The 108,396-nt window shown below is 38.7% G+C and overlaps 2 protein-coding genes across 8 annotated transcripts; both read left to right on the top strand.

The window, feature by feature from the left end:
• Window positions 1-22,002: 22,002 nt before the first annotated feature.
• thrap3 (thyroid hormone receptor associated protein 3) lies at window positions 22,003-59,672 on the top strand. 7 transcript variants are annotated; one of them, XM_012956632.2, is made up of 14 exons: window positions 22,003-22,136; window positions 23,171-23,223; window positions 31,068-31,143; window positions 41,073-41,221; window positions 46,695-47,549; window positions 50,776-51,426; window positions 51,984-52,156; window positions 53,960-54,071; window positions 54,541-54,625; window positions 56,490-56,677; window positions 57,127-57,328; window positions 58,258-58,401; window positions 58,824-58,860; window positions 58,950-59,672. In XM_012956632.2, the coding sequence occupies exons 4-13, from the start codon at window positions 41,094-41,096 to the stop codon at window positions 58,833-58,835; spliced, it is 2,550 nt and encodes an 849-aa protein (XP_012812086.2). In that variant the 5' UTR covers window positions 22,003-22,136; window positions 23,171-23,223; window positions 31,068-31,143; window positions 41,073-41,093; the 3' UTR covers window positions 58,836-58,860; window positions 58,950-59,672.
• A 9,672-nt stretch (window positions 59,673-69,344) lies between these two features.
• On the top strand, window positions 69,345-108,126 carry sh3d21 (SH3 domain containing 21). The gene is made up of 19 exons (XM_004911565.4): window positions 69,345-69,521; window positions 75,793-75,953; window positions 77,663-77,729; window positions 82,837-82,905; window positions 83,900-84,009; window positions 86,822-86,912; window positions 87,115-87,197; window positions 89,069-89,111; window positions 90,854-90,969; window positions 92,525-92,623; window positions 93,142-93,187; window positions 95,313-95,411; window positions 100,549-100,666; window positions 100,937-100,986; window positions 102,279-102,388; window positions 102,482-102,559; window positions 103,334-103,536; window positions 105,680-105,743; window positions 107,157-108,126. The coding sequence occupies exons 1-19, from the start codon at window positions 69,509-69,511 to the stop codon at window positions 107,193-107,195; spliced, it is 1,659 nt and encodes a 552-aa protein (XP_004911622.2). The 5' UTR covers window positions 69,345-69,508; the 3' UTR covers window positions 107,196-108,126.
• Window positions 108,127-108,396: the final 270 nt, after the last annotated feature.

Genomic DNA, 108,396 nt, shown 5'->3' with positions numbered 1-108,396 from the left:
AGTGGAGCCTCGCTTATCGTGCACATGCGCACTAATTAACATGGTTGACTGCAGCAGGAGACTCCCCATTCGCTCATTATGGACGTGACTCTGTGGCTATGTGCATAATGAGTGAGTTGAGCATATGTATGTGCCACAACAAGCATGGCTACCCCCACCCAAAGCTCCCTCCTAGTATGGGCAGCCTTTTTTTAACATTTCCCCCAATTGGAGTGTGGGCTCTAATAGCCAGCGTCTTGGGTAGGGGAAGCAATTTCAGGGAGATAGGTGCCCTTTAAGAAATTAAAAATAACTTCCTAAACATGTGCTATTAGCAATTATTCATATTTATTCTTCATTATAGATGATTGTGTATAGATGGTTGGTAATGTCTGAGTAATTGGATTCCCTCCAGTCCACTGGCACCCAACCAGACCAACAGTCTAAGAGGATTAAAAATAAAGGCCTGGCTAAAACTGAACTAAGCTCTGTAGCTTAGCTAAACCTAGGATAAGCTCATCTCAACTATCCAGTGCTATAGCCATCCAAACTACTGTACTGGTCATGCCACCTTCTGTACCCTACTGGCAAGAGCTTTTCTACTTCTAGACTTAGGGAAGAACATTTTTCTTACTCTGTTAGAGGAGTATACAAAAAAAACCTAGAAATATAGCTTGACTTTGCCTGTGACAACTCCCTTGACTTCTATAGAAACTCACAAGCTTTTAAAGGAGAAGGAAAGGTAAAAACTAAGTAAGCTTTATCAGAAAGGTCTATGTAAATACAGCCATAAGCGCTCACAGAAACGCTACACTGAGTTCTCTTTCAAAAGAAACACAGGATTTCTAGTCTCTTTGTTTTCCCTTGCCAGAGACACACAGCTCTTTCCTCTCTCCCCTTTCCTGCTCACCCCTCCCTCAAGAATGCTAAGAACTCCCTCCCCTCCCTTAGGAATGTGTGATCTGAGCCAATCAGCAGGAAGCTTCCTCATGGTCTTACAAACTGCGCATGTACACCGGTCTTGGTGCAGAAGCGAGGCATTATGGGAACTTTCTTTACAGAGCTCAGTGGTTTTTTTTTTTTCCTATGAGGCTTCTGATCATCTGAACGGGAGAAATGTGGTGAGACTGAAGCTGCAGCTGCAGCTGCCTTTCCTTCTCCTTTAAATGGTGAATTTTTACATTCATGTTCTAAGGTATTTTGCACTTAATAAATACTAGGCATTCAAGTTTTTGCCAAGCCAAGTTTTTAAGCGCAAAAAAACTTGAATCAAGAAAAAAATCGAACTCAGCCATTGATAAATTACCCCCTCAATCATTCTATGTATATTTCTAATGGTGTTGATGCCATTGTTCATGCCACGTGATAAAAACTTAAAAGTAGTATTCTGCTAGCCTTCAGGTATTGCTTTTCATATTAAATGTAGCATATAGTCTATTGCTTAAAGAGCAAGGCAAGCTTATTAAAATCCTTTTGTGTGTACTTATACAGACCCCAGACAGAGTAGGACGCTAAATAAAAAACAGCCAAATATGTACCGTGTGTTGAAAAATCTAATTTCTTTCTCCACACTCGCACTGCTGGTACGCGCCGCCATCTTTAATTCCCCCTGCTTTTGGCTTCAGGACGAGCGTCAATGTGCGCATGCTCCACCATCGCATCCACCCATTGACCCTTTACGTCAGGAGACACGTGGGTTTTGTTTACAGGAAGACTGCAGACGATCGAATATCAGAGGAAGCGCGCTTGCCTCTGCAGTCTTGACAGAAGCAGAAGATTTAATCCTTTGTTTAAATAAATAGGTATTTATCTACAATTTATAATTGATTGTTTTTTTTGTTAAAGAAATAAAGCAATATTTAAAAGTTTCATTAATGTCTTATGTTTTATTTTTTTAACCCCCACACTTAGGTTTATTTTGTTTTTTTATTTTAAGTTTTTTACAGGTTTATCATGTTTAAATTTTTTTTTTTTTTTTTTAAACTATGGTATCAGCCACTATTTCTGAACTTTAAAATTACATAACCTTGTGGTTAATGTAGGTATGTAAAGGGGAACTAAACCGTAAATATAATTATGAATAGAGAAGCCATTTTATATACTAAACTGCCCTGCACAAAATAAAGGTCTAAGTACAGGTATGGGACCCGTTATCCATAATGCTCTTGATTTCCTGAATTCGCCTGCGCAGCATGTGCCATCCCACGGGCGACTTACATTTGTATGTATGTATGTATAACTTTATTTATAAAGTGCCACAAGGGGACGCAGCGCTGTACAGTCTTACAGAATACAAAATTACACACAGCCTCCCTATTAATAAATACAATAAATATATATATATATATAAGTGCCATGTGGTATGAGACATAGTAGGAAGGAGGTCACTGTTCTGTAGAGCAGGGGTCCCCAACCTTTTGAGCACCACGGCCCGGTAGGAGGCCAAACAATTTTTTCGAGGACCGGAGGCAGAAGGGAGGGGGCGGGGCGCGGCGCATAATACATGCGACGAGCTTGGGGAGGGGGGTGCGCTGCGGCCCACTGCCTTGCCGTCCACGGCCCGGAACTGGTCTGTGGGCCGGCGGTTGGGACCCCCGCTGTAGAGCTTACATTTTCGCCGGTGGAATGGTATTTCGGGGAGATTAGTCGCCCGTGTCGCGGGTGACTAATCTCCCCGTGTGCCAGAGCCCTAAGTCTACTTAAAAAATATTTAATCAGTAATTAAATACAATAGGATACTGTTTTATTATTACAGAGAAAAGGGAATCATTTAACCATTAAATAAACCCAATAGGGCTGTTCTGCCCCAATAAGGGGTAATTATATCTTAGTTGGGATCAAGTACAGGTACTGTTTTATTATTACAGAGAAAAAAAAATAATTCTTACAAAATCAGATTTTTTTACTAAAATGGAGTCCAGGGGAGATGGCCTCCCCGTAATTCTGAACTTTCTGTATAATGGGTTTCTGGATAAGGGGTCCGATAAGTGTATCACTATTAGTAGTAGTAGTCATAGATCTGAACCATGGACACAGGAGCTTACTATTTTTGATACAGTTAGAAGAGTCAGTGACACTGCTCATATTTAGTGAGCTCTGGGCAACTTTTGACATGCCAAGCTTTGTGGTAGTACTGTGACAAAAATACAACTTGTGTGCAACAAAATGTGAAACTCAGTGAAGAGGCTCAATGACAATGGTGTAGGTTTCACCAGGTCTACTAGTAGGTTCCTTCCTCTGCACCAGAGGAAGGACCCCAGAGGTCTGAAACATGTAGTTCTATGCACCTCTAAACTATTAAACAACACAGAACGCATTTGGCTCTCCAGTGGAATTATTTTTTTGTGGTAGTAGCAACTTATGAACAACTAAAAGAAGTTTGTCTGTTTGAGAATTACTGATTTGAGGGACCGACTATATAGTATATGAACCTTCGTTATATTGAGAGATGTATATGTGTATGTATGTATATATATATATATATATATATATATATATATATATATATATATATATATATATATATATAGACACACATACATACACATATACATGTCACAATACAAGGATGGTTCACATAGGTTAATATCACGTTTTTAATATTGTGCACTTCTCCACACAGGGCATGCATAATATTATAATGTCATATTCTCTACTGCCAGAAAATTAAAAGGTTTTTTTGAGGGTAATTCCTTTCATCATGAGTACAGAAAAATGGATGCATGCAATAAAAAAATTATGTAAATTTTCATATAAATAATCACAAACTTTATTATTTCTATTTTATGCAGCATTATGTCTGATCCAGAAACTGTAGTAAGGAAAAGTCTACCAATGCCTTCTACTAGTAAAGCAGATGTGGTAAGAACAATAAGACTTTATGTTAGTGCTGTCCAAGTGGCCACAGTGTGTTCCCCCAACTCTTCAGGCAGACTGCAGGAGCAATGCTACCATTGTGGCAATATATGTATTCTGCAGTAACAACTGTTATTCTTTTAGTTCTCCATATAATTTACTTACGCAGACTTTCTTGGAATCCTTCTATCTCACTATATTCTGCCTGCCTTGCTGTGCTCTGCTCTGCTCTAACCTGACTGTGTATTCTATACTCTTTCTGCCTATTGCAAATAGGTTTTTCCCTGCGATTAGCATTTTTCTCGGGATTGTTCTGCTATTTAGAAAATCAATCTGCTTTCTATCTATTGTTTGTATATTTCAGACAGACAACGTGTTGATGAAGTTGCGAAACAGACCTGAGGTTATTAATGCTGGATGGTCCTTTCCATTTGTTCCAACTCAAAAAAGGAAGAGAGAGCACACACAGGAAACAAGCAGTGAATCCAGCAGCTCGCAAGATGAATCAGGTTCAGAAACAAGTACTGACGCAGATGAAAAAGAGCCTGACCCAAGTCGTATAGGAAATATATCATGGTGTGAATGCGGAACATGTGCCTCAATGCCAACAGAAATAGAAAGCCTATGCTGTTTTGAGGAGCCCAGGATACACAATAACATTCCTGATACTGCCTTCTGCATTACAGACCATGATGATTTCAATGGGAAGTGCCTTGATCCTGTGAATGTAGCTCATTACTATCGCCTGATAAATGTAAAAAAAAGAAAGAATCCAAAACATTCTGTGTATCAGAGGTACGTATATTTGTGTATAATAATTTTAATACAGGTATGGGATCCCTTATCCAAAAATCAGTTATCAATAAACTTCCGAAAGGCCATTTCCTATTGACTCTCTTATAAGCAATTACTTATAATTTTCAACCTTTATTTGCTTTTCCTCAGCAATAAAAAAGGCAGCCCCTGTTTCTTGAATCTAAGTTTTATTTAATTAATTTTGCTAAACAAATCTATTGTATTTATTAAATATGGAAATTATATTTTGCCTTATCCGGATGATTACCTTATGAGGAAAACCCCAGGTCACAAATCTTCTGGATAACTGGTCACATACATGTAATTTTAAATCAAAGTTTAAATAATAACATGTATTAACTACATGTCACTAATTCCTAGGGGTTGCGCAAAGCTGCATATCGTAGTTTCACTGCTTGGATGTATGGCTATTTGGGAGGCAATAACAGAAAACCAATACCCTCCTGCGTTGTGAACAAGATAAGGGAATCATTTCCTGATCCAAATGGAAGATATACTGGCTTCTTGTATCCTCATGACTATTTTGCAGAATGTATGGCTCTAGATTAGTCTTGTGACATTAGCCATAATAATTTGTTGATGTTGAAATGCACAGAATGGATAAAAAAGTTTTTTAAATAATGGAGTTTACAATCCTTTGTTTAATACAACAACATTGCAATCAATAGTTATCAACAGTTTACTTTAAACAATTATTTGTTTAACAATTAGAAGAAATGTGAAATTTTTTTTAAGACTTTCCAACTGTTTTTTTTTCATTAACCAACTGTAAAAAAAATTTGTTCTTGCTGCTCTTCTGTTCCATAAAAACAAATCGAAAGTGAAATAATACACACATTAGCATTAACTCAAAAACTATAGTAAGGATAGGTCATTTCAGTTTCTATGTGAAAATAGTATTGAATTGTTATGCATCCTTCAATAAAAAATAAAATTTGCGATGTACTTTGTCCGTAGCTTTTACATTTTTTAAAGGAAAATTTTTAAAAAAGCACTTTATCGAGCAAATCTTGACACATGTTTACTGATCAGCTCATTTTTGTCCGGTCGCTCCAGTGTTGCAATATTTGCAGGGACAGATGAGGATTTGCTATCCCAGTTGTGAATCAGCTCCCCAGACAATATTTTCAAGCTATCTCCAGCAATGTCGAGTAGGTGGTCATCCACTACTTCCTCATAGATGGCCCTTGTCACCCAATTTTTTTTATGCTTAGGGAATACAAATTTGTACCTCTTTGATCCAACAGGTAAGGTTGACTTTTTTGCGCATTTGACAGTTGCTTGTGGACGATTGACATTTCGGTTGTGCGAAAGAATAGCAAGCACAGTTCTGGCATGCATAGCATCAATCTTAAAAGCAATCCGCTTCAACCGATATTTCAGTACCTTACTGTGAAAGTTCTCTAAGTCACCGGTGTGGCAGAATTTCTCAATATGATGCATGTCCTTCAGAAGGTATTTACTATTTACAATACTTGCAAGTGTGGCATGTGCTGGATCCCCTGGTTTAATCCATGGTGCTTTTCTTACTTCTTTGCGTGATATTTTTGGGTGAATGCATTTTTTATAATGCTCAAGTTTTGGGAAAGTGTGAACATTCGAAATATGGAACATGAGTGATTTCCATTTGGATAGTAAGACTTCAACATTTTGGTCACACGTTTGAGAACACCACCATAAATGGTTTGTTATAGAAGAGATCCATTTTGAAATATCTCCGCAATTTTTTTTTTTGCTAGCAGCCATCAGTTTCTTGTTTAGTGACTTGCAAAGATGCCATACATCGAATTGGTGATCTATATTTTCATATTTAGTTGACATGACATTTCTGATTACTGAGTGTCTGTCTGTGGCAACAATTTTCACATTAACATTGTCGGCAAGAAGACCATCCAGACAACTTTGAAATGACTCCTTTTCAAGGTTATATGAGTTTTTACCTGGACCAAGTTGTTCAATTGTATATGAGATGATTTTCTTTGAAAGCACATCCATTAATGAGTAAATACAATATTTTGCTGAGTGTCCAGGGCTATCAAATTGCCCATCCCCAGCAATAACGACTTCATTGTTGCCAATTTCTTTCCTTATGTTGTTAGTTTCTTGCTGCCAGTGATAGTCAATCGAAGGAAATAAATAGGCTCGCTGATAGTTATAAAAAGTTGTGTGCGAAATGGTCGATACTCCTAATATACTGTACATCTCATGTACTTTCCTGAATGATGATCCACTTAGTAAAACTGATGCTGCCATTAGAACATTGCCTGCAGAGGTACTTTTAATTACTGGTTGGCTTCTCCAAAAGAGAGCTTGGTGGCCATTCGGGCATGTCAATTTGACACTGAGCTGACTTCCATCAATTTTTTTTTTTATTTCGACAACTGGGGCATCACAACAATTTTCTATCTGATACTGACATCGCACTAAATGAAAAAGAATATCTAGACAGTGTTCAAACACAATAAATTTTCTTTCGCGAACTGTATCCACTTGTCTGTGAATGCTGTCATCACAATCACTCTCTGATGAACAATAAATTAAAGATTTGCTTTGTGAAGACTTGGAAAGGTTATAGGTGAGATCTTTAGGGTCGTCCATAAAAGACACACTTTCTTCAACTTCTTCAGCCTCGGAATCTGGTTTATTAATTGGAGATAATTGAGTATTTCCAGTGAAAGCAATGGGTGTTGAATGACTAATTGGAACATTCTTGCTTTCTTGATTCTCCTTAACAGGTGTTGAAAAACAAGTTGAATAACGATGATCGTTCCTAATTTTCCATGCATCTGCATTTACATAGTGACTTCCTGTTTGCACTTCAATGTCCTTGGTTATAGCAAAGGAACGGTCTGCGTCTGAACATTATATATTAATGGCCAATTGTCAGTGTTAACTGAGGAATCACAAGTAAAAATTTTTTGATCAGTTTGCGTAGCGACTGTGACTGAACGTGAAATTATTCGTACGGTGCAAGAAGAGGTTGATGGCTCGTCCTCCACTCTTCTGCGTTTAGCTGACGGTATATCATGTAATATTGCAATCGAGGTGTCAGGTGTAACTATATTAAATATGGTAGGTACCGCATTTGGTTTCAGCTGAATTTTGACACCTTTTGCAATGTAAGAGTCCCTTGAGAAATGTCGTGAACACATACGGAATCTGTTATTAGATTTGCCTTTTAAAATTTCTTCAGCCTTGGCATCAATGTCATCACAAAATTGGCCCGTCTGAGCTAACCATTTTTTTATTTGCTCAATATTTTTGGGAAATGAATGCAAAATAATGGATGGGTTTTTTTCCCTTTGACCAGTCCAAGTAGAACATCCTTTCACTATACAGCTAGGCATGATGATCTTACCTAGTAATAATGTTTAAAATTAATATGCTGTTTATGTATACATAATAATACCAGAGATCCCCAACCAGTGGCTCAGGGGCAACATGTTGCTCACCAACACCTTGGATGTTGCTCTCAGTGCCCCCCAACCATATAATTATTTTTTATTTCCTGACTTGGTGGCAAGTTTTGGTTGAATAAAAACAGGATTTTATACAAAATAAAGTCTCCTGTAAGCTGATAATGTTCATGGAGGCTGCCTAATAGCCAATCTAATCCCCTATTGGACTCATCCATAAACTGGTATGATGCTTGTGCTGTTCTCTGATTTTGTTTTTTATTTTGAATGTAGCTCACGACTACAAAAGGTTGGGGATCCCTGAAATATACAATTGATAACTTGTAACTTCCTCAACCTACACATATTACCAACTCATGCTGACAAACTGACAATAGACGCAGACAGTGTATATACAACAGTGTTTTTATTTCACAGGGTTATTGTTCAAAGGTGTTAGTACAAGTTGATCCAGCAACTGGTCCAATTGTCATCTTTGATTCTGTCCCTGCACTACCATCTCTGTGTGCCATGCTGTCCCTGCACTAACAATCTGTGTGCCATACTCTCCCTGCACTAGCATCTCTGTGTGCCATACTCTCCCTGCACTAGCATCTCTGCGTGCCATACTCTCCCTGCACTAACAATCTGTGTGCCATACTCTCCCTGCACTAGCATCTCTGTGTGCCATACTCTCCCTGCACTAGCATCTCTGCGTGCCATACTCTCCCTGCACTAACAATCTGTGTGCCATGCTCTCCCTGCACTAACAATCTGTGTGCCATACTCTCCCTGCACTAGCATCTCTGTGTGCCATGCTCTCCCTGCACTAACAATCTGTGTGCCATACTCTCCCTGCACTAGCATCTCTGTGTGCCATGCTCTCCCTGCACTAACAATCTGTGTGCCATACTCTCCCTGCACTAGCATCTCTGTGTGCCATGCTCTCCCTGCACTAACAATCTGTGTGCCATACTCTCCCTGCACTAGCATCTCTGTGTGCCATACTCTCCCTGCACTAGCATCTCTGCGTGCCATACTCTCCCTGCACTAACAATCTGTGTGCCATGCTCTCCCTGCACTAACAATCTGTGTGCCATACTCTCCCTGCACTAGCATCTCTGTGTGCCATACTCTCCCTGCACTAACAATCTGTGTGCCATACTCTCCCTGCACTAACAATCTGTGTGCCATGCTCTCCCTGCACTAACAATCTGTGTGCCATACTCTCCCTGCACTAGCATCTCTGTGTGCCATGCTCTCCCTGCACTAACAATCTGTGTGCCATACTCTCCCTGCACTAGCATCTCTGTGTGCCATGCTCTCCCTGCACTAACAATCTGTGTGCCATACTCTCCCTGCACTAACAATCTGTGTGCCATACTCTCCCTGCACTAGCATCTCTGTGTGCCATGCTCTCCCTGCACTAACAATCTGTGTGCCATACTCTCCCTGCACTAACAATCTGTGTGCCATACTCTCCCTGCACTAACAATCTGTGTGCCATGCTCTCCCTGCACTAACAATCTGTGTGCCATACTCTCCCTGCACTAGCATCTCTGTGTGCCATGCTCTCCCTGCACTAACAATCTGTGTGCCATACTCTCCCTGCACTAACAATCTGTGTGCCATACTCTCCCTGCACTAACAATCTGTGTGCCATACTCTCCCTGCACTAGCATCTCTGTGTGCCATGCTCTCCCTGCACTAACAATCTGTGTGCCATACTCTCCCTGCACTAACAATCTGTGTGCCATACTCTCCCTGCACTAACAATCTGTGTGCCATGCTCTCCCTGCACTAACAATCTGTGTGCCATACTCTCCCTGCACTAGCATCTCTGTGTGCCATGCTCTCCCTGCACTAACAATCTGTGTGCCATACTCTCCCTGCACTAGCATCTCTGTGTGCCATGCTCTCCCTGCACTAACAATCTGTGTGCCATACTCTCCCTGCACTAGCCTGCTTGTTTGACAGACTCTCCCTGCACTACTCTGCCTTTGTGCTATAGATCTCCCATTACATGAGTCATTTCACAGTCAGTTTATTTTTTTTATTATATCCATTTGACCAACCACTTGCTATGTAGTTAAGAGACATCTACCTGTATTAAAAAGGTATATGACCAACAAGAACAAAGAACAAAAACGATATCACATATAAGTTACACACAATAATCACCTGGAAAAAGAAGAAAAGGCTGAATCGCTAAAGAAATGTGTAACTGGCTAGAGTACATGCATGAGGAAACATCACTGTAGAAGTCCAGTTTGATTTTGGCGCGCTTATAGTTACTGACAGTCACGTAAAAGGTCATTGGAGGATTGCAGACAATGGGCGGGCTATGTTGGGGTCGTGGATGACACTGTGCGGTCACATGATCGCCTTCATGCTGAGTGTCCGAGCGCATACTGCGCATGCTTCATCTCAGAAACTGTCCAGGACAGCGCTGCTTGGGAGGAGGCTGGGAGAGCAGTGCCATACAAGGAAGCAGAGGTACATGATTGAATTTAAAGTAGATGTTTCCTTACAGGGGACTGAAATTAGTACATGGCAGTGTTAGTATGCACAGGCTATAAGCTAAGTTTTTCTAAGTGGTAAAATGTTAATCGACTTTACTTGCTCTTTAACAAAAATCAAGGGGACATAATTTTTTCATTGAAAATTACCAGACTGATGGCAACCACAATAGATTGTTTTCAGGGTTAAAACTACCTGGGAAAATGGCACAGGAGGTTTTGGGCTTTTCTCTGCTGACTAAAATATTTTGCAAGGAAACCATGCCATGTGCCTTTATGAAGGTATAAGTGGCTCATCTTGCATTTTCACCTTGTACAATCAGTCAATGCTCCTTTGACAGGTTGGGCACAAGCTCCTTATCTCGTGTCATAGGCAGTTATTTTTTACGTGTATATATAGCAGTGACAGATGGGCAGCTTAGTTGAATAAAATAAAAAGTAATTTATTGGAGATCCAGGAACTTTTATCCTGTGAAACTCAGGGAAACAAATGTAAGGAATAGTGCGCCAACCATAAGATAAAAATATGCACATTTTACCAATAATTGCAGTCATGCTAAGATACCATCAGGGCTGTATTTTGGTCTGGTGCTGCCCTAGGCATTGGACCTCTGCATGGCCATCGGCAGAAGTGACGTCATGACGTGCGTGTGTGCGTTCCATTACTCTATTCCACAGCGCCACTGTAGATAGGTCAGTATAGGTTGTGTGTGCTGGGTTTACTTGGAAGGGTTGAACTTGATGGAGTCTGGTCTTTTTTCAACCCTATGTAACTATGTAACACAGTATCCAGTGGCAGTGGAAGAGGGTTTTTTTACGTTTTATTTACCACATAGCTATCCGCGGGCTGCCACCCCCCCCCCCACCAAAGCTGCTGCCCTAGGCATAGACCATTGAGTGCCTATATGGTAAATATGCCATGGGATACTATTGAGGTCATTTTATAAGTGTCTGATCCTGGCTTAGAGCTCCTGTATCTGCAGTATGCAGCCTGCTTTGCATATTGTTTAACAGGAACACAAAGAGCAAGAAACAAAGGTCCTGAACATGAAGAAAACAGGGCAAGGCAGCTCAGTATCAGACTGGGATGTCAGGGGTCCACCAGATACTATTAGACCATAGAGATGATTATACTGTGCCTCAGCACTAAGAACAGTATGGCCAGAGAACAGGGCAAGGCAGCTCAGTATCAGACTGGGATGTCAGGGGTCCACCAGATACTATTAGACCATAGAGATGATTATACTGTGCCTCAGCACTAAGAACAGTATGGCCAGAGAACAGGACAAAGCAGCTCAGTGTCAGACTAGGATGTCAGGGGCCCACCAGATACCATTAGACCAGTGCTGTCCACCTGGCGGCCCGCGGCCCCCCTCTGTGTGGCCCCCCACCTGTCTGGCTGCTTTGATGGCTTAATTTTGTGTAAATTTAAATGGTATCAGTACTGACTTAACTGGCCTCCTGCATGGTTCTCACCTCAGATTCAGGCTGTAATCCCCCTGTATTGTTTAAAAATGTAATCCCCTGTACTGTTCACACCTTTTAATCTCTGCATTGTTTACCCCCTGCATTGTTCACACCTCAGGCTCAGGCTGTAATCACCCATATTGTTCTCCTGTTCACACCTCAGATTTTATGTACTGCCTGACCTATGCTGCCTGTGTGTAGGCAGCATGGGGTAGGCAGAGTATGGCACATAGGCAGCATAGGACAGGGAGGGTATGGCACCCACAGGCAGGGTAGGGCAGGCAGAGTATGGCACACACAGGCAGCATATGGCAGACAGAGTATGGCACGCACAGGCAGCATAGGGCAGGGAGGATATGGCACACACAGGCAGGGTAGGGCAGGCAGAGTATGGCACACACAGGCAGCATAGGGCAGGAAGAGTATGGCACACACAGGCAGCATAGGGCAGACAGAGTATGGCACGCACAGGCAGCATAGGTCAGGGAGGATATGGCACACACAGGCAGGGTAGGGCAGGCAGAGTATGGCACACACAGGCAGGGTAGGGCAGGCAGAGTTTGGCACACACAGGCAGCATAGGGCAGGAAGAGTATGGCACACACATGCAGGGTAGGGCAGAGTATGGCACACACAGGATGCAGCATAGGGCTGGCAGAGCATGGCACACACAGGCAGGGTAGGGGTGAGTATGGCACACACAGGCAGCATAGGGCAGAGTATGGCACACACAGGCATCATAGGGCTGGCAGAGCATGGCACACAAAAGCAGGGTAGGGCTGAGTATGGCACACATAGGCAGCATAGGGCAGAGTATGGCACACACAGGCATCATAGGGCATGCAGAGTGCTGCCTGTGTGTGTCATACTTTGCCTACCCTATGCTGCCTGTGGGAGGTGAACCTGGCACAGGTTTGTTTTGGGAGTTTGTTAGCAGTTGGAAATAGAAATTAAATGGTCCCTAAGGTGTGTAATTATATGCTGGGGGTTGCTGTGCTATCCACAGGGGAGGAGGTATATGGATTTAAGGGTACGTCTTAATATGACATAATATAATTCTTTCACATATGAATGATGGTTGATATCCCTGCAGTGAGGACAAAGCAGTTGGGTTTTTGCTGCACTACCACCATTGTGATAAAATGGGTATTGTTTGAAGTGGGTTTGGTTTAAAGGGAGAGTGGTCAAAACTGGCTTCCATTAGCGGCTCTCCACCATGTATGCAAGCCAAATTCCGGCCCTCGGCACCGAAGAAGTTGGACAGCACTGCATTAGACCATAGGCCCAATCTACAAATTATTTATCCTGCTGCCCTCACTCAGACTCTTTATTCTCTTAGTCTATTTTGTTTTGACACTACAAGCAATTTTTGCATCAATGTCTCCTCTATATTCCCATATACACATAGGGAACGACATGAAATAGGCCAAATGGTTAGGAATAGGAATGCCCACTGACACCTGGGCCGACTTGGAATTTTCCTGGTATTCTGGTAAGCCAGTTTGACACTGAGGCAGCATCAGGAGCAGGGTTTGCACAAAATCTGGGCAGGGAGAGAGACTATTATACTGTGCCCCAGCACTAAGAATAGTATGGCAAGAGCATGTAAAGCATCTCCATTCTGCCAATGATTAGAGAACGGGAATAAATTTCCCTTAAGTGCATACTTGTGTTAGCATGGACATAAAAGCTCTGCCTGCAGTTTGCACAGCAGGAAAATGCCCATGAACTTTGCCCATAAGTGCATTAAGTCGGTTGTGCTTTCAGCTATATTGTCTGCCTCTTTGTAATGGGAGCAGGGGCACATAATTCACATTTTGTGTATTGAAGGGATGGTCAAGTGTTATGCATATGATGTCTCAATTAAAGTGTCAATTGTGCTTCTCTACCAGACATCTCTTTTTGTGTCATACCAACAGGAATTAAAAATCATCTTATTTTAGAATTCATTGGCAGCTTCCTGCTAGCTTCAGATGTTAATAGAGAAGAGCCAAGCTCTGGGACCCATGCCATATGGCATTCTGTTCCTGGACAACCAAACACTGAGCATAGAAACCCTGACTCATTTCTTTAGTCCTGCACATTTGCCCTGCTGTTGGTAGGGCCCAAAACGTTTTTATGACGTGTTACGAAATTATTTTTAGTCTCGCAGTTGATAGAGCTAAACAACCTTGACAATATATTGCAGCTCAAAGGTCAAGTTAGCAAGTTTATAATCGTGAGAGTGTAACCTGGCAACTTGTGGGTATTGAGAGGTGATGAGCAATTAAAATGATGGGCATCTCATGTTGATGTTTCTGAGCTGGTAACTCTAACTACTGCATGTAAGGTTGTTTTATTAAAGGACAAGGCAACCCTTCCTTTGGATAAAAAATTGATATATTTGCCTCAATCATCTCCTTTACTGCCGTTTAGGAGGGGGCCTGGGGTAGCATAATGCATTACACCCTAAGTATCAAGGGAATGGGAGCTACAAATGAAGAGGTTTCTGATTTTAGGGCTCTGGCACACGGGGAAATTAGTCGCCCGCGACAAAACCCCATGTTCGCGGGCGACTAATCTCCCCAAGTTGTCATGACCCGCCATCCCATCGGCGAACATGTAAGTCGCCGGCGGGATGGCACACGTGGCGGCGCGATTTCCCGAAATCGCCGAAAAAGACTCGCGAGTACACCTTTAATTACATTTTTATAATGATGTCGATTATAGTGATATGCTGAGACAATTAACAATTGGTATTTGTTTTGTTTTTGAACTATTATTATATCTGTTTGAATCTTGTTAACCTAACAACCAGTAATTAACCCTTAAAGAGTTGGCGCTCATAAAACACTCCCAGTGATAAAATCAACCAATTTATTTATTACACAGTGATAGGAAATTCATACATTAAAAAATACAAATAAAAAAATATAGTGATACAAATAAAAAATATAGTGGATATTGTCTATTTTACATTTTAGTGTAGAGAAATATATTTACAACATAAGCTGATGCTGTTAATAAATAGTCATACAAGGAATAATAAATTGCTTAAAATATATGAGGGATAATCAGTTAAAAACAGATTCTCAATCTAAATACAAGATGTAATAAATAAATTGGTTGATTTTATCACTGGGAGTGTTTTATGAGCGCCAACACTTTAAGGGTTAATATAGGAAGCACATTTTGGATTAGTTGGAGGAGGGCAGCTCAATCACACAAGTTTTTGATACAGCACACAGTGGAAAACCTTTAACCCTTTTTTTTTTTTAGTAGGAATAAGCACATCTTGAAACTAATCATTGGTTTTTATTTAGAAGCGCGGATAAGGTTTGTATATATTCTAACAACCAGTAATGTCAATGACAGATAAGCATTAAAAAGTACAACTGTAGTCTAACCAAGCAATAATAATAATAAAAAATAAAAGAAGGCCAATCGATACGTTGCTGACAAAAAGGACATTCTAAAAGTTATCTTAGCAGTGAACTATCCCTTTAACTAACCATCCCTTTAAAGCAAAGTCAAACAGTGCAATTTGTTGAGTTTCTGCTTACGCCATCATCCCAGAATTGTGGTATGCTTCAACCCCTGGTGTGAGTGGAATCTTGCTTAATTGTACTTTGAGAAAACACATAGCAGCTTCAGTGCAAAGCAATGAATGTGAGTTTTGGGTGTTTTGTTTTAAAATGAGGGGTATCTCCATGAGAAAAAAAATCCAAACAAATTACAGAAACCAAGCTATTAGAATAATCAATTTTGCTTTTAAAAAAATACCCACCATGATACCCTATTTTGATCATTAGCCCATAGGACAGGGACCTCTATACACACCTCACATTTTGCATTTTTTTTTAATTTTTCGTCTTATAAAATTGCACAAAAAGACGGACTTCTAAATATATAAATATTATACAGCAGGGTTTATTTTCCAATAATAATTCATACAGGTATCTAGATTTAGGCGGCAATTTTAAAACTGTGCCTGATACAATGAACAGCATTTTGTAACAAAATATAATTTCCAGAAAGGGTCAAGTCAAGGCAAGTGCTTTGCAAATAAGAAAATACAAGGCTATATTATTGGTATATATACTAATGGTACAAGTTTGATCTAAGGGTTGGTTTTGTTTACAGGAAAAGATATTATCTTTACAAATTTAAAAACTGGACAGAGCTCACACGTCAAAGTGGCCACCTGTTCTGTTGAGTCAAATCAAATGCCTAGGCCTGTTTGAGAAATCCCAATAATATACAGTATATTGTTAACATATTCTAACATTCAAGTATTCAGCATCTCTGAACCATAAATTAGCTACTAGTTATCAGCTATGGGCAGTTTTTTTGGGTAATTTCAATCAACATCTATACAAACTGCATTTAAATGTGGATGTGCTTCCTAGCTGTATTTTAAAATAAATCGGCTCTGGATCAAGTTAAAGAAACCTTATGGAACAGTGTTGATAGCTAGTGAATCTTGTCATGGTTCCAACTCTTTTCTCTTCATGAACGTATTTACTGGGGATAAAGGAAATAAAATGTCCCAAATAAATCTAACATTTAGCTGTGTGGATTTCATAAACCCTAGGAGAATATAAACAGGACAATCGAAATCAAATAAAGTTTTTTCAGATGAAAATGCTCACTTCTTCTTTAAAGGAGAAGGAACGGCTAATAAAGAGTTAATCTCATGCTGCAGGCATACCTTCAGTTGTTTCAATAGTGCCCTTAAGTCTCCCCATATTTCACCTGTTTAGATAATCAGAAGCCAAACAGGAAGAAAAAACGCTGAGCTGTGTAAAGAAAGTTCCCATAATGCCTCACTCCTGCACCAAGAGCAAGGCCGGTGTACATGCTCAGTTAGTTAGACTATGAGGAAGCTTCCTGCTGATAGGCTCAGATCCACATTCCTAAGGGGGGAGAATGAATTCTTAGCATTCTTGAGGGAGGGGGGAGCAGGAAAGGGGAGAGAGCTGTGTGTCTGTAGCAGAGGAAAACAGACACAAGTAATCTTTTGACAGAGAACTCAGTGCAGCGTTTCTGTGAGTGCTTATGGCTGTATCTACATAGACCTTTCTGATAAAGCTTACTTAGTTTTTACCGTTCTTTCTCCTTTAACGAAATTGTATTTTGTGGTAGGGATAATTTAGAGTAACTGGACTGAAAAGCACTAAGGAGAAGAAACACCCCCTGTGGAGGAAATTTCATGTCTTGAAAGCCTGCCCTTCCCTATGAGCATTTAGATGTTTAAGCAGTGACTTAGAATATGGTCCAGACTAATGTAGGGAAATAAACTCTAATTAGGGCATGAAGAAGAAGGTTGGCTTTGTGGGTTCATTTTACATTATGTGAACATTAATATGCTTATCTCTACAGATCCTTATCATTTGAGTTTGTTACAACACATCTTCCTTGGAAATTAAGGGAACTTCCAAGTTTTCTGCTAATAAAAAACAAAAAGAGGATTAGAGAAATGATTCACTTTGTCAATTATGATACCAGCCGACCCTCTATATTCCAGGACTCCCAGCAGACCCTGGGCATTCTCTGTTTTTATATCCCTAGCAAGGATTCCTTAGACTTTTTGCCCCTGTGATTTTAGCCTCTTAAAAATGCAACATTAAAATGTCTGAAATTATCCTCCAATAATGGAATCTCATGAAAGCATTAACATGGAACCATACTCAGGAGTTGCTGTATACCACAAGCCTAAAGCAGCTCAGATGAACGCTAATAATAACATCAGATTTTTTTGATGAGCAAAGGAACAACAATAAAAGGTTTAGAATACAAACTAGAGGCCAGCAAATAAAAAGGAAAATTGAATGGTGAATTATTAGACTTTTGAGCCAACACCTTGTTGTTTACAAATTAATATTCTGACATTTTTATAGCTATAAGAAAAGATGCAGAGTATAAAAAGGCATACTTAACTTCAATTAACTGTCAAAAGCTCCATACAAGTCCTTGCTTGGAGTAAATTACAGTGTGAAAAATTACTAGAAATCAATTTTCGTACAAGGATATTTATAGAAGAACTCCATGCCCATTGCAGTAAATGGTAGAGAAAGACTAAAGAATAGAAAATAGGATTTAGTGAGATTATATTGATGTATAGACATCTAGTTGAGGAACATGGATTGGATCTATTAACTTTACTTCATGGTGCATAGTGCCTGAATGTCTTTACCTTTCATCACCTCAGAAGGCAAGGCCTAGCACACTGCAGATCTCTTTGCCAGTAAAACCAACACTCTGCAGCAGCGGTTCTCAACCTGTGGGTCGGGACCTCTTTGGGGGTCGAATGACCCTTTCACAGGGGTTGCCTAAGACCATCGGAAAACACATATGAAAACATGATTGTCCCCTCGTGTTGTGGGGTCACCACAACATGAGAAACTGTATTAAAGGGTTGCGGCATTAGGAAGGTTGAGAACCACTGCTCTGCAGCTTTCTTTGCCAGGCTCTGTTTGGGAAGAAATAAATATCAGTAAGTTTATGATAAGCAAATGAAAAAAGAAGAAAGTGTGGCAAAGCAACAAAAGAAGAAATTATTTTTCTTAGAAAGATTTGTAAAGAAGAACTCCATGCATATTGCAGTAAATGGAAGGGAAAGCTATGGAGTGAAGTTTAGAAAATGATAGGGTTTTAGGACTTATTTGGCTGTACAGACATCTAGTTGAAAAACAAGGTTTGGATCTATTTACCTTCGTGTTCCATATTTTCTGAATGTTCTTTATCATTTGTCACCTCAGAAGGCAAGGCCTGGCACACTGCAGTCTCTTTGCAGTAAAGCCAACACTGTGTAACTTTCTTTGCCAGGATCTGTTTGGCATAAAGAAATATACTGTATATATCAGTGAGTTTATTACAAGTTTATGAAATAAGAAGAAAGTATGGAAAAGGAAGAAATGATTTTTCCTAGAAGGATAACTGAAGAAGAACTCCATGCACATTGCAGTGAATGGAAGGGAAAGTTAAAGACTGACGTTTTGAAAATGATAGGGTTTTAGAAATTAGATTATGTGATTGTACACACATCTAGTTAAGGAAAAAGGATTGGATCTATTTACCTTTACTTCATGAACCATAGTCCCCAAATGTCCAAGACCTGGCACACTGCATATCTCTTTGCCATTAACAGTAACAGTAAAGTGAGCACCACCATTAAGTGCCTCCAAACCCAGACTGTTTATTGTAACTAGACTGTCCCCACACAATGTGACATCACAATTCTGCCACCATGATGTCCCAGACCCGCCCTCACACCTTACATCATCGGCCAAAGGCCAGAAGAGAATGTGGCAACCCTACTAGTTCATAATGTATCATGAATGTAATGAAATAAAAGCACCTAGTAAAAGGGGGTATTTTTGTTCATTTGTGTAATATTTTGGGGTTTTGGCTACAAAGTGAGCATGGCCAAAATATTTACTGTTACAGGATGCAGGCTATCTTTCCATTTTACAAATATTAGTAGGTATGTCATGGGAGACTCCCAAATAACTGGGTGAGTTGACATCATGGTGTTACCAAGAATAGGCCATTCTATAATATATTAAAGGACATGTAAACCCCCCAAAAAATCAGTGAACAGCCTCTTTGAAATCTTTAAATACCTGCCAGTCCTTTTGTTGAAAGGTTAATAGTAAGGCTGCAGCATCCCCTTAATCACTTGGGATTCTTTCTCCTCCTCTAACTAACGTGCCCTCCTCCCTTAGGAATTGACTTTGGCTCTTGACTTACTGAGCATGCTCAATACTTCTCAACTCCAAACACACCCTTCAGTCTAGCAGCCAAATATAAGATGGCACTGCTGGTTTCCATAAAAACTCTGCTCTAGCTGTACAGACATGTTTTTGTTCTAACTGCCCAGGGTCGGACTGGGGGGTGCAGGGCCCACCGGGGCTCCCCCCCAGGGGCCCTGCAGGTGCCCCAGCCAGCCGTGTCCCCTACCCCCCCAGGGGCCCCCCTAACCCCCCCGCAGGGCCCCCACCCGACGTCCTCCCCGAGCAAATATAAATTGAACGCGTCAGGGGAGGAACAGTCAGTAGGGTGAGCACCGGCAAAGGTCGGACTGGGCTGCCGGGGCCCATTAGGGCCGGGGCCCACCGGGATTTTTCCCGGTGTCCCGGCGGCCCAGTCCGACCTTGTAACTGCCTCTCCTGAGCTCTATATCAAAGTAAGTTCTGCCTGTGTAAGCTTGCATTCTTCATTGTATGAACTTTACAGTGCACGTATGCAGTTTGCAGGTATAAATGTCACTGATGTGTGAGAGGGAAAATGGCCACTGGGTAAAATCTGCTTTTTATTTTAGGAAAATGTGATGGTGCTGGCTAACAGAGGGAATATGCAATACCAATGGTGTGGTTTGAATGGGGGAGATGTGCCAACTTATTTACATGGTAGGAAAATGTAGGGTTTACATGTCCTTTAAAAGGTAAAGTACTCCTCTAACTATGATAAAAATATTGCTACCAGTGTGCTACCTATTTTGTCTCTTTTCTGCTGTATTAGGGCTAAACTACATGGGAGATTTTGTAGGATGGTTTTGGCTTGACGAAACGCATACTACAAGTTGGATGTAGTTGCATAGGTCAAAATATAACAGGACTGAAAAATCTTATGTGTTAACTACATGAAAGATTTGTCCAGCATGACGCCTGTTGGAAGGGAACACAGCATGCTGTTTTTATTCGAGGAGATCAAATCTGATAGTGTCCGACAAATGTAGACGCAGGAACAAAACACACGTTTGAGCTTTATCTGATCCAACTTTATAATCGGGTTTTGGATCATCCGACAAAATCTTACACTGTTGTGTGGTGTTGCATGACAAGATCAGAGAAAATCTGACCCACAAAAAGTGATCAAAATCTTCTGTGGCGTTTAGCCCCAAGCTGCCTCAAGTTGCTTTAATACCACACAACAATTTTCTGTGTATCACAACTGTATTTCGACCAAGGCACAAGATCTATTAGTTCCTTGTAATGCACCATACATCACAAGGTATATCATTTACCACAACATGAGAAATATAATCTTTTTTGCCCCACATAGAGCTCTGTGTAGGGTTGCCAACTGGCCGTTATTTTACCAGCCTGGCTTGCAAAATGATGCTTGATGCCAATGTTATAATTAGGAGAAATATGGCAAAACTATAGGAAGGCCTACTAGACTAGGATCATTTGCAATTCTTCATTACCCTAAAGATGGGCATATATATTAACATTGGACATTATCATTACTGGGGATAGAAACCAATCAGACCTTTGAATTTGTTTTCAAACTTGTAGGTGACTGTTCAAATCTAATTGCTGATTATCACCGGTAAGGTTTGTCTCCAATGTAAATAAATAAGCCCGGTATGTAATGTGAGCCTCTCAAAAAGTAGCAGTTGTATGTTTTCATTAGGACTTTTTATTATAGTTTCAGCAATAATACCTTTAATATATATTTTATTTTGTACAGGCTCAATATCCACTGTAATTTCGTTAATTTTCCTACAACCATACTACAGGCAGCTTTGATTCTCAAGGAATGTAATGTTTATTCGGGGCCTAGCAAGTAGCCCATACGCCTTACTTGATGCTTAGAGAAAGGACTCCATAGGGAGTTTATATAACATCGAGCATTCGCGTGATTGTACATTAGCGAAGTGTCTCAGGGAGCAAAAATACACGTAGTTTAAAAGCGCAGTTTTCGTGACGTTTCATATTAGAATACGCAGGCGGCGCTTCTTACACGCATCTGGGGAAACGTATACGCGGCCAGTAGTCCCTTATTTTTTTTATACTGTCACGGTCACTACACACACATTTCTTAACGACTAGTGTGTCCACATATATATTAGGCGGTAGTACAGCGTACAGCCTGTCTCTTAGCAACGACTATCGGCGTAATATTGTGTAATAGAGAGGCGAACTACTTCGTCTCTTCTATAAGGTGGCTACGTAACGCGTCACTCCATTTATAAACGTGTTGTCGTCGTGACGTCACATTCTTGCGATAAGTTAGACGAGACTTGTGACGTCGGCTTAGCTTTGAGGCAGGAGTCAAGGAGCTGGCTTCTAAAGGGTTTGCGGGACGTTTAAGCAGAGATCCGGGACTGTGGCATTTGGTAAGAAAATCGGGACTGTTGTGCGGTGTGGGGACGTTTGAGAATGAATGGGTTTGCGCGCTCTGTTAGCAAATCGGGATTGACCCGCGAAAAGCGGCGCTGTTAGGCGGTATGGCCTAGGCGGGGGCTCTGGGAAATGTTTGTGGAACAAACTGATGATGTCACAAAACCACAGGGATTCTACAGGAGGAAGAGTAGTTTTTTATCTAAAATTTCTTTTTTTCATGTAGTATCGGATAGATTAAAGTTTCCTAGTGGGATTTAGCGCAGCCTATGGGCCCCAGAACGCATACGCATCATGTACGGCCTGCAGTGCAGCCTATGTGTGTAATGGGGGAGTATAAAATAAACAGGTAGGCCTCGTTACATGTTGTCCTCTGCAAACATTACTGATTCCTCTCGGGTTTCTTGACTTTTATGCTAGGATTTCCTAGTAGGTTACATTTATATTAACGTTTAATAGCGCGTAGACCAGTTTTTATATTTTATGGATTTGCAATAATTTATTCTGTTTTAGGTTCTCCCCAGTTTGCACTGCTAGGGTCTAGTTTATCCTAGCAACCGAGCTATGGTTTGAATGAGAGACTGGAAGATAATTAGGAGAGGGCCTGCTCACCATGCGATTGTTGGTTTTCTGCCTTAGTGAGCCCTGTTTGAAAGCTGCGCCAGACAGATGAAGGCAAATAATTCAAGCACTATCCTAAAAAAACATGAATTACATGATGAATTAATTATATATGACATTCCATAGTATACTATAAGCTAATTTGAAGATGAGCTACTCCTTAAAAAGTTTAGTTCAAAGTTTAGTTTAAAATAATGCATCATACTTAGGAAGAGATTATAGCGTAATACTCTGTTTTGCACTGAAAAGTGTTATTTAATAGCAGAGTATTACGCTATAATCTCTTCCTAAGTATGATGCATTATTTTAAACTACTCATGCCACTTAATTTTTTTTTTTACTTTGTGTTGTGTTCAGGCTTGTCACATACCCCTTAATAAGTTTTGTTTTTTTCTTCTGTTTTTCCCAGAAGCAGCACTATCGGAATCATTTGACTTGTTATTGCCTGAAAATATTGCCAAGGTAAGCAAACTGGTGTTGTGTGTTTTTGTGTAGTCTTTAAATTAGAACCATTGTGTTGTCTCATCATTTATGTAAACTGTAAATGCAAAAGTTTGCTAGGTATTATTTTACACTTAAGATATTATAAATGTAAGTTTTGCTGAGAACTTTCTAACACTTATGTGCAATATGGTAAATAGAATTGTAATGCAAAATTGTTTCACATTTTGCATTTTAGATAAGGTAAATGGTAAGTTTACTACGGTATTTTTTAATATATTTAGGTACAATATTGCAACAGACACTGCAATGTTAAGATTGGAATCACTCCATTTAATGCTAATAGATACTGAAATTATCAGGTTTGTTAAGCTATTTTTACATTTATATTTATGATTAGTTAATAATATCTGCCATAAATGTTAAGTTTGGTAAGTACCTATCTTTATTTTAGTTAATAAGATTTTGTGATTATTGTATAGGACCCGTTATCCAGAATGCTCGGGACCAAGGGTATTCCGGATAAGGGGTCTTTCCATAATTTGGATCACCATACCTTAAGTCTACTAAAAAATTAACAAAATATTAATTAAACCCAATAGGATTGTTTTGCATCCAATATGGATTATTTATATCTTAGTTGGGATCAATTACAAGTTACTCTTTCTACAGAGAAAAAGGAAATCAGTTTTAAAATTCTAAATTATTTGATTAAAATGGAGTCTATGGGAGACAGGCTTTCCGTAATTCGGAGCTTTCTGGATAAGGGATCCCATACCTGTACTTGTTGTTATCGTCTTAAGTTTTTTTTTTTTTTTGTCTGCAAAGAAGGCATTTCAGTAAGGATGTACATGGTACATTGTGTATATGACAATAAAGCTGAACTGAACTCATTTAGGATCTTGTGTCCAGTATGCCTGTCAATCGTAAAATAACCCTTTGATCTTATTTGAACCAAAACCTTTTGTCTAGGGTGACCAGATCACTTGAATTCAGGGGCACGTCTAGAAAATTTAGCCAGCAGAGCTAAACCGATTGCAGTTTCATTGAAATATAATCAGCACTGCTCTACTGTGTACAGAATGTACAAAATAGACCTCCAAGGGTCAGTTTTGTGCTGGCACATACCTGTAGTCCCAAAAAGAAGTGCAGTTTGGAGGGGGTAATGTGTACAATCGCTGCGGGGTGCCAAAATGTTAGGCACCATTGAGTGATTGTAATATCTTATCTTATACCCTGGGCTGGTGCTTGATAACTGCACCAGGCCGGGGTAGCTGGCGAGAGAGCAGATCATCTTCCTTCTTCTGTCTTTACTGTGCATGTGAAAGCGATGCAGAGTGAAAAGCCAAACTTCAACAAAAAAAAGCATGCATTTTCACTCTTCTGTGCATGCGTCGGCCCCCGGATTCCGAAGATAGATGAGAGGGTCGCTTGTTTACAACTACACCGGGTTGGTGTGGTTTTCTCCTAATAGGGATATAAGGTAAGCGGTTACAATTACTGGTGGGTGCCTAACCGTTTGGCAACCTGCAGTGATTTTTACCTTCTCCTTTACAATAATAAACTTAAATTAGCCTTCTGCAATAGTTACAGCAGAACTCAATATCTTTCAGGAATATAGGTTGTCACGTGTAGATCTGAAGTTTTTACTTCTTAGCTTATTTGCATTGACTCTAGGAGCTCCAATGGCTTTTACTCATGGTACAAATTGGGACTAATATTGAGAAGAGTGTGCTTATTCGTACGTTCTTGTATGGATCTTCAGTTTCATAATGTATGCTGTTTTTTTGGCTTATATCTTAATAAGGCTACAGAAATAGTTGTTGCTCTGGTTAGAGAGGATGTTCATCTTGGAACTTTGTTTTCATTATTTTTACCTAATTGCTGCAGCTGGCTTTTCTGTTTGCTGTTTATTTGCTGAAATGATCCATGCAATAAAGCTGTGGCTCTAACTACAATTGACCGTTTTCTATCAAGTCCACAAAAAGAAATTGTCATTTATGTTACTGTTTATTAATGGAGAAGAGTGATACTGATAGCCCCTTCATTGTCATAGCATGGTTTACTCATGACTCCTGTGCTTGTTTTAGACCAGGGATCCCCAAACTTTTTTTTACCCGTGAGCCACACTCAAGTGTAAAGAGTTGGGGAGCAACACAAGTGTGAAAAATGTTCATGAGGGTGCTAAATAAGGGCTGTGATTGGCTATTTGGTAGCTCTTTTGTTGACTGGCAGCCTTAATGAGTCTCTGGCAGTACAACTGCTTTTTATGCAACCAAGACTTGCCTCCAAGCCAGGAATTCAAAAATAATCACCTGCTTTGAGGCCACTGGGAGCAACATCCAAGGGGTTGGTGAGCAACATGTTGCTCACGAACCACTGGTTGGGGATCACTGTTTTAGACAGACAATAATAACTGTAGGGGACGCTTTTTACATTAGTTACTATTTTGGTAGCAGCATGGTATTGTAGGTGTAGCTGTTCATCTGTTTGTGGTGCAGTTGTTTCTGCTCAATGGATTTTTTTTCCCCAGTGCTGGAACAAAAAGTATTACTTTAAACCACAGCTGTTCTGCCTTGATGAATGAATCACATTTGTATAGCTTCTTGCAGCTGTTGCCTAATGCTGATTGAAAGGGGACATGCAATGTAAAAAGTATATTTGGTGAGTGAACATCTTAAAAGTAGTTCAAGTGAAGATGACATGGTTTGCATTTGCAGCTATTAGAAATGCCTTTTTGTATTTAAGGGAAAACCTATACCCTTGACCACTGTGTCTAAAAAGAAAGCCACTGTATGTGGTGCATATTATTGGTGTACATTTTCTGTGCAATAAAATATTACATTAAACTTGATATTATGTAGACCTTTCATTAAATTCTCTCTAGTTCTACAGATTTTTGGAATGTTTTACTTTATATAAGCTATGCTGTGTAGCACCTCGGCATAACATGATATATATATATATATATATTTATTTTTTTAAACTCTTAAGGGGCACATTTATCAAAGTACGATTGTTTCCGAATACAAAGTTTCGGATTCATTAAAGCTTCGTTATCCTGACTTTCCTTGGGCCAGGTTGGAGCTGAATAGTGCCATTGAGTCCTATGGGAGGCTTCCAAAAACATGCACTGAAGAATCAAAGTCAGAAAGGTTTTCCCACTGTTTACGATTGTTCAGATAAGAAAATTTTGACTTCGGATCTCCAATACGATATTGTGACTATTACCATTTTTTCGTAAGCATTTTCATGACAATTTCTGATGATCGGAAATATCGTATGTAATCCGAATATTACCCATTTCGGGATTTGAACTCGTACTTTGTGGAATCTGCCCCTGAGGGTTTACTTTGAGCTATACTTTTTTTAAATAAAGAAAGACAGTTTGCAGTTGGTCCTAAATTTTTTTTTTTTTTACCTCCCTTATCCAGAAAGCTACAAATTATAGAAAGGCCATCTCTCAGTTAATTTTAAACAAAAATAATTCTAGTTTTTAAAAATGATTTCCTTTTTTCTTTCTAAAAATAAAACCTGAACTTGTGCTTGATCCTAACTCAGCTAGTATATTTGTGGCAAACAATCTTATTGGGTTTTGCTTAGTTGCATGTCAACCCAAAAAATATATTTTTTCATAATTCTAAGCAATTTTCCAATATGAAATAATTAAAAATTTGTAGATGTAATGTCTATTGAAAGCAGCATTTGCTGCAATGTTGCAACTGTCAGTCTCCTCCAGCAAGTTAAGTCTCAGTCTGCTGCTTGTGTTACATTGTTTCAACAGTCAGAGCCACCAGGTCAGAGAATAGAAAAGGACAGGCAATTGCTTTTTATAGCAATTATATATACAAATAACAAAAAAATTATTACAAATTTGTAATAAATGTATATTGCAAAGCTGCTTAGAATTTTATTTTCTTTTATTAGGCAAAAAATTATATTTTGCGTTGCTTTGACCTTTAAGATATGGAGATCCAAATTATGGGAAAATGCCTTATCCAGGTCCCAAGCAGCACAGATACTAGATTCAACACCTGTAATACAGAAGCAAAACCAGTAAAATTGTAGACATAGAGAGCAATAGTTACTGCTGGGTCAAGTGACCCCCATTTAAAACCTGGAAAGAGGCAGAGGAAATGTCATTCTAAACCTATATACAAAAAAAATGAAGACCAGTCGAAAAGTTGCAAACATTCTGTAACATACTAAAAGATAACTTGATTACCCCTTAAAGCGCACTGCTGTTGAAGTCATTAGTAATTCAGGCGTGTTGACTGACTAAGCAGTCCTTTGATAGGTAAATCTGAGACATGATGGCTTGACCCCCTGAAGGGATGTGCTTGCATAATGATTTACAGACCAGAGTTAAGAGGCAGTTTATTTATCTTTTATTAAAAAGAAAAAAAATGCCGTCACCATGCATCGTTCCCACTAAAATTTGATCTGATTTTTAATCTAGGAAAAGTAGGGATGTGTTTGTATAATTTAATCAAACCTTATTTTGAGGCTTTGAGTAATAGTATTCTGTGGTTCACGGAAGAGATGCGACAGTCATACGACAGTTCATCTGTATGGAGCATTATGGTAATAGGTCACTGCCGGATTGCTGGAAATCGGTCCAAGCTAAGAATGTAATCTGCCGATGTACCTTCTCAACAGGTGAACAGTATATTGATAGATGTTAAAGTGAGAGAAGCCACTGCTCTATTTTAATCCCATATATATATATAATATATATATATATATATATATATATATATATATGGGATCTATTATCTTGAATGTCTTGCTGCAGTTTGGGGAACCATTCTTTAAAGCTACAAAACATTTAAATGGTTAAAAAGTTGGACACTAGTTTGACTTCAAGTAAAAAGTACTGTTTTATTATAACAAAAGATGGAAATAAAAAAAAAATAAAATAAGACTAAGAAAAATTGCACTTATTTTGGAACTTTCTGCATAATGTGTTTCTGTTTAATAAATCCCTTGCCTGTATGCTTGTTTGGGCTGACCTTTCCCTACTCTGCAGATGGCACAAAGACAATTCTTTTAATACTGCAGTAAAATACAGTGTTCAACTGCAATATGATAAGAGACAGAGGAGGAAGTAGTTGCCTGTCCCAAACCACTTTAGCATTTATTGCTCAGTATTACCGGTATGTGTTCTCTCTAACTACTTACTGTGTATAAACTTGCATAAATGTAAAGTTTGAAGTTACTCAAGATCAGTCCTCATATGGTTCCACTCTGTCACATTTATACATCTGTTGCTCCCTTATAATAACAATGCACTTCATCATAGGACACCTGCCTGAGCTTTCTGCTTTAAAATGTTTAACTGTACATAATTAATTTGATATTACTTAATTACCCATAGACAGAAATGAAAGTCCCTATAGAGTACATTTTATGACTGGACTTGGACATGTATGATAGTACAGTAGTTGTCACACTGAAGTAATGTTTGAATAAATCATCCCTTTGGCTTATGTCAAGAATAATTCTGAGTTCACATAATTCTAGTTCTGATTCCAAGAGAAGCCTATTTCTGTATGGGGAATACGCAGATTGCAGGATACACTACTTTGTGCATTTCTAATCACTTTGTTGTTGCTTGATCGCACCATGATTTTTGCCATCTTAGAGTTACATTTAATTTGGTTATATTTTTGAAAATGACAGCTAAAGTATAGGGTATGTCAATTCTACGGAAGTGAACAGTTAGTTAATAGTTAATATTACGCCTTTGGATATGATTACATGAATCCCTGCAAATGCTTAACAGGTGCTGGGGATTAACCCTAAGGAACTGCTGTTACATTGCAGGACTGATCCAGCTAAGACCATACATGATAAATATTAGACAATTACTTTTTGCCTGTGGTTTTTGTTGCGTAGCATACTGGTGAAGCCAGTGTATAGTTACAGTCAAGTTGATATTACTTTTTTGGGTTTAGATACAATGCCAGAAATAGTTTCTGTAAAGAAATACATTATCGGCTAAATAAAACTATCACCATAGGTCTGTGTTAAAATATGTGATGTGTACTCTTCATCAATTTCTCTTCATTTAACTTAAAACATGGGCAAGACTAATTCTCATTAGGTGATTTTGTTTTTATGTTTGAACTTGCAATATTAATACCCATTTCAATATCATGTCTCATTTTAGTCTTGTCACAAGTTATTACAGTTTGTATTACAGTTGTCCTGTTTCCAAGCTAGCTCCAAAACAGCACTCTTGGCTTTGGGCTTTAATATAGAGGTGTAAAGTTCTCTCAATGACAGCTGCAAGTATTCATTGCCAGACCTAAAGCACTGTAAATCCCATATGGAAAGTGTTTGTCCCTTTACGGCAGCACAGACCGCATCCCTCTGTAGGTATTGCTTTAACTGTCCAAGTGCATAGCAGCTGTCTTTCTGTATAACATTGTCAGTTTTCATAGCCTCTGATGTAATGGATGATTTCACAGTCATACTGCAGTAATGTTCCTTCAGTATATTCATAAGGATATAGCACATGTGCATGATGGTGGGAAGGATCTTTGAAAAATAACGGGATATGAGCATATGTCGTCTGTTCTTCTGTATTGTTGCTTGGGTTTTTATAATACTTAAGTACTACTGAGTGCTAATCTTAGATCTTGTGATGACTAAAACCATCTCATTTTTAATAAATGTACGTTGGAAAGTAGTAAGTAGTCTTATAAAGTTGTTTGTACATAAAATTGCAGTTTAAGGCCATATTTGTTTGTATTACCAGGTTTTTAATCAACTGGCTTGCAGTTATTTTAGGGGTCAGCTAGGCGTACAGAGAACATAAATAGCCAGGCAATTGCAGTTTATTTATGAATAAAACAATTGAATGTGTTATGTATATTGGAAATTTGCTTAGAACTACTTTTTCTTTCACTTGGCAAAAAAAAACTTGTTGGGTAGAGGTCCCTTTGGTGCACAATTTTTTATTTGTTTTTTTTTTTTTTTTTTTTAGACCAATGTCTTATAATTACGCCCAGGCTTTATTTGTTAACAGCTTAATGCTTAGCATCATTATGGTAGGAAATTAAGTCATTTTTCCTCTCTGGAACTTAATGTAATCCTTCCATTTTTTTATGTGCCTGAAAGAATGAATACAAAATAAAAAAAAAAAAAAAAAATTGACTGCCTCTTTAAAGGAGAAGGAAAGGTTGAAATCACTTTGGGGTACCAAATGTTAGGCAACCCCCCCCCCCCCCCCCAGTAATTGTATTTACTTACCTGATACTTCGTGCTCAGAAAACTGAACCAGCCAGGGTTCTTCTCAAAGAGCACCACAGAGCTTTCCTCTTCCTGCTTCTTTATTGCATGTGGCGCATTTGTCAGCCCTGGAATAGAGGAAAAAAAGCAAATAGTACAAGAATATTACTCTGTGGTCCACACAGAAGGACCCAGGGCCATAGCACTTTTCTGCTAACCGGAGTATGGGCTCAGGGTATAAGGAAAGTAAATGCAGTCACTGGGGAGTGCCTAACTTCTTGGCACCCCCTCCAGTGATTTTACCTTTCCCTTAAGCCAGGGGTGGGCAAACTACAGCCCGTGGGCCATATCTGGCCCATTGCTCTTTTTAATCCGGCCTGCCGATTCCGAAAGTCTCATCACGTGAGCAGAAACGGTGTACCGCTGGCCTGGCCCGTCTGTAAGTCAATGTGGCCTCTGGGCCAAAAAGTTTGCCCACCCCTGCCTTAAGCCTTCATATTTGCAGTATATTATGTACCATTGTATGCTAGTTGTGTGTTTTTTTTTGTTTGTTAAATCATCGCATTGTAAGTTTTAATGTGAGTCCTGCTTTAACACGGCTGAAATTTCTTGTTTCTTTCTTTGCCTAGATAACAGCGATCGTAAAAACATCACTGCTATAGGCAGGACTATTCAACTATTTAAAGATCCACAAGTCAGAATAAGGTAACTTCTTTTATATCTATATCTTATATTCAGTATTTTCAGAGAAGAGCAATAGGGCATTGTAGGAAAATGATTGATTTCTGTTAAAGACAGAGCGTTCAATTTAGAGAAGTGCAAGAGAAACCTAACCAACCACTCATTATATTTTGTGTTAATAGTACTGCGTTGGCTAATGGGAAACATGGGCAGGGGGAAGATTAGCAATGGTCACTTAATTTATGCCTCTACAGGACTATAGGAAGAAAACATAACATATAGAACATAATTTGCCAATAAATAGTTTATTTGTAGGTGTTCAATCATCAGATGCAGAAATATTTTCACTTTTTGATATTACTTGTCCTTTAATTGAGTTGCCAAATCTTGAAAGGGAACATAAAAAGATTAGCCCTAGGTTGCCATGTGTAAGCTTGTTGATATTTTGCATCAGTGATTCAGAATGAGCATTATTTTCTGAATGTGTAGACTGGTACAAAAAGCCTTTGCTGCGCTGAGTGCTGTTCATATTCACTTTCTGTTCAATCATCTAGCAAACTTGCCAACAACAAAGACAGCTGTTTGCTTTCATGCATGTTATCTGTTTAATTAAACTAGTATTTATAGGTTAAGTATCCACTCATGGCTGGAATGAATGTGATGGGAAATTAACACCTTCTCTTGTTCATGGATAACTGGCAGCAAATTCTTTATGCTTTCCAAAATGTAATTTTAAGTTTGAAATTAAAAATATGCCAATGCTGTGAATTGGGGTTTATGTTGGATAGTTATTTGTCTGTATGGCTTTAACATGACTAGTTCTTTTTATAATGCTTTGAACTCTTAATGTACACTGCACTGATTTATAAAATGGCTCTGAGCCAGTTGTACATTGGTAAAGGGGCATGATTATTTGTGGACATACATAAAGTGACAGGAAGACGTGTGTGTGTTTGTAGCAAACCCAGGTATTTGGAAAACACAACTATAATAAAGATAAATTAATTATCACAGTTGTACCACTCCAATATAAAGAAGTTAGAAGTGGAAATTAATTATGGATATAAAATATTTTTTTTTTTTTTTTGCAAGTGCCATTTAAAACCACCATTTCATTAAAATAAAGGTGGAGGAAGGGTTATTACAGCTCCTAACCACTGCATGGCAGATATAGGAAATACAGAAATAGGGGCACATTTATCAAAGTACGAATGCTTCCGAATATTTTTGTGAATGAGCAAAAAAGAAAGAAAAATCTTTTCATTAAAACATAATTTTTTCAGTTAATTCATGATTTTTTTTTCTTAATATTTATAATAAATTCTATAATCACCCACCATGTATTTGTACAGAGTATTTAACACTGTAAGGGCTCTGGCACACGGGGAGATTAGTCGCCCGCGGCAAAACTCCCTGTTCGCGGGCGACTAATCTCCCTGGATTGCCATCCCACCGGCGAAAATGTAAATTGCCGGTTGGATGGCATGCGCGGCGGCGCGATTTCACTGAGATTGCGCAGGTTGCCTCTAGAGGCCATGCCATCCCACCGGCGATTTACATTGCCAGAGCCCTAAACCTTGTGTATCATTAGTCTAGTCTAATCTCATCTCTGATAACCTCTAACAACCAAGACATTGTCATGCTGAGAACATACTCCGGCTTATCGAGCATTACAGTTAAATGCAGTTTTGTGGGGGTTTTTTGTTTGTTTTTTCTTCCAGTTAAGCAAGGAAAGTGCAGAACCCTCTGACTTTTTGGCTTTGGTCAGTCATGGAAGCTGTATTGTTTCTTCTCTCTGTACTTTATTGTGCAGCCATGCAGTAAATTTTGTCATTTATACATTAAATAATGAAGCAAGCTTAGAGGCACAGCATTTTTGAAAACAATGGCAAATGCTTCTGACAGATGCAAGGGACCTGGGAGAATTCATGGTTGATAGGATAAGAATTGAAGTTGGGAAACAAAGTGGGAAAGCTAAGGAAAACCTAATAGATGGAGAGTTATTGTGCTGGGGGGAAAAAAAGCCAGAATTTTCAAAGATCAATCTTTGTGATAACTAAGGCATAACACCTTTACTCTAATTACCTGAAAAATTATACACTAGAGATAGGGTAGTGTTTGCTCATTTGTTGACCTGTACAAATTGCTAACGCCAAACAACGTACACTGGCATATGTTGTGGACTAATTAAACATGATAGTGCTTCCCCTTTATTTAAGAAACTTTATATCTGGGTGATATATTTGTACTCTGCAACACTACAAAATAAAGGGATGTATCACCTTTTGTGTTAACTTTTAGTATGTTATAGAATGCCCTATTTTTGGCAACTTTTGTTTCCATTTATACATTTTCACCTTCTTCTGACTCCAGCTTTTAGATGGGAGTCACTGACCACAGCAGTCAAACGATTTCCCTGTGAGGTTACAATTTCATTGTCGTCATTTTATTATTTTTCCAAACAGGTCATCTTGTAATAATAATCCTGTCTCATTCAACCCACTTCCTGGTTGCTAGGGTAAATTAGACCCTAGCAACCAAATTGCTGCTGAAATACTAAACTGGAGAGCTGTTGAACATAATGCAATAAAGACCAATTGCAAACTGCCACACATTAGCAATGTCTACATTATACTAAAATTTGATTTTAAAGGTGAACTACCCCTTTTAATATTTACAAATCAGCAGGAAAATTGGGTGCTTTGTATTTAATAGTGTGGGTTGCTTTATTGAACCCCACTCTAACCTCATTTGTTTTCTGGAATTCAACTCATTGCATGTGAAACTTTTGCACCCTGCAGCACTAGGCATTGGTTCATAGGTGCAAATGGTTTAAAGCCATTTTTGTCTGTGTGGTGGGATACCCTGGCTGCATGAAGTGGCGAGGGAGGGCTAGTATTTACATATTAGAAAGTAGGTCTGATCAAACCTTGTGCTACCTCTGGCATGGAAACTACAGTGGGATAAACCTACCAGAGCTGTAGTTGCCTTTTTTTCTTAAAAAATAATATATATACAGTGGATATAAAAAAAAAAAAGTCTACATAAAATTTCAGGTTCCTGTGCTGTACAAAAATGAGACAAAGATAAATCATTTCAGAACTTTTTCCACCTTTACTGTGACGTATAAACTGTACCACTCAGTTGAAAAACAAACTGAAATCTTTTAGGTGGAGGGAAGAAAACCAAAAAAAATAAAATAATGTGGTTGCATAAGTGTGCACACCCTCTTCTAACTGGGGATGTAGCTGTGTTCAGAATTAAGCAATTACATTCAAAATCATGTTAAATAGGAGTCGGCATACACCTGCCATCATTTAAAGTGCCTCTGATTAATCCCAAATAAAGTTCACCGCTCTAGTTGGTCTTTCCTTACATTTTTTAGTCGCATCCCACAGCAAAAACCATGGTCCACAGAGAGCTTCCAAAGCATCAGAGGGATCTCATTGTTAAAAGATATCAGTCAGGAGAAGGGTACAAAAGAATTTCCAAGGCATTAGATATACCATGGAACACAGTGAAGACGGTCATCATCAAGTGGAGAAAATAAGGCACAACAGTGACATTACCAAGAACTGGACGTCCCTCCAAAATTGATGAAAAGACAAGAAGAAAACTGGTCAGGGAGGCTACCAAGAGGCATACAGCAACATTAAAGGAGCTGCAGGAATATCTGGCAAGTACTGGCTGTGTGGTACATGTGACAACAATCTCCCATATTCTTCATATGTCTAGCCTATGGGGTAGAGTGGCAAGATGAAAGCCTTTGTTTTTCTTCATAAGAATTCAAGCCAGGCTACATTTTGCAAAAACACATCTGAAGTCTCCCAAAAGCATGTGGGAAAAGGTGTTATGGTCTAATAAAACCAAGGTTGAATTTTTTGGCCATAATTTAAAAAAGTTTGGTGCAAAAACAATACTGCACATCACCAAAAGAACACCATACCCACAGTGAAGCATGGTGGTGGCAGCATCATACTTTGGGGCTGTTTTTTCTTCAGCTGGAACTGGGGCCTTAGTTAAGATAGAGGGAATTATGAACAGTTCCAAATACCAGTCAATATTGGCACAAAACCTTCAGGCTCCTGCTAGAAAGCTGAACATGAGGAGGAACTTCATCTTTCAGCATGACAAAGACCCAAAGCATACATGCAAATCATCAAAGGAATGGCTTCACCGGAAGAAGATTAAAGTTTTGGAATGGCCCAGCGAGAGCCCAGACCTGAATCCGATTGAAAATCTGTGGGGTGATCTGAAAAGGGCTGTGCACAGGAGATGCCCTCGCAATCTGATTTGGAGTGTTTCTGCAAAGAAGAGTGTAGACTTTTTATATCCACTATGTATTTATGTAAGATATATTATATATTTAGACACATTTGTCAGACAAATGCAGTTTAAAAAAAATGAATATTTTAAAACTGCTTGGGAGTTTTCTTTGCTAAGCTTTTAATCTAGGTCAGCATACTGCTAATGAATAATGTTAAGTGCTCAGAATTCTGTAGTGATAGAAACAGTGGGTTTCAGACTCTCGGACCACAAAATACTCTTAATCCCATATGGAAAGACAAAAAAACCTAACCATTTTGGGGATTTCCAATCTAGGAGGCTAATCCATAAAATAGTGATAAGAACATGATACTACCGTGGCAATAAAATTACACACTGGGATGGTTTATCTCTCTGAGTAATGTTCAGAGCTGTGTTTCAAGTCCTTCAAGTTTCATAGTGAAAGCATATCCTGACATAAACATGCCTAGAGCTTTTTTTGTCATGAAGAAATTAGAGCAAAGGTTTTCAAGCTTTTGTTTTTTTTTTTTTTTTTTTTTACCCAAATCCCCCAACCCCTTCATTACTGCAAAACATTTAGTTAGCCCCCTTCAACTTATTAGTGTTGCCACCACTGCACAAAATACCAATGGCAAGGCTAGAGAGCATATCTGGGGCTTTATGTATTACTGGCTCCAGTCAAAGATGCTATTTTCAGGTTAGGTGGCAACCTATAGCCCCCAACACGTATTGTTTTGCTTTTTAAATTCCCTTCTAGACTGCCAGTTTCTACATTTCAACCTATTTTCTATTTATCTATTTATTTTTCTGTCTGCTGTGTAGGAAATGCAGAATGAAAACACTGAATAAGGAACTGGCTGAGTTGCACACAAGGATCGTTTATTGTTTATTTGCCTGTTAGTTTGTCACAGCTCTTCAACTCTAAATTTTCGCTACCTTTTATATAGAAAGTTGGGGGCAGTTTTGACACACTAGGTAGTCCTGCTTAATCAGGGATCATCTTTCTTGACTGAATTTTCATTGGTTAGCAGAAAGGATATAAATTGCAGCTTTTCTATATTATAGGGTTCCTAACTTTTTTTTTTTTTTTTTAAACCTGTGAGCAACATATAAATATAAAAAATTGGGAAGTAACACAAGCATGAGAAGCTTCTAGGTGGTGAATATAGATAAATGGAGGGCACTCACTTCAGTCATAAAAGTGTTTGGTGCAAAAACCCAAAAATTGTACCCCCATATAGGGTACCTAAGACAATAATTTCAAATAGAGTAAGGGTTTGCACACAGAAAACACAAGCACAGTGGTAGTATTAAAAAGTAGTAATCCTTTATATAATATACAGGGTTTAACAACAATCAATTTTAATTACAAACTTACAGAAAATAACACATAAAATTGTAATATAATACCACAAAAAAGTGCATAGGCAAAAAGAGACACACAGGTTATCTGATACACTTGCCATAGATGAGAATTGCCCCAACGTTTCGGCAAAGAACCTTTCTCGAGGGGAATCCAGATGCATAAGTTCATGTGGAAGATATAAATACCCTCTCTCTCATTAAATGCCAATTTTTCTCTCAACGAGCACCTGGCTTACTTCCGGGTACGTGACGTCACATATGCCGACGTAACTTCTGTAGGAACATTTTCCAGCAGAGTAATGCGGCCTTTTCGTGTAATTTAGCGTATGCGCACACAGTTTCATGCATGCGCATATAGGCGTATTATATCACGCACATAGCAGGTTCTGTTGGCATATTAACCAAACTCATATCATAGCAACCAACAAGTTCCCCTTATTCAGGAAAAACATCATTACACTTTTTTTTCCCCCACTTTATATACAAAGTGAAAACTGAACATGTTTAGAAGAAATGGGTAAACTTCCCTCCACCCACCCAAGCAGCCACATTCCTCTGTTCTAACATGCTGTCGCTTTGGGCTGGTTTAGATGATTTGCTTTGCACAGAGCATTCACCTATTGTGTAGCTATTGTACACAGTTGCCCTGATTGCTGTTGGCACTAAGGCTAAAATTCCACTTGTTCGTTTGTGTCTCTAAAATATATTGAAACAGGTTTAAAATTTAATAGAATAAAATAATAAAAAAAAAAGTTTGACTGCAGAGGTGCACAAGGCAGCACAGGTATGGGACCCGTTATCCAGAATGCTTGGGACCTGGGTATTCCGAATAAGGGGTCTTTCCGTAATTCAGAACTCCTACCTTAAGTCTACTAAAAAGTTATTTAAACAGTAAATTAACCCAATAGGATTGTTTTGGGTTTGGATTAATTATATCTTAGCTGGGATCAAGTACAATGTACTGTTTTATTACAGGTTAAAAGGACATTAAAAATGTGAATTATTTGATTAAAATGGACTCTATGGGAGATGGCCTTTCTATAATTCAGAACTTTCTGGATAATGGGTTTCCGGTTAAGGGGTACTTCTTGCACCTAGGCATCTGTTTAAAATTCCCCTGATGTCCTTTTTTAGCTTCTCCTTTTGCTTAAAAACAGTCTAAAGCTTGGGTACACATACACATTGTAACAAATAAAATACATGTTTAGCATTGCAATCCCTGTTGGTGCAGGTGACATGTAGTAGTCATCTTCTTGGTTGGAGTAGGGAGGAGACAGCAGTTTTAAGGCACTTGTATGAGCAGGCAATACTGTGTCAAATTCTGGGTGATAGCAGCTCTAATACAGCAGGGGCTACTAACATGGGAGGATTTATCTGGCCACAGAGAATAGAAAAGGACATACAAACAACGCTTTTAATATAAGTTATATATATTTATATTATACAAATAACTCAAACCATTACAAATTTGTAATGAATATATATTGCTAAGGTTCTTAGAATTTAGCTTTCTTTTATTAGGCAAAAAATGTCTGGGTTGACCAGACCTTTAAAGTGGGCCTGTCACCCAGACATAAAAAGCTGAATAATAAAAGTCCTTTTCAAGTTAAACATGAAACCCAAATTCATTTTTTTAAATAACCCATCCATAACCTTTATAAAGACATTTAAAAATCCCAGCTGTCAATCATATATTGCCTGCCTCGCCTCTATGCCTTAGGCATAAATACCTTTAGCTTTCCATGCAGCACTTCCTAGATATTACTGCACTTCACACTTTTCCCCTCCCTCCACATCACCTAATTATGTAGCCAGTGCATGGGTATGGGCATCGGGTCCTCCAACAAGATTTTGGTGTGATGCAAAGCTTGCCTTACTAACAGTGTCCACAAAATGGCAGCTGCCTGCTTGCTGTGGTTGATTAGTTCCAAGACTGAAGGCAACAAGATTTATACTATCCGTATAGTGTAAATAAGGTTTACTTTGTTTGACTAGCATGATAGAAAAGAATTTGGAATTTTTTCTTAGGGTGACAGGTCCCCTTTAAGGCCAGATATCAGCAAGGCGAGCTGTTGGGGAAAGTCCCATAAACACTGGCCAAGTTTCCAACTCTCTCTATATAGCCATCTTTTAATCCACTCTTAAAGCTTAAAGGCTTAAAGTGATACTGACACTAAAAAACGACTCCTCAAAATATGAATGTACATAAAAAGTTGCCTATAGGTCACGTTGATTGATTTTCGCTGAGAGATTTGCTTTTGTAAATAATTACTTGAAGTTCCTAAACCTGACTGTTTTGCCAACCTGACTGTCCCTTCTTAGCCTGTCAGTTATAGCTTCTAATGCTAACGGCCTCCTGCTGGACATATATGGCAGCCTCTTATAGGGGAACATGGGGGATCAGACAGGTAATATAAAAGCATTGGGCAAATACTTTTATGGCAAAAATGAAGGTCATGCCAAGAAAATGTTTTGATTTCTGGTGTCAGTATCTCTTTAATGACTCAGGAGCTAGATGCCTTCACTGGCTTTTTTTTTTTTTTTAACGCTATGTTTTTAATACAAAATGTTTTTCCGTCTAGCCATTGAGATACTGGCTGCATGGCAACCATAATATGCAGGCTCTTCTCTAAAACTTTTAACAGCAGCACAAGTTAATCGCATTTTTGTAGTAGATACTGCCGTTTGTGCACTGTGGGCTAATGATCTCCTGTCACCCCCCCCCCCCCAACGAAGGTTAGGTTATGGCTAAAGCTAAATATGGGTTCTCAAAACCATATTAAGTCATGCATTTCACAGTAATTGTCATCTTATTATTTAATACCATTGCACTTTGTAACTGAATAAATATTGCCCAGTGCTGTGAAATCACATGTATTCTGGGAGAATTCAGTCAGTGGAGGCATGCCTTGTGTGGTTTCACTTTAACTGATCTCTGGGTGGAGTTTAGACTCTAATGATTAGCACAACCGTTTTGTAGTTTTTACCAGGAAGGAAATTTGACCTTTCTGTATTAACACTGTTCTGCTCCTCTGCACGCAGTGAGTATTTTTCCGTTTCTCTTTTTTTTATTTTATTTTGTAACTGATAAAATACACCGGGTTCTGATATTTATCGTTTTACACTTGTACTTTTTTCAGTTTTAATTTTCCAAGTAGCTAACTATAGTTACAGTTGCTAGTTATCGGCACAAGCACGATTAAATGTGGGTTCTTGTGCTCAAAGCAGGATTTTTGTTAAATCAGACAAGTTTAAAAATGTTTAAACTATATTTTTTTCTTTTATATCTATTTAGCTATAACTGACAAATGTTTGGTTTATTAGCATAAGAACAACTTCCTGAAACGTGTCTTATCTCTGATATGTGGGTCAGATGTGTATTCTCGCACCCAGATTTTTGTTTGTGTTTTAATTTCATGGTTTACATGCAGCTTTTTTTTTTTTGCCCTTATTGTTAATGCCTTTTGTGTTCATACAAAACTGACAGATCAAAGTCTGCAAGGGTCATGTTTGCTCTGTGTAGATTTTTACTTGGAAATTGTTCCCTTCCACCACTCACATTCCCCCTCCTACTCATTGACTATAATCTCATATAGCCTGTGGGTGCATGCATCAGGCCCTTCTAACTGCTGCATACCTGATATTTAGGGACAATGTAAAGCTTAGTGACAACTTCCACAAAATGGCACCTGCATGCTTACTAGGATTATGTAGTCTAAAGATTTAAGCAAACTATGTTTGAATAATTTGTTTATTGCAAGTAATGCAATAAACAGGGTGTGAGGATTTTAATTTATTTTCTAGTGTAAATAGTTCCATTTTATAGTGAACCCAAAAGTGCTGATTCTTACAACTTATTTAACTACCTAGATGCTGGGCTAAATTAAACCTTTGAAGCATAATGGGCACCTATGCAGGACAGTCAGGAGAGGATGCCATCGATATGAATGTGGTTTGTGCCCAACTGGATTTCCAGATCTACCCAGTTTTTATCCAGATATGTCGGGGAGGCAGTCAGGGAGTAACTATAAAGGTGCAGATATAATGACTCTCTGAATGGGCTGAAATAACTGTTTACATCTGCCCATGTATGGCCAGCTTAAGTTAGGTTGCTTGTACTCTACAATAACCTGTAAACTCTTCTGTGTAAACCTTGACAGAGTTGTTGCTAGGTGTGGGGAGGGGGGAAGTAATCTAATTATACTTCCGTGTGCAAGTTTTTCTTGCTCTTTACCTTATATTACTTATGTTTTTAGGCACACATACAAACTTTATTTGGGTTTTGTCTTTTGTTTCCCCAGACCTGACGGCTTGGGTTAAAAATGTCAAAAAACAAGTCAAAGTCCAGGTCAATATCTTCCCGCTCCATGTCCAGATCACGCTCCCGATCCTTCTCAAAGTCTCGTTCCCGTTCAAGGTCTCTGTCACACTCGAGAAAACGCAGACACAGGTAAGAATCCATAACTGATTTTAATTTTCTGCAGAATTTCTAACCATTTGCTCCAAGGCTGCAGTTGCAATTTTGAAAGACCCTTGTGTAACTCCTTCCACTGTTCCCTGTAAGCTATGCACTCATGCACAAAGATTGAGTTAGTTATAAACAAATAATGACATCTTTAAGATAATTTCTTTTCTCTGTAATAACAAAACAGTTGCTTGTGATTGATCCCAACTAAGCTGCATGAATCCAATCCTATTGGGATTTTTTAGTTTTTAAATAATTTTCATCCGATTTAAGGTAGGGAGATCTAAATTACATAAATATCCCTTATCCGGAAATCCCCAGCTCCTAAGCATTCCAGATAATAAATCCTACATTTGTCATACAGGCTGTTGGGGCCTACATTTTTAATTTTGTGATTTGTTTTCTGAAAAGACAAGCACAACATTGGTTTCAAAGGGATCAACACCCAAAACATTTTTTGCACAATGAAAGAAAATGTAATTTTAAACAAATTTTCCCCATACACATGTATTGCATGGCTTTTTTTTTTTTTTTTTTTGCATGATAAAACTTTGCAATACACCAACATATTTAAAGATCCCTTTTGGGTTTACAGAGTATTTTTGAACTTATCACTTTATCTTTCAAAAATTGTTGAACCATGGCCAACTCTTATTTTACTGAATAACAAATCAGACACATTTGACAGTTTTCTTCTGTTATATTTTTAATTCAAGGAACTGAAACACTTAAGTTTATATTTACGGTTAAAAAAAACATTTTCAGATATGTTACAAAGACAGATAAAGTTATACAAATCTAAAAAACAATTAGGAAGTTGGTATAAAACAAGCCTTTGTATGCCCCAGTGGTAATAGTGTTTGCCTTATCATGATTTGGAAGCTACATTCAATTACCCAGAAGCTGTTCATTTTCTATGCCTGAAGTAAGGGTGAACTATATCAAGAGGTCTGAGTAAAACGGTCATACACACAAAGATTTTTCTGTCCCTAACAACCAATTGCAGTCCGATTTGAGAAATCTGTCAAATTATCGTAAGGTTAGTGGGCACTGAACAATTGTACATCTAGTGATTTTTCTTCCGATGTCGGTTAGAAAATCCGTCTGGCAGGTTTGACATTTTTTTACAATAAAATGTTTCCATTGTCCAGTTGTTTAGAGGACCAAGAAGGTAGTTTTTCTAACTTCAACTAGACTAAATTGCTTGAAATGCTTTGTTTTTGTTGAATGATAAATTGTATTTTTAAACAATCGTTTTGGGATAAGCTTGGTCCTACGCTAACAAATAACAGGTATTCTTGTTTCTTGAAATGATCCAGAATAAATAACAGTAAAAAGGAACAGTTCAGTGTAAAAATGAAACTGGGTAAAACAGACTGCGCAAAATAAAATATATTTCTAAAATAGTTAGGCAAAAATTTAATCTATGAAGGCTGGAGTGTGCAGATGTGTAACATAATAGCCGGAACACTACATCCTCCTTTACCGCTCTCTAAGCTGTTAGCAGTCAGTAACCAATCCGTGACTTGAGGGCGGGGGGGCACATGGGACATAAATGTTCAGTTAATTTGTGAGCATGCAGGTCAGATTCAACAGCAAACTAGCTGAAACTGACTGCTAACAGCTTAGAAAGCTGTAAAGTAGGAAGCAGATTTCTGGCTATTATTTTAGACATCTGCCCACTCCGGCCTTCATAGATTACATTTTTGCCTAACTATATTTAAAACTTTTTTTTTTCTTTTTTTTTTTTTTTTTTTCCTAGTTTCATTTTTACACTGAACTGTTCATTTAATATATACAGTGTAAGGTCCTGCTTACCCACTTTTATTCTTATTTTACACAGTTCTATGTGGATAGGGTTAATCTTTTGCATTTTCTGTGAGATGAAAAATAAAACCCCCCACTGAGAGGGTTGTAAATTATAATTAAGCCCATTAGGCAGAGGCCCATTCCCTTGCTTTTTTAGCCTGCCATTTGTGACAAGTGATTTAAATTGATAGTTCTTTTCCCATGAGGTGTTAGTGCTCCTCTCCAAGCAACCCAACTCCTCCTTATCTGGATTTGGCTGCCACTTCTGTTGAGGCGCTGGTTACACACTTGTGGCATTTCCCTTTTTTTTTTTTCTTCTTTTTTTTTTCTTCTTTTTTTTTGCCAGAAGTTGCTAAAATCCTTGTGCACTGGAGTTTTTAAAATGCTATACATTTGCACGTATGTTGCTCTCCAAATGGAAGATTATCTTTGTTTGTTCTGTGGAAATTGGTAGTTGAAATCTTATATTCCCCTGGGGACTGTGAAAAAAGCTGTTCTCTCTTGGGTTTATATCTGAACAACCTTGTGGCAGCTTACAACAGTAGTGTAGTACCCTCCAGCAGGCCAGCTTTGCAGCTCCGTGCATCTCAAATGCTAGTGCTAAACCTAATAAAATGAAATCGAAGAAGAAGAGGTAAGGAGATTGGAAATTCCAGCTGCTATATTTAATTTTAGTTGTTGCCAAATACATTCTGCAGACAAGTGACTTTTTTTATGGTGTATATTTAGATTTCTCTTTTTCTTAAATCTAAATATGTTCAAATTAAGCTTCATCTTTGTAATGGTTCTAAACACATTTTATACCAAATGTAATATGTTTATATTAGAGCTTACATTCTAAATTCTTAACAAGGGTCCTCTTTACCGCCTGCACTTATCAGTATTTGTATGTCTATGTACATCCTTCTGTTAGATGGCAGTGTGGAATATGTTGGCAATTTTTAAATACTTGTTGATGATCTTGCAGGAAAGACAACAAGCCATTTGTTTTAACCCAAAGACAGATGCATTAGGGGCAGAGTTGATATCTTAAAACAGATTCTAGAACCAAGTATGCATTTTTTTTTTTATTATTTTTTTTTTTTTAATGCCCAATCCGTTTTAGTCAGTTGATCAGTTTAACAATGTTTCAGATGCTGGTGTGAGTAAGTTTGTTAGGGTGTACTGTATCTTAATTGAATCTACATCAAAGACTCAATTCTGTCTTGGCTTTGCTGTCATTTTCATTACCCAGTAGAACTGGGTCCTTTTGCCCAATTCAGTATCACTACCAGTGCATGTTGAATAGCTACACTACATTCAAAAACAGAGGAAAGACAAAATACCCCTAAAAGCTCAAAGTATGTAAACAAAATGTGAATGAATTTAACTGTCTACCTGTGAAGTTAGCACATTTTTGCAGTACTGAATGTAATATTTTTTATTTATTTATGATAGTAATTTACTTCATGGACTGGACTCCTATGTTGCCTATTGTTTGCTGCTTAGATAGGAACTGTAGTCATGATGTACTGGCCCTAGGTACAGGCTGCTATAGCAAGCCAATATTATGCCTTTTCCTAGTTTATGGTCATTTCACATATTTTTAAATGAAATTTGAATAGTATGTAGGAGAAACACAGGTGATACTTAGACTGCACACACATCTGTTTTAGTTATCTGTTTATACTCTACAGTAGAAGCGTCTTCTTTGGGGGGGGGGGCTAAGCTTCCATAACACTTAATTTTTTAGTTTAGCTGCATCAGGGGTCCCCAATCTTAATTTTGAGCCACAGTCAAATGTAAAGATACTTGAGGAGCAACATAAGCATCATAAAAGTTAATGGAAGTGCCAAATAAGGGCTAAAATTGGCTGTTTGGTAGCCTTGAATTATTCACTTATGCTAATTTGGAAATGGATTCTGTTTTGAGATGGCCTTCCCATATTTTGGAGCTTTGTGGATAATGGGATTACAGATATGTGTTTTGGGTTCGGCCACCCTTATATCATAAGGCGATTATGGCTCTGTTTTTAAGCTGAGCTATTAAAGTTCTACTTATATCAGAAGACTGGCTGCTTTTCTGTTTTTTTTTTTATTTCCCGATAACTGATCCTATACCTGTACTAGACACACACTTATTTCAAATAAGCTAACCAACTTTGCTTGGAAAATAGTGCATTGCTATTTCTGTCTTTATTACTATATGAACAGCAGTCTATGCCTCCTCACATTTTCAAAAAGGCATACTGCTTGCAACCCAAGTAAAAATGTTCGTACCTATCTCGTGTAGTAATTATTATGTATGTTCAAGTTAATAGAGTAAGATTCAGCACATTGCTGAGAATAGTTATATATTCTGTTTGCAATTTCATTTACTCTGGGAATATTTCACATGACCAACTTATTAATTTATTGATTTTTTTTTTTTTTTGTAATTACCTATTACTAGCAGCAAGTAACAGCTGCACAAACACATTTTAAAATGAATGAATCACAAAAAAATCAATGATTACCAGTTACAAGTTCTGGGAATAGTAATGTCTACATTGTACTAGAAGTTAATCTCATGGTATATATAATATAAAGAAACAGTACAGTTTTTAAAATATTGGTGAAACTGGGGCGATACATACAGGTTTAGGCACAAAGGGAAAGCACCCTTCCTTGGTATGTAATCATTTTAATTGGCCCATATTAAATGTAAATCTCAAACTGCCAGTACGGGCATTGCCGTATTTTTGCATTGTGACTACTTTCCTCCTTAAGAGACAGAAAAAACGAGTTGGGTATATGGTGATTCTATAATGTATGCTATTGATTTTCAAGCAGACATCACTGCTTCTTTATAATAGAATAAGCGTTCTGAGGCAACTTTAGCAACAGCATTTTTAGCATTATTAACAGGTAACCATTTGGTGCAACAATATGCCAACTACTCCTCCTGTATATTTTCAGATATACAGAAAAGAATTAGGGGTGCATCGGATCCGTAACAAGAGTATGAATCTTCCACAAGTTGTTGGGATTTTTTTTTTTTTTTTTTTTTTATCCTGAACTGAATCTAAAACCTGAATTGCAAATTCAAATTTGTATTGCATCATCTGGGCTGTTTTTTTTTTTTTTTTTTATTTCCTCAACGCTCATCAGAATTCTGCAGCAGCCATGTCTTGTATGCACACAGCAACTTGCCAGTGCCAAGATATATTTTTGGTCAGTTATATGGGTATTAGCATTTTCCTGCACAGATATAGCCTAATCAGTTTGTGTAGATCGCTCTAAGGACTTGTCTTGTTTGTACTGTTGAAATAATGTACGATTCTCAGAAAAGGAGAACCAGGAAGCTAACCTACCATTGGGACTAGTCAGTATAAAATACCAACGTGGCATCTTTCTGTGTTCACATACAGTGCCAGTGCCACCTACTGGATAAAGCATTGCATTACAGCTTTTAGCTTTTTAACCTTTGCTGCACATAAAATGTTTGACTCCAGTTGTGCTACTTACCCCATATCCTATTTCTAGAAATTCAATTTGATGATTCCTGGCCCCTGATCAATATGCAAAAACATTTCTAGAAACATGCTGTTAAAGGTTGTTACTCTTATAGGAAAGCTGACTTTGTTTTGTTTGAAATTCTTGAATTAAGTAGTCTGTTTTGTTTTATCCAGTTCTAGGTCTCGCTCAAGATCTTACTCTCCTAGTTATAACAGAGAGCGGAATCACCCTAGAGTTTACCAAAACCGGGATTTCCGTGGCCACAACAGAGGATACCGGAGGCCATACTATTTTAGAGGCCGAGGAAGAGGGTTTTACCCGAGAGGCCAGCATAACCGTGGGGGGTATGGAAACTATCGCCCTAACTGGCAGAATTACAACCGTCAACCCTACAGCCCACGCAGAGGTCGATCTCGATCCCGCTCACCAAAGCGGAGATCTGGATCTCCAAGGTCACGGAGTCGTTCCAGGAATTCAGACAAATCCTCCTCAGATCGATCAAGGTCTTCTTCATCAAGATCTTCTTCCAACCATAGCAGGGTGGAAGTTTCTAAGCGCAAGTCTAAGAAGGAGAAAAAAAGTCATTCCAAGGACCAGAGAGGGTCTGCACAGGCTGTAGATGATGACTCAAAAGAACAGTCTGGATCTGGAGGACCAGACACAAGCAGCAAAACAGAGGGGTCCAAGGCATGGCAAGATATGGAAGCTTATGATACAAGCCCAGTTCCACAAGATAGCCCTGCAGAGCGTGCCCCAACAGTCAAAAGCTCTGTCCAGTCTGTGGTGGTTAGGCGTTGCTCACCAAGACCTAGCCCTGTACAGAAGCCCAGTCCACCCTCCCCTTCTGTCCTGCAGGGCAGTGGAGCATATAGGGCTTCTTCTCGCCAGAGTCCTTTTGATCATAGTTTGAGCCCCCCACGAAAGAGTCCTCTTACTAAGAGCCCACCATTGGGTGCTTTATATGGTAATCAAAAGGAAGAGGGCAGGTCTGGAGAGATGTCAGCACCAATAGGAACAGGTTATAAAAGGTAAGCTGCATTGTCAAGAAGCTTCCTTGCACTTATTTTAATTGAAAAATAGTTAATACTTAAATATTATTGAGATGCTTTTGCCAAACATTGCTTTATCTGTTAATAGGCATACATTTCTTTGTCTCAGAAATAAATTTAAGGAGTTTAGGGTAGCATGTTATCAAATAATTCTCTGATCTCTTTGGACTTTTTTTTTTTTTTTTTTTTTTTTTTTAAATTCTATTTCTAGCCTTTTCCTAAAAGTTTAGGACATAGTATTTGCCTTTTGGCTCTCAGATAACTTCCTAAAGCTATATCTTGGATCCAAAAGCCTGAGCATCCAGTTAGTTTGGTAGAGAAATTATTATTGTGTTGTAATGCATACTTCCCAATTTATTTACAGTCCCAAAGAATAACTGTGCCAGAAGGCAAGTATATAGATACAAGGTGACATGCTTCACAAAGTTAGCTCAAAAATAACTAGTAGCTAGATATTACATGTAATACTGTATAAACTGTTGTATCTCTTAAAAGGACAACTCCAAAAATTCACAAATGCTTATCCAGAGGGATAAAGTACTAGGAAAGCCCCCTTGGTGGCATCACCAGTATTCCAGTGTGTGTTAGGCATTTATTTTTTCCAATTTAGAACCTACGGCAACCTTTTATAGACTGATCACATGGAGTGCTACGAACAGGATTATGAGCAGCACAATAGCAATTGAATTGCAAACTTAAATATTTTAAATGCTTTTGAGCTTAAAAAAATGGCATGACAACATGACCCCTATGGCAGGCATGAGTCTTCCAGTATAGCACCTGGCACCATAAGGTTTTAAGCTCCCCTCAGCATTTTGCAGTGCTTGGAAGAGGAACATACAGGTTCAGATGTTATAAGACATTGAGCACATAGATTTTCACTGTGAAAAGACAGCTATACCTCAGGGCTGATACACAATACCCTGTTAGTTGTTGTAGTTAATCTGTTCTTAAGGTGGCCATAAGGACTATAAGGTCCACACTTTTGATGATGTTGCCAAACGAGTGGATCTTTCCATTGATTTGCCCACCTAAGGCAATCTGATTGTTTGCCCCTTTAAGCAAAACAATAAAATTACAGTGATGGGAATAGGATCTTTCAGAGCTAGGACCGCATCAGTGAGCTGATGCTGTCTCTGATAAGTCAGAGAAAATCAAGCATGCCTGGTCAATTTTAGGCCAGATATTCATTGGGGGTGCCTATACCCAGACAAATAAGCTGCTGAAGGACCCAAATCAGCACATTAAATCTGCTCATGTATGACCACCTTTAGTCATATTTTGCCTTTAAGGGCTATAAGACGTATTAGTCTTAGCTACTTATGCTGGGGATTGCTGTCTGCCCCCTCCTGTGTACTACAGTTCAATAAGCGGCCTGTGAATAAGGCCTAAAATGTATTTGTTTTCACCATGAAAATTGCAAGGAATATTTGGATTCAATTCCAAACTTGTGCACTGTAAATTGTACAAGTTGTATATTTCTCAGGGTGCCACAGCCATGTGACCTGTGCTTATAAACTTTAATCACACTTTACTGCTGACCTGCAGGTTGGAGTGATATCACCCCCCTCCCTTTCCCCCCAGCAGCCGATCAGCAGAACAGTAGGAAGGAAGCAAGATAGCCGCTCCCTGTAGATATTGGAATAGCACTCAATAGTAAGATATCAAAGTCCGGCTTGGGACTCCTCCAGTTACATGGGAGTAGGAGAAACAGGTTATCTGAAAGCATTTCCAATGTGTAGCGCTTTCTGAAAGCTCAGACTCTGGCACAATGCACTGAGATTGCCGCCTACACACCAATATTACAACTAAAAAAAATAAATTTGTTCAATAATTAAATGTTAAATGGCAGAGTAAATTATTTCCTATGAAATAGAAAGTACACCAATAAAATCATGACAATCTCTTTAACTGGGTTATTTCAGTATAGCTGTTAAAATAATAAAAATATTCACTCCCCTTAACATACTTTAACTGTTACTAGTGTTTACACAATATCTTTGAGAAAAACCCATAAATAAGTTGCATTTATGACTGATTATTATGTTATTTTCCAGTTGTCGCTAGACCTTCTTGTTTATTATTTGAAATAGAAAATAGTTGCTTATACAAGCAATTTCTAACCGGAAGATTTTCGCTATATCTTGTGAACGAATGGTACTTTTGAAGAAGACAACTTAAATTGTTAATGTTTTAAAGCTAAAAACAAGGGAAGAAAAAATATAAACTGATTTATTCAAGGAAACCATTGATATGATCTCTAAGAGGCCTACAAGCTGTAATTACAGCTAATATTTTCTGTGCTTTTTAACACTATTTTTGTTAAACATTTTTGTTTTTCATTTTTGTTCACAGTATGCAGGCAATTTTTAAATCCTCTAGGAGACTTGCATCAAACTGTTGAAGTATTTTTTGCCCACTGGGGCTTTGTTTTCCAGTCTCTGTTCTTTTAAAGACAAACTCTTCGCAGCAGTGGATTTATGATCTTAAAATGCAGACAAAATAAGTTAAGATTAAAAGCAAAATCAAAATTGCCGTTCTGCCAAACACAGGTTGGTAAAGTGACTGCAATAGTTTGGATAAAGGCCTTATTTCTCTATCAGATCCAAAGATAAGTTAGGACAATTGATGGTAAGTAGTTCTGCTTTTTATTGCACCCTGGCAGAAATCGCAAATGTCCATTGACCATCTTGAAAGCAGCAGTTTGATCACTAAAAAGGTTATATTGAGCTGTTTTCTAAAGCAAACATTGAAAGTCATTCATGCATTATTAGAAAGACATGTCTATTCTAATTCTCAAGTTTATTTTATTGGTTAAATATTGTCAGTTTATCTGCAGTGGAACAGGAATTAAAAGTGGGATGATATGGTTCTAGCAACATTACAAGGTTTATCTATATAGAACCGAGGTTTACTTTTAGTAAGGGTATTTATAAGCTTTAAGCTCACTTCAGCTTATGACCTTTCAACAGAAATTCCTTCAGATAATCTCATTATTTATATGTATGTTTAATTCTGTCACTAGAATAGGTTTTTTTTTTTCTTCTCCTGCAAAGCCCCCTCTCCCCAGGTATATTCAAGTGTAAATACTTTTAAAGTAAGGCAAGTGCCTTTGTTTCAATAAACACAATAATTACAGAATTTTAATACTAAAATTATTTGATCAATTCCCACAGACCATAGATATTTTTATTTTATTTCTTAGGTTTATGGAAGAACAGAAAAATAAGGCTGCTGAACTAGAGAAAGAAAATAAAGAAAAGGAAAAGCTGTCTAGTTTGGAGAGAATGAAGGATCGTAACAGTCCTACAGATTTTGCAATGAACGAGCTAGAGAAGGCTTATCGGAAAAGCCAGTCCCCAAAACGTTTCAAAATGCGAGAGGGATTGGAGAAGTTGAAACTGGCAGAGCTGCGTTTCGCCAAAGAGGAAGTGGAACAGGAGAAGAAAGGTCGCTCCAGAAAGGATTCAGACAGTGACTCCAAAAACCAAGACCCATATGACCCTGCCAAATGGGAAGAGTTGTCCTTCATACCATCTGCTAAAGAAAAACGCAGGAAATCGGAAGATATGGATGATGATCCTTATATGGAAAGACCCAAAAAGGAAGATAAGGCATCAAAGAAAGGGGAATCTGCTCATAAAGGCTTTCTCCCAGAAAAGAATTTCAAGGTGACCGGTTTTAAGTCTGTAAAGGAGAGGAGTGAGTCACCTCCAGTCATAAAGCCTGCTGAAGTTAGGGACAAGGAGAAAATGTCTGCTAAGGAAGAACTGGCATTCACAAAATCAACTTTCTGTATAAGTCGGGAAGCTGGTCCTAGTGTCCGACTTGATTCCTTTGATGAAGATCTTGCACGGTAAGATGCTAAAATGTGTGCCTGGTACTATTAGATTTATGCATTTTCACGTTTGTTTTTTTTCCTTGTTAATTTTTGTCTGCATTGTCTTATACACACACATAAACTAAGGGAATTTAAAAGTGGTTTTGACCATTTCATTTGCTTTACTGCAAGAAACCTCAGGTGGGCTTCTCACTTAAGATATTGGACTTGTCTTGACGGAGTTTCTGTATCTGGGCAAATTTGTCCTGTCTGTAAAAGATCCCCATGGTTTTTCTTTCATGCTATACTAAATAGGAGTGAAATGAAAGCCATACTGGCACAACTACTGGCAGAAGCATTTTTGGGTGGCAATTGCCATATTTCATTGTTCATTGACCTATTTTGTCAGTGAGCCTTATATGACGGAAACTTATTATTTTTGCTTATTTGCAAAATGTATAATGGAATGCTGCAAGAATCTAATTTTGCTCAATGGCTGTGTGAGAGGCTATTCTGAAATATCTACTTAATGGAGACTTGTACTGTGAAGTGTTCTTTGATCACAACTTTCTTTTGCTTCTAATAACTTGCAGCCCAAGTGGAGTACTGGCCCAAGAGCGAAAGCTGTCCCGTGATCTAGTTCACAGCAACAAAAAGGATCAGGAGTTCAAGTCTATTTTTCAGCATATTCAGTCTGCACAGCCTCAGCGCAGCCCTTCTGAACTGTTTGCTCAGCATATTGTTACCATCGTGCATCATGTAAAAGGTAAAGTATGCTATAAACACACAAGTGATCTTGACTGTATATCAAACAATGCATCTGCCACATTTGCAAGTCACAGTAAGTTTTTATACTGGGGCATCAGTGGAGTTCATACGTAAGTTGCATACATTTCTTTAAAATGTAAGTTTTTGCATAAGTTATGTAAATTGCGTTAAAGAGGCCAAGTGATCTTGCTGTGGGGCCGAATAGTCCATGTTGGACACCTTTATATTCAGTAAAGAGCTCCCTATATAAACAGCTTACGTTAATAACCTCTATATAATAAGCAGTTCATATAAATAGTTAAAGTTAATATGCTTATAAGTCAGTCGATTTATTGGGGAGCAGGGGAATTTTATTTGTGGTCAGTGGAGTTTGCCCCTTCCTGCAAATCAAGCTTCCCTGCATTGTCTTAAACTTGAGAAGCAAGTTTTTAGGTAATATCCCCTTTCACCCCCTGAATAGTGGCCATTTTGATACCATACCTATAATAAGTGACCAGCACACCTAAGCAAACTTGCATACGTAGACCAATGACCCGGAGAGCACACTGTATCTTAATGCTTCATAGTAGTGTTTTGATTTGTGGAGATATCACCACAAATTAAAAATACTACTATGAAGCATTAAGATACAGTGTGCTCTCTGGGTCATTAGTCTAGTCTATGTATTTACAACTGTTTACAGCAGGCACAGGGTCTGTAGCCTGTTGAGAAGCACTTACTATTCGAGAATATGCAATTTAGGGACTGACTTGCTAAACTTGCAAACAGTTCTAAATACATTTTTGGACTTGCTGATTTGATTCAGTCTATATCTTTGTTGCATAAATTAATAAAACTGATGTTTAGTTGAATGGTATGACTATTTGAACATTTAAAGGAGAACTAAACCGTTATAAAATCTCATTTTTAGCCATATTCATTTTATCGGGTCCCCAACCATTCACCTGTGAGCAACATTGATATGTAAAAAGAGTTGGGGAGCAACACGAGTATGAAATATGTTCCTGGGGTGTCAAATAAGGGCTGATTGGCTGTTTGGTAGCACCTATGTGGACTGGCAGCATACAGGAGGCTCTGTTTGGTAGTACATATGGCTTTTGTGAAACCACAACGTGCCCCCCAGCCAGGAATTTAAGAATGGGCACCTACTTTGACCCACTGGGAGCAATATCCAAGGGGTTGGGGAGCAACATGTTGTTCATGAGCCACTGGTTGGGGATAACTGTTTTATATACTGAACTTAATGTACCAGCATAAAGATACAGCATATCAATAGCAGCCATGCTCCAACACTTCAGACTTGTCACAGGGGCTCCCCACCCCTCACATGCTCAGTGTGCTTTGGGCAGCTGTTGAGAAGCTAAGCATAGGGGTTGTCCCAAATTATTAAGTAGAAAATGAGGTTCGCCTGTGATATAAGCTGATGTTACAGGGCTAATTATTACATTCTGATGCCAATTACACTGGTTTCTGAGCTGCCATGTAGTAATTGTGTGTATTAATTACTAATCAGCTTTATACTGTGACATTTATGTTCTTTGTATACAGTATATTATGAGTTGGTCCCTAAGCTCAGTAACTGGCAGCAACATAGAGCATGTGCAGTGAATCGGCAGAAAAGAAGATGGGGAGCTAATGGGGACATCTTTGGGAGCACAGATCTTCCCTGCTAAAGGGCTGTGGTTGCCTGGGGCTGATACAGATGACTAAAACATAATGTACAATATTTCTAGCCTACTTTAGTTTAAAGAAGAACTAAAGCCTTTTTTTTTTTTTTTTGTTTATGTTCGGCATCTCACAGAGCACCATTTTGGTCCATCTACCATGACACTGAGTGAACGTTTCACTAAATACCTTAAAAGAGCAAAAGATCAGGAATCTTCGAAGAGCAAAAAGAGTCCTGAAATTCACAGGTACAGATAAACCGTAAAACTAATATGCTATGCTATTTTTGTCTTTTTTTCGAAATTCAGATTTTAGTAGTAAAGATAAACCAGTTCATGCACCTGTGCCTTTCATGAGAATGCATTTCATTTTCCAGTTGACTGCACTAATAGCCACTATAGCCGTGGTTCTCAACTTTCCTAATGCCGCAACCCTTTAATCCTCATGTTATGACCCCCAACCATAAAATTATTCCTAAGGCCATCGGAAATATGTGTTTTTTCCGATGGTCTTATGCGACCCCTGTGAAAGGGTCGTTCTACCCCTAAAGGGGTCCTGACCCACAGGTTGAGAACCGCTGCACTATAGTATCAAGAAACTGGGATAAGCATAAACTGTACAATATGGCAAATTGGCATAGCTTACTGAAGTGTATATGAAGTGTTGAAACTTTTTTGCATCTTTCAATTTAAACTGTTTTTATCTTGCCCATTGTAGGAGAATCGATATTTCTCCCAGTGCTTTTAGAAAACATGGATTTTTGCATGAAGAAGCTAAGCACTCTAAGGAATCAGGACACAAGGTAAGCATATTCTCTTATGCCTTCAAACACCAGTCATGTAAAATAAGAATAAAGTGGGTGTTATCTTTAAGACATGCTTCTCTTGCTCTCTACTTAAGTTTGTGTTTTTCTTTTAAGGATGTGCAATATTTCTAAAAAAATGATCTGCAAAGTGTTAAATTTTTAATAAAACAATCTATATATCAACAACCTTTGTGAAGTGGTTTAGGATATGGTTAAAATGAAATCACTCCAAAGTCTATTGTGGTTGAACTTGAAACACAAAGAGGATATTTGGAACCAAAATCTCCATTGATGAGCAAGTCATCCTTATGTATGTTTGGGTTCTGCTTGTAAGTATCCCACTCTATTGTATACCAGACTCATTGTGTTTGACTACCAGTTGCATGTATTCTTTTAAAAAAAAAAAAGAGGATTGAATTTGCACATTCTGTTTAACCAACTGAATGCAAATGAATCACCATGAATCCTCAATGTGCAGTAAAGCTACCTACTTTTGTTCTTCTGTAGAACATGGGACCTGTAAACTTTTTCTTTCCAGTCCATGTGAAAGGGCCCTCACTGGCTGCACGTAGGCCCAGGATCCACTGGTTGTTTACTTACAGGTCTGGGTGGTTTTGGATCTTCCCATTGTCTGAGTCAAAGGTCTCACTCATTCTGGAGGATCAGTCCCCTTTTCCCCATATGTAATAAAGGGCACTAGGTATGCTGATTGGTGGTTCTGGGTTATTGCACCTGGGCAAACTTGGTACCTTTTAATACATAACCCCATTAGCGTGACTTAGCCTAAAGCTGCACTTTAATTTGGCAGTATATATTATTGCTGATTGTGTTTGTGTTATAGATGTTTGTGTATATATCTACTGGCATTTTTTTTTTAAAATAATTCTGCTCATGCTTAGTATGAGGAGAAACAGAAGAAAACTAATTATGGCTTTATGGTTTAAATCATTGAATACAATTTTCAGATGAAATTTCACCTTGATTTAACACTAAAGTCCTTGATTATCTGAATACAGTATGTTTAAAACGGACTGTTTTGAAGGGAGTTTTGGAGTCTGTTAACAGATCATTGGATTATTTTACTAAACAGAAAGATAGATTACTGTATGGTTTTGTGGAAAAGAGAGAAATTGTTTGTCATTTAAACCTGCTTGCAGTCTGTAGTAGGATTAATGATCCGTTGTTAGATCTAAGTGCTACTCATTGCTGTTCAAAGAAATCAAGCACGTTAAGACATGGGCACATTTATTTGCTTTTGTAATTTGTCTATACACTTTCCTGATCGACACATTTTTATACAAGAATTTCCTATTGCGTATCTTATGACAGTTCAATTTTACATCTTCTCTTAAACCACCATTTTGTGACGTACTACATGAACTCTTGGAACTCCTGACAAATGAGCAAAAGTAGGGAAAAATATAGGTTGTAACTAAGAATGCAGTAGGTAAACTTCCCTGTTAAATGGCATTTTGGGATAACCTGTTTTATATAAATAAAGCATTTTATTAAAACTATATCTAGGTGACATGGGAACAGTTAATAAAATACATTTTTGTACATAGTCAGACTTGGTTTTAAATATGTTTTAGGGTTTTTAGTGCTTTAAGTATTGTGTTTTACAAAACTGCCTGTGTACTTTACTAAAATATCCTGGCATTCACAATGGTAGCAATGCCTTAATATTTGCAATGAGAGTTAAAAAACAAACAAAAAAAGCATTTTCATTGGACCCAGTGTTTTAATATGCTGTGTAATATATGAATTACAAAAATCGTTGCGGTGCTGTTAAGGAACATGGAATTTTACAGGTTATACCTACACAAAAAGTCCAACTTAATTTTGCTTTCTCTTACATCAGGGAGACAGCAAATATAGAGATGAGCCCTCAGATCTACGGCAAGATATCGAACGACGTAAAAAACACAAGGACAAAGACTCCAAGCGTGATCACTCCAGAGACTCAGGAGATTCTAGGGATTCAAGTCGCTCCAGGGAGAGGTCACCCGAAAAAACAGAAAAGTCCAGGAAATCATCTAAAAAGCATAAGTATGATGACATTTGATGTTGCTCAGAGTGCTGCACCTTCGCCCATATTACTTCTGTATCTTAAATGCTTTCATTTAGGAACATTGCTTTTTTCATCTATAGATGTATATTCTGTTTGCTTTCCTCCTATTGACTTTGCTTTCCAAGCACAAGGTAAAGGGGGCTCATATGTATAACGCAAACTACAGAACCTGCAGTAAATATCTATTTTTATATGACATTTTAAATAAATTGTATTGTGCGTTCAGATACATGCTTTGGGCAAATTATTCTGCAGGTTGTATGTTTTGGCTTTTATTTTTTGCCTTTTAGTTTCTATAAATTACTGATAATTTTGCCTAATCTAAAATGCATTTCTTATTAAAAATAGAAATTGTTATTCTGTCAAAAGGAAGAGAGCATCTGGAAACCTTAAAACTCCATTTTATATCAAATTCTTCTTTAAACAGGAAGCACAGGAAAGTGCGTGAGCGTTCTCGCTCTTCTTCTTCCTCCTCTCATTCCTCTCATTCTTTGCGAGCACCTGGAAATGAGGAGTACCCTGCAGAGAGTGAGGAAAAAGAGGAGGGTTCTGGAAGCTTTGACAAGTCACGCTTGGCTAACAAAGACTTTCAAGGAACCAGTGAGAGAGGACGAGCCCGGGGAAACTTAGTAAGTAAAATGTACTTGGTGGGTTAAATCTCAAGATATATTTTTGTAATGGCTGTTTGTGGGGCTTGTATGCTAAGTAGCCTAGCAGAACTACATATGAAAATATCTCAATACTTTATAATTTAATGACTGTGCTCAAAAAAAAAGTGAAAAAATGTTGCAGCAAAATCACTTCACATTCACTTCAAAGTGCTTTGCAAATTTTTTTGCCGTTAATGTTTTAGAGAAAACAGATGTTAGAGGCTTCAGTCAGTACCTCCCAACTATATACAAATCTGTCCAGTGCTTCATTAGACTGGTAGCCTCTTGGTCACCCCAAAACACATGCTGCTCCTTATACACTTTAAATGGTGGAAATACATGCACCGGTGTTCAGCTATTCAGTAGTAGATCTAAGGGGTCAGGTTTTTATCAGTAGTGGGTTGAATTTGGCTGCAGCAAAAAAGCCACACTTGAACATTTTTCATGTAGTAAATGAATGATGTAATTTAAAACTTATTCACATTTAGGGCATCCAGACTGGGAAGAAAAAAAAGCTGTGGGCTAAATGTTATCTGTATTTTATTTACTTATTTTTAGGTGTGTCATTTCAAACTTTACATTTGGTTACATTTCTCTTCTGTCTGTATAGTGTAACTTTATAAATGCTTCCATAAATACTTGAGTTTTTATAACCCACAAAATAGGCAGTTTGATATTTTGCTTTCAGCCGAAGTAAGAAAAGTACATAAATGTACAGAATGCTGTTTCGGATTAGATATATTTTTTTTTCCCATCATCTTTTATATTTGACTTATGCATATGTGCATGCTAAGTGCTTCAATGGTTGATTTAAATCAGAACACTGTGGCCACAGAAACTGCACATTCAAATGATGTACTGGGATATCACTGCTTCTTTATTCTTAAACATTGTTCCTGGCCCTGTAGCAATACCGAGCACGGGGAACAAGGCCATGGGGCAGAGGTGCTTTTCCCGGGAACAACAATAACAACAATAATGACTTCCAGAAACGCAACAGAGATGAGGAATGGGATCCAGAGTACACACCTAAAAGCAAGAAATATTACCTGGTATGTGGGCACCCCAGCACCTTTTTAAAAAAAAAAAAAAAAAAAAAAAAAAATTTGTGGTAGCTGTAGATTTCATCTAGCTTAGTATTTTGCATTTAATAAAAGGAGAAACCATATCCCTTTGTGTCTCTGCAGCAATATGTTTATGGGCTTTGCAGTGCGTATACTTCACATGTGACACCCTGAGCCTTTAGGAGTGCATCCAGGAGACCTTAAACTTCACACCCTCTTATAGAAGGGTATTGGAGTATTTTCATGTGCCGTTTATTTCATGTGGTCAACAGTGCTGAATATAGCTGTAACCATTTAGCATTTTTATTAGATATGCTGACATTGGGTGGACGTATATATTAATAATAATAAAAAGCCAACCAGTTGAAGTGTTGCCATTTTGCTTTTTATAGCAGCATGTTCATTTTCAGGTTCGGTGGTAAACAAAGAGGAATGCAAAATGTGGAGGTTGAGTTCTTCTACCAGGCGACCATGCATTTCAGTGACTGTCAGTATCTACTCCCTCCCCGACCTGATCCATTCTCATCTCTCTGCAGCACGACGACCGGGAAGGTGAGAACGAGGAGAAATGGGTGAACCGTGGGAGAGGCCGTGCCAACTTCGCCCGTGGAAGGGGCAGATTCTTGTTTCGTAAGCCAGGCACCAGCCCAAAATGGGCCCATGACAAGTTCAGTGGGGAGGAGGGAGAGATAGAAGAAGATGAGAGTGGAGCCGAAAACAAGGATGAAAAGGGCAATATCATGTCTACTGCAGAGTAGCCAGATTTGCACTTCTAAGTTTTCAGAAAGATATCAGGACATCAATTTTTCCTCAAAGTACCGTGATCTTGATAGTTAATGTCCTGTGCAGCAGCCATTTTGTTTCAATTAGGCAGAAGCTGCATTTCAAAAATCTGTTTTATATTTCCATCCTGCCTTCCCTCTGAATTTGTTGTCTCCTTTCCCTGTATAGTAAGTCTCTAATCTAATGATACCACCTTTCATATTAAGAGTTCCAGTTTTGTGTGCAACTTGCCACTACACCTGCCTGCAAACCATTTGATTTAATATTTCTGTTGGACTGTTAGAGTTAATGTGCAGAGTTCCCCCTCATCTTAATTTTTGGTGTATTTTCTTTTTTTTTATCTGTACTTGTTTTAAGCTTATGTAGTAATGCTGGTTACTATATGTAAGGTATGATTTTAGAAAAACAATTCCTGAAGCCTTATATCTTTCATTGGGGAAGAAACGCTTTGAAATAAAACGTTATATGGGCCTATATATTACTTTTATTTTGTCTCGGGGCGGGTTGCTTTAACAAGCATCTTAATGTGAGTTGCCTGTTCTAGTGGTGAATTCTGTTTTCAAACTGTCAAGGTTTTAATATATCTGACATTCTGCTTTCATATGGCAAGAGGTTTCGGTAGTTAAACCAAAAAGGTCTATAAAAAAGTAACTGTTTCAGTAATTAACACATCCACTGTTAAATAACATATATCACTTTTGGGTAATGTGAATACACAAAGAATGACTTTTACTACAAAATTAGTATTTATCTGCCTAATTTTATTTTCACTTAATTAGTACAGACGGTACCCTATAGATGTCATTTTTAATAGTTTATTGAATGGTGGTTGAGTCATGGAATAAGAAGATCAGAGGCAAGAATACCATCAATCACAACGCTTGCCAGTGACCATATTGGGGAATGCTTCAAGGTGCTCTTAGTCTTTCATTGTTGCTCAAAAACATGTCAGTGAAAAGTGTCACCCAGGCTAATTTCAGTTTGTTTGTTCCACTGAGGGAACACATCAAATAGTGCGTGTATGCAGCCTTTGACTTTCATAGCAAATCCCTGCACAGATTTGGAAACCTATTGACTTCATCTACCAGAATACATCACTTCAACATGAAACAAGCTGAGGAAATGGTGGAATGACCCCTCCTCTTAAAGGAACAGTAACACAAAAAAATTGTTTTAAAGTAATTAAAATATAATTTACTGTTGCCTGTTGCCCTGAACTGGTAAAATTTGGCGTGCTTGCTAAAGAAACACTACTATGGCTTATCTAAACAACGCTGCTGTGTAGCCATGGGGCAGCAATTCAGGCTTGGGGGGAAAAAAAAGAAGAGGCACAGGTCACATAGCAGATAAAATTATAAGCTCTGTAGACTAAAATGGGGTTTTATTTGTTATATGCTAAGTAACCTGTGCCTTTTTTCCTTTGAATGGCTGCCCACGTAGCTATACAGCAGCCTATATACCTATACACTATAGTAGTCTTTTAGAAGCAAACACACCAGTTGCACCAGTGCAGGGCCGCTGTGCATTATACTGTAATTACTTTTATACACTTTCATTTTTTGGTGTTCCTTTAAGGTGGGAGAGGAAACAGTCTGTGTGAGGTAGGAGCAGACCATCATGTTAAATATTACATTTTTTTTTTTTTTTTACACATAAACGCAACTGAATAAATCTTATCTGAAATAAAGGGGCATATTTTCCTTTTAGCATTTGGGAGTCTCCAAAGACATTCTTTGACCACGCACGCTGTCTCAAGCTAATAGCAAACACTGTTCATCTATACGTCGATGGAGGCAATGATACTATGTTCAAGAAAATATTTCTAATGCATTGACCCAAAATGGTTTCAGTCCTTATTTATTTTTTTTTCTTTAATGGCACATGGGATGTTTTGTCACCAATGGTAAATCACCCACAGTAGTGCATATTTATTATGGGTGACAAAATGTCCTATGTGCCATTGCCCTAAATGGTCATTAATCCTTTTTAGTCTGATTTTTCTTATGGCTTTTCAATATCACTAGCTATATGAGCGCTTAGAAAATGTAACTTCCTTTGCACTCATTTTTAATTTCAGGACATTTTGTAGAAATTTGGTGAGGGAATTTTGAGAAATGTAGCCACAATATAGTGCTTCCTCTGTGATAAAAAGCAACACCATAATTGCTCAAAATTTTAACACCAAGAAATGTTCTTTAGATACTTGGATTCACTGGAAGCCACTGTACAAAAGACTGCTGCAGCATTTCCAGGTATTTTGTATTACTCAAGACGCTTAAAAGACACATCTTTTGAAACAAGTATTTATTTTGGAAATCAACTATTTTCATTTTTTTACAATAGTATTAGTCAGATATGTATCACAGCAATGATAACGAACATGTTAAGGAGTGACCACTTGAAATAAAAAAAAAAGAGAAGCACCACAGTAAAACGGGCTTAAAGTTGCGTTTAGCAAATTATTTTCTGCCTTTGATAACTTGTGGAAGGTCACATTTGGTGAACAGTGGACTGAATTAATAAACTGTTTTATACAGTGACACACGTATGGCTTCAGCTTGATGTCTGAGGGTTTCTGCTTTTAAAGCTTTGTCATATCAAAAAACTTGTAGCTGCTACTTACAGTTGCTACCTTTTTACGTCATAGACTGCCTCAATCGTAGAATAAAAATCAAATTTAGCCAACTGCAAGTAGCATGTACCAAAATAATGTAGGCTAAGTCAATAGATTGTTATTAATCTATTTATAAAGTCTAATTTTATTCCCCTTTAATGTTTAAGCAACACCTACTGAGTCAACAGAATGCACTACAATGCATATAGTAAACAGACAATCTTTTGATCTTGCTTTGATGGTAACTTGCTGGCTTTTATACACCTATTGGGCTTAAATGAAGTAGAAATGTGTTTTTGTTTGGTTTGTATTAGTTACAAGATGCTCCACCTTTCTTTAAATAAATATCTTTAACACATCATATTTCTTTTGTGTAATAACATTTTAATGATCTTTAACATCAAATGTAAAGACATATTTTATAGCCAAGTTAGTTAAAGATATCTGAATAAGGAGCCCCTGAGTGCTACTCTTAGGGGCCCATTTACTTACTCACGAACGGGCCGAATGGGTCCGATTGCGTTTTTTTCGTAATGATCGGTATTTTGCGATTTTTTCGGAAAATTATCGCGACTTTTTCGTTACCAATACGATTTTTGCGGAAAAACGCGAGTTTTTCGTAGCCATTCCGAAAGTTGCGATTTTTTCGTAGTGTTAAAACTTGCGCAAAACGTCGCGCCTTTTAAGTTTTAACGCTACGAAAAAGCGCAACTTTTCGCGCAAGTTTTAACGCTACGAAAAAATCGCAACTTTCGGAATGGCTACGAAAAACTCCCGTTTTTTCGCGCAAATCGTATTGGTAACGAAAAAGTCGCGATAATTTCCGAAAAGTCGTAAAGGCGCCGAAAAAAACGCAAAATGTTCGTTTTCCAATCGGAATTTTTCCAATTCGGTCGGAATTCGTGTCTTAGTAAATCAGCCCCTTAGTAAGATTAGATAAGGAAATTCTTTGTGCAGATTTGACTGCCCATTCGGCACAGGGGCACTTGGCTTATTGGTTCCATCATGGTGGCCCTCTTCAAAAAAAAGTACCCCAAGCCAATGCAGTTTTTCCAGAGGATGTACTGGCTTTGGCACAAGGTAAGTGATCTGACTCACAGAGGGGTCACAAAACATTACACCCTGCCCCTCCCCCCTTGCATTTTAACCTTGCATAGTATAACAGAGTATTTTAAACGGGTAGTTCACTGTCATCAAGTTTTGGTCTTCATTTTTTCTTTTTATAGTTTTTTTTTTTATGATTTGCCAGAAATATTTTGCTTACTGGAGGTATTTAATAAATTGGCACCCCCAGTAATTTAAGGTTTTATTGCCCTTATACTACTTATTTGTAATACTCCTAGGTCTTTCTGGTCTTTCTTCATCTTTTGTCCCAACAAAACCTACCGACCACTAGTTGATCATGTGTAGTGCAAAGAAGCACAGGTCAAAATTTTTGTATTACGCCCTTGTGTTAATGGGGCCCTAAATATTTCTATATCATTTTTTTTGTCTGTTACATCTCGCTAGTCTGCAGGACTTGGCAGTAGGGTCAGTAATTTTAGTGGCAGGTCAAACATCTTGTAGTCTTTAGCACTTTGTACATATTTTAATACTTCATCCAGGCATTAAAGCTGCTTTTAGGGTGAAGTCACACGGGGCTAATATTAGCAGCTACTTGTCACAGCTACTAAAACATACAATGCTGATCATTTACTGATAAATTGTCTCCACATGTGTTTTAGCAGAGGCAATTCTCGGTATTGTCTGTAGTATTATCTTCTACACTTTTCCCAGTATAATCTTCTACCCTTTTCAATCTGCTGCTTCTACAAAAAAAAAGCAGCCTAGTGTACTGGGATGGGAGAAAAGGGTGCTCCATTTTCTTTCTTCTCCCATGCATGTGTGCATTTGGGTGGCCGCACCATACGCCGTACCACCTACCTCTTAATCATTTCTATACTGTGCATGTGCCCTGCCCAATTTCCCTGGGAATTCATCATCAAAGGTTAATTCTATCATTGCTGACATTCTTACTACAGGTCTGTTTATGTATGCATTTGGGGTATTTCCACTGACATGCTACTTACATTAAGAATCTGATGGTACACATTGCAAAGCACATCAGTAAGCATACATAAATTCTTGTCAATTTATGTACATGCAAGTACGTAAAGGTGGCAAACCCCAATTCTGTAATATTGGTGTGTAGGTGCCATCTCAGTGCATTGTGCCTGATGCTGAGCTTTCAGAAGGAGCCAGTGCTACACATTAGAACTGCTTCCTGGTAACCTATTGTTTCTGCTACTCCCATGTAACTGGAGGAGTCCCAAGCCAGACTTGGATTTCTTACTATTGAGTGCTATTCTGATATCTACTGGGAACAGCAATAAAGGTGGCAAACCCCAATTCTGCTTTGCCTCTAAGGAATATGTTTCTTGCGTGTACGGAAGTTGACAAGAATTTAAAAAGGTGAATTATTAAAACTAATAAAGTGCTGAAGTGCAGTAAATATTGATTTAACCTCAATAAACAAGATCATATGAAAACTTGGCAATGTATTCATAAACCCTATGCTGTGATTTAATAAAGAAATGTTAATGTGTAATGAAATTGATTACTTCATATTAATTAAAATAACTGCCTAATGTGTATTGTGCTTCTAGGCCTTTTAAAATGCTTTGTCATCTTAATTCTTTACGTTTGTAATGGCCATCCAGCTGTCTATCATTAAGTGTATGTAAGAAAACAGTAGTAAAGGCTTCTGCCTCTTTTCCTCTTTCTTAAAAAAGACCTGAAAGATCGATCATAATATGTCAATCTGACCCCACAATCTTTATCAGTGCCACTGTGCAGTAACTTTATTTAAATTTCAGCATAACTATTATGGATTAGTTAAGGCTTAGTTCACAGAAAAATAAACCTTACAGTATGGAGGGGGATATGCCATTTTTGTAGGTGCTGCCCATTGAGCATAAATCATATTTGTTTTTTTTCTCTCCCAAGGCTGCTTTTTTTTTTTTTTTTTTTTTTTTTTTTTTTTTAAAAATACAAACCAGTCCTGGGTAGTGGGATAGGGAGCATCCCATTCCAGGGATTGTTTTAATAGGGGACTGGGCTGGACACATGCAAAGTAGAGAAATTATTAAGAGGTAGATGGAACTGGTGAAGCCACCCCTGGGAGAAAAAAAACATTGTGCATTTTGCTCCCCATCTCGGTACCCCAGGCTGGTTCATTTTTTATAGAAGCACCAGACTGGTCGGAGTAAAAAGTTAAAGTAATACGGTCATGATTTTTATGGTGTCCTTTTTATTTATAAATTACACTGGTTACATAGCAAATAAAATATTATTCTTGAACCAACAAATGTATTTTTTTAGCTGTAATATTGGTGTGTATGCAGCCATCTTAGTGTATTGTGCCTGATTCTGAGCTTTCAGAAAGAGCCAGAGCTACACATTAGAACTGCTTTCAGATCACCTATTGTTTCTCCTACTTTCATGTAACTGGAGGAGTCCCAAGCTGGACTTGCTGCTATCTTACTCCTTTCCCCTGCTGGGAAGGGGGTGATTTCACTCCAACTTGCAGCGCAGCAGTAAAGTGTGACTCAAGTTTATCAGAGCACAGGTCACATGGTTGTGGCACCCTGGGAAATTAAGAATATGGCTAGCCCCATGTGAAATTTCAAAATGAAATATGAAAAAAAATCTGATATCAATGCAGGATTCTGTGGGAGAAGCTCTATTTAACTCATGAATATAACATGTTTTCCTATGACAGTATTCCTTTAAGAAATATTTCTCACTTGGGGGGTCTCTTAAATAACTGGCACCCCCCGTTATATAAGGTTCTCTTATCTTTATGCAATTCAGCTCTTTATTTCATTAGTCTTAATTGTCAGACTATACATTTATCACTTTACCATAATGCAGTGTGACTGCATTCTAAAGGTACTTTGTTTTCTTTTTTAAGTTGGGAGAATTGAGGGTCTTGTATTGAACATGAAAATGGCTGTTCCCTTATAAACAATGACACTGCTTGCCAGTGGGGTGAATAGGAAAAATACTGCTAAAAAAAATGAATCGTGGAAGAATTTGAAAAAAAAAATTGTTTCTTTGTGAAAAGAGGGTGGCTGAGGGTCTGAATACTTTTGCAAGGCTCTGTTTCAAATTTTTTTTTCCCGCTGCTACTGAATGCATAACAGAAATTTGATCCAGCATCAATTTGTGAAAATTTGCTGTCAGTGGTAGATTTACATTAGGAACCAGAGATAAAAGGGGTGAAAGGTGGGCATAGGCTAGGGTGACCAGATCACTTGAAAATTTACGTACATGGCTAATAAATGCATGCTGTAGGGTTGCACTGGTTGCATTCAAATTAAATTGCAATCAGTGCAGCCCTTCTAGCCTGATCTGTTAACCCTAGCATAGGCAGGCGGAGCAATGCCCAGGGCCCTACCATCAGTTAATCAGCCCCCGCACACAGCCACATTAATTACCTTTAAAGGAGAAGGAAAGGCTACCAAAGAGTTAATCTCAAGCTGCAGGCATACCTTCAGTAGTCTCAATAGTGCCCTTAAGTCTCCCCAAATTGCAGTCATTCAGATGATCAGAAGCCAAACAGGAAAAAAAAAACAACACTGAGCTGGGTAAAGAGGATTCCCATAATGCATCGCTCCTGCATTGACTTGGTGACCAGGACTGTAGGCGGCGCATGTGCAAACGACCCTATACAGCACAAGCAGGTGCCCCCTTCAGCACAAGTTGGCACGCTCCCCTTCAGCACAAGCTATGGCGAATCGCTGTCTGCATGCGAGAAGGGGAGCTGTTCTTCGGACGGAGAACTGTTCAGCCAGCAGGTGCGGGGAGGGGGGGCGGTTTGGTGACTGTGTCGGTGGGTGTCTGTGCAGGAGCGAGCAGCGAGGGGGGGGGTGCTGCTGCTGTTATTGTAAGGGACAGACGCATGCGCAGTGACGTAAAGGAAGTGGCCATCCCTATTAAAGATGGCGCTGTTCACTGAAAAGAGTCTCTAGTATGTAGTAAGTGTATCTCAGTAAATCTTTCTCTAGGCAAGCCAGAAATATAGCGTTTCTACATAGCGATAGTAGTACTATTGAATAGTGTGCTTAATTGATTTTGACTTTCCTTGTCCTTTCACTAATTACATTAAGATGGAGTGTGGAGCACAGAGTGCAGTTGTGGGTGATATGGACGAAATGGGTGCAGGGTAGATGAAACCAAGATGCACTTGGATTGCTTTGCATCTGGGTTGCCCCTTTTAAAGAAATTAAAGCCATTAGTAGTTACATTACTGTAAAGGCTTGGATTCTCTTTGGCAAGCATTTCAGATTTAGCCAGATCCAAAGTCTGCAAAAAGTGCTGGCATTAGGGATGTCAACTTTCTGAAACACAAATTCCAACTGGACCAATTGGGAAGGGGGTGGTTAGGGGTGGTTGGGCTGACATTTAGTCAAAACAGAGGGAAGAAGAGACCAAGCTGAAAGTGGGAATTGGGGTGGGCCAAGGGCAGAACTCCAGATAATTACAAATATAATCATAAATACATTGCCTTGGCCAGATTTTCTACCACCAGTCAAATACCGGCCAGGTGGCAAGCCTAGGCTTGGGATGCAGATGAATCTTAAAGGAACAGTAACATCAAAAAACAATAGTATAAAAGTATTTACAGTATCATGTACTGTTGCCCTGCAATGGTGAAACTGGTGTGTTTGCCTCAGAAAGACTACTATAGTTTATGGAAACAATCTGCTGTGTAGCCATGAGGGCAGCCATTTAAAGGAGAAAAGGCACAGGCCACTTGGCAGATAACAGATTGTATACCATTGTATTCTACAGAGCTTATCTGTTATCTACTATGTAACCTGTGCCTTTTCTCCTTTTTCTGAGCTTGAATGGCTGCCCCCTTGGCTACACAGCAACTTATTTATATAAACTATAGCAATGTTTCTGTGGCAAACACACAGCTTTTACCAGTGCAGGGCAACAGTACATTATATTTTAATTACTTCAAAGCTCTTTTGGTGTTACTGTTCCCCCCGGGGGGAGAGTTCCGAGCGGCAGGGGGGGGGGGGCTGGTAGGGGGAGCGGACCGGGGGGAGTGAACGAGCAAGGGGGGTGGGTTACTGACAAAAGGAACCGAGCGGGTGGTGTGTGACAAGAGGGGGGGGTTGTGCAGACGAGGATGTATGTTATGGATACAGATATCTGATACATATAAGGACACAGCTGCTGGGGGTGGGAGACACAGAAGGACGCAGGGGGGACGCAGGGAGGATGTTGGAGGGTGCCTGTGCAGTAGAGACAGTGACTTAAACGAGAGGTGCAGAGCAGGAGTTCTGGCTAGCAACGGGGCACGACTGTAGATAAGTCTTTAAGGCCGATGGTCACGGTACAGATAGGAGTAGGCAAGTTCGTGGTCAAACAGGCTGGGTCGAGGCAGGGCAGATAACTAGGATCGTCAGGCAGGCAATGGGTCAAAACCAGGTAATCAATCAGAAGGATGAGGCAGAATCAGTAGTCAATAACAGGCACGGATCAGGATACATATATTCAGAATAGTCAAAGCTAGGCAGGGTCAAAAACAGGAATCAGGAACAAACAGAAGCTTAAGCAAAGATACAGGCACCAGGAATAAACCTATCATGGGCAATGAGTTTAATGAAAATGACCCTTTAAATATTTCAGGCGTCAGCGCGCCTGCGCCTTTAAGTAGAGGGAAGGCGCGCAGCGCGCGCACTAAGAGGAAGCTGGCAAGAAGAGCGGTACAGCGGGCGTCCCCGCCGCACCGGTAATTTTATTACACATACATATAGTGTTTTTACACAGCTATAGTAGTACTATTTAATAGTGTGCTTAATAGATTTTGACTTTCCTTCTCCTTTAAACTGAGCCCTGGATTTGGTACATCCCTACAATGGGGTAACCACATAAGCAAAGTGACCGCATATGCCTGTTCCTGCCTATATGACAAGCTTAAACAGTAGCATGGAAACTGTCCCTAACACCAAGGTGTTTCAGCATCTGCCTCAAGGGAGGCGAGTCTATTTTCCACTGTCTAATCAGACTGTCCCTAGTGCCCCAGAGAGCACTATGCTCCACTCTTCTATTTCTACAAACAAGTCACTTACCCTGCAACAATGAAGATATAAAAACAGATTTACTGTATATGCACAAAAGCCTTTGTGCTTGGCTTGAAATTTAGTAAAAACCTGTATATAAACTAAGCCTTTCATTCTATTCTGAGAACAACAGAACCTTCCAACTTATGCATAAACATTTCTTTTCTCTGTCTCAGCTTTAGCGTCAACATTAGGGACATTCCTTTCCACTTGCAAATAAATACCAGCATGCCCCACTCAAGCCCTGCTGTATAGTCATTTCTCACTTGTTAAACCTGTTCCCTCCTCGCCTGCACTAAATGGAATGTATCAGATCCTTCCATGAGTCTCACATCTCATTCATTCCTTAACTTGCCTTTCCTGTTCTCTGCCGACCAATCCTCTCGCTCGTGTCATGGCAAGTTTTTTTTCTTCTTCTTATAAGCAGCTACGGTATTAAGGAACTGTTTCTTTAGAAAGCAGGAAGCAGTGGGTCATATAAACCACAGCCAGGCGGTGTGTTATTGCCATTTGGATGTGAAAATAGGGATCTCTCTCTGTCTTACTGCGCTGCCCACAACAAGGTAGCAACTTTGACACCATGGGCACACTTGGTGAGTACATTTTCTTCATAGGCATAATATAGGTATCTCAGCACCACTGAATAATTAACCAGCAGGGGTGTTGAAAGTTTATATACTTACTGCATTCTAATTCAGAACTACTATAAAACTTTTACATTTCAATGAATAATCTACAAGACCAGATAAAGGTTTCAAAGTTCCTTTTGTAGTCTGTGATGTCCCTGGATATAATGTAACAAATAATGACATTTTTAATGTGACAGGCAGTGTTTGCAGACCGTCACTGGGACATTTCTTACTGAACATAAAGCATTTAATTTAATGATAAGTTATTTCTGCTAAAAGTAACAATCCAGTAGTAATTCAAGGATAGTCTCATTAATTATTGGTCCCCTTTTTAATAAACCCTCACGTGAATCAATTACTTTCTGGTTACCTTGCAGAAAGTGGCTTTATTCCCTTATAATAATGGCTTGAGTAATGTCAGTTAAGAGGAAATGAACACCCAAACAATTTTAGTATTTTTTGTGTGAAACTTATATATTAACATATGTGACAAAATTACCAAACAATGCAAGGTCACATGACTATCTGTATAAAACAATCTCCTTTCCCCTCACCTCACACATTGTGCATATGTGGTTAATCATTAAACGGTATCATATGTTTGCTACCTGGAGGTTTGACACAGTGTCAGTTTAGATAATATCTGAGTAATTAGAAGTATTTAATAAAAAAGAGGTTTTGTGCCACAATCTAAGAATACCATACAATGATTGGCCTGTTAATATTTCTATTTCAAGTAAGCAGGCCCTAATATGTGTGGGAACTCCTTCTAACCATGTCCTACATCAATGAAGACAGGGGGATAGATGAGGGGGTTCATTGGCTCTACACAAGACTAAGGGAATTTTGGGGAGAAGAAATAAGAAAAGGGAAACAAAAAAACAGGGAAAGAAGACAACACCATGTTATTTGGGAGGAAGGTTGAATTAAATGAGGTTGGGGAGAGAAAAGTGGAAACAGGAGAAATGTGTAGAAGGGGAAAAATAAAGGAGAAGAAGAAAATGGGCAGCAGAAATGCAATGTTGGGCATGCCAGCTCTGTAATTACTAAATTAAGATTGTCAGTGGGCCCTTGGCATCTATTTATCAATGTTATGTGAGCCCTTCTCATCTGTTTTCTGGTTAGCCCATGCTGTCTCAGTCCAACACTGCATGTAAGACCTGTATACCAGACTCTTAGGGACTACTTATGCACAGGCACTAAATGTATGTATCAGTCAGTGGGAATAACTGCTGTCTCCATGATGGTACTTCGTTCTGCTGAGCCCTGGTGTTGCAGTTGCTTTATAAGTACCATCGATGAATCAAAGATAGGGGTTCATACTTCAAAAATGGTGTAAAAAGTTGGTTTCTACTTCTTTTTAGAGAAGTAATTAATATGTAGTAAATGATACTAAATTTCTAGGTTTTGTTTTGTTTTTTTAACAGTTAGAACTTCTGCCTTGCCACGTTGGGGTCCTTAATTTAATTCTGGTCTGGGCACTTTTTTGGGGGGTTATGTAATAAAGGCACTGAGTTTGCCCAGGAGCAGTAACCCATAGCAACCAATCAGCAGGAAGCATTAACTGGTCACCTATTTTAAAGCAAACATCTTATTGGTTGCTATGGGTTACTGCTCCTGGGCAAACTTAGTGCCTTTTATTACATGTAGGGGTATGAGTCTGAATGTTCTCCCTGTGTCTGCATAGGTTTCCTCTATGTACCAATGAAATTGACCCTAGTGTGTGAATGTGATAAAGACATTAGAGTGTAAGCTCCACTGTGGCAGGGATTGATGTAAATGATGAAAAAGCTATGTAAAGCTCTGTGTAAACATGTTGTAGCAACAGTATATAATTAAAAGGCAATAAATATACAAGCAGGCCTCATGCAATTCCAGGTTGCATTCAGCCCTATGGCTAAGTGCTTTGTCTGAGCACAGAAATAACTGCCCTTTGTAAATGCAGATAGCTTGTACCATTCCCACTATTGTCATTAAAAAAAGGAAGGTTATGTGTAAATTTAGCAGTGACAAATGCCTGTTTCAGACCCCATTTTCAGCATGGCTATATTTCTAATATTTATGAATTTTCCAGCTGGAAAATCTTGAATTATTCCCAGCTGGAAAATCTTGAATTATTCCCAGCAAAACCATTTATTTTTGTGCCAGAAAAGTGTTTTAATGTGGGTAAGTGACTTAAAGGACATGTAAACCCCCCACACAAAAATTGAATCAGTGAACAGCCTCTTTGAAATCTTTCAATACCTGCCACTCTGGTTGTTCAGAGGTTAATAGTAAGGCTGTGACATCTCCTTAATCACTTATATTTCCCTCTCCTCTTGTAATCCACTCAGCCCCCTCCCTCAGGAATTTGCTTTGGCTGTTGGCTTGTGGGCATGCTCAGTTGTTCTAAGCTCAGATTACTAAACACGCCCCCAGTATAGCAGCCAGTGAAGAGATGCCATTGCTGGTTCCCATAGAAACTCAGTTCTAGCTGTCTGCTTCAGTTTTGTTCTCCTGAGCTCAGCTTTACCATTACAGTGCTCAAACAAAGCAGAACTTTTATCAGAGACAGTTGTGCCTGTGTGAGCCTGTATTCTTGATGAAATGTATGCTTAATAAGGGTCTGTGTGTGTATGCTGTTTGCAGATTTAAACGTAACTGATTATGTATCAGAGAAAAAATGGCCACCGGGTGAAAGCTGCTATTTGGTTTAGGAAAATGTGATGGTGCTGGCAAATGGAGGGGAAATATGCAGTACAAATTATGACATTTGGGTGGGGGAGACGTGTCCAGCTGATATACATTGTAGGCAAATGTAGGCTTTACATGTCCTTTAAGTTCTTTCCATTGGGATAGCATTCAGCTGCAGTACTGAACTCTACAATTTGAAACGTCCCTGAAACACAGCAATTTGAAACGTCCCTGAAAAATTACAAGCATTGCATCAAACTTAAAACCTGTATTTTAAATCTGAATGTATTTCCTTAACATTTTGTCCGTAGGCCAACATCACATGTTAAGGAAGAACCAGGCATATTTTTCTTACATTACAATAATAATATGTAGGTATGCAGTGACAAGGAAGAAATATTAGGAAACCAAAGCGGTCCAGGCAAGTCAAAAGGTATTACTAGACACTAACCAATACACTTAAAGCAAAACAGTGCACTTTGGGGATCATTGTGCCTAGCATGGTAACAGTAGATACAAATAGGGTTGCCACCTGTTGCCATGGGGGCAGGACCGTGAGGGTGTGTGCAGTTATAACACAGTCACCAGTCGGCTCCCAATTTTTCAACATTATTACATTTAAGGCTAGGGCTGACCTGCTCCCGTAATGCAAAAAGTAATCTGCCCCATGGGCACTCTCACAGGCGGATCCCATGCCTGTCAGTGCATTCACAAGACACAGTGGATGGGAGTGGATCAGCCTATCCTCTGATAGCATATTGAAGCCAGCGGTGAGGACACCAAATGTGACACTGGCCTAAAGGTGAGCTGTGATTGATACAAAGAAGTACCTGCCCATGCTATAGGAAGCTGCAAAACTTACTGTGAAATTAGAAAACAATAACTTAAGTTTGTGTGTTTCTTTGCAGAATATTGTGTGGCAATTCTAATGCCAATATAGTCTTAAAAAGTTTTGTATGATTTTTTTTTACCAATATCTTCCTCAGAAATTACAGTACCCAACCAAAACTGTAGTGGATACTTTTTCTAATCGTTTTTAAGATATTAGAGTGCTCCTTAATTTACATTTTTTATTACTGCAAGCATCTTACAATTAGTGTACTGTAAACTCCTAAATTGTCCAGGAATCAGCCATTTAAAACCAGGTAAAATCTTTCAATGATTCACAGCCAGTAAAAAAAATTGTAAAAAAAAAATGTAGCAACTGTAGGAAAGAAAGTAATAAATGCTATATGTGCCACATATTTAACCTTCACAATAGACTACTGCGTTCTCTTCATAGAAAACACTGCAACTAGAACAAAGTGCAATGCTTTAAGTGCATATGCAAAATATTTTTGACCATGTTGAACCTCTTCAGCAGAAAGATGAATACAAAGCTGTCCATAAAGACTTAAAGAGGTCACACATGGCCAGTGACTGGATCATGCTAGGGGCCAATGCAGGCCTTTTGAGAGATGACCAAGTCAAAAGGCTGATGCAGTCCTTGCTGACAGTTTTTCTAGAGAGGTATCTGACCAATCCAGATTTTAGTCAGCAAATTTGTTGGACTGCCTCAATATACAAACTTATAAACTGATGACTCTATAGGTTTAGAGGTGCCAAGTCAGTAGTTATAATCTCCCAATGCTTCCCCATCATTATCCTGCCACATACAGTATAGGGATCAAATAGTTCATCATAGTTTTCTGAGATTTCTAAGTTATTAAAAAAATTAATAGTCCTTCTGGACTTAGTTGGCAGCTTATTGGCCCATGTATGGGACCTCTGACAGGCTTGCCCGACCAATATCTGCATGAATATTAAGCAGATATTGATCAGGCAAGTTTAAAAATCCAGCTGATGTGGTCACATTTATGGCCTGCATCTACAATCGTTGTGATCTGGTCATCCGGCCTGAGGGCCACCAAAAGATCCACTCATCTGCGGACCTAGGGTTGCTCACCATTATCAATCTATATAGGACATTTATTTATATATTTCTTATATATATATATATTAGTAGCGCTTATAGCATAAATTGGACAGAATAGAGAAGCACACACACTAGAATTGCAAAATGACGTCACAGATGCGACAGAAAAGTGTTTCATGTTTTGGCGGGATAACCTTGCTTTCTGATGAAGGAGGGACACATGCACAGTACAGTTTGCATGTACCTGTTATTTTGTGCCTAGCACTGTGGTCACTAATAGTAAAAGAAGCCCCATTTATATTAGCAACACAGAGTCAGGGGCCAGCAACAGTAGGTGATTGGGTACAGTAGGGCAAGATTGTGCAGGTCTGAAGAAGGACTCCAAATAGGCCCTGGCATTCCAAGTACACAGAGTCGCGAACATCCCACCCAGCCCACTGCCATCTAATAGCAGCCTATCTGGCATTTGCCAGAATCCTCAGGATGCCAGTTCGGGCCTGTCCTTTGCCCTGGAAGTTGGCTAGAAGTATTTGTTAAAAGTGCTTTTCTGACATTTCCTGACTGAAAATGTGGCAAGGTATTTCCTCAGCTTGTCTCTTTTTTAAGAGACCATGACAAATATCAACTAATGGCTCCAGTTAAATATTATGCATAGCATATCACATTGTACCGTTTAACCACATGCACACAAATGCAAAACAAAGGACATTTAACAAAGGACTTAAAAAATAAAGCGATAAAGAAATGAGGAGAATAACTTTTAGACCCATTGCTCAATGTAATTTTCCTGCCCTGTTTTATACTTTGTGCTAAGTCTGCCGTTATCCTTACAAAGCATCTAGTCACGAGAGAGGCCAGCTTACTTTCTGACAGCCTGTGTCATATTATAAATTAGATGATCTGAGATATCCTTTGTTTTGGGTGGTTTTGTGCATATTAGGTTATGTTTATTACCCACAATGTGTGTTTTTGTCCCAGAATTCTAGTTTAGTTAAGGGTGTCAGCATGCTTACAGGTGAGTTTCAATCACATGTGTGAATTGCATTATTTTTAGATAGCAATTCTTGGCATTTCGTCATACGGTGCCATTTAGCAGCCAAACTTGATTTAGATTCTCTAGAGTATCTCTATTTTCAATTACAGGTGCCTACAGTGTATCCTATACCTGTTGTTGTAATACAACTCCCACATCCAATATTAATGGCTGGTGAACAATGTTATGATTTAAGGAACACCTGGATGCTTAATTTAGGTGCTATGCCGCCAATTATTTTACAATTGGGGGTCCTCCTGCTTCATTTAATACTTGTATAACCCAAACAACATTCTTAAAAGATTGAAATAAAACATATTTGGAAAAACATTTTCAAATCACTTCCTGGCTTTTTCAAATAAATGTATTAAATACTTCAGCAAAAGAAAATAACTGCTATGCGTAAATGTTAAATGGTTAAGTGTAAAAGTAAATGGTTAAGATATTTCTAAATATACATGATATTTACTCTTCATTTGACCCTGAAAAGGAAAAGAATTGCCTAATGTTATGCCTTTTCAGTTCCTCGATGTGTGTATGTACTGCAATGGCATTGTCATTTTAAAATATCAGTTATACTCTTCCTTCATTTGCCTGTGTCTGTTGCTTTACAGGTGATATGTTGGTTCTAGTAGACTTTAAAGGACAACTTGATGATGAGTTAAAAATAAAAGCTGGAGATGTCATACAGAATGTGAAGAAAACAGCAGAGGAAGGCTGGCTAGAAGGGGAGCTCAAGGGGAAGAGGGGATTCTTTCCCCAAATGTTTGTGAAGGTACAGTACATAAACTCCAACAACCATCTTGGGAAAGGGATGTCTGTGTAATACTATAACTGTACTATTTTTAAAAAAATACATTTTACTTTATTTCAGCCACATTGTTTTAACTTTGATGAAAGGGGCAGTATCCTCTCTTGTCCAATAAATATTTGAATCCTGCAGATATCTATGGTTTTTGTTATTTCTTGAGTTAAACAGGGCAGGGAAGTTGAAGCAACTCCATGTTTTGTCCTTGCATAGTAGATAATTAGATTACCAGTGGACGGGGATGTCCACCTGCATAATGGACTCCTGCCAACAGAACAGTCACAACTGAGGGAAAAGGGATGGGGTGTATACTGGTAATCTAATTATCTACCTTGCAGGGTCTGAAAATGGAGTCACTGCATTTTCGTTGTTTGCCCTATTTAGGTCAAGAAATAAAACCATAGATTATTTGTTGAGTTTTTGGTATAGTAGCTATGCTAAAAAGAAATGTGGCTTGCAGGGACAGTATATTAAACCCATGCAATCTCAAGCCCATAGGCATTAAAAATGTAGCTTGAAACAGAATGTATGGTACTAATACTGGCCTTGGAAGGGAAGAGCTATACTCTGTTTTTACTGTTTTTAATTATCATGGGTTCCAATGATTTAGAATTGAAGTACTCTGATTTTATAGTAACATGAGCACAGTTTTGCCCCAGTCCAGCAACCATGAAGGAGAACATGCCATTGATTGAAATGACCTATTATCAGTAAGGAACAGAGCTATATTATAGCTCTGAAGCTGTAATATATAGATTTACTGTCACTCAGGAGAAGTTGCCTTCAACATCACTGAAAAATGTCTTTGGCATTGGTTGCCCTTCTAGCTAAATGTTGGTGGTCTTAAAGTCCTGTATCAAAGTTTCTTATTTAGCCCTGGCCTAATGTAGTAAATACACTATATCTGCCTAGATCCTCCACAGAATGTAAACTACAGCTTCAGTGACAGAATATAACATTTCACAATCCTTGCTACACTTTGATTATTGACATTTACCACCCATTTATGTTAATGATTGATCTTGTGCTTTGCTGAAGTTTTATTGTTGGCATTCTACTGATAAGTGTAGAAAATGATAGATTAACAATCGTAGGTAATTGGCACATGTCTGGTATTTACATTTACAGAAACCTTTTACACTTCTGGGCTACTTAAGGCCAAAATGGGAAGCAAGCAGTGAGTTGTATCCCTGGGAGTGCCAACTAAAAGCCTGGATTGTTTCAAGTATAATTTCATCTTGGTCATAAGCCATCGCAACAGCATATAAAGCCTCACTTCCTTATTAGTAGGGTTATGTATATTGTTTATTGTTCCTAGCTATCCTTTGTGTCAAATACTTGGTTAGACCCCCATAGCTCATAAAGATGGTGCAAATATTTGAAAATATAGTATAATAGTCACTCTTCTATAGTTACAGTGTTTTCCAAGATTGTATATAAGCATTTACCATAACATCCTACCATAACTGGCATTTTTGCTGATTCCCCTTCCAATGGTTTGCCCTCCCAGATGGTTTATACTTCCCCAACAGGTACAATATATTCAAAGTAGGTGACAACTGATAAACAAAATTATATGTTTATCTACATCTCCACTGATTTCCCATGTCAAATACACTCTTCTAGTCACTCCATAAGTGGCTGTATATAATACTTTCTAATAATTTCTGCCATAGGAAATTCCTCCATTTTTCCTAAATGACAGCGCACAGAGGTACCCAAGGTCGATCAGGAAACCTAATGGTAAGATACATTTATTTTATTTCAGCTTTTGGTGATGTAAAGATCTACAAGTCAGTTCTAACCCTTACATGTAAAAGAAAACATATATTATAAAACTGATCATATTAACAGCTACACACTTCTGTTCTTATATGTGGTCTGTAACAGGTATTTAATTAAAGGTTCATTTTAAGTCACTGCCCTGTAACAGGGAATTCCATTCTGGTTTCCAGTTATAAAGCTATTTGTAAAATACAGAAGTATGGTACTATGGCAGACTGCCAGCTTGAAAACAGCATGTCATGTTGCACCATAATTATCCAAATATACAGTTAAAACCTTCTTTATTTACAAAGCTTATGTTGTTGAAAATGTGTCTGAATAAATATTTATAGTTATTACATAGTTCTGTTTGTTTTCACAGCACAGTGATAACAAATGAACATTATCCTTTAAACCAGCTCACTTGAAATATGTTCCATGGAGGGTGTGTCCTGCCGCAGACATACTCCTACCAACATTTTCATTATACATGCCATGCTGATGTCCACTATTGGGCTGATGTCCCACAGAGCGAGTTAGTTGTACACAATAGATCTCTGCTATAGCAGGCAACTAACCACTCTGAAATGCTTTCCCATTGACAACAATAGGAGTCATCGGTGGAAAGGCCTATCACTTTGGGTTTCTGAAGTTGTGTGAAATTTTCTGCAGTACGTGGGCCATCAGCCTAAAAATGCATATTAGATCTTAGTACGAAGACACATGGGGCGATTAGTAGCCCTGACTTTTTAAAAAGTTGCGACGACTAATCCACACAGCGAATCCGCACTTAACTGATACTCTAACCTATGGCAGGAAAGTCGCCGCGACCAACTTTTTAAAAAGTCATGGCTACTAATCGCAGCGTGTGTCTTTGCTCTTATCTTTAGCAGAGGCAATTCTCAGTATTGTCTATGGCAGGGTATTTTCTGGCATTTAGTAGCTGTGAAAAGTATCTGCTCATAAGTACCTCCATGTGTCTTCATCTAATGGACACTGCCCTCCCTCTGATTAAAGGAATACTGTCATGGGAAAACATGTTCTTTTTAAAAAAATCTGCTTTGAAATCTGTTTTTCTAAAGCAGAAACAGATTTTTTTTATTTATTTAATTTTGAAATTTCACATGGGGCTAGCCATATTCTTCATTTTCCAGGGTGCCACAGCCAGGTGACCTGTGCTTTGATAAACGTCAGTCACACTTTACTGCTGTGCTGAAAGTTGGAGTGATATCACCCCCTCCCTTTCCCCCCAGCAGCCGATCAGTAGAACAATGGGAAGGTAGCAAGATAGCAGCTCTCATTAGATATCAGAATGGCACTCAATAGTAAGAAATCCAAGTCCGGATTGGGACTCCTCCAGTTATATGGGAGTAGGAGAAACAATAGGTTCTAATTTGTAGCGCAGGCTCCTTTTGAAAGCTCAGACTCAGGCACAATGCACTGAGACGGCTGGCTACACAACAATATCGCAATTAAAAAAAATACATTGTTGGTTATAAAGTTTTAAATAGTAGAGTGTATTATTTGCTATGTAAACAATCTAATTTAGAAATAAAAAGTATATTATAAAAAATCATGACAGTATCCTTTTCAATTTCAATAAGATCTGGGATCCTTGGATTAAAGGGAGAGCTCTTCCTCTAGACTAAGACCAACTACAGATACAAAAAAAGGCTAAGAACTATGTTTATTCATGGTCTATGGTCTGAGTGAGGGAGGGTGGGGGATGGGTTATTTGTTGCTGTCTGTTTTTGTTGTTTGTTTATTATTAAAAAATACATTTTTACTGGTATGTAACAATACCAGATAGACAAATACACTCCTAGCATGTCAGCATGCCCTGCAGTATGCAAATCACTGTTGTTTCTATGCCGTATTAATGATATTCTGATAGAACCAGTTGCACTATTTATATAGCCCTACCTCCAAATGTTTTTCTTTTGCCTGCTGGGTATTCATTTAGTGATTGGTTTGTTGGCATATAAATATGATGTTGCAGAGGCCCAGCCCAGTGAAGAACTGTTGAAAGTACATCTGTGGGTAAACAGAAATTGAGTAACACTGCTTCTAGGCTTGTTGATCTTGTTCTTTCCTTAACTTTATCATTGCTGTAAAATAATGAGTAACACTGTGATTTATAGGTAAAAATGTCCTTTGTTTTGTGATTTTAAGGAATAGTAAAAAAAAACTGGTAGAAAGGTTCAAACTCAGTGTCAGTGTTTTTCCAGAGATAGAAAATGTGTGAAGTGTAAAACTACACATTAAAGGTCCACTGTAAGTCAGGTATGCACTTTACACACATTAAGCATGGGTGAGTCAGTAAGAAAGACAGACATAGGTTATGTCCAACTTTGCCCTAATGCAATAACTTATAGCCACCAGTCATACGTGTGCTTTTGGTATCTTCAACTAAATCTATGAAAAGTATTGTAATTGGTTGCTATGGTTTATTTTTTGCCTTGTGGCTAACAGAATCTTTATTAGTATATTCCTCCCCCCATCTCATTGCACGTTTAAAATTGCTGACATAATTGCATGGAAAAACTATTAATTAAGTCACTCAAGCCTGTTGTATTGTGACTAATATCTTTTTAAGAAGCAGATATCACTATCCTGCAAACATTGGGGCACATTTTTGAGAAAAAAATCATTTTTTTTTACTTATATTTTCAAGATATTTTCGAGATTTACAAATGGGTTTTTGTCAGTACTTGATTTTTCTGATATTGTTCCTCGAAAAATTCTAGTTTTTCTAAAATAACTCCCATAATTCGTGATTTATTAGTGTTTAGTTAACTTTTTTTTCAGCGACAGCCTGTCCTTGACACATTTTCAAGGACAAGTTAATCCCCATTGTTTTCAGTTTCACCCAGTTTCAAAGAGAAGTTAATTTCCTCATTGTTTTCTTTTTTACCAGTTTGAAGGGGAAATGAATCTCCTATTGTTTTCTTTTTCACAAATTTTTAAGGGGAAGTTAATTCCATCACTGAGTTCTATTTCACCCAGCTTCAACTGAAAAATGAGTGCCAATGCTCCTAAAATGGCTCATGGAGCAACAAAAATGTGCTCTCTTCCTTATTAATGAACACTGATTGCCTATTATCTTACCTCTTGATTCCTCCATCTCTGGTCAATCCATAATTTCCTTTGCAAACTAGTTTTTTTCTTTATGTCTGTTTTCCCGCTAAGAGTTGTATTTTACATATCTCCCCCTTATGTCTTCCTCTGTCCCCCTTTTTCCTATTGTACCATTCTGTTCTCTTTCCACTCCCCCATTCTATTCCCCTGCACTCCCCACAATTGCATTGTCATTCTCTCGCAGAGCTTTTGTCTTCTCTGCATAAACCTTATAGACTAGCACAAGCCTGGTGCTTAATGGGCAGACTTTCTTCAATCCAGAGAAAACCCCCCAAGAAAACATTTTCGTAGCTTGTCTGCTGGATGAGACATGTTTTCTTTTCTAGATTGGTCATACATTGGCACACCATATGTTTAGGCTAGCAAACTGCCTGAAGGCATACTTAGACACTGTAAGTATTTTAACTCAAATATAGAAATAACACACCCTATAACATATATTTAAGATGAGGTAAGTCTAACACTTATGTGCCTGCAGGCAGTTGGTTTGTTTCTAACCTAGCTGCAAAGCAGTTATTATAAAATAGAACAACTGTGAAATTGTGCAATGCAGACACTAATGGGTGTCGCATAGTTTCTTTTATTCACCTATACAGTGATTTTGCTTCATGGCTTAGATATATCCAATTGCTATCATAAAAAAATCCCAATAGGGTTTTAATGTTGCCTTATTATTTTTATGACAAGAAAAACAACTATCCTTTTCTTGATTTTGCAGTCTAAAAAGGATTTATTAACAATGCCTGGGGAGGGGGAAAGGTACATTTTATACATAAATTCCCCCCTAGAAGTGCTCTGTAAATGAGAATGTGCTCTAGCACTTTTAGAAAGGGATTTTATAAATGACCCCTAAACGATTTAAAAAAAACATGTATTGAACAGCAGAGAAAGGCAATTAGCTTTAGCCCTTTCTGTGCTTTATGTGCTCTTAGAAGCTATATATACAAAGGGGTTTAACTGCAAAAACATAATGAAATAAACTGTTGTTTTTTTATGCAGTCCTGTGAAAAGGTCAGACTGGTTTTGTGAACCAGCTCACACAAGCTCATTTAAAGGAGAAGGAAAGGCTTATAAAGAGTTAATCTCAAGCTGCAGGCATACCTTCAGTTCTCTCAGTCTCCCCATATTTCTCCCGTGAAGATGATCAGAAGCCTCATAGGAAAAAAAATGCTGAGCTCTGTAAAGAAAGTTCCCATAATGCCTCGCTCCTGCACCAAGACCAAGATCAGTGTACATGTGCAGTTTGTAAGACTATGAGGAAGCTTTCTGCTGATTGGCTCAGATCACACATTCCTAAGGGGGGGGGGGAGTTCTTAGCATTTTGAGGGAGGGGTGAGCAAGAGAGGGGAGAGAGCTGCGTGTCTCTGACAGAGGAAAACAAAGAGACTAGAAATCCTGTGTTTCTTTTGAAAGAGAACTTAGCACTTTTGTAAGTGCTTATGGCTGAATAAACATAGACCTTTCTGATAAAGCTTACTTAGTTTTTACCTTTCCTTCTCCTTTAAAAAGTACTAGTGTTCAGGTTTTGGCTGCCCAGTGCCAATCAAAGTGCAACAATGATTTCTAAATGACATGCATTTAAGGGGACATAAGGTAGTGGATATGTCTACCTGTTACCCCTGCCTATCCTACGCAGGCAGCACTGTATTTATTTGGGAAATTCAGGTCTCTGTGCTTAGTAGGCAACCTCCATAAATATCTAAACAAGCAGCTGTATAGAACATATTTCCTTCCCTTTTTTTAACATGCAGTTGTTGTTTCCGATTTACAGTGTTACACAAGTGAGTGCTGGAGTCCCAAATCCTTACAAGAGAAGGTCTCTTGTCTCTATGGGCTCCGCATTGCTTATTTGCACATTTCAAAATTCATATTCCATGGTGTGGCTTGTAATCTTTGGAACTGAACTGTTAAAGCCTATGTAACTACTATTCTCTTTATCTGTCTACAGCATCCATGGTACCTCAAATTCCCCAGGAGGGGCCCCCAGAAAAACAGACACCCATTGATGATGGTTATGGTAATTTAAATGTACCTTTGAATTTATGCTCAGATGGATGTTTGCTGATCTTGTGTGCGTGCGATGTAGTATAGACATAAGGAATGGTTAGACCACACCTCAGGTGGCAGTCTGCTCTGATTCATCTTCAAGCTAGGTAGTATTTTTTATGAATGAACGGATGAACTTCATGAGTATGTTGTTTATCTCAATAAAATGTTATTATTCTTACCCATTAAATTTTATTATATGATTTATTATAGGCATTGTTTTCATTCTTATGGAATTCTGCTATAGACTTGCCCTTTGCATTATGTTTATACTGAGCAATAAGCATTTATTTATTGCAGTCTGCATCCTACTCTTTAAAGGGCTGATTTACTAAAAACTAGTGTAACCAATTCAATGTTTATTTCCTTTGTTGACTGGATGTTATGGGTTATATTGTCCAGGTACAAATTTGCCCAGTGTTAGTAAGGAAGGCAAATGTTGAAACTACACAACTGCTGTGGAACAGAAAGGTTTACGTGGCTAACAACTTATTTAAAGTAGCACATTGCAGTATATCTGTAAGCAAACATTATAAGAGCACTGAAACTTTTATTCTGTAGATCTATAAGATAATGGTATACTATGTCAAATTCACAAAAGGAGCACTTATATAAAGGCACCATTGATGGGCTCCCACAACCCTGGGAAATTCCTTTACCTTTAATTAGAAAGACCCTCTAGGAACATTTGTTCCAATGAACAGTTTAAAATAAAAATGCAAAGAAATGGATCTACCATTTCTGAGGAATACTTTAGGCATATAGGTTTGGTGTGCCCTGGGCATATGCCCCTTTTGCCCATTTATTAAAACAGCCTTGTCATGTGTTTTCTGAATTGTTTAACCTGTAGGGAAGGAAGGGTTTTCAATATAATATTATGTCTTGTTTAACCACTACTCTTATAATGTGGTTTATAGTTTATTTGTAAGATAGAGGCTTCTGCTGATTTTTTTCTTTCCTCCCAGCTCGTGTAAATAAAAAGAAACGTTGGTGCAGAGTGGAGTATGCCTACAAAGCGAGCAGTGCTGATGAACTTGAGCTCTCTGTTGGGGAAGTTTTTCAAGTATTAGAAGAGGTGAGGTGAACAGAAAGGCTAATTTTTATTTAATAGAGAAAAGCAAGAATCTCTATTCTACAGGGCTGGAACTAAGGGTAGGTAGAAGAGGCACTTGCCTTGGGTGCAACGGTGGGGGGGGAGGGGGGCGCCAGGCAGGTACCTCTTGTTTTACCCTCCTATAGTTCCGAACCCTGTCCCCCCACTGCAGTGGCTGGGCAACCCCTCCACCCTGTGTGCGCTCGCTTGTGCATGCGCACGTGTACACGGGGGGTAAGGCTGGTTGGGGCGGGCCAAGCGGACCAGGTTGCCTAGGGTGCCCGGTCGGCTTGGCCTGGCACTGCTAAGAAAGCTTCTAGAGATCTTTACTTAAAGGTATGATAAAGCTTTCTGCAGAATAAATATAGTGTTCTAGGTGGCACTAATGTGGTGAATATATTGGCAGTAAAATGCCAAAATTACTTTCCTTCTCATTTAAAGGAGAAGTTTGTGCAATTATTTGCCATTAAGGGGTTTTAAAATGTACAGCTGTTGGATATCTTGCCTGATTCTTATACTGGACACACATGAGTTAGTGGTTCCAAAGTAGAAAATGTGTAAGAGCTGCATTAGGTTAGATTAAATTGGATAAACATTATATAAGGCTTACTTCCCCTTACTTCCCCTTTTTAAACAGAAAAGTGAATGGGTGGGTAAGATATTTCTTGGGTGAGACTTGGACATATACATAGAGGTAATATCATGAAAACAGGGGTTTTCAGTCCAATAAGGGGTGCACTCTTGTAGTATATGAGCTCCTCCATGTTTGTCTACCAAAGCTTATCAGTAAATGCTTCTACTCACTGCATTAGGTGACTAAGGCTGCATGTTATTTAGTTAAGCCCTTTGACGTCACGCCAATAATATTGAGGCATACTAAAAATTGGTATATGGGGATCCTTTGTTACAGTATGGTGAGCCTGGAAACCTGCAGACCAAATATATCTCTTCACAGGTAGTGACGAGCAAAATTTTTTACCAGTCATGAATTTCTGTGTTTCACCATTGTGTGTCAAAAAAGTTGCGCGATAGCCGTGTTTTGCGATTTGTACCACGTTTCATGAATTTTTTAAGTTTCACTAATTTAGCAGTGAAGCGAAACTGGACAGATTCACTTATCACTATTCACTGGAATTTTATGGTCCCGAAAACTGTCCAAAGGCAACATAGTTACATAGTTACATAGGGTTGAAAAAAAGACCAGTGTCCATCAAGTTCAACCCATCCAAGTAAACCCAGCACACCTAACCCACACCTACCAATCTATACACTCACATACATACACTATAAATACAACCACTAGTACTAACTGTAGATATTAGTATCACAATAGCCTTGGATATTCTGATTGTTCAAGAACTCATCTAGGCCCCTCTTAAAGGCATTAACAGAATCTGCCATTACCACATCACTAGGAAGGGCATTCCATAACCTCACTGCCCTCACCGTGAAAAACCACCTACGCTGCTTCAAATGGAAGCTCCGTTCCTCTAATCCAGTGCTGTCCAACTTCTGTTGTACCGAGGGCCGGAATTTTTCCAACCTACGCGGTGGAGGGCCGATAATGGAAGCCAGTTTTGACCACTCCCCTTTTTGAAACCGCACCCACTTGAAACCACACCCATGTTATCACATGACCATACCCATATTAATAGTTGTAGTACAGCAAAAACCTGCCATACTCTGCCTGCCCTACCCTGCCTGTGTGTACCATACTCTGCCTTCCCTACCCTGCCTGTGTGTGCCATACTCTGGCTTCCCTACCCTGCCTGTGTGCCATACTCTGCCTTCCCTGCCCTGCCTGCGTGTGCCATACTTTCACTGTGTTTGCCATTCTTGGCTGGTTTGTGCCATACTTGGCCTGTGTGTGCCATACTCTGCCTGCCCTACCCTGCCTGTGTGTGTATGGCACACACAGGCAGCATACAGTGACACAATGCTGGCACTGCTCCTACAGTCTGCACAATAACTATATATTAAAAAACTTTTTAATTGCAGTACCACCTCAGTATATGTTCTTTTTGTAGTATGCAGGGATTATTTGTGGGTTTCTATTGCTCCTGAGGTGTGAACAGGGGAACAATGTGAATTATTACAGCCTGAGCCTGAGGTGTGAACACTGCAGGGGTAGAACAATGCATAGATTAAAAGGTGTGAACAACACAGGGGATTACATATTTAAACAATACAGGGGGATTACAGCCTGAATCTGAGGTGAGAACCATGCAGGGGGGGCAGTTAATCACAGTACTGATACCATTTAAATCTTACACAAGAGTAAGCCATCAAAGCAGCCAGACAGGTGGGGGGCCACACAGAGGGGGGTCGCGGGCCGCATGCGGCCCGCGGGCCGCCAGTTGGACAGCACTGCTCTAATCTAAAGGGGTGGCCTCTGGTGCGTTGATTGCGTAAATTTCTTTATATGACACAACTCTGTTCAGAACATGTATTGGATATTTGGCTCACTACATGCAAATTGTTAGACCAAACTAAATATTGTTTTTAGTATGCATTCATAGAGTGAGATCAGTGAAGTGTAATCTGCTTGTTTATACAATATCTGATTGGCACTGTTTGGATTTTCCTCTTGTTTGAGTAATTCATTTATTTATTTATGGCTTCATACATCTCTGAAAGTTACAGCTGAATAATATCTGTATAGTATGATACTCTTGGTATAAAGGATATCTAAATATGTTTATCAGTGAAGGCAAAAATTTTTTATATTGCATAAATAATGCAAAGAATTGAGTGGCTAACATTGGATTGCTACCAAATTATTTTTGAATTTTAGATTGAAGATGGCTGGTGGTTAGGCAAGAAAGGAGAAGCGGTTGGTGCTTTTCCATCTAACTTTGTAAAAGAAGTCCCAGAGCCTCCTTCTGGTAAGTAAAGTGTCCAGCTTTTTGCCATTCGGTATTTTGTTTATATTTGATGTTTGCATGTATTGCTTATGCAACTCATAATTGCAGGAAATCTGCTTGGGGATTCAGTAGTTAAAAAGAATGCATTGCTTTACTGGCCACCTTAATAAATTTCATACACGGAAACATGTTTCTATTGGAAAAAAATCTTTTTTGTCTGTAGAAAAAATACCAGAACTTTCGAAAAATGCCAAAAAGAGGCCAGCCATGATGGACATTAACTTCTCAGCTAAAGAAGAAGAGAAGGTGAGAGACCGGAACATAGAAAAATGCAGAATTTAGATGAAAAGACATAGAATATATACGATAATGTAAAACCGTGATGGGCAACAGTCAAAGTTTCAGGGGCCTCATATATGGTCTTTGACTAGTAAAGTGCCATGCAATTAGGGTTTGCCCTAGGCTGTTATTTGACCAGCACAGCTGGGATCGGAATACAAATTTACTGGCAATGTAATTTGTAATACCCTATAAATCCTTTCCTTCCCTAACCCTTTAATGTTTGAGCACAACTTTATTCAATGCATTGAATAATAAAAGCCTTCAGGTGGTGGGCAGTGATATCACATGGGCGTGGGAGATGATATCACAGGGTAAGGATATGGGCAGACTGGGTGGGAAAAGAGGTGGACTGGGAGGATAAATGAGTGGGGCATAGGCAGAAAAGTTGTGCTCAACCATTAAAATTTAAACCTTTCGGGGGGGTGGTGCAATGAGCAGGCCCGGATTTGTGGAAAGGCCCGGGCCTAGGGCGGCACAAGTTTAGGGGCGGCATGCCGCCCCGCCGCAACAGAATTTTTAAATTTGTCTCCCATACGGAGCAGTCGGGACCTCTCCCCACTCCTCCGTATGGGAGTTTAAATGCGCGAATGGGGGAGAGGGCGCCGCGCGATTGCGCATGCGCACTCGCGGGGGCGGCCTCGGGGCGCCGCCAACTGAAATCCGGCCCTGGCAATGAGGGCAAAGGCAGAACTGTCCTTATAATAAGTAAACTGGAAGTGGAGAGGGTTAGGGAAGGAAAGGATTTATAGGGTATTACAAATTACATTGCCAGTAAATTTGGTGATAGCACCAAATAATCCATTTTAATTATGAAAATACAGCATAGCTTGTTGGTCGAAGCAATTGCTGAATAAAGCATGATACAACATTGTCTAAGGCAGCGGTTCTCAACCTGTGGGTCGGGACCCCATTCACAGGGGTCACCTAAGACCATCGGAAAACACATATTTCCGATAGTCTTAGGAATAATTTTATGGATGGGGGTCACCACAACATAAGGAACTGTATTAAAGGGTTAGGAAGGTTGAGAACCACTGGTCTAAGGAGACAAATTACAAGTAAAATCCAGAGGAGAAATTTCAGAGGAGGTCTCAAACTGAAAAACAGTTTAGGAAACAGCATAAAAGAAATCAGACTGGAAGGCAATAGAACGCAAAACGTAATCGGCCAGAGCGACGCTAGTTAATTTATATCTGCTAACCACACCTCTATGGTCTGACTGTCGTACTGTGATGGCCAAGCCATCTCCCAGAAATGTATGTGCAGGAAACACGCCTTTACAGCGCCAAGTCACACTGCCTAGCATGTCCCAGAACATACACCCCATTTATTATTAGTATTTTTTGGGACGGATAGTGATAAAAGACATAATTCTAAGCAAATTTATAATTTTCAGTTGTTTTAGAGTCATTTGTAAATATAATTGCTGTTGAAAAACAATAAACCAGCAGATTACCAGACCTGTAAGGAAGTATGCAAGGCACTGTGCTAGTCTGGGCTGCAGGAGAGATGTCTTCAGTTACATGGTTTCTGCAGAAAGGGACAAATACTGCTTTAAATTTGTAGTCACATTTAATTTAAAACCTTTAAAAAATTGCAGTTAATACATTATGGAAAGTTTCTTAGAAATACACTTACTTTTATTATGCAAAGCATGTTTGTGGAATTCTTCTTCTATCTGTTTTGTTTGGTTTGCAGTTATTTATTATTTGTACTCTGCTTACATACCAGCTGTTGGTCACTTTGGTCCTTATAGTTGCAGTATATTTTTGTCCATTGCCAAGACCTGTCTATATGCTTTGCATAAGTCATTAACTGCTCTTGTCATTTTACAGTCCAAGCAAGAGGATAAATCAGTACCGGAGAACCAAAGCAAAGGTAACTTTGTCAGTGGCAAACAGCTAAAAACGTACAATTGTTTGTGTTTGTTTTTTTAAAGGTGAACCATCATTTCCATATTCAGCTGCCGGTTAGGCACTAAGTTTGCCCAGGAGCAGTAACCTGTAGCAACCAATAAGATGTTTGCATTTAAACAGTTGACCAGGAAATGCTGCCTGCTGACTGGTTGCTATAGGTTACTGCTTCTGGACAAATTTAGTGTCTTTTACTACATAACCCCCCAAAATGTTGTGTTCCTTTTTTTTGTCTACAGATGTTTTTCTTTATGGCTGTCTCATAGCCTTGTACCCCCTATGAACTCTCAGTTTGTACCTGGCGAATTCCAGTATTATTCCTTAACCCAGTGCTGTCCGACTTCTGTGGTACCGAGGGACGGAATTTTTCCGACCTACGTGGTGGAGGCCGATAATGGAAGCCAGTTTTGACCACTCCCCTTTTTGAAACCGCACCCACTTGAAACCACACCCGTGTTATCACATGACCATACCCATATTAATGGTTGTAGTACAGCAAAAACCTGCCATACTCTGCCTTCCCTACCCTGCCTGTGTGTGCCATACTCTGCCTTCCCTACCCTTCCTGTGTGTGCCACACTCTGCCTTCCCTACCCTGCCTGTGTGTGCCATACTCTGCCTTCCCTACCCTGCCTGTGTGTGCCATACTCTGTCTTCCCTACCCTGCCTGCGTGTGCCATACTTTGACTGTGTGTGCCATTCTTGGCTGGTTTGTGCGATACTTGGCCTGTGTGTGCCATACTCTGCCAGCCCTATGCTGCCTGTGTGTGTGCCATACTCTGCTTGCCCTATGCTGCCTGTGTGTATGGCACACACAGGCAGCATACAGTGACACAATGCTGGAACTGCTCCTACAGTCTGCGCAATAACTATATATTAAAAAACTTTTTAATTGCAGTACCACCTCAGTATATGTTCTTTTTGTAGTGTGCAGGGATTATTGGTGGGGTTCTACTGCTCCTACAGTCTGTCTCAGGTGTGAACAGGGGAACAATGTGGGTGATTACAGTCTGAGCCTGAGGTGTGAACACTGCAGGGGGTGAACAATGCAGATATTAAAAGGTGTATTATACAATACAGAGGGTTTACAGCCTGAATCTGAGGTGTGAACCATGCAGGGGGCCAGTTAATCACAGTACTGATACCATTTAAAGCTTACACAAGAGTAAGCCATCAAAGCAGCCAGACTGGTGGGGGGCCACACAGAGGGGGGCTGCCAGTTGGACAGCACTGCCTTAACCCCCATTAGAGTCACAGAAATTGGAAATAGCACCTCTAGTGACATGCTTCACAAGATATTCTTACTCTAGCCTACGTTAACCTCTAGCAGTACTAACTATCCGTCTTCTCCCCTCACCTACTTGCATACATAATCAAACACTTAATGTTTCCTAAAGGTAGGAATATGTAATAAAAAATATGCAATAAAATTAATCCTATGGAGCAACATTCACTGGGGAAGGGTTTAGAAAAAGACAGGGACTAAAACTATATAAAATTATATTTTTAATAGGAGTACGTATTTGTCTTGAATTTTTCTGGAGCATCTGTGGCTTGGCTACTGATATTCTAGGGAGTGGCTACACTGCTATTACAGGCTTAGGAATTCTGAATGAAGGAGCCATATACATGCTGCACAAACCGACTTGTGAAATTGTATGTGAAATTGATTGTTTTTCTATGCTGATACCATTGTCTTTTTTGCAGAAGACTCTTCACCTCCTCATGCCAAAGAGTATTGTAGGGTCATGTTTGACTATAAACCTTTTCTGCCTGATGAACTTGCGTTAAAAAAGGGTGATGTGATACTGCTTATAAGCAAGGTATGTATGGGTTAGTATAAAATCACCAGCAATATGTTTTTTTGTTACAGCTATATAAAAATTTTAACCAGTAGTTGAAACTTAGGGGCCGATTCATTAAAACACGAGTTCAAATCCCGAATGGGGAAAATTTAGATTGGTTACGATAATTTCTGAAGATCGCAAATATCACGAAAATGCTTCCGAAAAAACGATAATATTGTATTGGCGATCCGAAAGTCACACAATTTTCGTAATGAACATTTGTAAACAGCGGCAGAACCTTTCCGATTTTTTAGCGTTAGCGTACGAAAAAGTTGCGAAAAGTCACGCAAGCGCGAGAAATACACTCAGAGCGTTCGTGTCTTAATAAATGTCCCCCTAAGACTTAAAAGAAGTAGCCAAGGTTTGAATCTTTTTTCTCTACATAACAGTATTTATTTATATCAACAGGAGCTGTCATGCTTCTTTTATTTATCTGTTTATTCAAGAGCTAGGGCCCATACTTTGCACTGATAATGCTTTGCAACAGACCTTAAATAATAAGATTTTGAAATTTAACTTAGGTGCACATTTGAACCAGTGCAATGATCCATGGCAACAGGTCCAGATTAGGATTCAAACTAGGCTCTGGCATTTTAAGTACACAGAGCGCCAAACAGCCCTCTACAAGCCCAATCAATAGTCAATGGCATCTTACAGCAGCCCCTCTTGCATTTGCCAGAATCAACAGATTGCCAGTCTGGGTCTGCATGACAACCACTGTCTAATTGCCTTTATTTCTGCATTAGACTAATTTAATATAGCTTCTGCATATATCTCATTTTACTCTGATTCATGTGCATTTATCAGTAAAGGAAGTTTTGAGCTTTAAACTATTGCGGTAGATTAAGTTCTCCATAGTGGGAGATGTTACTAAACAAAGAATGCTTCACTGTGTTTAAAGAGTTTTGCTGGTCCAGTAAGCTATCGTGTTCTGGAAGGAACAGGCAGACCAGGTGATCCATTCTAGTGGTGCAGCTCACATATTGGCGCTCACTTTCCACAGGAAGCTTTTCCTGTGTAAAGGTATTTAATTAAAGTGAGAATGCTAAGAAAGGTCTCTAAGCGCAGGGAACAGAGCAGGAACCTGTCTGTGTTATGTTTTGTATGCTAAGTTGGCCAATTCTGTGTTAAAGTGAAGAAAGTGTCCGTGGATCCCGCAAGTTTACGCTATCCATGACCTCTGCTAATTAAATGGGATACAAAAAAACTACAATCTATTTGGCAGAAGGCATTGGCTACCCTCCCAATTGTAGCAATGTGTATTTTACCTTAAGGAACATTTATGTAAACCTTTTTGAGGCAAGCCAGTAAAGATCCAGTTAATTATAAATCACGTATTGCTGAAATGCTTCTCTTATAGGTTTCAGCTTTTTAAGTGTATATATTTATTTTTTATTTTTTAATGTATTTGTTTATGTGGAATAAAGTTGTACATAGGCATTTGCGCCTTTAAAAGCTTAACTAATTAAGATCACATTACTCTGTTGGTCAATATACTGTGATAGACAAGATGTATTGTTTTATCCTATAGGAGACGGGAGATGAAGGTTGGTGGCAAGGAGAACATAATGGGAAAACTGGGCTGTTTCCAGACAACTTTGTCTTAATAATTCCTCCAGACATGCAAATTGTAAGTATGTGATGAATATGCTGCCAATGGAAATATGTGTAGTTCATCTATTTATTATCTTTTTAACCACAGTCTATGCTTCCCCTTCACATGTATCAAGACAAAACTAAGACAATATAGATATTTTGATGAAATTCTGGCATTGGAACTGAAAGATTTATTTGTAATGTTTATAGCTGCCTTTAATTTAAGTGTCCAGTTGTTCCCTTAAATGTATCTTTATGCACATTTATCTGCTAAATCATGCGATAGCCAGGGTAAATCAGCCAGTAAAGAAGTGATGATATTTTGCCTTCAGTATACCAGAAGCCCAATCATAAGAACTACATATGACATGCCTCATAGGTCATTCACTTCATTCATTAGTGAAGAAAAGGCTTTGCAAGTGCTATGGTTAAGTGCTGGATGGAGCAGAAGGGTCACAAAAGTCAGATTTGCACCTTGAATTTTATTAGACTGACAAGCCTAATGGCAGTAACAGAAGTAACAGAGTTGTATTTATTTATTATAATTTGCAGAAAACCAACAAACTTCCAACTCGAACTTCAACTATAAAGAGTCCAGGTAAGGATCCATGTTTTGGCAAGAAACACAACCATTCTTACTGTGTAGCAGCAAGGATTTGGTCTAGCCTGTCCTTTTTTTCTTAATCTGTTTATTTTTATTCAAAAAGAACATCAAGCAAAGGTCCACGGTAGTGTACTTTTACTGCCCTCAATAACATATGCAAAAAAGGATCCAAGTAACACAACTTAAAAAGAGTACCCTGTACTGTATCTTTTACCTAATGGCAAGTACAGTGCTCCCTTGTACTATGTACTATGTGGTGCTCTTGGTGCACTGTAACTCACAGGGTCTGGGAACAGTATGTTTACTGCTACAAAGTCCACAAAGAAATAGAATAGAGACAAGCATACTGACAATTCATGGGTAAATTAAAAATATTTTATTATACAATTTGCAAAGTGTGTGGCATGCACAACTTGTCAGAAAGGCTTTAGTTTGCATTCCTCCGGTTCAGATCTGCAACTGCATACATTTTAAGATCCGCTGGTTTGAGGTCACCAAACAAGTAGATCTTCTCCTGATATGCCCACCTAAGGTGCAATCAGGCTAATTCAATCATTAGGCCCTAGGGCAAATCAAACCTGCCCGATCAACACCTGGCTTCCACTTCCCACTTAGCCTGGACTGGCAAACTGAATACTCTATTCATTTCAGAGGGGTTATTCTAAGCTGTCATGGACCATGTTTGGACTGTGATTAATTATAAAAGCCCTGTCTGGGGCTGTTTGTGCCTTTATGCACTTGAAATATCAGGGCTTTTATAATTAATCACAGTCCAAACATGTTCCCTTCTTTGCAGAGAATAGCTTTAGGAGTTGAGTCAATGAGCAGAAGGCCCATCTACTGTTTTGAAAAATGCTGTGTATCTGCTATATACAGCACAAGGGCTACCTGGGCACATTTGGAATAAAGTAAGCCCTATAGCAGGGTGGTGAAAGCCTCCAGGTTAGACCACCAGAAATCCCCTAATGGAGAAAATCATGTCCATGTAACTAACTATCATAGCACCGGATAACAAACTAATGGTTCAGGGTGATATGCCCTGCTCCCCCACTAATTAATTGTTTTAATATATAATGAACTATTTACACCACCTACACACATGCACAGCCATCCATGACAATACATAGTTTCATATATTTTCAGGAGAAAAATGTGGCACTAAGAACCACACTAAGCCTAACCTAACCTAATCCTTGCAGCACTGCATCTGCTCTGTGGTGCAAGGGAAAAGGACAAGGTGCAGTGCTGACATGAACAAAGTAGATTCATACTTAATTCCTGCTATAAGCAGGTGGTAATTACTGGGCTCCAGGGCCCAATGCTCCTGATTTGTGTGTACTGAAAGACTCACAAGCTGGGGATGTACCAGGGGATGCCACCCCCTCACTCCCCTCCTGTATGCAGAGATGCCAAACCCAGGCAAACCGTGATGAAACTGTTTGCAGTTTAGCCTAGGTGCCTCTTAGTGCTCAGAGAATTGCACTGGGGCAAAGTGCTTTTTTTTCAACTCACTGTATAGGAGCTCTATGGTTTTTTTGTTGCCTTTTGAGAACAGTGGGTTTTTTGCAAAGGCAGCAATTTTCTTACCCACACAGGAAGACAGGCTGATAAACCTGCGTGGTGATACTGAGAAGAACAAATTACACTGAACCTCAAGCCTCTTGAAAAGGTTGCAGGGTAGCACATGGTAAGGCTTCTCACTACAGCAGCAGGAAACACAGCACACTTTCTGCCTACACTTGATTTTCATTAGGTACCATTAGGCACATGCACGTATGGGAACTTGTTTATTCGTGCAACAAGGAATGCGAGGGGCCTCTTGCTTATTCTTTTCCCCAGAGATTCCTTTCTTCTTGAATGGTATTTAAAAGATCTCCCAGATGGATTTTTGATTGCTACATATCAGAATAACTGTTTTCCTCCAGTAGCTAAAACAGATGCTCAAAAAAGACCCTGTGAAAGCAGTAAGTAAACTGCAAAGAGTTATACTGAGGGTACTGCACATAAAACAGTTACCTTTTCAGATAATAATTTTAACACTTCTAGAAGGTGGCTCCCAATCATATTTTAGCAAAATTACTATAATTATGATTTTTTTCTATATTCTGTATCTCTTCAGTGACTAAATCAGACCTTAATATTATGGATAAAAAGCCCCATGAAGTCAAGAAGCCAGCTGCAGAAGTCAACAAGCATGAACCCACAACAACCAAGAAAGGTAAGAATGAATAACTATCTCTAATGTAGAATTAAGATGGACATACACAGGCTAAAATAAGCTGCCAACCCTATAGACCAGGGATCCCCAACCTTTTATACCTGTGAGCCACATGCAAATGGAAAAAGTTTTGGAGAGCCACATAAGCATGAAAAATTCCTGGAGGTGCCAATGAGAGCTATAATAAACTATTTATAGCCCTTATGTTGACTGGAAGCCCACAGAAGGCTCTGTTTGGCAATTACACTGAATATTTATGTAATCAAAGCTTGCCTCCTAACCAGAAATTCAAAAATAAGGGCCTGCTTCAAGGTCACTGGGAGCAACATTCAAAGAGTTTGGGGGGTAACATGTTGCTCACGAGCCACTGGTTGGGGATCACTGCTATAGACCAAGTCGCAAACCTATTTGCACATGTAGGCCGACCTCTTGATGGCCTGCCAAAAGGCGAAGACTGCATCAATGCGTCCATCCTGTTCTGTTCAACAGTCACTAATGTGTGGCCTTTATTCACATGGGCACTTACAAGGATAATCTTGACTTTGCATATTGTAAGCATTACAAATACAGAATACAGATATGGAATCTATTATCCAAAATGCCTGGGATATGTGTTTTTCTGGATAATAGATCTTGCTGTATTCAGATCACCATACCATACATTTGCTAAAAATCATGTAAACATTAAATTAAATAATCCCATAGGAATATTCTGCCACTTAGCTGGGATCGAGTACAAGGTGCTGTTTAATCTTTACAGAAAAAAAGAAAATTAAAAAAAAAAAATTAGAATGATTTGCTTAAAATTGACTCGGGAGATAGCACACATTGTGGATAGCAAATAGGACTGCACCATTTTTCTGTATGTGGGTTTTTCTGTCCAGTCCAGCAGTTATATTTATTTAGTCCTGCTTGTGACAAGTCAGAGTTTCAGGGGTGTAACAACAGACAGCGGACCCATTGGCTATCATGGCAGAGGGAAACACAAAGGCGCAAGATGCAATCCCTTTAGAGCAGTGTTGGCCCCATATAAAAAAATCAGAATACTGTAAAGCTTGCTGTTGATCAAAACACAGACTTTTACTAAAGGTAAAATACAGTGAAAGTTATTATATCTGGAATAACTACTCCTAATAGACTGTTCATTTTGAAGTTAATATTGCAGTCTGAGCATGCTATTCTAGCACTTATTGGAGGAACATAGTTTTATACAATGTTAAGTGTACTTTCAATGCCACCTTAAACAATACAGAAGCTTCCGGGGCTCTAACTTCATGGTTTCTTTAATAAAATAAATCACTGCTTTTTCTAAAATGTCAAATTATGACATCCAGCAATATATAGATACTCAAATTTAATCAGTTATATAAACTTGTTAGTGACAAAGTGAAGTGAATAAGTTCCTGTTCCAAGGTAACCGCCTAATTAAAGGTTACAAGAGAAAAAATTAACATGTGAAATTACATTAAAAGAAAAAACTCATGCTTATTTTTCAGTTTATTGTAAAAATAAAATAGAATGGGGACAATAATGAGAAGAAATACTGACACCAGAGTGTTGCTAATTTTTCATTATGTATGAAACTGGTTTTAGAAATGTGATATGGGGGTGCATATTTGTATTTATTGCTACATTTTAGTAAAAATATTGGTGCAAGATTAGTTTGGGAAGCAAAGCACTGGTTACATTATTATCATTATCATTTATTTTATGTGTAGTGAGTCATATAAAGGCGTATTATATTCATAGTCATATACTGGAATTCAGAGTGTGACCCACACATCACTCATGCATGCATATTGACCATATTAAACAAATGTATTGTTTTGCATTTGCCAATTGGAGGCCCAGGTCTAGGGTACCACCAGAAATAAACCTGGCATTGTCTTTAATAAATGGTGCAAGGAGATGTGTTGCATTTTTATTATTATTTATTAACTTGGAGTTAAATGGATTGTATAAAAGCACTCGTGACTTAATTCCAATATCCATGTTTACAGTAAGCAGTACATTATGTAGGGAGTGTGCGACACATTATTCCATATATAATACACAAGAGCCCCAGATAGCCTGTAAACTATATGCTTTATTCTTTAGTCACCCGTTATATTTAGGCTGTAGTGATGTCACATGACATACTGGAATTTGAATATCAGAAAAAAATAATATATTCTCAGTTGTAAAGTATGAGAACATTATGAGAAACCTAGGAATGGCAGTTTAGTAATAAAGATCAATTTCCTCACCAATTAACAGGCCCGGATTTTTGGAAAGGCCCAGGCTTAGGGTGGCATGATTTCAGGGGTGGCATGCTGCATTTGCTTTTTCCAGAGCACTAGGAAATTGGCAAATAAGAGATTTGTTTAAATCTTCGGTGCACCAATTCCTTAATGCTCCGGGAACTGAGGGAAAAGAAAAGGACTGAAATAGGTCCATGTGGGCAGTGGGGGCAGGTGGTGGGGAGGAACAACTGCGCATGTATACAACTGCAGGGGGATGGGGGGCAAGTAAGGTCTAGGGGCACAAAGATTGCAAATCCAGGCTGCCAATTAAGCTGCTCAAACATCCAACAATGTCAACGTTTAGGAACACTGTGCACAAAAAGCATTCAGATTTTCAATGCAGCGAAGGGTAATTGCTGAGAGAATTGATTTTTTAAAAAAACGTATCCTCTCCAGCAAGCCCTTGGTATACAAGAAGCACAATAACCCTAAAAATGTGTCAACCAAGTAAATTCTACCTACTTCTATTGAAGATTTTAGAATTCTGCCAACAGGTCACTGTTTCACTTTTTTTGCATTAACATGCTCACAAAGCAATGGAAACATTACTATGGTCATTTCCAAGAGTTGGCAGTAACTAGATAAAGTACAAGATTAGTATTTAGCAGCAAAATATTAACAGGAAATCACATAAAACAGATTTCTTGATGGGTGAGTAGATAAAGCTTTTCTGAAATGAGTCATCAGGTTGGATAGAGAGATGGTGAGGCACTTTGAAATGCAATTACTTTCATAGTTTATGGTGGTAACCTTCGATAGGCATGCACTTACACAGGCACATTTATAAAGAAAATATACTATATTGATCACAAGGGTATATTTTCCACTTGATAAAGATTAAAATATCAAGGTATACTTTACTGTGTGCACTGTGTATATTCCTGTCAATGTATAGAAATCCCAAGCCGTGTCTATTCATAGCAGTTAACCTGAAAATTCTCTACGGTAAAAGAGACAAACATCACCGGTGATGTTTGTCTTCAATGTCAATAAATACACCCCTTAATATATACAATAGTGTTGGTTCTTTGTATCATTATTTCTCCCTTATTTTTCCCCACATGCCTGTATAAAAGTGTCTTGCTGGTAATTGTTTCATGTTGGAACAGCATTCTGACAGCCTTTCCAATTTTCAATCAGTTTTAAAAAGTTGTTACTATGAATGCAGTGACACCTCAGGACATCAGCAACCCAATAGCTGGTATCTAACTATAGCAGTGCTACTAATCATTAGTAACGGGCAAATATGCACCCCAAAACACAGAGCTCATTAATTAAGCAGGGATATGTTTCTTGCATCTCCAAACCGACATCGGAACAGTATAACAGCAATGTGACAGTCTTTCTAATAGGGCAGGATTTATCCCCTAGTGGAGTTCCATTACTACGCTCTGGAGACCATCTTCCAGTTGTACCCTCTCTTATCTTATATATGCACCAAGTGCAACTCTAGCAGGCTCTACTCACCCTTTTTAATCCCCTTCTTCTGCTCCTTTTTACACTCCTATTGCCACCCTCTGGCACCTACGGCCATGGCTTCTCTTTTAAGAACCCACTTCTTTTCACCTTGCCCCCCATTGTCATCAGTCTCCGTCCCATCCAAGCTTCAAGCTTCTCACTCCCCCACCAACTTCCTTCACCAGCATCTCCCCAGTCCATTCACTGCCACCACTGAGCCCCTCCTGTCCAGGTAGGACTGTAAAGATGGTGGCAGAGGATCTTAGTGCTTAGATGAAGCAAAAGTGTATTGGAAGCTATTGCCATAAAGAACCAATGAAAGTGTAGAGGTGTACATGTACCAATTATGATCTTTCCTGTGACCATTGGTCACAGGAAAGATTGTTCGTTCCCTCCATTGATGTTCAGGGTTGAATCGTCAGATATGGAGGTAGAAACAATGGGGATTCTACCTCCACCCGACGATTCAGCCCTAAACGCAGATTTTGCTCGGGTGCCCAATCAAAATCTTTAGTCCCACCCTACTGATGATAACCAAAGCTTTTGCGATATCGGTTGTTTCGTCGATCGCCATACTGTCATACACAAAATGATGTATTATACGATAATATCGGTTCGTGTAAGGCCAGCTTAGGTCTTGATACATCTCACAGCCATACCTGGTACCCACTTTGCTCAGGGAGCTATCCTCATTGCCATTTGTTTGGCCAGGGAAAGATGACATTTTCTGTTTTCTGGGGCCTCCATCAGTGGCACCATCGTGGACAGACTGACAGCTGCACCTAGTACAAGGGATTCCCTAGCCTCCTCCACCCTTAGCCCCCATTTAGTGAATTAGTCCAAGGAACATCCCATAACTGCCTAAAAAGTCCACACGGTGAACAGGATGGTGATAGGGAAACTTTGAGTTGTAGTTTTAAACTAGACAGCAACAGGCTGGACCTCCCTGCATCACAACCAAGGCAATGCAAAAACACAAAATTATGCATCTTTTTGCCTATAACTGCTACATGTGGCTCCACACAGGACGACACTGGGACTGTCGATGGAACTACAGGAGTAAGTGCATGAAAGCAATGGTCTACTTTCTTATGCATGTGCACAAAATGCAGGTGGAGGAAAGCATACAATCCAAATAGAGGGATACTTATGCAGATCATGCAGTCGGACAGTTTTGGGACAGTTTTCCTATTTGTTGAAGTGAACATTTCTCTTGTAAGACAGCAAGCACATGGACAATAGAAAAGGAATAAACGGTATGAAATATAAATCCATGTGTGACCTGGAACAAGAACTTGTATTTAGGTTATAGAATAACCAAATAATTACCAACTGTTACCTCATACTTTATAAGCTGTTAACTAAGTCTGTATTGGTTTTTTTCTTCTCCGTTTTAGGGCAACGTGAACCAAAGACTGACCTTTCTCCTAAAGTGACTAATCAACCAGGAAAAAAGGCAGCTCCTCCCCCTCCAGTGCCAAAATCGGCCAAACATAATACTGGTCCTCTCAACAAGTAAGATATGCACAGAGACTTTTGCACAGGTCATTGGACATGAGCCATTCACCAGTTTATTTATCAGAAGCATTAACAAGAGGTTATTGGGATCCACAGCAAAATAATTTTAAATCCCCTCTATCATCCAAACTTTCAAAAGCATGATCTAATTCATACACAAGCACACACAAAAGTAGGGCACCTGTCACGCCTGAGCCATCTCAGGAGCTGCAGTATGTCCTATACACTGGGTTATTTTTACTGAAGATTGCTATCTTATATTTACAGGCCCAGCACTGAAGCAGGAGAAGATGTGAACCATAGTTCTAAGGAGTCAAGTAAGTTGTAGTTGTTAGAAAGATCTGACTGGACTAATTGTAACTACTAACCATTTTTATAACACATACATTGTTATTTGCTTTCATATAGCCACACAAGTTTTTTATTTTTATAACATTACAGAGTATGTATCTGGCAGCAGTTCCAGCTGCATTTACTTGGAAGGGTTGAACTTGATGATCTGTTTTCAACCCTATGTAACTATATATTGGGTCCGTCAAGCAACTGAGCTAGGTATTCAGGTTGTGGCAAAAGAGGTGGGAAGGCACCAGGGGTCATAAAATATATGTGGGTGTGGAATTCCTTTGTTTCCCTCTAAGTCACTCCAAGGACCCCAAACTCTATCAAATTTATCAGGTGTGCCCCTAGTCTCATATATAAGTTTTTACAGGGGAGCAACAGTGTTCACTAAGTTCTTCCAGGCTGTAATGTTGGGCAGGGTAGGGCCCATCGAGTGCATTGAGACCCCTTCGTTTGTGTGGGGTAAGGTTTGGGAGGGGTTATCTGACACAAGCTTTTAAACTTGTTTTAGAGAGAGGTAGAGTTTCAAATCTTTTCTCAGGTATTCAATTGGGTTGAGGTTAGGACTCTCTGAAGGACAGACAAATTACCCTACTCCTGTCACAGCAATCACCTTGTGTTTGCTTAGTGGATGCATTGTTATTGTGCTGAAACAGGAGAGCCTAGCTCACACTGTTGCCACAAATTAGGAAGCACTGAATTGTAAAGAAAGTCATTTTGCGCTGTAGTTTTAAGTCTGCTTGAATCGAACCTGGGGCCCTAACTCAAACCATGAAAAATCCATTATTCTTCCTCCACCAAACTTTACTGTTTGCAATATGCATTCAGGTAGGCCATCAGACTGCCAGATTTATCACTCCAGAGGATGTGTTTCCACTGTGGGTAATTTTTACACCTCTCCAGCTGACGCTGGGCATTGTACATAGTAAAGTTATGTTTTTGCTTCTGATCACTCATATAACCCCCATGCTACCTATGAATAGTTCTTTTGCTGGCTTTGCTCCTGGAGACAGTTTGGAATGCAGAATTGAGATGAAAATTAGTGATGAAGATGAAGTGTCCAGATACCTTTTTTCAAAATAGTTTGGCTTCCACCTCTTGGAGGTTAATATCCTAACATGCTTTTATCTATCTCATGCAACATTCACTTTTTAAAAGTAATAACAAAAACATACAAAGTCATTTGTCTGGTCTGTTATCCTGTGTGATCTGTATATTTTGTTTTAGTTTTTTTTTAATGTAGATGGCTGTATTTGGTCTCCTCATACAGATACTTTAGATGGACTCAGGGTGTCCTCCATGAAGCTAGCACATCCTACTGCAGACAGACCAAAGATGATGGGCAAAAGACTACCTAAGGGGAAGGTGACATCTCCTGAAGTAATTTTAGAACCTTTTTAAATAACAAAAATAAAACTTCCATTACAAGGAATTATTTTTTGTGCTTAATTTCTTCTCTCTCTCTACTTTAAGAAGCCTATATCTGAATCAGATGATAAAAAGAATGAAGAACAGGTGAATTCTCACAGCAAAGTATCCTCAGCCCCAAAGGTAAAAAGAAAGACTGGCAATCTGCAAGTACTGGCAAATGCAAGAGGGGCTGCTTTAAGATAGTATAGCCAGTCACTATTTATTGGGCCTGTGGGGGGATGTTTGGGCCTCTGTGTACTTGAAATGGCAGGGCCTACTTTGAATCTCAGCCCTGACCTGACCTTACTTTCCTTATTGAGGATGACTCTTTGAAATGGAAAAAGCAGAATCGCATGCTAGGATCACATTTTAAAATGATAATTAATTATATTTTCTATCTTGTTCTCTGCATACACTTTTGCCTACATCCCCACCTAAAGAAACAAACCACCTTTCTGTTGCTAAGCACATATTCCTCTCCCATATTACTTATAATATAAGTTTACTCTGTCATTTGTTTTAGTGAATTCCTGTATTACTGTAGTGTTTTCAGTTCTGCTCAGGCTAGAACAATTCCAGTAAAGCAAATAACATAATAAAGCAAATAATAGGTAGTAGGTATAGATAGTAGGTATAGAACATTTAATTTTTGGTTTCATTCTTTCACTGCAATTTCGGAGAAAGCAAGAGTTCCTGCTATGTATTGGTTCTTTGTAACTTACTACAGTTTTAGTTTTGATTCTAAATATACCTATTCATAAGTACCTCTTGGCCCAGACCTAAGTTTAAATTAGTAAGCAATTTGCACTTCAGACAATGCAGTTTCAGAAAATCGAATTATGGCTCGTTTTGCTACATGTTATGCATTGATTTGTATTTTTGCAATCAAAAAGTAATTTGTGTCCTCTTTAACAGGATCCAAGGATACCCACCACCCCAAGCCCATCACCCTCACCAACTAAGACAAGCCCACTGTCTCCTTTAGCCACTTCAACAGTGAAGCAAAGCCAGAAGACTGCTGATAATCATGCTTCTTCCGTGCAGAGTTTACAAGAAGATCTTGCAGCAGAGATCGCATCAATCAAATTCATGATGGAACTCTTGAGAAACAAACATACGTATGTTTTTAATCAGGGTGTGACACTGCTAAATACAGTATTTCCATAATTTCATAATTTCCTCCATCCATCGATCATTAGGGCTCAGTTACTAAACAAGGGAAATTGCAAAAAGATTAAGTTACATAGTTACATAGGGTTGAAAAAAGACCATAGTTCATCAAGTTCAAAATACTAAGATTTACTTACCCACGAACGGGTCGAATGGAGTCCGATTGCGTTTTTTTCGTAATGATCGGTACTTTGCGATTTTTTCGTATGTTTTGCGATTTTTTCGGATACCAATACGATTTTTGCGTAAAAACGCGAGTTTTCCTATCCATTACGAAAGTTGCGTAAAAAGTTGCGCATTTTGCGTAGCGTTAAAACTTACGCGAAAAATGCGCAACTTTTCGCGTAAGTTTTAACGCTACGAAAAATGCGCAACTTTTTACGCAACTTTCGTAATGGATACGAAAAACTCGCGTTTTTACGCAAAAATCGTATTGGTAACGAAAAATTCGTACAGAATCTGAAAAAATCGCAAAACATACGAAAAAGTCGCAAAATGTTCGTTTTCAAGTCGGAACTTTTCCAATTCGGGTCGGATTCGTGGGTTAGTAAATTAGCCCCTAACTGTAGATATTAGTATCACAATAGCCTTGGATATTCTGTTTGTTCAAAAACTTATCCAGGCCCCTCTTAAAGGCATTTACAGAATCTGCCATTACCACATCTCTAGGAAGGGCATTCCACAACCTCACTGCCCTCACCGTGAAAAACTACCTACGCTGTTTCAAATGGAAGCTCCGTTCCTCTAATCTAAAGGGGTGACCTCTGGTGCGTTGATCATTTCTATGGGAAAAAAGAACATCTCCCATCTGCCTATAATCCCCTCTAATGTACTTGTACAGAGTAATCATGTCCCCTCGCAAGCGCCTCTTTTCCAGAGAAAACAACCCCAACCTTGACAGTCTAAGCTCATAGTTTAAATCTTCCATCCCTTTAACCAGTTTAGTTGCACGTCTCTGCACTCTCTCCAGCTCATTAATATCCTTGTTAAAGGAACAGTAACACCAAAAAATGAAAGAGCTTTAAAGTAATAAAAATATAATGCACTGTTGCCCTGCACTGGTAAAACTGGTGTGTTTGCTACAGTAACACCACTATAGTTTATATAATAAGTTGCTGTGTAGCCACTTACAGAGCACCCAATAACTCCTGTGTTTATAAATCCACTTACAGAGCACCCAATAACTCCTGTGTTTATAAATCCACTTACAGAGCCCCCACTAACTCCTGTGTTTATAACTCCACTTACAGAGCCCCCACTAACTCCTCTGTTTATAAATCCACTTACAGAGCCCCCACTAACTCCTGTGTTTATAACTCCACTTACAGAGCCCCAATCACTTACAGAGCCCCAATCACTTACAGAGCCCCTACCACCAGAGCAAACTCACTGGAGTGCCAGTAGGTCTATTTATACAGTCTGTCCAGGTGAACTAATCAAACCCCACCCACCTCAAACTGAGGGTAATTACAAAGGAATGTGACTTCTGGCAAACCTGCTATAAGCCTTATAGTTCACCAAACTTTGTAAATTATCACCAAAAACAGCAAATACTTTTGAAAAAATTAAACCCCACAGTTGAACAACACAAAGATTTTGAATAAAGTTAATAAAAATACTTATCCCTTTTTTGTTGAAGTGAAAAGCAAGTTGATTCAACCAGCCACCAGCCTGTTAGTAAGTTTGTCATATTTTATCCACAATGCAAAGTAGATAATGTTGAGGGCCTGTCCAAAATGGAAAGACCTATACTCAGAACATACTGCTAAAAAATAAGAGAGTATAGAGTTTTTTTTCCAAGTTGCACCTTGCAACTCATGCTCCAAAGTAGGCACAACCCACAAACTAATCATAAGTAGGAGCAAGTGCTTTGTGTATAGCATTTTAATGCAGTTCTTACTTGTTCAGAAACGTTTTACCTTTAATGCTTTTATAAGGTAGATAGGGAAGATTAATATATGGCATACTACAAATGCAGACAAAAATTAGAAAGAGAACAATGGTTATGGTTATAAATTATGAATTTCTGACTGTACTGTGCTAATACAATAGGCAGAATGTTGACTGCTTTTTGTGATTCTGTTTATGCAGAAAAGATATGGAAGATATCAGATCTGAGTTAAATGAAGAGAGAACCAAACGCCTAGCACTCCAGGTAAATAAGAAAACAATATATGTATTTCAAAAGAAAAATCACACTAACACCTATAAAAACATTGGATTTCAGACATAAAAATTACTCTTTTTAGTTTTATTAGATTTTAAAAGAAAATTAAGACCTGGTGGCTTGTGCCTGCAAGTGAAAAGAAAAAACTTCAGGAAATAATGTGTTTAACCACATATTTGCATAGTTACATTTTATTTCATTCTAAACTTTAAACCATAGAAACAAAGAAAATAGTAATTGTGGGATTTGTGCCTGATTTGTATTAGTTTAATTAAATAAAAAAAACACCTTGTCAACCTTGTTGCTAAATGGTCTTTGTCTTGAATATGAGGACTGTGCTTAGCTCTAGAAGGCAGTATATTTGCTTTCTGTGTGCCTGTTAGACATGGTCATGCACCCAGGTTATGTACAAGGAAAAGCCTTGGCCCATCATAAACTATTGCTTGTAAGAGACAGAAGACAAAGCTGCAGACAAAAGCAGAAGGTCCGTGTTGAGCTAAATAAACCTTATATTCTCAAAGCTAACTGCATAACCCAGTGATTATATCATGCCAAGAACACAAAAATGCCATTAGTTTAGGTGTCAATATTAGATTGCAATTTGCATGTTTTCTGGTTCATAAAAATAGGTTTAATCAGAGCTACGCCAATGCATAATGGTGCCCAAGGCAAACCCCCAGTGTCAACACACTCAACAATTCTCACCTCGGCCTCTCACAAGCTCGTCAACTCTCTCACCACCCCATTCCATCTTGACCACACCTTGTAAGCAGGGCCAGAGCAGAGTCGGAGTAAAGGTGGTCATACACAGGCTGATTTCAGCTGCCAATGTCAGTCCTTTAGACTGATTCAGCAACTTATTTGCCCTTGTATGGGTACCAACGACAAGCCTCCTCGACCATCATCTGGCCTAAAATTACCCAGATCCTGATTGGACAGGTTTGATTATTCTGTTGGATCAGGGGCCACATAGGCTTGTTGATGCAGCCCCCAAACCGATGGTGCCTATGCCTGCCGTTTTATATGGTTTATTTGGCCATAGGGCCAAAGGACCAAATTAGCCCAATATTGCCCACAGTGTATGGCCACCTATAGAGGCAGAAGAAGCACATGTCTAGGTCCCTAGAACCCTAACTCCAAAGACATTTTAGGGTTAAGCTCTGCTTGCCCCTTTATCAAGCCCTGGGTTTAACAGCTTTTTCATAGTGGTGTATGATCTGGTCCACTAAAACAGTGTTAAACTTACTCCAGGTTTACTCTTACAGCAATATCCCTTTTAATGCAATTATATTTATTTTTTATGATTACCTGTTTAAATCTCAACATGAACAAACCTGTAAATTTAAAGAGTATCCCCAACATCTATAAATTTATGCCAATTAACAATTTGTGTATTTTCAGATGGAGGTTGAGCACCTGAAGAATCTGTCTTCAGCGTAGGTCATTGCGAGTTCTAAAACTGCCCTGCTCCTTGAGCAAATAGAACTTGTGTAACTGGTCCAGTAATTAAAAGGATACAGATTTGGAAGAAGCCTAATCCCGCTGGTGACTTAATTTACAGACACTACCCAGTTTTACACTGAGATTTTACTCATGTTGTGTAGCAACACTGAAGAGTCTTTTACCCAATTGTCTGCCTCTCTCTGGATTTTTTTGTTTTCTCATAAGCCTACTTATATTCATTTTCTAACTGCTTTGGCATCTTTTGCACATATGTATGATCAGAGGTAATTTGGTGGAACATATATAATCATGTCATTCCAATAGCAGAGGCAGTTGTTGAAACGATAGTTGGGACAATAATGGGGTCCATACAAGTGTGCCATTCCTACTTTGTTATTTTGCATCTCTTGAATTAACATGGTAAAATCCATTTATAAACACTGCCTGATCGCATGTACATTTATGCTGTCACTGTCAGGATTGCACACACATTGAACGATGGGCCTTCAAAAGGTCTCACAAAACTGATAGATAGATGCTCTGACATCTATCAAGGTCCTGAACCCTAAAGCCACAAGCATAATGTACTGTGTCTAGCCTATGTCCTAAGGACATTATTTGCCAATGTTTGTAACCAGCATAGATATCAACCTGATAAACTCTGCATCTTGAATAATATATAGAACTGTATGTACCAGCACTGCCTTCTATGCAGAGCTCACAGCAAAGTTAAGTTATAATTAGAAAAAGTTGCATATATTTTCTTAAATATTTATATACATGGGACCAATTCAGTGCCAAACCTCTTCTAGCATTGAAATGACATATGGGAAGTCATATTTTTTAATCAGGGTGGGTTATCATTTAATAGCTGTCTTTTTTCTATATAATTTGTGCAATGTTTTTAATAAATATGCATATTTATTCATATATACTTCACCTTTATTGCTATTTGTGGATGTAGTGTGTCGCATGGAATCAGTTTCCTTGATCTGTCGTGTTTTTTGGTGTTACAATCTTCTTAGTCAGTCTCTGAGACTACTGAGCAGCAGATTAAAGACAACCCTGCAGCAAGCATTTCATCTGCAGAGCACAGTGCTGCCATCGGAACAATCATTATAAATATTTTAGGATTCTTTTGCTCTCTCTCTCATATCTCTTTCTACAGTCTCTTATTCTTCACTTAACAAACTTGTGC

Source organism: Xenopus tropicalis, chromosome 2 (assembly GCF_000004195.4).
Source record: "Xenopus tropicalis strain Nigerian chromosome 2, UCB_Xtro_10.0, whole genome shotgun sequence".
In the NCBI taxonomy this organism is placed as follows: Eukaryota; Metazoa; Chordata; class Amphibia; order Anura; family Pipidae; genus Xenopus; species Xenopus tropicalis.
This window is presented reverse-complemented; position numbering and strand designations above follow the sequence as displayed.

Bases quoted from the DNA above. Each gene is read 5' to 3' on its own strand.
- thrap3 (XM_012956628.3), top strand. From the start codon at position 41,094: ATGTCAAAAAACAAGTCAAAGTCCAGGTCAATATCTTCCCGCTCCATG. The intron at 47,550-50,775 runs GTAAGCTGCATT...TTTATTTCTTAG, and splicing joins ATAGGAACAGGTTATAAAAG to GTTTATGGAAGAACAGAAAA. The intron at 58,402-58,949 runs GTATGTGGGCAC...ATCTCTCTGCAG, and splicing joins AAAGCAAGAAATATTACCTG to CACGACGACCGGGAAGGTGA.
- sh3d21 (XM_004911565.4), top strand. The intron at 82,906-83,899 runs GTAATTTAAATG...CTTTCCTCCCAG, and splicing joins ACCCATTGATGATGGTTATG to CTCGTGTAAATAAAAAGAAA. The intron at 90,970-92,524 runs GTATGTATGGGT...TTTATCCTATAG, and splicing joins TGATACTGCTTATAAGCAAG to GAGACGGGAGATGAAGGTTG.